The sequence below is a fragment of the Pempheris klunzingeri genome, chromosome 17 (assembly GCF_042242105.1).
Source record: "Pempheris klunzingeri isolate RE-2024b chromosome 17, fPemKlu1.hap1, whole genome shotgun sequence".
Lineage (NCBI taxonomy): Eukaryota > Metazoa > Chordata > Actinopteri > Acropomatiformes > Pempheridae > Pempheris > Pempheris klunzingeri.
The window spans coordinates 22,242,573-22,356,601 of record NC_092028.1 but is presented as its reverse complement, the minus strand read 5'-3'; the positions used below and the strand labels follow the sequence as shown (position 1 = coordinate 22,356,601).

At 46.5% G+C, this 114,029-nt stretch overlaps 8 protein-coding genes across 8 annotated transcripts; 5 read left to right on the top strand and 3 right to left on the bottom strand.

Moving 5' to 3' along the window:
- Positions 1 to 2,454: 2,454 nt before the first annotated feature.
- Positions 2,455 to 19,420, top strand: aclya (ATP citrate lyase a). The gene is made up of 27 exons (XM_070847554.1): positions 2,455 to 2,613; positions 3,927 to 4,049; positions 5,900 to 5,962; positions 6,049 to 6,239; positions 8,571 to 8,650; positions 9,139 to 9,269; positions 10,452 to 10,570; positions 11,830 to 11,966; positions 12,057 to 12,118; positions 12,209 to 12,326; positions 12,429 to 12,583; positions 13,321 to 13,414; positions 13,730 to 13,871; positions 13,962 to 14,130; positions 14,223 to 14,327; positions 14,441 to 14,637; positions 14,714 to 14,795; positions 14,877 to 14,987; positions 15,074 to 15,201; positions 15,305 to 15,398; positions 15,610 to 15,764; positions 15,844 to 15,994; positions 16,095 to 16,238; positions 16,628 to 16,741; positions 16,831 to 16,913; positions 17,871 to 17,947; positions 18,034 to 19,420. Exons 1-27 carry the CDS (start codon positions 2,455 to 2,457, stop codon positions 18,126 to 18,128), a joined length of 3,279 nt encoding a protein of 1,092 aa, XP_070703655.1. The 3' UTR covers positions 18,129 to 19,420.
- Positions 19,421 to 22,231: 2,811 nt separating this feature from the next.
- On the top strand, positions 22,232 to 24,723 carry LOC139216444 (kelch-like protein 11). Its single transcript, XM_070847558.1, has 2 exons — positions 22,232 to 22,803; positions 22,975 to 24,723. Exons 1-2 carry the CDS (start codon positions 22,232 to 22,234, stop codon positions 24,557 to 24,559), a joined length of 2,157 nt encoding a protein of 718 aa, XP_070703659.1. The 3' UTR covers positions 24,560 to 24,723.
- Positions 24,724 to 26,551: 1,828 nt separating this feature from the next.
- Positions 26,552 to 31,528, top strand: LOC139216501 (cytosolic 5'-nucleotidase 3-like). The gene is made up of 9 exons (XM_070847639.1): positions 26,552 to 26,668; positions 27,110 to 27,208; positions 27,305 to 27,374; positions 27,456 to 27,502; positions 27,992 to 28,077; positions 28,165 to 28,254; positions 28,339 to 28,501; positions 28,592 to 28,792; positions 29,833 to 31,528. The coding sequence occupies exons 1-9, from the start codon at positions 26,666 to 26,668 to the stop codon at positions 29,941 to 29,943; spliced, it is 870 nt and encodes a 289-aa protein (XP_070703740.1). The 5' UTR covers positions 26,552 to 26,665; the 3' UTR covers positions 29,944 to 31,528.
- Positions 31,529 to 31,582: 54 nt separating this feature from the next.
- fkbp10a (FKBP prolyl isomerase 10a) lies at positions 31,583 to 36,386 on the bottom strand. The gene is made up of 10 exons (XM_070847824.1): positions 36,182 to 36,386; positions 35,443 to 35,588; positions 35,165 to 35,354; positions 34,934 to 35,079; positions 34,381 to 34,570; positions 32,962 to 33,107; positions 32,696 to 32,885; positions 32,352 to 32,494; positions 32,104 to 32,267; positions 31,583 to 32,028 (listed from the first exon to the last, which is right to left on the bottom strand). Exons 1-10 carry the CDS (start codon positions 36,376 to 36,378, stop codon positions 31,843 to 31,845), a joined length of 1,698 nt encoding a protein of 565 aa, XP_070703925.1. The 5' UTR covers positions 36,379 to 36,386; the 3' UTR covers positions 31,583 to 31,842.
- Positions 36,387 to 39,773: 3,387 nt separating this feature from the next.
- On the top strand, positions 39,774 to 45,300 carry p3h4 (prolyl 3-hydroxylase family member 4 (inactive)). The gene is made up of 7 exons (XM_070848142.1): positions 39,774 to 40,278; positions 41,269 to 41,418; positions 41,500 to 41,671; positions 41,794 to 41,922; positions 42,011 to 42,156; positions 42,700 to 42,783; positions 44,833 to 45,300. Exons 1-7 carry the CDS (start codon positions 39,838 to 39,840, stop codon positions 44,980 to 44,982), a joined length of 1,272 nt encoding a protein of 423 aa, XP_070704243.1. The 5' UTR covers positions 39,774 to 39,837; the 3' UTR covers positions 44,983 to 45,300.
- Positions 45,301 to 47,625: 2,325 nt separating this feature from the next.
- LOC139216416 (disintegrin and metalloproteinase domain-containing protein 11-like) lies at positions 47,626 to 66,175 on the bottom strand. Its single transcript, XM_070847519.1, has 26 exons — positions 65,980 to 66,175; positions 65,175 to 65,359; positions 60,322 to 60,398; positions 59,899 to 59,965; positions 58,162 to 58,244; positions 57,932 to 57,995; positions 57,765 to 57,825; positions 57,107 to 57,297; positions 56,275 to 56,346; positions 55,916 to 56,082; positions 54,716 to 54,800; positions 54,502 to 54,592; positions 53,779 to 53,830; positions 53,100 to 53,199; positions 52,849 to 52,920; positions 52,659 to 52,751; positions 51,848 to 51,928; positions 51,707 to 51,757; positions 51,563 to 51,626; positions 51,159 to 51,264; positions 50,835 to 50,954; positions 50,567 to 50,735; positions 50,051 to 50,162; positions 49,195 to 49,285; positions 47,905 to 47,922; positions 47,626 to 47,666 (listed from the first exon to the last, which is right to left on the bottom strand). Exons 1-26 carry the CDS (start codon positions 66,038 to 66,040, stop codon positions 47,651 to 47,653), a joined length of 2,349 nt encoding a protein of 782 aa, XP_070703620.1. The 5' UTR covers positions 66,041 to 66,175; the 3' UTR covers positions 47,626 to 47,650.
- A 2,247-nt stretch (positions 66,176 to 68,422) lies between these two features.
- Positions 68,423 to 70,779, top strand: 42sp43 (P43 5S RNA-binding protein). The gene is made up of 9 exons (XM_070848231.1): positions 68,423 to 68,558; positions 68,638 to 68,738; positions 68,834 to 68,930; positions 69,081 to 69,169; positions 69,418 to 69,491; positions 69,632 to 69,712; positions 69,789 to 70,018; positions 70,208 to 70,261; positions 70,516 to 70,779. The coding sequence occupies exons 1-9, from the start codon at positions 68,424 to 68,426 to the stop codon at positions 70,777 to 70,779; spliced, it is 1,125 nt and encodes a 374-aa protein (XP_070704332.1). The 5' UTR covers position 68,423.
- A 17,300-nt stretch (positions 70,780 to 88,079) lies between these two features.
- LOC139217261 (SH3 and cysteine-rich domain-containing protein 2-like) lies at positions 88,080 to 111,573 on the bottom strand. The gene is made up of 11 exons (XM_070848580.1): positions 111,487 to 111,573; positions 101,447 to 101,795; positions 99,838 to 99,932; positions 97,023 to 97,107; positions 93,674 to 93,789; positions 92,882 to 92,951; positions 92,580 to 92,668; positions 92,398 to 92,486; positions 90,131 to 90,182; positions 88,972 to 89,109; positions 88,080 to 88,178 (listed from the first exon to the last, which is right to left on the bottom strand). Exons 1-11 carry the CDS (start codon positions 111,571 to 111,573, stop codon positions 88,080 to 88,082), a joined length of 1,269 nt encoding a protein of 422 aa, XP_070704681.1.
- Between the last annotated feature and the right edge of the window lie 2,456 nt (positions 111,574 to 114,029).

Below are 114,029 nucleotides of genomic sequence, written 5' to 3'. Positions count from 1 at the left end.
TGGTTCTTGTGCATGAAAACTAGTTTACAAGTGAGTTAAATGGTTGAAAGAGCAGAAGTAAAAAAATAAACACATATGCAACATACTTGAGTGGTACTTGAACTCATCTAACGGGGCTGTCACTGCTCCAAAGCATGACTGCAGCAAAAGTGAAGTTGATTTCACTTCTTGAATTTGATTATTTGCCCATCAGCAGCGTGGTTGCCAAATTTCCCAGCGTCATTGAACGCAGCAATAGAGCATGGTGCGGAGCGGACCAATCAGAAGGCAGGAAACATCGGCCCAGCCTATCAGCAGATCGGAGCGCAGCGGCACTAAAAACTCCCAGGAAGCCCCGCGGCGCAGCACCGCGAACGGCCAGAGAGCAGCAGCAGCACCGGGAGGAGCCGCGGAGGATCCAGAGCCGAGCACAGAGCACCGGGGAGCCGCAGCAGAAACCCGGTAAACTACTCATTGTGTTTGAACTCAGTGTTTTTCTGTCTAAAACGTTTAAAACCAGTTGAAGCGCTCAGTCCACCACGGCGCATTTAAGTGCCTCAGTTATTTAGGAAGTTTGAGTTTTCTCTGAAGGTTTTCTGGTTATTTGCTCACAAACATACATAAAGCTGTCTGACCGGTTTGAGTCAGTGACTGAATGAATGAATTAATAAATTAATGCATTAATTCATTCATTCATTCATTCATTCATTCATCTTCTGACTGAGCACCACAAAGATCACAGGTGTTTAATTTACTTCACTTTCATCCTTTTTATTTATTGCATGTTTTATTCTCACCTCACTGTGACTCAGACCTGTGACCCCCCCCCTAGACATCCATCAGGCTTTGGTTTTACACCTCATTGTGCTCCACCTGAGTGACAGATTACCTGCTCAGATGATGAAAACAAATGATTTCTGGATCCTGGAGGATCCTGGAGGAGCTCTGGAGGATCTCTGGAGGCACCGTGCTGTCCTGGTCTGGAGGCACCGTGCTGTCCTGGTCTGGAGGCACCGTGCTGTCCTGGTCTGGAGGCAGCGCTGTGGTGACTCAGGGACAGCCAGGATCAATAATGACAAAGATCCACGACGGTCCCATTTATCTGTTTAGGAGAAGGCAGCCTGTGTAGAGAGCTTTCAGCTTAATGAAGCAGGAACGGAGAGGTGACCTGATCCACCAACGCCTGTGATTTACAGCCTTGATGAGCTTCTTTTCTCGGTATCTTTTTAAATGTGTGTGATCTGATCTATATCTATATCTATATCTATATCATCGCACCATCTTTAGAAAATTAGAAAAGAACATAGAACAGTGGTGCTGTCAGACAGGTGGAGAGAGCGTCTGTGACCATGACTGAACAAAAAAAGGCACCAAAAAGAGCATTTAGAGTTAATGGGCAGTGAAAAAGTAACCAGATATACTGAAAAACAGGACCGAGCATCTGCCATCAGCTCTGTCGACTGAAACTAAACCTCAGAGGCGGTTTGTGTGTGAGACTCATCACGTCCTCACAGACTGGTTTCATCATCAGATGTGTTTTATTAACACGACATCAGTGTTTCACTGTTAAATATCATCGTTAATGTCGGCACTGGTACGTCGAGATGCCAATAATCTGAGGTTAGAGGGGACATATTGTGAAATGTACTTTTCTTTAATGTCTTTTCAACATGAATTTCTCTCCAGAGACCCAAAACTTGGAAAAAAAGGACGTCCTCTCTCTGTTTCTGCTCCATCTTTCAGTAGATGTGTGTGAAAACGCTCCGTTTAGCTTTGGCCCCTCTTGTGATGTCACACTCGGGGATCATGTGACCTCTTTCAGCCCCTCAGCTTCACCTTTTACGTGGTTTTTGTTTTCTTAATTCAGTGCCGCTGTCCTGTCTGTGTGTCGGTTCAAAGGTCACGCCTCCTCTGTGGCTGTAAAATTTATAGGTGCTATTACCACTGATTGAATTTCTCACTTTACTTCCTTCACATTGTGCCAGAAAGGCGTCCAGGCTCAGGAAAAAGAAAAAAAAAAATCAATTCCTTGTTATCCCTGCATGTGTCTGCACCCTGCAGCTCCACCGTGAGTCCGGTGGTTTGAGTGGTAAATAAGTGGCCGGTAGCTCATTACTGTGGCGGCCAAACAAACCGAGCTTAATCGTGTTGGATTCAGCTCCACTGGCTTCACCGTCCGGGTTCAGAGACAAACACAAACTCTGTCTGTGCTTCAGGATCGAAGCCTCAGCGTGGAATCTAATTTTCTGGTGGTCTGTCTTTATTATTCTGGTTAGATTTCACTCCTCTGCCTTCAGTCGCCTGCTCACCAGACAGCAGCCGCCGTGGTTGTTTTTGTCATGTTGCCCTTTAAACTCCTCCCTGGTGTCTGTCCATCTTTTCTGTGTTTGTCCACGTCTCACTATCTGCTCTGTATTCACCCTTCACCCTCCCTCGCTGTGCCTCTCCCCTCAGTTCAATCCAGCCCGAGCAGTCATGTCGGCCAAAGCCATCTCCGAGCAGACGGGGAAGGAGTTCCTCTACAAGCACATCTGCACGTCGGCGGCTGTGCAGAACCGCTTCCGCTACGCCAACGTGACGGCTGAGACCGACTTTGCCCGGCTGGCGCAGGAGCACCCGTGGCTGCTCACAGAGGTGAGACGGCAGAAAGCAGCACTGTGTGTGTGGGGGGGGAGCAACCAGCATGAAGATGAAGTAATGTTTCCCGAGGCTGAGAGGACAGTCGGTTTGTTATGCTGCTAATTTATAGCCCATAAAAGCCTAAAGCACCGTCTCCTCTTTATGGAGACGGCTCCTCAGGCTCTCCTGCCGCTCGTTAGCAGACAGCAGAGTCTTCCTGAAGCTGTTTTCTCTTTCATTCTGAATTTGTGGACACACAGACTCCCTCCTGCTCTGTCGGCGGGGTGGGGGGTGGGGGGGGGGGGTAGAGGTCAGAGGTCAGCAGGCGTAGTGACTCTGCCACTAACTGATCTCCAGGTACACGGTCCTCGCCCACCTCATCGCTCTGATGACAGATAGGCTGTAATAGAAGTTAATTTAATTACCCTGTGCCTCAGGATAAAATACCCCCCCCTCCCTCACGGCTTTTATCTGGAAGGAGCGAGGAGGATGTGGAGGGCAGATCCACGGAGATATGTGCTGCAGGAGGATTGATTAGGAAATTGCATTAACTTTCACCCGCTGCCCCGTTTCTGTGCTGGCTGGCGAGCATCCAGAGTCTAATGGGTCCGCCGTCACAAGTCATCCTCTCTATCAGACTCTTCGTCGGGGGGGGGGGGACGTCACTTTTCTGCTTTGACGTCAGAAGGAGAGACTCCAGTTTAAACTGTGTGTGTTAACATCAGCATAAACCATCCTTTATGAGAGGTAGCAGGTTTTCTAACCATAGAACACATTTCAAAGCTGGATCGACTTTAATAATCTATATTAATAGATTCATATTTAATCTGTGCTATAAACCTTTTCCCCTTTTTAATCTGCCTTCTATTTTCATGATTATTGCCGAATCATTTTTGTCTGGAGTCCAAAACCTGAAGATAATCTCAGTCCTCCAGCAGCATTTACTTTCTGCTCATCGTCAGCTGAGTGCAGCTCCTCCTTCTCACATCCAACGGGTCAAAGACAAAACATCAAGCTGGAAAAAATCAGATGCAACCTGCGAAACCTCGAACTCATTAATTCACTGTGATGCACATGTTTGGTGTCTTATTTTTCCTTTCTTTGCTGGTTAGTTAGTTAGTTTGTTGTGGTCCTGCACATAAACCTTCAGATGATGATGATGTCGTGTCTTAGAAAACCCCAATAAATAAGTGTTAACACCAATAATTATCACAGATAAATAAAAAAATGAATGTAGAGCCGTCACAGTTGATGTGTTTTAGACAAGTTGATGTTTTAATAGTTTTTATCTTTGGTTCTTCCTCCTCCTCCTCCTCCTCCTCCTCCAGCGGCTGGTGGTGAAGCCGGACCAGCTGATCAAGAGGCGAGGGAAGCTGGGCCTGGTCGGGGTCAACCTGGACCTGGGCGGCGTCCGAGAGTGGCTGAAGCCCCGCCTCATGAAAGAGACGACCGTACGTCACCCACCCTCTCCCTCTCCGTTCCCTCCACCTCTCCCCTCCTCCGGCAGAGAGTGGGCACTTTGCTGAGCGCTCCTTCGATCAATATTCGATCCCAGAGCTTCACTCAGTCCCTCCTCCTGCTGCTCTTTCCTTCACCCCCCCTCCCTGTTTGCATTCATGCATTTGGCTGGTGTGTTTTTCACTGCTGAGGGCTTCAGTATCCGTCCTCTGGTGGTAAATCAGTCCAGTCAGCTGCAGCGCGCTCCGCTGGTGAATAAACAGTCGTTCCATCTATCCAGTCAGCGCAGAGGATCCATCACTGTGATCACTGAGACGCTGCAGCGCCTCATAAACCGAGACACGAGTCCCGGAGGAGAGCGGAGAGTCAGATTGTGTAGATTCGTCTCCTCGCAGACGAGATGAAGCCGTCTGCAGTAAAAGAGAATAAATGAGGCCGCAGCTGCAGCGAGGAGAGTCGGGCCGTCGTCTGTGTGTCTGAAGAGACGAGTGATTCGGTTCATTATGCAGACTAATTAACAGCAGAAGTACAATGTGGCCAAATAAGTATTTTAATTAGTGCTTTAATATGTTAAAGTAGAAGAACTCAGTGACCTGATGCTGCCATCTTGTTCTTATGATGGATAAGAAAGCTGCTTTGCATCATTCATTTCTTTTTTTTTTTTATAAATCCATCAAATAGTTTTGTAATAGTTTATATAAAATGTTCTCTGTTGGCTCTTGAGCAGACAGACAAACACAGACAGGGTTACAGGAGTCGATTTTAAAAGAGAAATTGGGGAAAAAAAGAATCGTACAATAAAACGCAACCATAAAAAGGGAAGAAATGAAGGAGTGACTGAGTAAATGAGTATAAATCCACAGAGGTGGTGACAGAAAAGACAAATTTTGGATCCATTTCAAGCTTCCATAATGTGTGGAACCTCCGGCTCGGTCATTTAAGACGTATTGACAAAGGTTAAAGGTTGAATAAGGTGTTTGTATTTTGTCCTGGACGTCCAGCTTTCCTTTCCTTTTGTACCTCAGTGCTGCCTACGATACTGTGCAGCTCCTAGAAGAGGGGAGGAGTGAGAGCGCTGAGCAGAAAGACCTGTTTGGTTCTTTCACCTTCGTTCTGCATCAAATTCTTGAACGTTGCACCTTAAATACTCTGCAGACGTCCTGTGATGTTTGAGCTGCTGTATTTACTATTAGTACTTTATTTGAATGCACCTTTTTAACACTTGCTCACGTCTCTCTCTCTCTCCTCCAGCTGTCCACGTGCTTCATGTTATTAAATGGTCTTTTCACTTAGTGTAATCAAAGTGGTTTAACTGAATCATTCCCAACATGGACGGCTGCTCTCTCCTCCTAATGGAGCTGTGAGCTCATCTGCAGTTGGTCGGAGCCTCTTGAGGGTTTTTCAGTGAGATCTGCTTTCTTTTTCTTTTTTTATTTGCATTCCTCTAAATGGCACCTCCCTCCCTCCCTCCCTCCCGTCTATTGTTCCTCTGCGGCTCCCCCTCACTTTGTGCCCGCTGGCCTGTAACAGAGCCGCGCTGACAGCTCCACCAAACGAGCTGTGGCGGCGTTGGCGCTACACACACGATGACCTTTTTCTTTCTCCCTCTTCTCAACCTGTCTTCATTTTTCTTTTGAAATGTCGCTCCACTGGTGCGGAGTTTTTATTCAGTATTTGGTTTAATTTTGATTGAATACACCTTTTTATCCACCTGTTCAGCCAGTTTGTGTCTGATATGTCTGCAGACCAGTGAGAGGCTGTTGAGAGTTGATGCTAACACGTTGTATTGATGTCTCTTCACTCTGTTAAGTATTAAAAGAGTTATTTTGCTGCTCATCCACAGGTGGGTAAAGCAAAGGGCGTTCTCAAGAACTTCCTCATCGAGCCGTTTGTCCCCCATAAGCAGGTAAAAGCACCTTTTACACCTTTACATTTCATTTAGTGGTGAGGTTACCGGCGACGTCTGTGTGACTTTAACGGCTCGTTGTTCAGGAAGAGGAGTTCTACGTGTGCATCTACGCCACCCGGGAGGGCGACTACGTGCTGTTCCACCACGAGGGAGGAGTGGACGTGGGAGATGTCGACGCCAAGGCCAAGAAGCTGCTGATCGGGGTGGACGAAAAGATCAGCGAGGACTCTGTGAAGAAGGAGCTGCTGACTCACGTCCCCAACGACAAGAAGGCGTGAGTTGGATGGGAAAAGTGTTTGTGTGTCAGTGGTGCAGAGCAAACGAGTGCTGGGTGTGGATGATAAGATACCTGTGTGATGGAACGCAGAGTCCCAGGTGTGTTTGGTCGACACTGGTGCTGCAGTAGGTGGAGGTACGGAGATAAACCTGTGGTGGTGATGTTATTCAATAGACTTTACTTTATTGAATGTTCTGTTGTGTTTTGTTTCTCTTATTGTGTTTGTGCATGTTTGGCTCTTAAAGAACACTGATGCTCGTGCAGAGATCATGTTTGAAAGCATTTAAACATTTAAACATATATTTAGTCTCACACCCCCAAATCATGTCGTAGTTCAGCTGGTCTGAGAGAAAACTTTTAGGTTTTAGTAAATCTCAGAGGGAGAGAGAGAGAGCGTTCCTATTGGCTGCTCTACAGACCTTCAGGTGAGGCTGAAAGTCTGATTCAATGGAGGAAAAGTTTGTGTTCCAGTGTTTTGGAACAAGTGTGTTCAGTGCAGAGCAACCTGAAGAGAGGAGGAGGACTCATCAGACAGTCTGACAGAGAGGAGACAGTGAAACAGAGTCAGAGTCCACCAGGAGGCTCAGAGAGGAGGAGGGAGGAGGGAGGAGGGAGGAGGAAGGAGGAGGAAGGAGGGAGGAGGGAGGAGGAAGGAGGGAGGAGGAGGAGGAGCCTTTTGAAAGTAAAGAAAAGTTTAAAGTCATTTTGAAGCAGTGACTCTGCAGCTACTGTGGAAACTCTCCATTCTAGCTGTGGATGTGTTGATGAAGAGGATGATTTGTGTTCCATCATGATTTGGGACATTTCTTATTGATAATAATCTATTTTTATCTCTGCTGACGTAACAAAGCGGCTTCACACCAAAACTAAGAAACATTTTCTATTGTATAAGAAGAAGAAGAACTCCTGAGCGGGAGAGGGAAAGAGACCATCACACAAATGAAGTTAGAGGAAGCACTTTGATATTGGCAGTAAGTGTTGGGGGGGGTTCCATTAGACAAATGACAACCCCCCCCCCTTCTGCTTCGCCTCTCTCCAACCAGCCTCTGTTACACCACCTCCACATTCAGAGCACGTCCGTTTAGTTTGATGGGCCCGACGCAGTGGCTCGCCCCCTCCAACGTCTCCCATCTATCTCCCCCCCCCCCCCCCCTCCTCCCCATGGCAGCCTCTGACTCACTGTCTTGGCTGACATTGAAGAAGCTGCCCCAGAAATCACTCTGCTCACCCCAAACACTCCTCTCCTCACCCTCCTCACCCTCCTCACCCTCCTCGGTGAAAACACTCGGCCAGTTTTCCACCCGTCCATCAGAGGCTGAGTCACTCGGGGGGTTTGGTCACTGTTTTCCCCTGCGGGCCAGTTGGAGTCTTGACAACAGGCTGACGTGGTTACAAAGGCTCTGAGGTGCCTGGAAATCTGACAGGAGAGCAAAACCCTTCCTCCTCCTCCTCCTCCTCCTCCTGCTCCCCCCCGCTCCTCGCTGCCCAGTTTTGACATGTGCCGGAGGAAGTAAATTAGATTTCCCCTCCTCCGCTGTAAGGCTCTGTGCAGCTAATTTACAGGTGGACTGTTTACTGTCCAGCTCGGCCTCAGCAGAGCTTCAATTATATCGGCTGTGATTTTTCATGGTTTGATTTATGTGGACATTTGAGCCGCCGCTGTTCTGTGGTTTTAAATCAGCAGACAGAAGTGGATAAGTTTCACAGCCCACAATTAAAAAGTGAGGAATTCCTTTTGACTTTAACTTTGCTTTGTTGTTGTTTTGAGGGAAATCTAGTTTATAGACATAAACAAGGAGGATTTATATATTCAGGTATGTTTGCTACTGAAAACAAGACGTGGTTTTAGAGGATAATTAAATGGGTTTTTGTGTATTCAGTTGACAGTTTAATCCTGTCTTCTTGAAGGTCCTATGCATTTAGAGAACTAATTCACATTTTCAGTGATTTCTTGTCTCAATTAATTGATTGTTTTGTCTACAAAATATCAGGGAAATGCTCAGAGATGCTTCCAAGTTGATTGTTTTGTTTGACCAACAGTCCAAAACCCAAAGATTTTCATTTATAATGATATAAAACAGGTTCAGGCAGAATATATTCACATTTAAGAAGCTGCTGCCTGCAAATGTTCAACATTTTTGCTTGAAAAAGTGACTGAAATGAAATTAATTGATTATGAAAATAGATACCGATTCACTGTCTGTTGCTCTGCTGATTATTTCAGCTGTGGTTTACATCTCCTTTTATTTCCTATGATCACATCCTCCGTCCGCTCTGGTGCTGCAGTAACGGACTCAGAGATGAGTTTGATGTGTTTTCTCTCTGCAGGGTCCTCGCCAGCTTCGTTGTCGGGCTCTTCAACCTGTACGAGGACCTGTTCTTCACCTACCTGGAGATCAATCCGCTCGGTAGGCTCGTCTTGGTTTTTGTTTTTCAGTATCTCGATGTTCTTCGTCTGAACGAGCAGCTTTATTCCAACACAGATTCATGAATATGTTAGCAGGAAAGGGGACATCAAACGGAAATTAGGCAGGAAAACATTGATGCATAATAAAAGATCATCTTGAAACCAGGAGGCAGAAGTTTATTCCGCCACATTTTTAACACAGAGGGAGGAAATCATTAAATAATTCATCCACTTGGCTGTTTGATGAAGGCAGCCTGTGTTTATAATGGAATAATTGGGCACCAGTACATGCCCTCTGGCAGCTGTTCCTGTGGATGTGGCAGCGCTGCTGAGACCAGCTCTCCCTGCTTTGATGTCCTCCTCCTCCTCATCTTCACTTCCCCTCCACCTCCTGTGGTCACCTGTGGCCGAGTGTGACGCGTTTAAAACACTGAATCTCAGCAGGTGGGCGTCTGTAGACATCCTAACACTCCCTTCTTTCTCTCTCAGTGGTCACAAAAGATGGAGTTTACGTGCTGGACATGGCAGCCAAGATCGACGCCACAGCCGACTACATCTGCAAGGCCAAGTGGGGCAATGTGGAGTTCCCTCCACCCTTCGGCAGGGAGGCCTACCCCGAGGTGAGGCTGGACAGACAGAGAGGGAGAGGGAGCGATTTCCTTTCCTTTATTTACACATAATAAGAAATGGAAAAAGTGCAACATATGATTTGCAAGTAAATGTGAAGAAGAGGAAAAAACCCTCCAGGCAGCAGATTACAGGAAATAATTACAGCAATGCAGGATTAAAGATTGTGTCTGTTAATAAGTAATAAAAACAAGGTGTTAAAACCCTTGAACATAATACATGCAGGAATACACAGACAGTGTGATGAGCAGACTAAGAGAATACATTATTATGCACACAAATAATGACAAGAGTGTTAACTCACTGTTTCCTGTCATTCCAAATTAAATTATCACTAAATGTGGAGTAGGAGACCTCAGAGGCTGATTTGATTATCTACAATTTGTTCTTAGATTAAATTAACAGGCTAAACTGTAACCTAGTGGTGTGGTGGCCTCCAGTAAAACTGATTTATGATTAGTCAGCCCGAAGTTAAACTCTCAGTGGGTTTACACACACGACTTACACACCACACACTGATCCCACAGCCTGTGTGACTCATCCACTTATTAAACCTCCGCCCATGTTTTTCTTCATGGTTTTATTCCCTCATCGTTTAGAGTTCTGTTCTGTCTTATCCTGATGTATGTGAACTGTCTTTAAGAACTCTGAAAAGCACAATATACGTCTGATGATCATTACTAATACTATAATCATCAATATCATTGATGTTGCTGTTATTATGGAGAGGCGTGGATATTGTCAAGTAAAGGTTGTTTTAAAGGTGAAGCATGAAAAATAAAGAAACTAGTCTGTGAAGGGGACTATTTTCTCCAGTTTTTGGCTGATGCTTGCAGGAGCTTGTTGGAGACAGACTGTGGCCGGTCTAATTGGACTGCTGTGAGTGGGGATGAGGGACAGCGGGTGCCTTTGATTGGGAGCTTTTTTTACGCTCAGCCACCAGCTGTGGCTCCGACTGTCACAAACAACCACTGATGCACATCACGTCCTCCGTCACTCTCTGGATTTATACAGTATTTCCAATTACTGGCTCTTTAAAATCACAGGCAATGAGTTATGGCCATGTGAAGAGGTGCTTGTGCAGGTCCTGCTCTGATTAAGGCCCCCCCCCCACCGCCACCACCACCTCTAGAAACCTCTCCCCTCTTCATTGACCTTTTCTTTGACTTTTGCAGGAGGCCTACATTGCCGACCTTGATGCCAAGAGTGGTGCCAGCCTCAAACTGACTCTGCTCAACCCCCAGGGCCGGATCTGGACCATGGTAGCAGGAGGAGGAGCCTCCGTGGTGTACAGGTACCCAGAGCCAGAGCAGGACCAAACTACATTAGAATTAAAAAAAAAAAAAGCTGAATAAATAAGACCCCAGCAGCCGTGTGTCTGACATGATCCAGTCGTTGCTTAAGTTGCCCCTGGACTTTGTCCTCATTGCCCTGATAACACTGCACATAATTGGGTTCAGCATTAGAGGAGTATGTCGGTGCTGCACAGCAGTGAGACTGATGGTGCAGCAGCTCAGTCTGCCCGCTCAGCTGCCTGCTAAATGGATTCTTAGATGTTGGCGTTTTTAGTGAGAGTCTGGAGGAATGAGCAGCATCTCCGTCTCTCCGCCGTCTGTCGGGGGTGTAGCGCGTGACGTGCAGACACATCAGCCGTGACTAATTATTCCCTCTGCGCACTCTCAAGTTGTTGTCTGGTTGCAGTGGAGAATTAATCCAGAACAGACGGGAAAAGTGCCGTTAGAGTCCAGCTGTAAACTGAAGTGAAGTGCAGGAGTTGCTGATCATCTGTTATTACAAACAGCAGTGTCCGTCTGTATGCAGATGATACAGTTCTGTATTTCTCTTTCTGACACCGATCACTCAGCTTCTGAACACACCTTTAACAAGCTGCAGGTGCACTTTTTAATATGAAATTAAATCCAAACACATGCTGTTCTCTAGAGATATTATGGACGGTAGTCAACGTCAAATTTGAAACTGACTCACTTATCAGTAAGATGACGTTTATGGTGATTTTTATCTACGGACACACCCGCCTCCATGTTTAAACCACTGCTCATCATCACATGTTGTATAAAAAGGTTGGATGTGGTGTCTCTAACTGTAAGACAGGACAGGCTTTGGTTTCTGTTTATTCAAACCAGTTTAATTAGGAGGTGATATATGATGGCAAATTACCATCAAGCCCTTAAACCGGTCCTTCAGTTTCACTCGTTTAAGTGATTGATGCTTTAAGTCTCGCCGGAAAAACTGCTTTTAGTTTTTGTGCTGCACAACATTTTACAACACCGTCAGTTTTCAAACCAGGATTACAAACTGCTGCCCGTTTTTAGCTGTGTTCTCTTGTTGGCTGCTTTTCTTCTTCTTTACTTTTTGTGCATATTCATCCTGTTTTAAGTGTACTCTCTACATCCTTCAAAATAAAGGCATGTCCTCAATCATTCTGGAGCTGGAAAGCTCGTCCAGACATGACTCAGCAACAAGAGCAGCTGTGTGTCTCACATGTGATCACTTTTTCCTCTGTGTGGGTGACTAATGTAAAACTCTCCTCAGTGACACGATCTGTGACCTGGGTGGCGTCAACGAGCTGGCCAACTATGGCGAGTATTCGGGAGCGCCAAGCGAACAGCAGACCTACGACTACGCCAAGACCATCCTGTCTCTGATGACCAGAGAGAAACACCCTGACGGTTAGAAAACTGCTGCCAAAAGCGCCTGTGTGTCCTCAGAGTCGTCTCTCTATGTTTCTCACATGATGTTTCCATCATAATGTTTTCCAGGAAAGGTGCTGATCATTGGGGGAAGCATCGCAAACTTCACAAATGTCGCAGCAACATTTAAGGTGCGGTACCACGTGCTGTTAGTCTATAAAGAAGCTTTAACATCACCTCCCCATCAGGTTGTTCACTGAGCATGTCCCTGTCTGTGCTAGGGGATTGTTCGAGCCATCAGAGACTATCAGGTGCCACTGAAGGAGCATGAAGTCACCATTTTTGTCCGCCGTGGAGGCCCCAACTACCAGGAAGGTCTCCGGGTGATGGGAGAAGTTGGTATGTTGTACATTCTCACTTTACACACATCTGTATGGCACCGTGACATGAGTGCTTATTTATCTGCTATGTTACTCATTTGGTTCTGCCTGCGCTCCTCAGGAAAGACCACTGGGATCCCCATCCACGTCTTCGGCACAGAAACTCACATGACCGCCATTGTCGGCATGGCGCTGGGCCACCGGCCAATCCCCAACCAGCCTCCTGTTGCTGCCCACACTGCCAACTTCCTCCTCAACTCCAGCGGCAGCACATCGGTATGACACATGGTGTCTCCACGGAGACAAATAGGCTGTCAGGATGCTGCATCGGCTCGCTGTGCGGCAAATTTACACCATCAACTCCACCAGTAGCGTGGTGCAGAAGACTCGCATGCCACAGCCTCTGTTTCAGTTATGACTGTCTGCCCTGTTTAGTGAACCACATCATTAGTGGCTCTTTTGTGTAAGAGCATTGCAGGGCACAGCGGATCGCTCTCCCTCCAATAGTCTTGAAACCACAGTCAGTAACTCGCTGCGTTTGCCCCGAGGCGTCCATTAAGACTGTGCAGTGCGTAGGCTTTCAGCCAAGTGTGTGTGTGTGTGTGTGTGTGCCGGCACACGTGTGCACACACATGCATGGGTTTGCCTGTTTGCTTCAGATGTAGTGATATATATAAGACAGAGAGATGACGAGGACAAATGGAACATTACAGGATTAATACTATGTGTAGTAGTGTACTACAACATGGTGCAAAGAGTTTTACAGAATAATAGTCTCACGTTTTTGTACAAGCTTTTGTTTTTAGAATCGAAGGAATCCTGCACAAAACTCAACAACATTAAGACTCGCTGTGTCTTTATAAAATAACCTGCTCTTTTCTCAAGCCTCTAAAATTAAAGGACTGCTGTTTTGCCAGTTTTTACAGTTAAAGCAGGATGATTTTCCAGAGCTATCCTCATTAGCACACACACGTTTTTAAATATCAATATTTTAACAGGTTTTTTTCTTCCAGACTCCGGCATCCAGCAGAACTGCTTCTTTCTCTGAAAACAAAGCCAGAGTTCAGAGCTCACCAGCCAAGAAGGCCAAAACTGGAGCTCCTGTCGGTGAGCACACACACACACACACACACACACCACTGCACAGGCACATCAGGCTTTGATCTTCTATGTTTTCATACATGGGTCTGCTGGTGGCCAGCGTTACAGATGACCACCATGTGCTCATGCATGGGTGAGTTCAGGTGTTATAGCTCCCCCTTCAGGCAGCGGGAGTCCAAACTCACCAAAATGGAAGTTCAGTGTACTGATGTGTTGCTGTTAAGTCACAAAGTATGTTTTTTTTTTTTTTTGCACATTCATGCATAGGAACTAAAGAGAGTGATTTTAGTGACCTGGTGTCCCCCTCTCTGCTCCCTGCAGCCAAGGCAACCACCCTCTTCAGCAAACACACCAAGTCTATCGTGTGGGGGATGCAGACCCGGGCAGTACAGGGGATGCTGGACTTTGACTACGTCTGCTCCAGAGATGAGCCGTCAGTGGCAGCCATGGTGTACCCGTTCACGTACGTGTGATGTGCCCTTCGTCCTCAGTCGTACAGTTAATGTGATAAAAACTTCTTAACTAAACGGTTAAGTTTCCCGCTGCCTTTCAGTGGAGACCACAAGCAGAAGTTCTACTGGGGCCACAAAGAGATCCTCATCCCCGTGTATAAGAACATGAGCGACGCCATGAAGAAGCACCCCGACGTGGACGTGCTCATCAGCTTTGCCTCTTTGCGTTCGGCCTTTGACAGCACCATGGAGACCATGCAGTACCCACAGGTAGCTGCACCATCATCCAGTGACCTCTGCAGGGCACTTAAAGTAGAGAAGAACAGCTCTAAAGTTAAAACTTCTTATTCGATTGATCTCAGATTCACACCATCGCGATCATCGCTGAGGGAATCCCAGAAGCCCATACCAGGAAGATCATCAAGGCGGCGGATGAGAAGGGCGTTACGATCATTGGACCAGCAACCGTTAGTCCTCTCATTAGATTTATCACACTTTATCGCTTTTTGTGCTTTTATCTGAGCAAACCAGCTAATCTGTGTGTGTGTGTGTGTGTGTGTGTGTGTGTGTGTGTGTTCAGGTCGGAGGGATCAAGCCCGGCTGTTTTAAGATCGGGAACACAGGAGGCATGCTGGACAACATCCTCGCCTCCAAGCTCTACCGGCCAGGCAGCGTGGCCTATGTGTCCCGCTCAGGGGGCATGTCCAACGAACTCAACAACATAATCTCCCGCACCACCGACGGTGTTTTTGAAGGCGTGGCCATCGGCGGGGACAGGTGTGTAGCGGCCTCTCATCTGCAGCATGTTGGCACGTTGGTTTGAATTGGTGTGTAAGTGTGGACTCCTGTGCAGGTACCCAGGATCGGTGTTCACCGACCACGTGCTGCGCTACCAAGACACTCCTGGAGTGAAGATGATTGTTGTGCTGGGAGAGGTGAGGGATAAATCTACGCACGCTGGTCCTGCAGCTCCACACAGTTATTGATTTTCTGCTGACTGCATCTGTCTTCTACAGATTGGAGGCTCGGAGGAGTACAAGATCTGCCAGGCTATTAAACAGGGCAGGATCACAAAGCCGGTGGTGTGCTGGTGTATCGGCACCTGTGCCACCATGTTCTCCTCAGAGGTGAGAGGGCTCATGTCGAGGAACGAGATTCAAAGATGCTTTTTGTGGCATTTCTGACCCATGTTGCACCTTTTTTGGCTTCTCAGGTTCAGTTTGGCCACGCAGGAGCCTGCGCCAACCAGGCCTCTGAGACCGCTGTGGCCAAGAACGCGGCTCTGAAGGAGGCCGGTGCTTTCGTCCCCAAGAGCTTTGATGAGCTGGGAGACCTCATCATGTCAGTGCACCCTGTCATGTTCACTACTTGCTTAACTTTTCAGACGAGTTTATGATTCCTGAGCTCCGCTTACAGCCGTTTTGTGTCATTTTCATCCCTGCAGATCCGTTTATGACGACCTTGTTGCCAAAGGAGTCATTCAGCCAGCTGCGGAGATGCCTCCCCCCACTGTGCCGATGGATTACTCTTGGGCACGAGTGAGTGCGGTTCTGAACACAGCTGAACAAGATCGGCATGAATCGAGCTTTGAGTGCTTGTTTGCTCGCTTACACTTGTTTATTTCAGTGAACTTTGTAAAGCACTATGAGACACTCTGTTGTGATATTGGGCTATACAAAATAAATTGAATTGAATTGAATTGCTTTAAGGGAGAACGGGGACTGAAGTGTTTCCTGTGTTTGCCTGCAGGAGCTGGGTCTGATCCGTAAGCCTGCTTCCTTCATGACCAGCATCTGTGACGAGAGGGGTCAGGAGCTCATCTACGCCGGCATGCCCATCACAGAGGTCTTCAAGTCGGAAATAGGCCTGGGAGGAACTCTGGGGCTTCTGTGGTTCCAGAGGAGGTCAGCCTCTAACCGAGCGGTTGTGATGAACCAGCTGTTGAGCCGTTTTAACCACTGTTGCCTCCTTCTTTGCGCGCAGGTTGCCGAGGTACGCCTGCCAGTTCATCGAGATGTGCCTGATGGTGACTGCTGATCACGGCCCTGCTGTTTCCGGTGCCCACAACACCATCGTCTGCGCCCGAGCCGGCAAAGACCTGATCTCCAGCCTCACCTCCGGCCTTCTCACCATCGTAAGACCCTCACACCTAAGGTTCATGTACACAGGTTACCGCCCTGCAGAGCATGTCCTCTCTCACCGTGTCTTTTTTTTCCTTTTTCGTCACTTTTCAGGGAGACCGTTTTGGAGGCGCTCTGGATGCTGCGGCAAAGCAGTTCAGCAAGGCATTTGACAGCGGCATGCTGCCCATGGAGTTCGTCAACAAGATGAAGAAGGAAGGCAAGCTGATCATGGGCATCGGACACAGAGTCAAGTCGGTGAGTAGCACGGCTCCTCCGCTGGTGTGTCTAGTGTGGACGGCAGGAAAACCATCTTCAAATCAGAGATCAGCTGTTTTGTAAAACAGGAAATAATAGAATTATAATAATCTTTATTTATACAGCTATTTTCAGATGTTACAAAGTGCTTTGCATGTTTTTAAAAGAGAATTAAAAACATTGTAGGACATGAGGTGAAGCTAATACGAGACAAAAGAATAATATGTGCAATAATAAAGATAAAACCAATAATAATAAAACAGAGCGGTGATTCTGCAGCCTCAGACGGTCCCTTCAGTCTTCAGCAGGCTTCATCCCAGAGGTTTCATGTGCTGCACAGAGCTGGAGGAAAACAGGACTGATGTTTGAATGAATCTGTGCTTCCTCAGATCAACAATCCAGACATGAGGGTCCAGATCCTGAAAGACTTTGTGAAGCAGAACTTCCCCTCCACCCAGCTGCTGGACTACGCTCTGGATGTAGAGAAGATCACCACGTCCAAAGTCAGATTCACCCCCTCTGGTTTTCAGCCTTTTCCACGCAGTGACTCCACCTGTTTTTAAATAACTCGATCCTCTTGTTTTTGTATTAGAAACCCAACTTGATCCTGAATGTTGACGGCTTCATCGGTGTGGCCTTCGTGGACCTGCTCAGGACCTGTGATGGTTTCACACGGTGAGCCAATAAATACAGACTGTCTTTGTGATGTGATGTTCACGCCTCCTTTCTCTTAACGGACACTTTTACTATATTCAAAACAAAACGGGGAAACGGGCAGACAGGATGCTTCTCTATATTGAGGCCATGTAACAAGAGAACGGAGACTCGAGGCTCTTTGAATTAGTAGCAGCATAAAAAACAAGACCTCCTAGTTGTCAGAGGCTCATTTATACAATAATATAATGAATATGTGTGAAGAAATACTGGGACTACAAGGAATCATTATACAGAAACTGTTTGTTCACACTAAAAATGACTATTTATTGCCAAAATTGGAGGATCACTCCTTTACCCTTTCACGCTTTTTACATATATTGGGTTTGAAAAGTTTTCCAGTTGGTCCAGTAGATCGCCAAGAAACTATAATGGCTGTAACTGCACCTGATCACAGTAGGTCCACTAAAAGAGCTTGTTTGATCCACTGACAGGCTCAGAGTGTTATTCTAAGTGTGTGACTGCATCATGGAAAGGATCCCTACAGAGAGAGACCTGGAAGATCCTTTTGGTTTAACCACAAACAGCACACACACCAGACTACATTCACTAAAACAGGGATTTTAGCTCACAGAACACAGGAGTAGCTGGTCTATTGCTGCCTCCATCAGTTAGTTTGTTTATGTACTATAAATAGATTGCGACCTGAACTAATCCTTTTAAAATGCCAAAGTCGCACAATAACAAACGACCTTAGTGATCGAGACGGAGATGGACCAGCGTCTTCCATGTAAAAATACTGTTTTTGTGAATGTAGTCTGGTGTGTGTGAAGAGAGCGATATAATGTCTTAAAGATACTAGAGTTGGCCTTTATGTGCAGCACAAGTCGTGTTGTGCCCATATTGTGTGCAGCCATCCCCTGAAGTCCCTGAACTCTGACCCTCGTTGTCCGTCATGTCCCCCCTTCCCCTCCGCAGGGACGAAGCTGATGAGTTTGTAGAAATTGGAGCTCTGAATGGGATCTTTGTCCTGGGCCGCAGCATGGGATTCATCGGTGAGTCTGACACACACACACACACACACACACACACAGGGAACACCTGACGTGACAGTGAATCCTCCTTTTCCGTGTCTCCTCAGGACACTACCTGGACCAGAAGAGGCTGAAGCAGGGCCTGTACCGCCACCCCTGGGACGACATCTCCTACGTGCTCCCAGAACACATGTCCATGTAATCAGAGGGAGGCGCGGGTGGGGGGGGGGTCGGCCGGCCGCGTATCCCCACATCCCCACGTCCCTTCATCTCAGCTCCCCGCCGTACTGTGACCTTTCACCCCAAAGCAGCAGCAGGGTAACGGAGGAAAGGTGTTCCTGCTAATACAGCTGTAAAATGCAAATATTGAAGAAGAGTTTTAGTTTTGGAAACCTGCTCGTGCTGCAGTTCTGTGAATATTAAAACCTGCTAAACTGTGAGGCTCCAGTCAGACAGTCGATGAAGATGAATTAATGTCGAGGGAATTAATGTTATTTACCCCCAAACATCACATCGTTGTCGTATTAACCCAGCATGTGTGTGTGCGTGTGTGTGTCGTCATTGTGCCACTTGAGAATCGTGAGCTTACTACAAGGGAACACGTGGTGCAAATAATGTCTAAGATATGAGAATATACTGTAGATCAGAGCTATATTTATGTAAAAGTGATCCAGTTTTAATTTTCTCGTATGTTTTTGCCACCTTCGGCGCGCTAAATGTGGCTAACAGGACCGTTTCGTGAGTCATTCCTGGAGCTCTTCACCCCCCCAGGACACATAACCTGTCAGCTGGTGGACGATGTGGGAGGATAAGACAGTCGAGTGTTCGTCACCAGAACAAAAAAGATAAATTAACTAATAAAAAGTGTATTTTTAACAACTTATTTAAGTGGATTTACAGGATCCAGTTCAGGCTCCAACTTCTGTGATAAATTAGCTATAAAAAGATGAAATATTATCATATATGATGTACCACTTTCTTTTGTTAACATAAATGCACTAATAACATTACATTAAACTGATCATTGAAATATTTCTGCACAGCACTGTGATAATTTTAGCAGTTAAATGTCGTCGTTTATATTTTTTACATAATATGTTGGGGTCTTCCTGTGTTTTGAGACTTTTCGTCTTATTTCTGTTTAAAATAGGATTTTAAAAGTCATGTCGTAGTAAATGTTAAATATTTTGCTCCTTGACTTTTCTTATTTGGACTAAACCAGTTAAAAGTCTCACTCACACAATCTGCTGAAAATCATCAAACTAAACTCTCTAAAATAAAGGAACATTACACGTTTTCTCCAGAAGTTGTGAGGTCTGACAGGAGATTTATGGCGGCCATCGTCTGTGTCATTATTTCTTTTGCAAAGGTAGAAAAACAGAAACGTCACCCGTGTTTGTCTTTAATTATCTCGATGTGAACTAAACGTGCCTCTGTACGGGTTTATGTGTTGACAACTGAGTAAAATAAATGTCATTAATGTAATAATACAGTGTGTGTGTGCAATGTTTTACATATAAAGTCATTAAATAAACTGTGTGTGTGTGTGTTTTGGCTGTTACAGGACATTGTGACATTGTTTTTAACCCTTTGAGGTCTCCTGCTGTCCTTCACCTCTGCAGACTGTAAACATGCTTCAGACCACTGGCGGAAATCCCGGGGGGGACACAGGGGACGTGACCCCCCCTGCCATAAAGTTGTCTCCCCCCAAAAAATCATTGGAAACACAAATAAATAATTTTGAATAATATAGTTATGTTCAATAAAAGCACAACACACGCGGTGCTAATTATAAACGTGAAACAATGTGTTTCTTAATTGTTGAAAAATTATGACCCCCCTATTCCTCAAAGTGGTTTGGTCCACATGCTGTTTTCCGATGCGCGTGGCCACCGGCAGCTCTGTTTCAGTGACAGTCACCGATAGTGAGGACTCTAACCCTGACCCTAACCACACCAGTGTGTCAGAGACAGTAAGTCAGTTATTACCACACTTGTTCAACAAGCACAAGTTTGTAACAAGAAAAGTGACTTTTCTCCTGTTTTGTCCAAAATCAGCCTCTTTTTTTTTTTTTATCAGCACGCTGATTAAGCTAATAGCTGGTTAAGCTAATGGCTGGTTAAGCTAATATCTGGTTAAGCTAATGGCTGGTTAAGCTAATATCTGGTTAAGCTAATAGCCTATTAAGCTAATATCTGGTAAAGCTAATAGCCGGTTAAGCTAATGGCTGGTAAAGCTAATAGCTGGTTAAGCTAATAGCTGATTAAGCTAATATCTGGTAAAGCTAATGGCTGGTTAAGCTAATAGCTGATTAAGCTAATATCTGGTAAAGCTAATGGCTGGTTAAGCTAATATCTGGTAAAGCTAATGGCTGGTTAAGCTAATAGCTGATTAAGCTAATATCTGGTAAAGCTAATGGCTGGTTAAGCTAATATCTGGTAAAGCTAATGGCTGGTTAGGCTATTAGACGGTTAAGCTAATAGCCTATAGCTAATGATTGCTAACAAGCTCATTTTACTGACATTTTAAGTACGTACATAAGTATTTATTTCCAGATTTTTTATTATTATTTGTAGTTATCACCTTGACTTGATGTTCAGTTTGACAGATATCTAATTTCTAAAGTCAAAGATTGTTCGGTTTTGATTGTTAAAAAACTCCAATTAAAATCATCCCAACTTTTGGAATTTTCAACCAATTTTCACACAGTTTTGTTTGTCACGAGTGTCAGATGTGTTTTTACACAGCATGCTTCCTTACTTGTACGCTTGTGTGTGTTTTTTTTTTTTCATTTTCAATATCTCCCTCCAGGAGTTACTCTCTGAAATTGTTCACACTAATAACCTGTTAATGAGGACAATAAGCAGAAACACCAGTGGAGGCTCTGGGGAAATCTTTCTGTTCTATCAAATCTCCGTCGCTCAGAAAGTAAAACCTGAAACAGTTCAGATCTGGATCAACATGTTCTCTGTCTTTCTTTAGTCTCATCTGATGAGGAGTCCTGTATTTTCTCCATGTTTCTCCCAGTCTGAAGTCTTTTCTCACTCATTCTGCTTCACTGACTTCTGGAACCTTCTAGCTGAGGTTGGACACATTTTAGGGACATGAAGAAGAAGAAGGTCCTCCAAGGAATGAGCAGAGGGTTAAAGGCTCAAGCACACACCTTTAATGTCTGTAGAAAGGTTCACAGGAGGAAACCTGTCTGTCTGTCTGTCTGTCTGTCTGCCTCTGTCTGTCTGCCCCTGTCTGTCTGTCTGTCTGTCTGTCTGTCTGCCTGCCTGCCTGCCCCTCAGTCTGCACAGTGAACACACTGATCTGCAAACATGTCAGCAGCAGTTTGTCTCCTTCATGGATGCACACAGGTCACCATGTGTAGGGCTCAGCTCAGACCTGCCACCTGACGTCACCACGCGGTCACGCCTTCCCCCCACTGCGCATGTCCGTGAATATGTCCGTGTTTACCAGACTGAAGCTAGTTTCTCATTCGTCGTTTCCCCCAAACGCTGCAGGCCGAGAAACGTTTTCCTGCCGGTGTGTTGTTACTCAGACACATGCAGCTGTTTGATAGTCACTGGTTATGATAAGTTATAGATAGTTGTATGTTTTTATCTGACATGTTTTCACGTGTTTCAGGGCCTGCTGTCCTCCACTCTGCTCTGCACACCTGTGCAGGTGAAGCAAAGCAAAGACTGAAAGGTAGCTTTTAATGATGCATTCAGGATCCTGCTCAAGATGTGCAAATCACATGTTGGTGAGCATTTATGTTCCCACTTTTCATGCTGTGTTGAGGGATTTTATGTCTAAGTTTGTGTGCAGATGCAGCCATGATAGTTTCAGCTTGTGTTTTAAGTGACCACATCTCTTCATTGTTTTCCTTCTGTTTTATTTCATCCATATATTGATGCAGACTAATGTGTCTCATTAGAAACAGAACCAAGTGTGACACCAGGCTGTGTGAGAAGAGTCAGACCTGCACAGAACTGATCACCACACACAGCACAGATCCCTGTCAGACTGCCCTGACCCTATTATATATATTATATTTGGGTCCAAGATCATTTATTGCTTTGTAGGGTTTTAAAATCTATCCTTTGGCACACTGGAGGCCGGTGGAGGGCTTTAAGAACCGGTGTGAATAATAATAATAATAAGAAGAGTAATAATAATGATGATAATAATAATTAGAATTAAAATAATAATAATAATCTTTGAGGGGGGGCAGCTCTTCTCCCTTTTAAGTGGAGGCTCTGGCGGGCGTCCAATGTGAAACGCACTTCCCCGCCTCCCTCTGTTTTGGCTCCGTGGATGTGTGGCTGCGTATGTCGCCTCCTTTCCTTCACTAGTTCACTTCACTTCCCCCCACTGCTCACCTCCAGCGCCGGCGGCACGATGGCAGCGGCGGCCCCCAACCCGGAGGACTCGGCCAGAGGCGGCGGCGGCGGCGGTAGCGGAGGCGGAGGCGGCAGCGGCGGCGGCACACCCAGCGCCCTCGCCGGGGACGGGGACGCGGAGGAGACGGAGGACTTCACGTCCTCGTCGCACTGCTCGGAGCTCTCCAGGCGGCAGAACGAGCAGCGGAAGCAGGGCTTGTTCTGCGACGTGACGCTGGCCTTCAGCAGCGGGGCGGCCGCCGGGAGCGTCCAGAGCTGCGAGTTCTCGGCCCACAGGTCCGTCCTGGCCGCGGCCACCGATTATTTCACCCCCCTGCTGGGAGGACAGTTCTCCGAGTCCCTCACCGGACGGGTGGAGATGAAGGAGTGGAGCTCGGAGCTGGGGCCGGACCCGGACACGGTGGAGAGCGTCATCCAGTACATGTACACCGGAGAAATACGCGTCAGCACCTGCAACGTGCATGAAGTGCTGGAGCTGGCGGACAGGTATGGTGCGTTCACGGTCTCTGTTCTGTGTTCGTGTCACAAGGGGGGCTGTGATTTTTGAGGCCTTCAGTGGCTGCTGTGTTGTGTCGGGGCTCTGCTGTAGAAACAGACCAGCAGGATCTGGTTAACAGGAGCCGCTCGCTGTGTCTGACATCCTATCCTGTTTCTCAGGTTTCTCCTGCTGCAGCTCAAGGATTTCTGCGGCGAGTTCCTGAAGAAGAAGCTGAGCCTGACCAACTGCGTGGCGGTCCACAGTCTGGCCCACATGTACACCCTGGACCAGCTGGCTCTGCGGGCCGCCGACATGATCCGCCGCAACTTCCACAAGGTGATCCAGGACGAGGAGTTCTACACGCTGCCCTTCCACCTGGTCCGAGACTGGCTGTCCGACGCCGAGATCACGGTGGATTCGGAGGAGGTGCTGTTCGAGGCCGTGGTGAAGTGGGTGCAGAAGAACCCAGAGGAGCGAGGACGCTACTTTGAGGAGCTGTTCCGCCTCCTGAGGCTGCCTCAGATCAAGCCCACCTACCTGACCAGGGTGGTGAAGAACGAGCGGCTGGTGTCCGCCAACGAGGCCTGTCTGCGGCTGGTGTCCGAGGCCGTGGAGGGCCACGCCATCCGCTTCGAGAACCTCAAGTCAGCCGACATGGAGTTCTGGTCCTCGCACATGGCCTCCTTCCAGCCTCGCTTCGGCCAGAACATGGACGTCATCATGGTGGTGGGCGGCGTGTCGGAGGGCGGGGACTACCTGAGCGAGTGCGTGGGCTACTTCATTTACGAGGATCGTTGGGTCAACCTGCCGCACATCCACAACCACCTGGACGGCCACGCCATCGCCGCCACGGAGTCCCACGTCTACGTCGCCGGGTCCATGGAGCCAGGCTTTGCCAAGACGGTGGAGCGTTACAATCCAAACCGCAACACCTGGGAGCAGGTGAGCAACCTGACCACACGCAAGCACTCCTTTGGCCTCACCTGCATCAAGGATATACTGTACAGCATCGGCGGCCACGGGAACTTCAGCCCGGGCTTCAAAGATGTCAGCGTGTACGAGCCGGAGCAGGACAAGTGGCACAACCTGGAGTCTGCCCCCAAAATCCTGCGGGATGTGAAGGCGGTGAGCGTGGAGGACCGCTACGTGTACGTCACGGCACGCACGCCCGTCGACACGGATAACGACGATGGTCTGAAGACGGTGACGACTCGCTACGACACGGAGAGCCGCCAGTGGCAAGACGTGGACTCCCTGCCCCTGATCGACAACTACTGCATCTTCCAGATGGCCGTGGCCGCCACCAACTTCTACCACACGGCGTCCTGCTGCCCCAAGAGCTACACGGTGAGGGACGAGGTCGCCAAGCAGAAGATCAGCTTGCGCATCTCCGATGAGATCCTGGAGAGCCTTCCGCCAGAGGTCACCAGCATCGAGGGCGCCGCCATCTGCCACTTCGACGAGGACGTCTTCATCATCGGGGGCTGGAAGAACAGCGATGATGTGGACAAGCAGTACCGCAAGGAGGCCTACCGCTACTGCGCCGAGAGGAAGCGCTGGATGCTGCTGCCGCCCATGCCGCAGCCTCGCTGCAGAGCCACCGCCTGCCACGTCCGCATCCCGTACCGCTTCCTGTACGGCTGCCAGCGGTACCCCATGCCCCAGAACCTGGCCCGCCAGCGAGATCGCATGCAGCAGATGCAGCAGCTCCACCGGCGCACGCTCACCCTGCGCCGGCAGCTCCAGTCGCAGATCGAGTGCTGAGCATGAACTCGAGAAACTGTCCACCATCCACAACACGCCGCCGCTCCATAGCAACCATGTTCACCGACGCCTTCGCTCATACTCAACTCGCTCAGCAGGTCTCGTGTTGCTCCCATCAAACTGAACTCCGCGCCGTCACTTCGGCTCTCATGCTGTGCTGTGTTAATGGCTGATTCGTCGAAAGCCATGAAAGGTGTGATGAGCGGGTGCGTGCTGCCCGGCGGCGGTCCGAGGGGTGGGGGGGGGGGGGGGGGGTTATGGCGACTGTACACATGTGAATAAGAGTGTTATATAGCAGCCAACATCTGAATTTCCTTTTGTCAAGTATGTTGGTATATCTGTTTGTACATAAATAGTAAAAAGCTGTATATGTAAACATTTCTATGGATATTTTACATTCCTTTATCGTCTCGGAGAGGCTTTCTGACATTACTAATAACTGCATTCGCTTTTCCCGAAGCCTCGTTCCATTGTAACACTGTGACAATCTCCTCACCATCAGTACAAACGTACAAACTCGTGTCATATCCGCTCTATTAATGGCTCTGCTTGTTACTGTGCAGCCTCGACAAGTAAATATAGATTAACTCAGACAGGCTGTTGATCTTAAAATCCTGTAGACTAGTTTGCTTTTAGACTGCAGCTTCCCTTCAACGGTTGTACTGAGTATATTTCTGTATATCTCTCTCTCTTTTTTTCTTTTTTGTTTTGTTGCTCATGTGATACTTGAACGTTATGAATCTGACTCCGGGTTTCCGAAGAGGTGAAATGATGAGAGAGAGAAAACGAAATCATTCCTTTCCACTTTTCTCGACACTGAAACGTTTCTATTTGGCCAATCGGAGGCAAACGCTCAATCATTCCTCTTTTTTCGCTCAGAGTTTCTCCATTCAGTCAACACAAATCCAGAGAAAATGTGTGTACGTGTGAGTGCGGGAGTGTGTATGATCTGTGTTTGCAGAGTTTAGCTAGAACTGCACTTTCTCAAGTCTTACAGAAACATAGAGATTTAATTTACCATTGCACTTTGACTTATTTAGCTTATTTAATTTATATCATATCAGACAAGGTGATTGTATTTTGGAAATGCTGTGTTTAGCCAGGTTCCAGCCGGTATGAAAAAAAAAAAAACATGTTGTCGTTATTATTGTTTCCAACATTAAATGTCTCATAAACCTCATGTTATTGTTCTTGATTCCAGCCGGGTTTGTTGTAGAGACCTCTGCGTACTGTCGTCTCCTTTCACCCCTTAAAAAGACTTGGAAACGAGATGAAAAGGAATCGGACACATGGGCAAAACAAAAGGGATTGTTCTGTGAGTGTGATTCCCCCTCGCCTGTTACAGCTTGAAGGTTACAGGGTGCAGAAATGGTGTTTTATGACCAACAGAAGTAGCACTGCAACTATGGAGCAGCATCATCTGTGATTTGTTTAGCATGTGACAGTCTGACATTGTGTCCTTCTACTGGGTGTAAGAAATGCTAATGTCATCACATGCAATTAAAGTTGTTTTGTAAGACGGACGCTGGATCATTGCTTCCTTATTACTGACAAGTCTTAAACCAGTCAAACCTGCACTGTAATCACAGTTTTTGACTTTCACGATTTAAAACAGAACTTTTTCATGTTAAATTTATTCCCTTTGTAAACTCTAGTGGAGAGTTTACAAAGGGAATGGGAACCTTTAATCGGTGCCTTTGCCTGGGGGGGAAGAGACCTGACCGTCCCACCCCGCTTATGTAAGTGGTAGTGCTGCCTTCAGGTGCTTCTCACAGGCTCGCATTCAAAGCAACATCACACGAAAATAACTTCACTCACCTCAAGATAAGTTATCTCCACTTATATTAGAACTTTATCTCAGACTTCACTTTTAAGTCACTAAAATCAGTCACTAAAATGATGCGCAGTATACCAAATTGTCCTGGCGTTAATATCCGGTCTCTGAAAATCCCCACCCTTCCGGAAGCAGTGAAGGCAGCAGGGCCGCTGTAGCTAACGCTTCCGACACGTAGCGCCGTTAACGTTCCTCTGCAACGGAGGCGGACAACCGATGACACGGCTGTTTATCAAAGTAGGCTCAGCGGATCGATAACCCATCAGAGGAAAATGGTAATGTTATTCAGCCTGGACCAAAATAAAGCAGCAAACACCAGCGAAGTTACAATCAATCAAGCTAGCTTAGCGCAGCTAGCTTAGCTCTGTGTTGTGCTACTGTTGCTAACGCTAGCTAACGTCAGCGGTACGCGAATGTGGCCTTTGTTAGCCGGACTGTGTCTGAAAAATACAGCAAACCAACTGGTTTTTATTATTATTAGTTATTATGGCTGCACTGGGCGTGTTTGGGTGCCGGGAAATGTGCAGCTAGCGTGTAGTTTGGCTAAATGAAGTTGATGCTAGCACCTGACTGGTTAGCTAACCGTCTGCCCACCTGGACAGAGATGAGGAAGAGGAAGAGGATGAAGATGCGTTTTGCAAAACTGAAACGTGGGAATGTTGTGTACTTGATCACTGTGTCTTTTAGTGGGATTAACACATGTTTCCAACGCTCAGATTCCAGAGTTGTCCAACCCGTCGGTGTGCATGAGGGACCCTCAGAGGGTGCAGGAGATCCTGCAGTCCATGGTGAAGGCTGGCTCCAACACCGTGCAGGTAAACCACACCTGCGACAGGTTTGAATGCCTCCGTGTCTATCTTCTGCCCTTCATGCACAGTGTGAATAATCTGCATCTTCTATTTCTCCTCCAGGTGATCTCAGACTTTGACATGACTCTCACCAGGTTTGCACACAATGGCAAGAGGTGCCCCACCTGCCACAGTGAGTCCTGCTTCCCTTCAGTTTGTCACTCACTTCACCTGAAGGCTGTTTCATGGCCCTGACATGTTGTTCTGTCTGCAGATATCCTTGACAACAGTAAACTCATCTCCAAGGACTGCAAAGAAAAGGTAAGAATGGATTCTTTTGTCTGCAGAGACTTCTTAGAGATATTTCTGTGTTTCATTCTTGCTTGATCATTTAAAAAAAATAACTTTTCAGAGTGTTTATGCTCAAATCTTAAGCAGGAGACCACAAACACACTTTATTTAACCTTTCTTGTGAGTAATTCATTCACTTTGCCTGTCTTCTATAGTCTGTCTGCCCTCTGGTGGGCAAAAGGAAGAATGAACACAAACAGATGATCTGTTACAGCTCAGTGTTTGTTCTTTATGTTGTTAAATCTTCTTTCCCCACTCACACCACACGTTGTTTTGCTCGTTCATTCTTAAAAACAAAGACACACGTGGATCATCTATGAAATGCACCCTTGTGGTTTCCCTCTGAGTCAATTTGGGTAAAAAGCAGCAGTTTTCCAGATGTTTTATGAGCTCGGTGCAGTTTTCCAGATGTTTTATGAGCTCGGTACAGTTTTCTGATCGTTGTCGTGCCTCCGTCAGCTGAAGGAGCTGCTCAACACGTACTACCCCATAGAGATCGACTCTTCGCGGCCAGTAGAGGAGAAGCTGCCCCTGATGGTGGAGTGGTCAGTGTCTCATACAGCTTTTACTACAAGTATGACTTTCTGTACTTGAGTGTGATTATACGTCTGTGCTGCTCCTACACGCCACAGGTGGACTAAAGCCCACGAAATCCTGGTCCAGCAGGAGATCAGGAAAGACCTGCTGTCCGTGGTGGTGCGGGAGTCTGACGCCATGCTGAGGTGAGAAAACCTGGAACCAGGAAGTCTGTCAGATAGTCCAGATGTTAAACGGTTCGATGATGTAATCTACTCGTGTGTTTGCAGGGAGGGCTACCAGCTCTTCTTCGACCACCTGCATGAGCACAGCATCCCTCTGCTCATCTTCTCTGCTGGGATCGGAGACATCCTAGAGGAGGTCATCCGCCAGGCCGGCGTCTTCCACCCCAACGTCAAGGTCTTCTCCAACTACATGGACTTCGATGAGACTGTGAGTAGAGTTGCTGCGTCACAAACCACGACTCGATCCCCACACCGGGGGCCTGAAGTAACGTGTCTGACTGCTGCTCTGCTGCTGCAGGGAGTGTTGAGGGCCTTCAAGGGAGAGCTGATCCACATCTACAACAAAAGGGAAGGCGCGCTGCTCAACACCGGCCACTTCCAGGAGCTGCGGACACGACCCAACGTGCTGCTGATGGGAGACTCTCTGGGAGACCTGACCATGGCTGACGGGGTGCAGGACATGGAAAACATCCTCAAAATCGGCTTCCTCAACGACAAGGTAAATAAAAAGCACACACACTCCTTCCTGTGAGCCACCAGGGGACCTTATGTCAGAAACAATCTGAGTTTGATTTGTTCCATGAATCACACACATGATGTTTGATAGTTCGAAGATGATCTTAACCCTTGATGGTGTTCGGGTTTGTGGACCCGATTTCATCCGTTTTTATGTTCTTCATCAAAAGAAAAACTATACGATTAATCATTTTTTCAGACTCATTGGCCTTGACTCATATTGATGAGTCTGAGTTTGAAAAAATAATTAATCGTATCATTTTGCTCTTGATAAAGAAATGAAAACGGGTCCCACAGACCAGAACACCATACAGGGGTTAAAGTCAGTTTGTGGTTAAGATGGTAAAGTACCATTTAGTTTGGTGTGAAGCCGCTTGGTGAGCTACACCCTCTCCTCACCTGCTAGCTAGCGAGCTAACGTGGCGTTATCTGACCTGATGTGTTTCTTCAGTGACTTTTATCAGCCAAAGAAGGAGCAGACTGCACACACCACAGCTGCAGCACTGCTAGATAACTGGACGCCACTTCTAAGATGTCAACATGTGTCGTCGTTCTAATTATGTCTTGTTAAAGTACTTCAGACAAACATCATGTGTGAGATTCATGGAACAATTCCAATCAGAAAACTCGTCTCTTGCTGTTGAACACTGAGACGAATGTCAGAACACAAACAGTCACATCTGCCGTTTCAGGAGATTTTATTTGGATCATCAAACACATTTACAGAATTTCCTCCAAAGTCTTTTCATTATTAGACGTTTGTGCAGTTCAGGTTTGAGCCACATGAGGGAGCCTGCTGGTATTTTTAATAACTAAAGGTTCCTGCAGATCAGAGCCTGTTAACTCTGCAGAAAAATGCACTTATTTAGTCTCATTTCCAGAGCAAACTGGGGCTTAAATGACCTTTTTACTGCAACAGTAAAAAGGTCATTTAAGCCCCAGTTTGTTCTCCATGTGGTTTATAGATGAGGTCTGTGTAGAACTGGTCATCATGGGAAAGTTGTCTGGTCTCTTCTCTCTCAGGTGGAGGAGAGGAAGCAGTCGTACCTGGACTCTTATGACATAGTGTTGGTGAAGGATGAGACCTTGGACGTCCCGAACGCCGTACTGCTCTACCTCACCGGCAACAAGTGAAGCGACACCTGAGAAAAACCTCGGGCCACTTGGTGTCAAACATTCATCCGCCGCCATCAGCTGAGGAGGCCGCTGGTCACAACGGACCCGACGAGGGCTTACTGACAACCAGCTAAGAACGAAACGATTATTTTCTAAAACTATTGACGAGTTCAGTCGACAGCAGCAGCTCACCCTTTCCCGTCTCTGTCTCTCGGCCTTCCTCTCACGTCTCTGGTGAGCTGCCTGTGGACTGTACTGCATGTGATGGGAGCCAGATTTGCACCGTCTACCTACTGTGCAGCATGTAAAGTGTGTGTGTGGTTATGGGTTGGTTTGTTTTTCATTTGTTTGGGGGAAGACTGGCTTTGTCAGACAGTGTTGGTCTTCATATAGGATGTAATGATAAAGGGAAAGAAGAACGCACAACAGAAATGGCAGCACTTGACTCAAACCCACCTCCAACTTTACCCTGAAACCTTAAGTTTTTAAAACATTTTATCACAGTGTCAGGGCCTCCGTATTGTCAAACACACAGTACAGGTTGTATTTTTTATAGAAACTGTTTTTCTTACGTAATACCACAGTGACATTAACTGAAACTAAACTATTTTCAAGCCTGAGCCCCAATTTTACATATTTTAGGTTCTGCTGTCAAACCTGCTGCAACGTGATCCTTTGGGACAACTGCACCTGATCACAGTAGGTCCACTAAAAGAGCTTGTTTGATCCACTGACAGGTTCAGAGTGATGACAGCATCATGGAAAGGATCCCTACAGAGAGAGACCTGGAAGATCCTTTTGGTTTAACCACAAACAGCCGTTATATCGCTCTCTGCGATATAAGAGACCAAGGAGCTAAAATCCCTGTTTTAGTGAATGTAGTCTGGTGTGTGTGCTGTTTGTGGTTAAACCAAAAGGATCTTCCAGGTCTCTCTCTGTAGGGATCCTTTCCATGATGCTGTCACACACTTAGAATAACACTCTGAGCCTGTCAGTGGATCAAACAAGCTCTTTTAGTGGACCTACTGTGAGCAGGTGCAGTTGTCCCAAAGGATCACGTTACAAATCTTTCTCGGCTGAGGCGATCTGGATCACTCCCTAACGTTTTTGTACCTGCATATGTAAAAAAAAAAAAATGGGGCCCAGGTTTATTATTATTAGTTCCTTTAGCTGTAAAATAAATAGTTGATCAGAAATAAAAATGACAACTATTTAGTAAGGCAGAGGTCATCTTTTGTAAGAGCTACCTCAGTGTTTCAGTATTACAAAGAAAAACGAAACAAGATTTCCAGACTTTTGTTAGTATGTTTCATGATTTCATGTCATTTTAACTGTACGGTTATGATTCAAATGTCTGTTTCTGAAAAACAAGTCATCAAAAACAGAGTTTACACTGTTTGCAAAACTAACATTAATTATTTTTTTCTCCAAGTGTCATTTGTGGAAAACAAGCCACGTACAGATTTTTTTGTCCACGCTCATTACCTCTTCATATGTTCCAACGTGTCTGAAATAAAATGTGGTTTCACCTGATTCTGACTGTTTCCTTTAAAAATGTTAAAACCTTTTTTTGTTACAATAAATTTAGGGACTGAATTAAAAATCTACCAAACTAATTTACAAAAACATCTCTGTACATGAACAGTGTGGAAGAAACATCTGTATTTTATTATAAAACTGTTTTACACTCATATACAGCTCCACCAGTGGTTTTTCCATCAGGCCCTGCTTTCACCACTAATATACTGAACAGAATATTCTGGAGGAAGAGCCCAAACGCTTCGGTTTGACGTCTGACTACAGAATAGTTTCACATTTTTAACGTGTCCTGCACTCGACTGACTCCTAAATCACAGCTGCTGTCTTTCGCCGTTATTCGGACAGGTTCCACCTCAGCGAGGTGCCCCCCCCACCCCCCTACAACTCATCCCGTCTCACTTGTTCAGAGTCCGAATCCTCAACACTCAGTTCATCTTCCACAATCTTCCCGTCCTTATTGCTGTCCTGGTTGTTGAACATGTCCTTGATGATGCTGTCGGCGTCGACCCCCGGCCGAAGGCGACCTTTGCCCTCTTTAGTCTGGAGCATGATGAAGGCTGAAAACTGGGGACGACAGGAGACGCTGTTAGAGTTCGTAGCTTCTGATGGGTGAAGCCGATGATGGAGAGCGTCTCTTACCTCCTCCAGAGGGACCTCTTTGTCTCCGTTGAGGTCCATGGCAGGGAAGAGGGGGTCGGGGCTGTCTCCTAACCACACGAACATGTAGCCCTCAGGCACGCCCCGCTGCAGCCGCACCAACTCCAGCTCAAAGAAGAGCACGGCGCTGCTGGGGACGGATCCAGCTGCAGACGGGAGGGAGAGCATGATTCAGGTTTAACAGCGTGAGCAGAGGGAGACCTGACCTCCTGGACCACCTGGTCACTGACCTCCATCCTCGCCGTGTCCCCAGTGAGGCGGTACGAGCACCTCCCTCTTCTCGCCCTCACACATGCCGCTCAGGCCGCGCTCCAGACCCGGGATCACCTTGTTCGCTCCGAGAGTCGTGATGGAAGGCGAGTCGTAGTCGTCCCTGGAACAGACACACACAGCAGCAGATCTAAATAAAATCTAATAAATATAACTTTGCCATGCGGGCACGTGTGCTGTTGTCACGGATACGGTAAGATGTCTGAGGAGCCAGCAATGATTACATGCAGGAACCAGCGGCAGCAGCAGGAGGAGGAGGAGGAGGAGGAGCAGTGAGGCAGAGTGAAGAGCAGAGGGCGCTCACGAGGAGTACAGCAGGGTGCCGTCCATCAGGGAGCAGTTGTAACGGTACTGGATCAGATCGTCAGCGCCGCTGGTCACGCCGCACTCCTGAGGCTTGTGGGTGACTTTGATCTGGACCGAGTCTTTGGGGTTGTGGAAATCAATGACGTGGATGTCGAAGACGAGCACAGCAGAGCCGGGAATCAGGTCTCCTGCAGCAGATTAACGTGGATTAAACAGGGCAGCGCTGCAAACGGGAAAAAACACACACAGTCTGAATCCTCTCACCAACTCCTTCCTCTCCATACGCCATGTGAGGAGGGACGGTGACCCTCCTCTTCTCCCCCATGCACAGCCCCAGCAGAGCTTTGTCCATCCCTCGGATCACGTAGCCCATCCCGATGTAGGTGTTGTAGGTGCTGTTTCGCTGGTAGCTGTCAAGGGAGGCGTTAGTGACACGAGACGTTAAGAGACGTTCGTCGTCTCTCCTCACATTAAAGCTTCTCACTGTTCTAACACTTTGAATAATGAATATAATCGACTGATCTTTGAGAACTTTGCCTGTTTCATGCACGATTAACCTGATTAAACAGAAGGCTGACAGCAGCAGTGACACGTCTGACCCATCTTAAACAACAAATCCCTCTAAACTCTTGACAGACAGATGAACATCCAGTGTTTTTCTACTAAAGTTCATTAACATGCATCAAAATCTACCAATAAAATCAAATCACAGAAGCATGGTGTTTAAACCATAAATACAAACTACTGACCGTCAATAAGACCTTTCATTTATATCTTCATGTGTTCTGCAACCTAAATCTAACATTTTTCACAAGCCATGACTTGAGTAACGCCTGAGGGTCTGACTAATACCTGGAACAGTCTTTTCCATCCCATTAGGTTCTTACGCAACTGAAACGTTCACAGATAGGACGTGGCAACAGGAGATACTCTAGTCCTTTGGCTCAGCTGTTAGCCACAAAGCTAATGCTATGTTAGCCACAAAGCTAATGCTATGTTAGCCACAAAGCTAATGCTATGTTAGCCACAAAGCTAATGCTATGTTAGCCACAAAGCTAATGCTATGATAGCAAGATTCAACATAAATAACTCCACGGCTGACAAACAGTAAATCTAATTTGACAGCAGCAGCAGCAGCAGCTAACCAGCTGTGTCACTGCCCCCACATCAACATGAAGACTTCCACAAACAAACGACCGGCTGTGTAACGTTACTGATGCTGCGGCCTTCAGGATTGTTGTCCTGATGTTTCCTACGCAGACAGTTTTTAAAGATGGCCGACAAAAGCTCCAGATCACAGGCCGGATCATTCGTGTGTGAACCGTTCAAAGGTGTGATCGGAGAGATCAGTCTACTTCCTGCAGCTTGTGTGTTACAGTGTTTACATGAGGACCTGAAGGAGGACACTCACTGCTGGAAAGAAGTTGTTCACATGTTCTATAAGTTGTAAACAGCAGCTCTGACTGTGTGCCTGTTGCTAAGAAAAGTTATTTAATAAAGCCAGAGCATTAATTTAGAGCAGTGAGGAGACTCAGACACCCAGCAGCCAATCAGATTGGAGTATTCACCAACAACTAACTGAGTTCTGTTGTTGCTTATTTGTTTTCTCATGAATTACTCTTGAATGCATTAATTCTGTGGTGGAAATGACGGCATGCCCTTAAATAAAGTTTGGATCAGCACCTGGAGTCGAAGGCCGTGCCGTCCTGGAAGGTGCCGTTGTAGTGGTAGCGGATGTAATCTCCAGACACCGTCCGCCGGTCGCAGCCTTCAGGGACCTCCTTCACCTCCACGATCAGGTCGTCCTTCAGGTTAAAGACGTCGACCATGAGCACCTCGAACACCAGCGTGGCCTGGGGAGGGATCCGCGTCCCTGTGGGGGCAAAAAGGACATTAATTATATTATATTATATTATATTATAATATTATATTATATTATATTATATTCATTTCACGGTTTAAGATTTGGGTTTTACATCTGACCAACTCTAGCTGGATTTGTTTTGTCTTGTTTTCAATAAAAGATGATTTTTAGAGAAAAATAGATTTTTTTTTTGGTATTTTCACGTGTTTCCAATATTACGTAATTAAAATACATGACATACTTTGATCATGTTTAAATAATAAGTCATTCAACAGAGGGATATTGACTGATTGGTTGATTGGTATTGGAGTGATTCCAGGTTTTGTGGTCCAGCTAAGATCCCTAAGATCAGATGGCATCATTAGTTAGTACCAGAGCCGCTCTCTCCGTACGCCAGGAAGGGCGGGACGATGATGACCCTCCTCTCCCCCACACACATGCCCTTCAGGCCCTCCTCCATGCCTTTGATCAGGTGGCCTTTCCCCAGGTAGGTGTCATAGGTTTGGTTCCTCGAGTAACTGGAAGAAGCAGATTCAGAGTTGAACCATGAAAACAGAGAAGAGACCCCCCCCCACCCCCCCACATCCCATCCTGCAGCCTCACCTGGAGTCGAAGGGGGCTCCACACAGCAGGGTGCCGTTATACTGGTAACGGACAAAATCTGACGGTGCGGCGGCGCGGCTGCAGTGTGCAGGTTTGCTGAGAACGCGGATCTGGACTTTGTCCTCGGTGCTCCAGATGTCCAGCAGGAGGACGTCATACACCAACACCGCGTCGGGGGGGATCACTCCACCTGCCACACACACACCACAGATTGGCATAAACCGGCACAGGGAGGGCGACCACCAGAGCGCCGACGCCACCTGAGCGTTTATGTGCACCTGTCCCGATGCTGCCGTAGGCCAGGTGTGGGGGGATGGTGATCCTCCGGCGCTCGTTGACACACATGCCCTGAAGACCGCGGTCCATCCCCGTGATGAGTCTGCCCAGGCCCACCTGGCTGATGAAGGCTTTGCCTCGGTCATGACTGCAGACGGGTCATCGATGGAGTCCGGAGGAGGAGGAGGAGGAGGAGGAGGAGGAGGAGGCAGGAATGTCCAAACAGACGGAGAGAAGCAGAGGTTCATGCCAGGGTGCTATAATGTTTTTATGGAGCCATAAAATCAGCATCCAATGTTCCACCACATCAGCAGGAACATTTAAAGGGTCATTTAAAGGTTTTTTTTAAATCTTAAAAACCTAGAAAGTTATTTGACACATGATAACAGATATGCATCATCATAAGAGCTGGAAAACTCAACCCTGCAGTTATCAGCTGGTCACCGGATCACTGGATCACTGGATCACTGCAGATGTGACCGACACGTCTGCAGCTGGTTTGTCAGCTGCACTAATCGTCTGTGAATCCATCAGAGAAACTTCTGCAGGACCTCTGACACCATATTGTCTCCATGATACTGAACAGTAGCACCAGTTTACTCTCTTTCTTTCTGCAGGACATCATTCTGCTGAGTGCTTAGTGTCATAGTCTTCGCACGTGAAAATAACAAACACAGTCACGTGGTTTGAGCTCTGAGTGACATAAGTAGCATTAAACTTAGTATTTCGCTGTAACTTCACCTGGAGTCAAACTTTTTCCCGTCTGCGTGGAAGGAGCCGTTGAAGTGATACCGGATGAAGTCTTCCGTCTGCACCTCCCGCGGACAGACCCTCGGTACCTCGTACCGGTCCACTATCACGTCCACCAGCGGCCCGGGGCTGCAGCTCACAGCGGCGGCGTGGAGGACGAACACAACCCAAGATATCGTCAGATCCATCGGGGGAGAGCTGTGCTAATATCCGCGGAGAGAGCCCGTCTGCTCCGGTGAGCCAGCGGGGAGGAAAGTCTGCTGCACCGAGACAGGCCACTTCCTGTTAAGGCTACAAAATAAAAGCCTTTAAAAAAAAACAAACACGGAACGTGAAGAAACGGACATTTTAAATGTTAAAAACTTATCACTTATTACTTATCGCTTATCACTCAGACAGTGGTGGAATAAGCACTCTACTTTCTAAAAATGCTTTAAGTGGAAGCTCTGATTCAAAATGTCACATAAATAAAGGTACAACATTATCAGCTAAACACCGCGGTGATGCTAGTTAGTTAAATTAACTAGCTAAACTAGTTAAATTAACTTCTGACCTACAGGTAAAAACGTCCACCATAACAAAAGTTACATCCAGAGAAAAGTAGGCACGGTGAACAAATATAGATAAGTAGAAATCACCTATTAGTTTGTGAACCGCAGTTTCGTTGCGAGGCCTCAATCAAACATTTCAAAAGTCGCCATCTTGGTTTTGGAACCAGAAGTAACGTTCCTTCCGCAAAGAGCCCGCGTCTGATTGGTTAGATTCAGACAAGAGCGTCTCTGATTGGTCAGTGAGCAGGTAGTCCCGCCCTAAAGCCTCCCTTACTTCCTGGTGTATCTTTCACTAAATGGGACCATAATTTACTACATGAACATCCTGCTGTGCTGAAGAAGACCGTAAACTAGAGACTGAGAGCAGAAACTCAGCAGGAAAATGTTCACTGAGCTGATAAATCAGGAGAGAAGTCGTTTTCTCATGGATTTAGAGTTTGGAGCCGGTGGAGTCGCCCCCTGCTGGATAGTTGACATTGATCAGGTTGCACAAATCCATTAACCAGTCAGCCTACAATCAATCAAACACGTCATTTATTAAATAAAAGATATAAAAAAAGAGAGGAAGTTTGTCTCATCTTATCCGAATCAAAGTGTTTTCTTCACTTGGTAGAACAAAGGAACTATTGTAGGTTAAAGTTAAAGTTGACTTCTTTTATAAAAAAAAAAAAAAAAACACAGTACTTGAGAATAAGAATAAGATCAACTTTATTGATCCTGAAGGAAAATGCTTTGCCAGAGTACAGAACAAAGTGGACGCAACAATACAAACGTTAAATACAAAGTGTAAAGTGTCTAAAGTGAAAAACAGAGAAATAGTGCCTAACAATTAAATAAAATAAGTACAGAATGTAAACAAGAGTGGATAAATAACAAAGTGAAACAGTTTGACAACTAGTGCATATGATGATATTACACACTTATAAGTACCTAAGCAATGAAACACATTTCTCTTTTGGTGAGTTTACTTGGTGCTTTTATTCTAGAAGGGAAATAAACTAACTTCCGGCCGTGTCCCGTCTCTGTCTGCGCAGCTTCACGCATCTTTGGGGTCATGCTCTGCAGGGAGCAGCAGGAGGAGTGGCCCCCGGGCCCCCACCCACTTTTTAATGGAAATCTGCAAACGTGTAACGCCTGGCTGAGAGGCCTGGCCCCTCTGGAGTCAAACTGTGGCAGGCACTCACTGCTGGGGCTCTGTATTTAGAGTTTAATATGCCAAACACATGATTGTACAGAAGGTAGACTGGTCCAGATGTGATGTGACAACCATGCAGATGTTATAAGATCAAATAAGAGACTTTATTTATTATAAATTCACTTGTTGCAGCAACAGAAGAGACAGAAAAGGAGCAGAAATAAAGTGTCAGTAACAAAGGATAAAACAAAATATAGAAATATATAAAATATTATATAAAATATTATAAAATATATAAATGTGTTTAATGAACAGGAGTTCTTTATTTCATGTCTCAGCTTGTCAGTTTGTATTTATTTGATGAGCTCATCATCAGTCAGAGCTGGAGGCTGAACTGATCAGACTATTAAAAGATAAAACAGGAAGATGGGAGCTGTCAGACATTTCTCTGTCTTCAGGTCCAAACACACTGGGTGTTAAGTGTTTATACCGGAAGTAAAGACCTCCGCCTTCAAAGTAAATGTCAGGAGTTCATTTATCAGCCTCAGCAGTGACCCCCAACCAGGATTGTTATATCTGCTATGATGTAGATCCACTGATGTGTAAAAACCCTAAAATGATACTTTGATAATAGAATATGATTATAGCCAGATATTAAATCAGCTGTGAGAGAAAAGTAAAACAGCTAAAACTAATATTCAACTACTAGTTAGTAATGTTAACGTAATAAAATATATATAAAATTTAAAATATCAAACAAATCAAACCCACCTAAACACTGACAGTCTAGTTTTCCACCTGTCATTTAAAGGGATTCTGGCAATTAATCATAGAAATCAATCATATCAATCATTAATTACAGAAAAATGGGACGGCATATTAAAATATCATGAACACCTTTGAAGTCTGTCTTTTTTATTAAATATTGGATGATTCACTTTGCAGAATTTTGCAAAAACACTTCAGCTGCACAGAAAACAAAAAAGAGGCCAGTTTATAGAAGAAGATTGATCCTGATCATTTGTTCTGTGTCAAACAGTTGATATTTGTCTGATAATTTGTGAGAAAAAACATAGATACATATAGAAGCTATGATATAAATCACTGTAATAGTCTGAGAACCACTGAGCTGCAGTTAACTTACTCAGGTGATTCATCTTCTTTTGAATTTTGGGGAAGTGAAACGTGCTCACAGTTGGTTCCATCATCATAATAAAGTAGAAAATCAGCTTTCAGACTAAGCAAAGATGTGGAGCTGGAAATATATACAAGTGTTTGTCTAAAGTTTGGTCCAGTTAATAAACTACACTCACACACACACACACACACACACACTCACACACACTCACACACACTCACACACACTCACACACACTCACACACACACACACACACACACACACACACACACACACACACACACACACACACACACACACACACACACACACTTAAACTTAAACGTTATGGAAAGCTGAAAGGGTCACAGTTCAAAATGTGATCAGTCATTATCTAAATAAAACTACATTTCATATCAGTGCCACTGCAAATATTCTTTCAATTTGGATCATCAAAAAGCAGAACGAACATTTAGACTTTTGAGAATTTTGTTGTTCAAAAGATCCCAAACTTCTGATTTAACGATGGAGGGAGAACTTGTGTGCTTTAGTGTTGGTGTTAGGGACTATTAGTGTGACATACTGGGCTGAAACATGTTTATTTATTTATAGTTCAACTGCAGGAGAAAATGGGACCCTTTAGTCTGAATTTTATTTTGAAAGGTCTGGCCAGATGTTCGTGTTGTCAGCATCTGGGCTGACCTGATTTGGGGAGGGGGGGGGGGGTGACGAGTCTTTCCCAGCGTACGTGCGGGCGGTCATGAGCGCTCCCTGCTGAACGCAGAGGAAGTTTCCTGGTCCATTTAAAAACGGGAGCAGACCCCGGAGCTCTCAGGCCCCACGATGCTGCTGAGAAGCCTGAGCGTGGCCCTGCTGGTCGCGGCCCTGGCGGAGGCTCAGTACGAGCAGTACAGCCTCCGGAGCTTCCCCCAGAAGGACATCATGCCGCTGGACTCCGCGTACGGATACGCGCTGGACGAGTACGCGGCGCAGAACTGGGCGGAGAGCATCAAGTTCCTGGAGCTCAGCCTGCGGCTCCACCGGCTGCTGCGGGACAGCGAGGCGCTCTGCGGCCGCAACTGCAGCTCCGTGAGCCGGGACAACGACACCCTGCTCTCCGACAGCAGCCTCCGAGTGGTGCGCCACATCCTGCTGAGGGCTGCGTGCCTGAAGAAGTGCAGAGCGGACTTCCCGGTGTTTAAGCTCTCGTACCCGCGGAGGGACGTGCTGGAAACTTTCGAGAAGCGGGTTCCGTATCGGTACATCCAGTACGCGTATTTCCAGGTGAGACCGAGGGCTCAGTGTTTGCGGCCTGGAGCTCTGAAGTTTCACCAAAACAAACCGTTTAGACCCCAAACTGGAGGCGCACTCACAGCCTCCAAGCTGGGATTTAAACTTTCTGCACTGGAAGCTGTGCAGAAGCCTCCCGGTGCGTAAAAGGCGCAGACCGCCAGCTGAAGCAGCTGCAGTCGGTTCCTCGACGCAGATTCGCTCCGTTTGACCCACAGAGAGGACTTTTCCTCCGGTGAGGCGTTCAGGGTCATCCCCCTGCAGCTTGGCTGCGCCCTCCCGAGTCTGAGCATGTGCCACGTCTCTTCCAGTGTTCCTGAAACAATCCCCCCATTCTTCCCCTGCTCACCAGGCACCAACACTGATCCCGTTTCCAAAAAGCAAAGACTATCTGATGAGCACCGGCCTTCAGATCTCACTCTGACCCAACTCCAGTACCCATTGTGGTGCCTATGGGGGTGGGGGGTGTGCAGGCAGGTCTGACAGGACAAGAGTGACACCAGATCATTAATTAAAAAGATCAATTCCAGTTATCCACAGTATCAGCAGCAGACTAAAAACTCCCCACAGCAGTTTGACTTCACAGCAGATTTCATACAAGTTTGAGTCTGTTTGTAATAATTAAAACACAGACACAGAAAATAAACTCCTTTATGTCTGTTCTCAGCTGTGCTGCTGAATTAAAAGGTGAAACTGAGCTGTTTAAAGGGGATGTAATGTATTTTCCAACATAAAAGACTGTCCTCTCTCTCTCTTTCACTAAATATGTGTAAAAATGCTCTGTTTAGTTTTGGCCCCGCTTGTGACGTCACACACGGGGGTCTTGTTCAGCGTTAGCATGCTGCTACGCTAACGTGTGACGGCGTGAGAATAATAATTTTATATAAACCCTCTAAATACATGAACATATAGAACCACCGGCATCACCAGGTGGATCAGTCCAAGAGGTCAGAGGTCATGACGCCCTCTTCTGCTCCTCCTCAGCTCAACAACGTGGAGAAGGCCGTGGCGGCGGCGCACACCTTCCTGAAGAAGAACCCCACCGACCCCCACTTGACCAAGAACATGAAGTACTACAAGACGCTGTTCGACGTGGAGGAGTATCTCATCGACCACGAGGAGCAGCCGTACGAAGTCAGTCAGAATCACTCAGCGTGTAGGTGAAAGGCGGCTCAGGCTCAGGCTCTCCCTAACCCGCCTCTCTGTCGCCTCCAGAGTGTTTTCCTGAAGAGCGTGACGCTGTACAACAACGGAGACTTCAGCAACAGCGCCAGAAACATGGAGCAGGCCGTCACGCAGTACTTCCACGTCTACAGCGACTGCTTGGCCGGCTGCGAGGGCTCCTACGAGATCCTGGAGTTCAAAGACTTCTATCCGAGCCTGGCAGGTAGGAAGGAAGGGGAGCGCCTCTCAGGCAGCTTCAGCCCCACGGCCCTGAGATACAGCTCTAACGTGTGTGTGTGTGTGTGTGTGTGTGTGTGTGTGTGTGTGTGTGTGTGTGTGGCTCAGATCTCTACACAGAAGCGCTGAAGTGTAAGGTGAAATGTGAGGAGCACCTGACCCCCAGCGTTGGAGGCTTCTTCGTGGAGAAGTTTGTAGCCACCATGTACCACTACCTGCAGTTCTCCTATTATAAATGTAAGAGAGACCCCCCGTCTGTCTGTCTGCCTGTCTGTCTGTCTGTCTGTCTGCCTGCCTGTCTGATGGTGTCTGTGATCCTTCGCAGTGAACGACGTGAAGAACGCCGCCCCCTGTGCAGCCAGTTACATGCTGTTCGACAGCACGGACCAGGTCATGCAGCAAAACGTGGCGTATTATCGCTTCTACCGGGAGCAGTGGGGCCTCGAGGAGAGCGACTTCCAGCCTCGACCTGTGAGTCAAACAGACGCTTCATCGCTCTTCTCTTTGGGTGCTTTGGTGGGTTGAAGCGGTGGTTCCAGGTCCTGGTTCTGGGGGGCCTCCTCTCCTGCACGTTTTTAGCGTTATCACACTCGATTCAGACGCCTGAAAGCTGCAGGATCTCGTCTGGGAAGCTCTGGTTTGGATTGTTTAGAGGCAGCAGAAGGTTTCACACCAAACTAAAGCAGGACTATAGCATGAAGCGGTCTTGGCGTGAACATGAACACAGTCTCAGGGCGGTAATTAGGAACCCATAGACTCTCATAAAGACGTGCTTCCCGTCTTTCTCTCTTGCTGCAGAGTCAACAGCAGCCCTGCACCGGCCCGTAAACATAAACAGCTCCGGTTTCAGATAAATCTGGTCGCTGCAGTGAGAAACTGAGCTGCAAAGAAAAGCAGTAATCAAAAGGCCAACAGGCCAAAAGTGGCTGCTTCATGCAGAGCTGTAAAACCATAAAGAGGCTGGTTTGTTCTCGCCTGACGCTCCGGTCAGCTCATGTCCCTTTTGTCTTTCAGGAGGCGCTGAGGTATTTTAACGAGACGACCAAGCAGAAAGAGATGCTGGAGTTCGCGCTGAACTACCTCCAAACAGACGACGAGGTACGTGGCTGCAGAGATGGTGGCGGGGAGCGTTTCTGGGCAGCAGAGTGACATTCTGTTTGTTTTAAAGATAACTCTGGTATTTTAAAACATATTTTGGGTTTGAAATGACTGGTAGCTACTAAAAAGTGTGGAAGTGGTCCAGTAGATCACCTCAGCTGAGAACTGACAGCAAACTGGCTGTAAATGCTGCAATGTAATCCTCTCCAGTGATCAAAGTGGGTCACTAAAAGAGCTTGTTTGATCCACTGACAGGCTCAGAGTGTTATTCTCAGTGTGTGACAGCATTATAGACAGGATCCCTACAGAGAGAGACCTGGAAGATCCTTTTGGTTTAACCACAAACAGCCGTTATATCACTCTCTGCACACACACCAGACTCCATTCACAAAAATGGTAATTTTACGCTGCACATCATAGTAGTGGCAGGTCTTCTGCAACCTCGATCGGTTAGTTATTTTGTGTTGTTGTGTGTCACACAAATATTTTGTTGAGTCCAGAGTAACCCTTTAAAACACCAAAGTCACACAATGACACAAACAAACTAATTCATCGGTGCAGCAGTAGATCAGCAACTCTTGTGTAAAATTACTATTTTTGTCAATGGAGTCTGGTGGCTTTGAATCAAGCGATATAACGGCTGTTTGTGGTTAAACCAAAAGGATCTTCCAGGTCTCTCTCTGTAGGGATCCTTTCCATGATGCTGTCACACACTGAGAATAACAATCTGAGCCTGTCAGTGGATCAAACAAGCTCTTTTGGACGTGGACGTGCTTTGATTGGGCGCAATTACACTATAGCCACTGGAGCTCGTTCACCAGCCATTCAGCCACATAATGAGCTGATCTACTGGAACAATTCCAAAAGTGTTTGTACCAACAAGTAGTTTCAAACCCAGAGTATGTAAAAATCAGGCTGAAGCTGCAAAACTGAAAAACTGTAGCAGAACTGACCAAAGGTGGATTTTATCTTTTATAATTTAGGCCTCTCATCTGTTAGATGTTTGAATAAATGAGCTCCACACACGAGTCTCTGCACATCAAGAAGATTATCTGCTAGTTAGACGAATGGCACGTCGCAGACAGTTTAAAGGAGCAGTTCACCCAAATGAAAAAATGCTTTTTCATTCATTCATTCTGGTGCTGATTTTATCTGAGGAGGTTTTCAGATAAGCAGCACTGAGATTCTTTTAACTGCACGCACAAAGTTCCTCCAGCCTCCACTGAGCTGAGGTGGAGGCAGACATCTCCAAACCTTGGCAGATAAAAACCCAAACTGTCTGCATGACTAGACGGCCCCCGGGGGGGGGGGAAGGGACATATGACGATATGTTTGTGTGAACGCACACGTTAATTGTGCACTTTATTTTAAGGGGAGTAAATGCAAAGTAAAAGCTGCTGTTGAGGCTTTGGGAAATGGAGCACAAGAGACGAGCCTCAGAGGATGAAAGGCAGAGAAAGTGGGGGTGGAGGCGAGCAGGAGGGGGGCTGTGTTTTCCACCAGCAGCGTGTGGTATGTGGCTGGGAGGTGTTGGCCACTGAGGCTGTGCCACATCCATTTAACTCCAGTCTGCCCCTCCCACCTCCACACTGTGTGTCTGGACCTGAGCGGTGGGGGGAGGACAGGGAGGCTGGATTATAGGTGACAGATTTACAGATACGAGGAGGAAAAAGTCAGATTGAAGAGAAGAAGAGAAGATAAGTAAAATTCTTACCGTCTGCCAGTGTTTTGTGTTCATTTTCCAGACGTGGTGATCTTCTGTGGGGATCCTCTCCATGATGCTGTCAGAGACAAACGCAAACACTCACACGTTAGAATCATTGTTTTTATACCAACCACAAACCCAAAATATGTAAATTTGTAATTTGGGTTTAAAAATACTGGAGTTCTCCTTTAAAAGTGTTAAGTTTCTACCTTAAGTCTGAAAACTGAAGCAGCACTGAGGGATTTAGAGCCACGAGGAGGAAACAGTCAGTTCAGCAGACTAAATGAAAAGAGATGAGTAAGATGGTGAAATTCTTGCTGTCTGTGTTTTGTGTGGTCTTTAAGGACGTGGTGAGTCCGGAGGAAGCGGCCACGTCCCATTTGGAGCATCCTGACGGTGAGTTTGAGGGGATGGGGGACTACGAGGAGTCCTTCCTGGCTGACTGGTGGCAAGAACCCAAAACCAAGTGGGACACGGGAGAGGTGGCAGACTGACATCAGTCCTCTCGCCTCGGGAGCAGAGCGCCTCCTCGTCCGGCCCCGTGATCACATACCAAAGAGTGCCGACACCCCCGACAGCATCTAGCAGGAAAAGCACAACTCTCACACAGCCGAGGAACGAACGGACAGACTCATCCGTCGTGTTGATGGAGACCGGAGATCGACGTGTTCTGTCTCGGCTGCCGTCGGCCTTTTAAAACTGTTTTCACAACATGAGCCCGTTGACTTATTCACAGTTTTTATTTAATGAAGGCTGAATGCCTCCGCGCCACAAGGAAGGTGACGTGTAGCTTTTCTTATGTCAGCCACCAGCTGGGTTGTTGTAATGATAATTTTCTCTTAATTAAAGTAATATTTTAATATATTCTTTTGTTTCTGTCTCTACTAATAAGACCAGTGAGATCAACAGAAATGCAGGAGGTGCAACAACCAGTAATTAATTATTCACTTTATCATCATTTTCATGATTGATAACTAAGAAAATACCAATAAGTTGCAGACTCCAGCTACATGAGGTCATTTGAAGACGTCAGTTTGGATTCTGTGATGGTGACTAAATAGCCAATCCATTAATTAATAAGAATAATGTAATAACTTGTACATCAATATTTATGTGTAGTTTTCATCAGTCTCATTCTCACTGATGATGAAAGAGTTTAAAAAGCCTCTCAGAAGCAGAAAACCTCCCTTTAATCATCTGTTAAAACCACAATGAGTAAAAACCCAAAACAGGGAGTTTCATGTTTTAGCATTTTATTTTCCTTCCATTTCAATTAAAACTACAAGCCTTAGTTAATTTATTTCTTTTTGTCTCAATTCAAAAAGATAGTGTCTAAAAATATGGGATACGATGCATCTCACTCTCTCTTTTTTTCCCCCTAAACCTCAAACAGATTGTATTTGATACCGACTCTGTACATATTGTAATTCTAACAATAGTGCATCTGCCTTAGTGCAAAGCTCAAACCAACCAAACCGACCTCTCACACACACACACACACACACACACACACACGTACGGTTCGAGACAAGCTGCCTCCTGGATCCCAAACCAGATCTCTTTAATCTCATTTACAGCGGAGGGGGTCGTTCACGCGGGGCTCAGGGCCATCAGCTAATGTACAAAACATTCATGACATTAAAGTGATAGCTGGAATGGTAGAAGAGGGCCAACAGCGCCCCGTTTAAAGATGCACGGACTACAGGAGAGATTTCTAGATGCAGGCTGAGTGACAGCCGTGTACGTCTGCTGCAACAGACACAACTCTTAAATAAATCTTCATACAGTGCATTTAACATTCAGTATATCTTGCACATATTTACAAATAGGTGTGCATACAGTTGGCTAGTGTTCATTTTCTGTAGATACATGACATAAAAACTGTTCTGACTCTTTATTAATGTGCTGCCTTTAATGGTGCCATGGCTGCAGCGCACAACAGCTTGTAGAAAGAGACGATATTCTAGAGGTAAAAACCCGCCTGTGATAGGAGGAGTGACACTAACTGCCCCTAACACTAATGGAAACACGCATACATTCTTCCTCTCGTTAAAAATCTCTCACACTCGACCATTCGCTCGTGGTACAGATGAAACCTCCAAAAAAAAGAAAAAAAAAGCGTACAAACTTTGGGCCTGAAAGCCGTGAGCACGCGCACAGACGGACGGACGGATTTAGTGGAATGTACGTTGGTCAGTCTGTGATTGAAAACACTAAGTTACGGTCTTTGCTGCTTCAAAGTTGAGTGGTTTAAAATGATCCCAAAACCATTACGCCTAGCTTCCCTTTTTGTACCTGAAGACTTGTGGGTAGGGGAGGGGGGAGGTGGAGAGTGGTGGTAGGAGGGAGGGAGGGAGGGAGGGAGGGGCAGGTAGGACGCCTCAAGTTAAAAGAACAAATAACAAAGAACATAAATGATCAGTCTGGTGTTTGAGCCGCCGTGTTGTAAGATGATCATCAGTTCTTCCTCAGTCCCTCTTTGGAAAACACGACAGTCCGCTTCTCGTCACTTACATCCACGTGGAGGATAAAACAGACAGCTGTCCACTGTGAGATGCACCCAGTGGAGGAACGGTGCCTTCAGGAAAAAAAAAAAAAGAAACTCTTCAGCTGCTTTTACATTATTTCGGTCTGTCAGACAGCCAGTCTGTGTGCTCGTCAAACACTGAACTGTGGACTCAGTTGGTGGACAGTTTAGTTTGTGCAGGCAGGCAGGCATTGGAAAGACATCTCTCATGTTAAACTGGTCCACCGTTGATATGTTCTGTCCACGATGTGAGAACAGGAGGTACACAGACACCGAAGCACATTCGTAGAGCCGGCGCGCTGGAGGAAGAGCCACCTGCTCGCTCCAGGAGTGGCCCGGACACCGTCCTCAGCGGCCTGCTGGCGGCGGCGGCCACGCGAGTATGATTTGGCTGGTATGGTGAGAGGAGCTCCACAGGCCCAGAGGAGGACAGAGCCAGGCGGGCGGGCGGGGGGGGACAGACGGCGGGGGCGTGGGGGAAGTGATAATCGGAAGAGGTTTTGGAGAGATTTTGGGACGGGAGTGGAAGACTTTTTTTTTTTTTTTTGTTCCCCTCTTCTCCGATGTGGAAACGACACAGTGTGAGGAGGAAGACAGGAGCAGACAGGACACAGACAGAAAGACAGACGGGCATCTTATCCTCCACCGGATCTGAAAGAGACGAGAAAATGGAGATTAAAAGACAGAAGAACAAACACAAACTCGCTGCTCAGGCGACAGAAGATGGAGAAATGATGGGAGCCTAAAGGGAACTCTGTGGGACTGCAGACAAACATGAGGGCTTTTAAAGGTGGGATGAGGGAGCGAGAAGCCGTGCTGATAAGATGGGAGAAGATGTTTTTGTGACAGCACATCACATCATCATCATCATCATCCTGCAGGGTCATACCTTCCTCTTCGAATGTTCCTGCATCCCATGAGCACACATGGGGAGAAAAGACAACATGTCAGGACACATCAGCGACAAACTAACGAGCAATAAGACAAACTACTTTTCAGAAGCGTCTCATGACTCTTGCATGAAGATCAGTCAGTAAGAGTTAGAATTAGTACGAATAACATCAAATCTTTCTCTCCTACGTCAGACTGACTGAACTCTAACCGCAGTACATCAGTCCTCTAACATCACATCATAGTGATGACACCACATGCAGCAGGTCTACAGCAGTCATGGCACCGACCCTCCGAGAGTCTGACGAGACGCTACAGCAGAAACTCTACCCCCCCCCCCCCCACCCCAGCTCATGCACACATGCACAGACACTTACGTCCAGCCCTAAAAGGACTGATGCCTTTTTCACAGGGGGGCAGTCCTTTTAGGTCAGAGTATAAGGAGTGAACGACAGCGAGCATGCACAGGTAGAGCAGTGCAGAGGAAGCACTTCAGCATTAGGGGCATTAGGCGTCACTGGTTTCTAATTAAAAGGAGAGAAGAGCTGCAGAGGCTCCTGGCAGATGAACATCTCCTGACTTTACAGTAAAAAGCTGGGCCCGTGTTAGAGGGGGGTGACGGGGTGGGGGGAGCTGCAGGACGGAGCTCAGGCTTGTTTAATGATTCGACCAAAGAAAACAGAACTATGGAAGCTCATTTCCACCAGCGGGATAAAGAAAAAGAGTTATGAGTTACGCTGCGTTCAAAGACAGACGGCAGAGTGGGGATTATTATTCAGGACGGTAAAATCAGAAGACAATACTGCCGTCCTTTTTGTTGTCTGTGATTTTATAAAAGATGTTACGTAGCTCCCTCACACACGGGGAGGACATGTGATGTTATATTCTATCATAATAATGCAGTTTATTTTATATATTTTACTCCATTTCAACATATCGCCATGCGTGTCTGTTTCCCCTGCACCGTCCAGAAGGTGGACAGAAGATATCAAGTCATAAATTTGAGAGAGTTTCTCGTGAAAATGTTCTTAAAATGATCTTTTTTTTCATCCCAGTGGTCAAAACGAGCTCCGACACACAGAAAGAACCGATGGGATGTTTCTCACAGACTTTAACGCCAAGAGATTTCAAGCTCTCAGCACGGTTAAGCTCAGATTCCCCCATTTCCTCCCCCGGCTGGACGACGAGTTGCAAACGGGCATCTGTTTGAGGGGGGTGAGAGTGGGAGGGGCGGGGGTTCCTTTAGGTAGAAGCAGACAGGTACACAAAGGCATGCCAGAACTCTTACTTAAATCCCCATCCTGTTCCCCCTAGGACTATAGCTGCCAGGAGAATAGCACCTGCGATGGACCCTATTATGATATTGGTGCCACTGGGACCTGCGCAGAGGAAGGAGGGGGGAGGAAGGGGGGGGAGGAGGAGGAGGAGGAGGAGGAGGGGCAGAAACAAAACAACACCACTAAAAAACACACGTCAGAGGACAGCATCAACACTGTACATCAACAACATCAACCAGAGAGAGAGAGACAGAGAGAGAGAGAGAGATACCTGCAGACAGAGAGATGAAGAGGAAGAGGAGGACACCAGCACGTGGGGTGGAGGTGGGAGGACGGGCGGGTGAGCGAGGGAGGTCAGGGAGACAACGGTTACAAAACAAAGGAGAGAGAGTTTCATTACTTTGTTCTCATTCCCCCTCTGCTGCTCTCTCAGCTCAGGGGAGCAGCTGATCAGCTGATCAATAGCTGTGTGTCATTGGCAGACTGCAAGAAAGTAAGGAAGACACTTGAGGACGGCAGCACACACACACACACACACACATCTACACACACACACACACACACACACATCTATACACACACACACAGACACACACATAGACACACACAGCAGGAAGGAAAACACTGTGTGCTCTAAATATCCACAGGTGGACTTCTCTTCTCGTCTGAGGACGACACACTGCACAGAGCCTACAGAGGCTACAGACAGACAGAGGCCACAGACAGAAAATACAGACAGAGGCTACGTACAGAGGCCACAGACAGAGGCTGTAGACAGAGACTACAGACAGTGATGATGGTGGAGGCTATGGGGGGGTATGAGGGGCAGACAGAGAGAGAGACGGCAGGCTGAGAGCTGCTATGGACCTTTCTTCTCTGGGCCTGTCGGGACCGTCGGCTCAGGAATGGGATCAAACACACTGCAGTCTTTCCCCGTGTAGTCCCTGTCACAGATACACTTCACCTCATTACTGCAGGTCTACGAGAGGGAGACAGGGAGGAAGACAGGGAGAGGGAGACAGGGAGGGAGAGAGGGAGAGGGAGACAGGGAGAGAGAGACAGAGATGAACATCAAGTGCAATAGCTGCTAATAAACAAAAGGTTCCACATTCTGCTGTATTTGAAGTTCTCTCTTGTGTTCAAAGGTTCTGCCAGAACACATTTAATGTTTAAGAAACACATTTATTTATTTTTTTATTTGTCCTCAATGATATTTATCATAATTGTCTTACAGTCACAAACATCAATGAAGCTGAGAAGCTGATTTGTTATTAAATAAGTGAGTTTGAGGACATTTTACAGCATTCAGCACATTTTTAAAACCAAATTTAAGATCATTTAATCCAATTTAAGGCCTTTTATTAGTTAATGTGAGTTTTTTACCCCGTGGTCGGAGCAGATGCGTCCAAAGTTGGATCCCGAACAGGTGCTGAGGTTGAACGCCGCCACTGGGAGGCAGCGTCGCTCCAAACACATCATGTTGGGACCGCAGGGAGTGCCGTCCTCCACGTAGCCCAGGTCGGAGCCGTCCTCCAGCAGGGCGTGGCCCCCCCTGAGTGATGTGTCAGGTGGGAGAGGAGGGGCAGAACTACACGTTTAGGGACACAACGCTCTGTTAGTTGTACCGGAGCAGAGAATGTGACCCACTTACCTGCAGTCCAGGTACTTGTTCTGGTGGTACAGGGTGAAGCTGGTCACTTCACCCTGCAGGTCTCCGAACTTTGGCTTCATTGTCACGTTGGCACAGAAGAGGAAGCCACATAACACATCCCTAAACGGGAAGAAGTGAAGAAAGCACATCAAACTCAGGCTGGAGGCACAAGATCTCCCTTCTTTTTGTTCATGAGAGCTGAAAAAAGTTTAACTTTGAAGCCAAGAAGATGAGATTTGGACCATGGATGGTGATTTTCTTTTTGATCCAGTTATGACAAAGGACTTAGAGTTTCTATGAGGATATCAGGACGCTGTGACTCACGGCTTGTTGCACTGCAGCCAGCCTTGGCCTTCAGGACCCGGGCCACAGTTTCCTTTCTCTGTGCCCTCAGCGTTCAGCTTCTCGTAGCAAAACCTGTCCGCCGAATCTGGGAGGGCGACCAGAGACACGAATTAGACCTTCGCCAGGAGAGTGAGAGTACATGAACACAATAATCTGACTTTATGACACGGCTTTGTTGATCACTGAACCCTGGTTGGTCAATTATGGCACCCTACGACTAACTGTTATTTCTGCACGCCATGAGGTAATATTTTCAATTCTTAAGTCAGTATTTTGTGTCAAATCGTTGATATCTTTAGTACAAAGCCGTGGAATGCGTCATTATTACAAAACGAACCCCTTCAGGACCTGACCTTGAGACCTGCGCTGTGCTGAATACTTACTATAACCCCACAGTCCCCTACACTGGCCATCACGAGTCCTGCACCGCCCACCGTAACAGCGCCCCTGAAGAAACGAGAAAACAACCATCATGTATACGTCAGAGAGAGCTGCGGACCAGAACGGGTGCCTCGGACGGGCCTCACCTGACTGCTGTCACACATGTAGCCGTCCAGCTTGTGGACGTTGTGAGGGCACTGCAACAGAAGGAAAGAGCAGGAAGTTATTGATACTCTGGGTTGATCTCGCCGTGCGTTTTTTCCAGAGTTACACACGGTGAACTGCACCTGGCTGGAGTCTCCGGTGCAGGCCTCTGGGATGTCACAGTCGTTCACAGCGTCTCGACATACCACGCCTCTCCGCTCGTACTACGTCACAGCATAAAACAGCACCAGGTGAGTTATATCGGCGATCAGACAGGTGCTTTCCTGTGTCAATGTCTTAAGCTTAACAAGTTTTCTTGCAGTTTAACTTCTCTTAAACTTAGAAGTAGTGTACACTCATATACTGGGACACAGTTGGGGCAGCAGCTGAGGCTGAGGGTCGTTATTTAAACCATCACACTTGTTTTAATGGCCACAGAGGACGCTATGCTCATAACAGCAACACTGTTAATAATTAATAATAATAATCCACCAGAGTAAAACTAGAGCGAATATTAAAGGCATAGTCATATCAGAGAATGGGCTGGAATATGAGGCAGGCGGTTAGAAATTGAGTTTTGAACGTCCCACACATTTAAACACAAGCTTTAATTATTTCAGCATTTCATTTCGGCTTATAGAAATCAGCAGGGCGCCGGAGGATCAGCTCAGCTGCTGGAACCAGCCGGACGTCCTGCTGGTCTCACACCAGTCTGGAGGTCTGACTCTCTAAGAGAACAAGAACGGATTTCTTATTCCTGCTGGTTGGAGCAAAATGAAGAAGGTGGATGTTTTATTCTGTCCACAGCCTATTCCATCGCACGCCGACAGAAAAATAAAACTATAAATATACTAACTCCAGTTATTTCTTTCCTAATTCCTCATTTTCAGCCCCTACTTGTTTTTGAGAAATCACAGCTGTTTTAACAATTAGAAACATATCAGGTGGACTCACCTTGCAGCCGCTGCAGCAGAGTCCGTTACTGCACATGGCATCGTGAGTAAGTGTGCACTTTTTGCAGCAGGCTCCTCCACTACGGGCACACTCCTGCAGCCACAGACATGAAAACAAACCCTCAGCTCAGCTCCAGCCAGCAGTAAGGACACAGTGTTGCACCGAGCACGGCGTCCAACTGGGCACTCACCACCTGGGATCCACAGTCACATTCCTCCCCGGGCTCCACAAACCCATTCCCACACTCTGGAGGGTCCAACAGCTGAAAGAGACACACATGGACACACGTGAGCACGTCCCTCAGAGGAAGACAGACGGACGAGAGGCTGGTCCTGTCAGTAAATATGAGTTCATGTCATAAGAATAATTAATTAGTCTAGAAGTAATGATGCTCATGTGCGGCTCCTCTCACCACGTCCTACGTCCCCACGCGGCCCTCACCTTGTTGGGCTTGTTGAAGAGGCAGCTCCCGCCCCCCTGGAGCAGGAACTGGATGTACTCATCAACGCTGCAGCGAGAAAACTTTCTGGGGAGATAGTATCTGCACACACACACACACACACACACAGATCGAGACCAGGACATGACAAAGAATAACATAAAAAACAGCACAATGCTTTTGTGCCAGTGAGGAAAGCCAGATCCACTGTGGGTGTCTGTGCCATCACTTTGCAATCTGACAGAAATGTTACCATCTGTAGTAAGATATTACTCAAATGAATAATTGAAATCTGTATTGTTCCATCTGGTGACGAGAACCAAATCCAAATCACTCACACCGTGTAGTAAATACTGTCAGCTCATTTTGAATTCTTACACGGTGGTCGTCACGCTGATGTCTGATGCCTCATTTGGTTAAAGCGCCAATTACAAGCTGTGGTAACCACCGGCGTGGCTCATTGAAGACAGAGTAGAAGTCAAAGCTGTCTCTGTTACAGGTGTTTAATTGTCTAATTGAGTGAAATGAACGGAACACATCGCAGCGTCGTGGGAGCGCGACAGGAAAACAGTCCTGCTGATGTCAACAAACAGAGAGGAGGGGCACTTTTCAGGTGTGTCGTGTCTTTTGGTTTTGTTTTTGTCTTTGTTCATGTCAGAGTGCTGTGATGTGGATCTTTACCCCGTGTCCTCCATGATGCAGCCCAGCCAGGCATCGGGGCACCGGCAGTCTCCTGTGAGGAAGACCAGGAGGAAGGAGAGCAAAGATCAGAGGGGGAACGGTGAATTAAGTAAGGCAGACGCTGTTCTGCTGTTAGAAAGAGGATATTTTGTGCTTATTGCAGCCTGTATTTGACTTATTATTTTAACCCTAACCATCATCTTTAGCCAAACTAAGATAATAAAAGAAACCTGACATCATTTCAAACAGCTGGTCAAAGTGCTGCCCCCCATCCCTTCAGCCCCCGCTTTGAATAACTGACAGGAGAGAAATAACGCGGTGATCAGCATTTACAACCCGAGCTGTGACGAGAAGATTTATGATCCACACACACAACAAACTGGTTTCCGTGGAGCCGCTGCACGGTGTGCGCGCTGGGCTCTTGTCCCGGCGGTGAATAATGGACCTGATGGCTCTCACCATTAATCACTGAGCCCATTGTTCAGTGGCAGCAATGCTCCAAACACCACCCCCTCCTTCTCGGACGCAGGTGACTAATCACCTAATGGAGAAGTCTAATTACAGAAGGGGTCTGCTGGACAGGGATACCAACACACACACACATGTATACATACACATACACCATCCGGTCGCTCTGCCACGCTGACCCTGCTCTCTTTGATCATTTATTCTGATCTCTCCATCCTCCCCCCGGCATCACCAGGCTTTCCTGTTGTCTTTTACCTGCAGAGTTGCGTGCGTTGTTCCACCTCATGCCGATGTTCTGGCCAAGACTCTGGCACAAAGTGATGGCCATCGCGCCGACGTTCCCGTACTGGAGCGAGAACAGAAGAGAGAGAATCCACGCAGCAGCAGAGCGTTAACGTGTAGGTGAAACCACCATTTAAGGGAAACGTGTTCATTCACGGGAAACAAAGCCTGTTTAGGTGCTGCTCACCTCGTTGATGCCCCCTCCCCTTGTCAGCGAACACACTCCTCCTGTGTAGGCCGTCCCGCTGCGGCTGCTGTGAAACGTGCGTCCTCTGAGGGGCACAGGAGACAAATCATCATTTACTTTTATTATTTATTTCAAGTGATTATTTCTAGTAAATTTCTAGTAAAAAAGAAAAATAGTATGATGTGAATACACTGTAGTGGCAGTAGAATGGATGAATGGAGGCAAAGTAAGTAATAAAATCGACCAGAGACAAAACAAAACATAAAAGAAAGAGAGAAAGGAGGGTGGGAAAAGATGTGGAAGGCTGATAATCTAGGATCAGGATCTAATTCCTTAGTATGCTAGTCAAAAGAGGTGTATTTTAAATCTTTGAGGAGCCCTGAAGAACGGACATTATCTCACAGAGAGGTGGAGGATCTCCAGCTAGAGGGGGCTAATTATGTTAAAAAATCAGATCTGGATACCCCAGTATTGCCAGGGACGACCCCAAACAGGATTCAGGTTTTTCTTTTTTACCAACATTATATCACAAACGTCCCAAACACACGGCCTAAGGTAGCAGGAGCTGCAGGACGTGTGATAACAGCTAAGGAAGTACAACAATCCGTACCTGATACAAACTGAGGACGCATGTATGCTTTTAATAGCTCTATGTTCAACCCTCCTGACCTTCCATGTGTTGGATAGTCCTATATAAGTGAGGTTAATCTTCAGACTCTCCTCAAATGGGCTGTATAATGCAAAGTATTACTGGGTCTCTCACCCCATAAGAACCCTTCTCTCCTTCCTTGTGGTCCAATCAGTCTGTTTCATGTCCCCCATAATTCTACTTAAACTTATTTTTGAGATACTACCCCGACTGTCCAACATCTGAAATGTTAAATATGTCACAGCGTTACTTTTCAAAGCTGTTTCATATTAACTTTTTCATTAAATCCGGTCAGGACGGGTTAATATAATCTAGGACAGGATTAGAGTTTGAAACTCACCCTCTAATAACTAAAACAAGCTGTTTTAATCAGACAGACACCAGGACGTCCAGTAGCTGACACTGAAGGACTTCTGGAGTTAAATTCAAGGATAAAAGCTGTAAAGGGACATTTCCAGAATATTCAAAAGGTGTGGTACACCTGCGTCACCGCAGGTTCTTATGGGTTAACGCCACACGAGTGTAATCCTCAACACGCTTGAGTTTCTTACGAGAAAAGCTGGACGACGTCACTCTGCTCCTTGATGCTGTCCTTCCTGTACTTCATGAAGTTCTGCAGCGTTATCAATGGATCTTCCACCACTGGCATCATATTTCTAGAGGTCCAGGTCTCCATGGCAACCAGCACGATCCTCGTGTTGAGCTGTTCCTTGTAGATCTGGAGACCAAAAACATCCCGTCAGTCTGCGGCTCTTCCAGCACGACACCTGTGCGGTGAACACTCAGCGAGCGGAGGAGTGTGTGCTGTCTGGGACACACACACACACACACACACACCTTGGCAGGCGGCAGTGTGTGTACTCAGAGTTTAGGAGGAGGAGGATTATAATCCAACAAACAAAGCTCTTACCGCATCGGCCATGTTGACCACTGCTTTGGCAAAATTCTTGGTTTGGCTGCTGGAACGACGCAGCTGTACAAACTGTGGACACACACACACACACACACACACAACCACACACACACACACACTTTATATACTTGTAAGGATCCTGACATGAGACATAAATTTATATGTTTCACTGAGCAGCTCAAAATGAAGCAACTTTACTTTGTTTGAATGTGACGACATGATGTACTGTACTGTATGTACTGTGTGTACTGTATGTACTGTGTACTGTGTGTACTGTGTGTACTGTATGTACTGTGTACTGTGTGTACTGTGTGTACACAGTGAAAGCAGGTGAAGTAAAAACAGAAGAAAACTGATTCAGGAGGAGACAAAGTGCCTTTTTAAAAGATCTGACAGAAGATTCAGAGTCGCTCTCCTCTGCCGGAGGATCTCAGACTTCATTCACGCTCGTAAGGCGTCAATAAATCGGAGATATAATCAGGGGCTTTGAAAGTAATCGATACATTTTAAAATAAATTCTAAAGCGTACAGGTGAGCGGTGTAGAGATGCTCTGTGGGCTCTTTGGGTGTTGTGAGTACTGTCGCTGCAGTATTATGTATTAACGTAATATTTAACTACTCTCTTGTTTTAGTGCCAGTGGGGATGTTCATTTTTAACCAGAGCCGCCTGCTCTGTATGAAAAGTGTCTGCAGAGAACGTTTATTATAAAATGTCAATAAAGACTGATTGATTGATTGGTGCTGGTAGATCTGTAGGACGGCCTCTGTGGTCTAGACTCTCCCTGGACGACGACCACATAATTAGCAGCAGACCGTACTTTAAACTCACCATCTCGTTGTCGTTGACCACCATCAACTCAATATATTTGGTCTCAGTCTGGACGGAGGGCTTGCGAACAAATCTCTTGGTTCGCCGCAGCACCCCAGACACCTGCTGCCGCCTCGCTTGATCCGGCCTGTCGTCGTCGTCGTCGTCACCATCACCTCCTCTGCTTTCCCACTCACTGTTCCCTGCACAGTCTGGACACACAGAGAAGTAGCGCTGCATGCCGTCAGAGCAACATTACTCCTTTCTTCAGCTATGAGTAGGTGACGCAAACATCATCATCATCATCTCACTGTCAGCGTTTGATTAACGAAGATGATATCTGTACCCAGAGAACAGCAGTTAACGAGGATATTTACACCCAGGTGTACGTTGGAAAAGGTAGAATTTGTGTTTAATGCACCTTACAATTTATATTTGACTTTTATTTATCTCTTTTCCTAAACCTAACCAACCTGCCACTGAAAACTGATAATAATAAAAGAAAACTCAAATCTAAAAGTCAATTTAGATTTAAAAAAAACCCTCCTCAGTGGAATTAATCGTTCTTCATACTATGTGACTGGACCGGGTGTAAATAGCCAAACAGCAAAAACATGCACCGTTATATTCTGATGTGATTAGAGTGTCAATAGTTTTTCCTTTAGATGCATTTATGTACCTGGGCAGTGGTGGGAAAGTCTGATATCAGGCATCCTGCGGATTAAGTGAGCACCTTCATCCTAGAACAGAAGACATCCAGAAGACAGATTAGATTAGGGATTAGATCAAAGTCAGCATCTAGTCTCCATTAACATGCTCCTATTAACAGAAAAACAGATCATTTACCCGACTGCTCCCGTTCTGAACGGGCTCGATCCCGTACGAGAAGAAGCCATCGGAGAACATGCCGCTAGGAACCGACAGGAAGAGAAAGACGGTGAGATGTGGAGCACGAAGGGACAGAAGACTGAAAAAAAATCAAGCAGTAAATTTGTGTGCAGAAACATTCAGCATGGCGTCAACACCATGAGCACCTGTGTGAGGTTTTATACAAAAAGGTTTGCGGTCAGGCTCACCACAGGCCGTGGCAGGTGGAGAGCGCGGCCCAGGACTCTGGTAACCCTCGCAGCCGTCCCTGGTAGTAGCAGTGCTCCCCTCCCTGTGGACGCACGCTTCATTCAACAACCTTTACTGACACACTTCAGGCTTTCCAGACACATTTCACAGCCTCTGCACAGGCGGCTCCCCTCTCCCTGTTTCCCCACTACAGCCTCTGTGGCGCAGTTTGTGACCTACTTGTGTCCTGTGCTCTGCTCCATCCTGCTCTGCTCCACTGACAGCAGAGGTGGAGGTAAGAATCTCTTCAATAAATCAACACTCCTATTGTTGCATAGTTAGATGTGAGAGCATGGAGCGACACTGAAACACACCAGGTCAGAGTGAGGAAGGCCTCATAAGAAGCCTGACCCTGTCTGTCGTCCTCAGCTAACGCTTCATGAGGTCACAGAGCCACCAGGAAAGGTGAGAAAAGTGAGAAACACTGGTACACCTGGGTTCAGACTGAGCTTGGCGGGGTGTCCCGGCCTTGCAGCGCACACACAAAGGTGCTCTGAATGGAAATAGGAGGGTCGTGAGGACAGAGACTGGTCTGACGTGCATCACACCTGCCACGTCCAGGAGTAGCATCAGGAGCGTCACGTGACGCCTCCGTCCAGCTGAGCGACAGTCTGGCCTGACTACACGTCTCCATGCTCCGTCCTCGGACTCCTGCCAGTCTGGGAACAAACCGATTGTGCGTGAGGACACACAAACGCCCAAAATAACCCCACCCCGACGCCACAGCTCGCCCTGTCTTTGTATTAACTGGCATTTTACTCCTCATGCTCCCTCCTCCTCCCTCCTCCTCCTCCTCCTCTCTCTGCTGCTCTTCCCTCCCTCTCGGTCTTCTTTCATTCTCCTCGCTGCCAAGAACTTAATGACACCGCTGAGCTAACTGGTTGCTATGGAAACAGGCTCACGATTGGTCAGGAGGACCGAGGGAGAGTTTGGAGGGATTGTGGGTGGGGACATGGAGTGCTGGCTTGGTGGGTGGGTGGCTGCTGGGGGGGGGGGATAGTGAGTGGCACATTTGTACAGAAAAAAAAAATATATATATATATATTAGCCGTCGCTGGTGGCGAGCAGGATGCAGCGACATTCCTCCTGTTGGTCCTGACAAGCTCACATCACGTCAGATGTCATGGCTATCATCCATTTTCCTGTTATCTCCTCACTGGTGCTCTGAGCTTGTGCTTTTCTCGCCACAGGCCGCCCGCTGCCTTTCTTCTCCAGCGGCTGAGAGAGGCACGAACACACACCGCTGACAGGAAAGCCCACGTATGTGGAGCACAGCAACGTACATAATCTTAATAGTTACATGGCAGCCTACTTTTGAAGCAGAGAGCACACAAAGCACTTTCCATAAATAGATAAAACGGGAGGATGAGATCAAACTGCGGAACAGTCACTTAAAAAAAGCTGCCATCAAAGATAAAAACATGTATTTGGTTTCTAAAGTGAGACTTTAATCAAACAGATTACCTTAAAATGAAACATATGACACAAAGGAATAATGTAAGTGAATCTAATGAGCTAATAAACTTTACATTTATTCCAGGATTCAGTGTCAAATATGACAAAGTCTCAGTTTCTGCCACCAAAGAAGCGAATGCTGCACTGCAGCTCTGGTCATCTCATTAATTCGCTGCCAAAAGACAAGTTCACTCACTAAAATCCCGTCAGCACACACGCCCACCCCACGCCAACGCTCTTACCACCGACTGTGAGGGTCTGCCGTCCTGGTTAAAGTGCCGTTCCACATATTCTGAAGACAGGAGGTGGCTGCAAAGACAGGAGGGATGGCATGAATATCTGCAGCAGCATCAGCTCCATCACCATGTAATTAAAACTGGTTTCACTGGGGGTGTTTTCCGCCTCTTTCTCTCCCCTTAAATGTGTTTCACAAAGAATAAGCGAACATATTAACATGTGGCGTTAATAAAATCAGTGGAACCTCATAAACATGCAGCCGTGTGTGTGTGTGTGTCACACTGGTATTCCCCGTCTTGTCGTGTAACATAATAGAGGCGCTAAGTGCATTTGCTAAAGTGCGGGGAAATGCTAATGAGGACAGCTGCAGTAAATGAAGAGCAGCCGCTGATAGGTATGATCTGATGGTTGTGGACGGTGATACTGACTGGTTGAGCTCCAGGTCCAGAGTGAAGGTGTGTCCAAAGGCTTCCACCTGGAAACAGCTCTGGGCCAAGTGGACAGGCTGGGAAGAGAAGAGCCAACAGCACAGTGACAGAGACAGTGACAGAGACAGATCTGGTGTCTGAAAAACTAACACGCAACCAAACTGTGGTGGTGAAGTGTGTCGCTCTGTAAAAGCCACAGAGTGATTTTGAAAAGTGCCATGAATAATTCAACAGAATCAATAGTGTGTGTGTGTGTGTGTGTGTACGCTCTAAAAGCATCTCAGCAGCTGAAATATTATGATTGATAAAGTCTCCATTGATCAGCTCTGGCTGCCAGCATGATGGAGATGGATGGAGAGAGGCTCGTCAGGAGGAGGGGAAACTTCACCGGGACGCTCTACGTTTCGGCCAAGCTGTGCCAGCGTCCCTCGTGGACGGCTGCCGACGCTGACGAGGTGAGGAGACATTCAGCAGAGATTCACTGCAGACTAAACAGTGCGTGTCCTCAGCAGCTCGGGCTGTGCCAGCGAGGCTTTGATCTCAGTCTGGAGGAACCAGGCTGCAGTGAATCACCGGGCTTTTACAATAAAATGCATCACGTTTGTTCCCTCCAACAGATTTCTTACTACTGGCTGGAGAGGCTGAAGCGTGGCGTCTGTCAGAGACGCTGATCCACGGCCTTTAAACTCCTGATCATCACGGGACTGTTCTTATGGCGCTTAACAAACCAAACTCACCACAGGAGTTTCCTCGGTTGTCATATATTCTAGCTCAGGGGTCACCAACCTTTTAGAAACTGAGAGCTACTTCATGGTACTGAGTCAGACGAAGGGCTACCAGTTTGTCACACTGCTCTGAAATAACAAATGAGCTCAGTTTGCCTTTAGTTATATATTATTATTAATGATTAATGATACTCATCTATGTGAAGACACTGATCACGTTAGTGATTTCTCACAATAATTATCAACAATGACTTAACAAGGTGGGAAACAGATAAAATCAATATTACACATTTAATTTCTATTAATCTCAGCAATTGTTTACATTTTCAGATGATCACTTCTACAAATTTCATAGAACAAATGTTCCATTTTCACTTCCCACTGACAAAGAGCCTTTAAACACATCATCAACTATGTTTGTAAAAGTTATCAATTATTTTAATGTTTAAGAAAAATCAACTTTCATAAGTTTAAATAAATCTTACCACATTTTAAACTAATGAACAAATCTGCGGCATTTTTAACAAAATTATATCTGTTTACATTTCATGAACACACTTTTGAATTGAACACAATTAAAAATCAATATTTTTATTTACCGTTGCCATGACACCGCCATGTTGCCCCTGACAACATCTGGTATCTGTTTGAAAATGTGGAGCTCTAAACGAGGCTTCGGCTGCTTGTTGGGATTTTTCCTCCGGCCTGGTGAAAACAGACTGCTGCTTACCCAAAGCTGCCTTCAGCTCACGGGCTGTTTCTGCCCGTAGCTTCCCGGTGGGCAGTTAGCATGCTAGTTAGCATGGCAGTTAGCATGCTAGTTAGCATGGCAGTTAGCATGCTAGCTCTGTGACCCGTAGTGAAGCGTCTCTCCACATAGTGCCGCTTTGTCGTCGCCCCGCAAATGAGACACACGCAGTTTTCTTTCACAGTAGTAACAAAGAACTCTTCCTCCCACTCACTGTGAAAATGATGAGCCTTCTTTCTTTTTTCTACCATGTTTTTTGGGTTAGAAACCGCACTCAGCTCCTTCATCTCCGCTGCGCCCGCTAGCTTACTCTGCACGAGCGCCAAAGTTCTGTCATGCGCACAACACTGACCTTTGAACTTTGAACTCGAAGAGGTCATAGTTCACCTAAAACTATCTAAACTAATTATTTTATTTTTAAGATATTGTCATTTTCAAATCTATATGAATGCAAGTGTGATCACTGGTGAGTTGTGTTATTTTTAGAACAGGCCTGTGGGGGGCGACTCATGTGGTCCTTTGGGGGTGACCTGTGTTGGTGACCCCTGTTCTAGCTATTCCCCATAGGAATGAATGGAGAGTAGCTTCTAAATCTGAAATTTCTTCACCCGACTTCTAGCCCTCACAGCTCCTTCGTGCTTTTAGCTAGAAACTCCATTGAAGCTTTATAACGTTCATCATCTCTCCCTCTTTCGGCACATACCTCTACCTCCTTTGTGCCGTTCACCATTTCACCACAGTCGTCTTTTAAAAAAATAAAGTTTCTCCTTCCTTTTTCTCATTTTACATGAGTGTGTATGTGGCGACATCATTGCTAGAGCGGTGACATCATCGCCAGAGCGGTGACGAGCGGGAAAATCACCTGAAGCTTTTGTCTTTAACTCGCTGGTTTGTCCGAACAGTTTCACCCACAGTCACAGTTTATCGCCCAAAATGTAGCTTAAGTCTTTGGACACGCCGTCATGTGACTCACAACACACAGAAACGTACGCAGTGCGTCCCACGAGCCTCGGAGCGACGGGAGCACCGACCGAATGCCTCATTGACTGCCATGTTAAAATGACAGAGGAGGGAGGGAGAGAGAAACACTTCTCTGACCTGCTAGCAAGCGCTCATTTCACCAGATAGAGGCCTCAGATTACATCTACGTGTTCAGGAGACTCTCTTCTCTCCACTGGTCTGCACTCCATGGCTGTGACATGGACTGGTTTGAGTAAAACCTGCATTTTCAGAGGTGAAGAATCTCTGTAAGACAGAGCTCCAGCAGAGCTCCGATGAGGGGCATTCAGGGACAGTCGGAAAGTTCTCACGGTAAAAGTGTCTCCTCACCGTGTGTTCAGTTTTTAAACAGATAAACACAAACTGTGTGTGTTAATTAAGTAATTACTGATGTGATAACTGATATGGAGATCACCCATTCAGAAAATAGAGCTCTGTAGTTACTTTATCACTCTGATAAAAGTAAAACCCGGGGTGGTGTGTCATCCCAATGACAACAGTACCATCACTAAGGGAGCACGAGAGGAGCAGCAGCACATTACTGATGTTTGAGCAGCATCTCAGCGTGACGGCGGCGGAGCGGCATGGCGGCGGCAATTTCAATTTCACGCTGCAATTTCTCCAGGAATTGCACTTTCTAGTTTGTTCTTAAAGTTTTCACCCAGTGCTTTCACTTTCAGGCCACAGTCATTTGATCCGGCGCCTAGTTCTGGTTACTAACTGCATGTCTGCAAAATGAGATTTTTCTGAGCTCTACAAGAAGAACGAACAAAGACACAACTTTTTTTCAGATATTGCAGCTGTGATATGAGTCACGGTTTTAGTGAGAGTAGTCATTTTCAGTGAAATAATGTAAGAATGAAGATGATGAAGATGACTTTTGTCCCCCTCACGCCTGCAGAATCTGATTTGTGGGCCGAAGCGTCTCTGAAGCTTCAAATGTTAAAATGTTTTTCAAATTTTCTGTCATTTGGATATTTCACTTGGTTATTTTTGCTGTTTCGTAGTATTTCAACCAGTTGTTCAGCCCTGATGCTGCTTTAAAAAGCTGTAATTTAAATTTCCTTTCAGACAAAACATCACCAAAAGGTCCTTTTAGTAGCTGATCTGGAGCTTTCGATCACATCATCCATTCGAATTACTGAAAATTTAGCATAACATCAATATAAATTCTTACATATTGGTAGTAATATTAAACAATGTGGCTGACAAACTAATAGATTCACTGTTTATGGGAACTGGTCGCACAGGTGGGTGAAGTTCATCTCTGACAAGTCATGAGAAACTGATCAATCAACAAATGTGTTCTTTAAACTAAATGATCACAGTCAGATAAAACCACTGCCTCATCATCCCCTGCTGCTTCCAAATGTGTGACTTCCCTCATTCGTAGCATCTTAAATATTTCAGAAAGCAAAACACAGCAGGTCCGGACCAGGATGGTGGCTCAGTCTGGTACAGATGTGGTTCTGAATGTTCATCACACACTAACGCACACTAACACACACGTGACTCTGTGTGTGTGTGTGTGTCCTCTGTGATCACAGTTATATGAACTTCATCATATCAGCATGATGGGAGGAGGAGGAGGAGGAGGAGGGGGGAGGCAGCTGAAGCCTCTTGGACCATGCAGCACTTCTCACACAGGCCTGTTTCATAATTAATAGAGACACACTTCAACACACCACTGAATAATGAAGAAGTCGGGGGCTCAGCACGGCAGCCGGATGATCGGACATGATGGCTGAATATTTCAGGAGGGGGGCGAAGCTTTGGCGATGAGGGCCACTACAAACACGCACACGGACGTTTAAGCAGCTCTCTGATTAACTGCACTCTTACTACAGTGTTTGCACGGCATACAAAGCAGGTGGGGAGGGAGGAGGGGAGGGGTGGTTGCCAGATGTGGCTTTAAACAGCTGTAAAACAACAACGCGTCCGTGCTGCGTTTCATCCAGCTGACATTTCTTCACCGTGGAGCTCTTCAGACACTAACTGGGTCACAATCAGGAGGAGCAGGCACTTGTGCAGAGATGCCGCCCTGTGCAGCAGCAGCAGCAGCAGAACAGCCTGGCTTGGTGCCGTCACACCCATATCTGCCCACACAGACCTGCTACAGAGCCACAGCACTGAATCTTCTGTAGTCAGGAAGCCTCTCAGAGCTCCTCTGAACTTACTGATTTCACTCCAGTCCTCCCTGTGACATGTGAAGTAATAATGAATCTTATTTCTAAGCAAAGCGCAGAGACATTACCCCTGAAACCTTGTGAAGGGCCAAATAAGATCACCAGGGTGGGAAACACGAAGAACTGAGGGCTCCAAAGTGGAAATAACCAGAATAAGTGAGCAGAATTGGGGGGGATCAGTGTGACTTCACTCACCGAGGAGTCCCCGGTGCCGTTCTTCACTCTGGTATCCAGGTGGTCACGAACCAGCTCCTCCTCTGACTCGATCTGCTGCACCAGCCGCTTCGGATAAGTGAGCACGGCGTCCCCGCTGTCCGGCCGCCCCGCCGGGGTAAACCAGTCCCACGTGCCTCCATCCTGCACTGGGCTCCTGTCCACACCTGCACGCGGCACAACAGGGACACTCATGGTGGGCTTTGGCAGGTGGAGGGGGGACACACACCTGAGACTACCCACTGCACCTGGCAGCGGCACAGCAAAGGACACAAGTTGATTTGAAAGTGATGTACATGTGATTAGGTGACCTGATTGATCAGTGAGCAGCACATGATCAGGGTTGTTTCCATAAGAACAACATGTGTTAATAGTTCCTCTGGTGGACTAACGCCCTGACTGACACACACTCAGGGCCTGTGGAGCTTAAAATCATCGATCAGGCTGTGAAGCACAGTTCAGTGGTGACTGATCATTTCCATCACAGTGTTTTCTAGAGGTTTATTGGGTGAAATGGTCGCGGGGACGTTGGCTCGAGGCAGAGAGGCTGCGATGGAAATGTGTTGATGCAGCAAATCTACCGCATCGCTGAGCGCATCCAGGCCAGCGGGCAGAGAGGCAGCAGAGCCCGGCCAGCAGCGGGCCAGCAGCGGGCCACAGGAGCGCTGCTGCAGGAGGACAAAATGTGGATGCAGAGGAAAACAAAAAGGCTGCTCCCGCTCTCTGTCCGAACCCCCCCTTCCCTCCTCTTCCTCCCTCTCTCCCTCTCTCTCTCTCTCTCTCTTACCTGAGACCGCAAGCCTCTCGCCCACTGCAGCAAAGACCATGAAGCACCACAGCGCCCGCATGATCTTCACATATTCCCCCGGATTACAGCATCGAGAGCCGCAAGACGTGACGAAGCCTGCCGACGGAAGAGGAGCAGAAGGCGCAGAGGAGAAACGATGGCGAAGTGGATCTGCTAAACATCTGACGACGCGCGTCCTCTCATCTCTCCCCCTCTCCTCTCCCCCTCTCAGCTCCGGCCAACTCCGCTACTGACAACCTGGATTTGCATATCAGAGTGGAGAAAAATGAATCATAACGCAGGCCGATGGCGGAGGTGATCGATCCGGGCCCGGAGACGGTCAGTGAGGGACCGGAGAGTGCGCACCGCGGGTGCACAGCTCCGCAAGGCTGCGCGGGCGCGTACGGGTGTACGGATGAGGCTGTGTGTGTGTGTGTGTGTGTGTGTGGTGTGTGAATCTGCGGTATGCGGAAACGAAGGGATGGGGATGCGAAGAGAAATGCGTTGGATCTGCGGCGAGGAGGACACGTGGGACCGTGGTACCCTCCCTCATCCCGAGCAGCCTCCTCCTCCCGTTGCCATGCAGCTCTGCGCAGGGAGAGGATGCGACAGCCCGGCCGGTGAGGGAGGCCGTGGGGAGGACCGGGGGCTCACAGCTCGGTCTTTTAGTCGGTGTGTGAGTGAAGGTGTGTGTCGGGCTGTCGTGACATGAAGCCTGCAGGTGATGAAGGTGTGTCCCAGCAGAGGCCTCATCACACCTTCCCACAGCTTCCAGACCTCCTCAAACACTCCTGTTGGTCACATTTCAACAATCAGACTAAAAGTTTGGTGTCAGATTGGCAGATAAGTCCCAGTGAGCCTCTGCTGCTCAATACAGTGAGGACAAAATGCCATAAAGATGAACTAAAACTACTAAATAAAAGACTAATGTTGATCATTTGACAGGCCTGTCTGTTTTATGAATGTTTTATGTATTTGCACTTAAAAACATTAGTTAACTTTCAAGGATCCACTGGAAAAACAACAAACACTGTTGTGTTGAGCAACTATTAAAATAAAACTTGAGTTTAAAGCCGGATGGTTTTTCAAGCATCTTCATGTGAAAACATCACAAAGCTTCAGTGTATCAGATAAACAGTCAGTGGAAACTAGACGAGTGTCTGTGCTCCAATAAAATGAAACATTTAACCTATAAAAATGTTTCAAAATGGAGAAAACAGTCCTGAACATGATCCATGAGGCCACGTTAGTGTGTAAATCACTACTGACAGGTGTGTGTGTGTGTGTGTGTGTGTGTGTGTGAAGTTCATTGGCTTCGTCTTCCTTAAAAACACACCGGCAAACAATCGATCGGCTTCTTATTGGAACTATAAATCCAGATCAGAGGCCCGCAGAGCTCCGTGTGCTGCCGTCTCGGCCCTGTGACCTGAGAGGAAAGCTCCCATAATGCACTTCAGTCTCCCAGCAGCCATCCTGCAGCACATCCCGCTAATGGAGGCACATTGTGCACCGACAGCCCCCTCTGAATATTTCATCTACCCCCCTTTGAGACTAACAGGGAGCAGGAGATAGTGAGGAGGAGATGGAGGGCAGAGCAGAGCAGCAGGGCGAGGAGGAGGAGGAGGAGGGGGAGGAAGAGGAGGAGGAGGAGTGCAGCATCAAGGGCCAAATGTGTGCCCTCCCTCCTCCCAGAAAACAGGAGCACCATCACAGCCGTCAGCTCTGTGGCCTTTCTGCCGTCAGTCTGAGCTCAAACGTCGACGTGTCGCCTGTCGCTGTGACTGCAGGTCACAGGGAGGAGGTGCAGTCGATGAAGAATCCAGCAGTGGTGCAGCTGAGGAACCAAGAGAGCAAATAAAAGAAGGGAGAGGAGCACACAGGAGCTGTTAGGATCAGTGGATCCTGTGGGGACCCCGAGGAGGAGTAACTCTCCATCCATCTACAGCAGCGACTCATATCATCTCCACCCTCCAGTTTTCCTGCTACATCCTGTATTTAAAACTAAAGACAGGCTGGAGCTGCAGCAGAGACTCAGTCCTGTCCTCACACAGCTCTGCCACCCTCTGCTGAGCAGACAGCTGCATCACACTCAGAGACCTTCAGGCCTGGACCAGCCCCAGAAAACACACCTGTTCAACACTTCAGCTTAGTCACCGGGTATGTTCGGTGTTTCAGGGAGTTTTCTGGCTGAATCAGACTCCAGCTGTCTGGCTCTGAGTGGTTGGGACGTGTGTTGTGTTGACTTGCACACAGCTGAGCTCAGCAGAGCAATTAGGCTGATTAATTTCAGCTTGAGGTTTCTGAGGAGGCGAATCTGAGAGGACGCTGCCTATTAACCAATTAAACCGCCTGGAGAGGCTATAAGACGGACTGACTGAGGCGGCGGCGGCCTCTCGGTCACTTCTCACCGCCGGAGAAGAGCTCACACGCCGAGGAGGAGGAAGATGGACGGGCTGCGAGGACAGAAACCTGCTTCCGGTCCGCCGCTGCAGCGCCTCAGCTGCACGCACGGGAACTGTGGAGCGACTTTCACCAAACAGAGGAAGCTGCAGGAGCACGAGACGGTGCACACCGGAAAGGTAATGACACCTGTACACCTGCAGGAGGAACACCTGGTGCAGGTGAGCTGAACGCTGAAGCTGCCAAACTTTCCCACAGCGCCCGTGTCAGTGCGCAGTCACCGGCTGTGGTCGTCGTTTCTCCAGAAAGTCTCACCTGAGCCGCCACGAGCTGCAGCACAAAGGCCTCAAGCACTTCACGTGAGTCGCAGGTCACACACACACACACACACACACACACCGCTGCTCGTTCCCCCTCACGCGCCACCAGCTCACGCACACTTTACTTCCTGTAGATGTAAAGTCTCGAGCTGCGCGCGGAGCTTCCTGAGCGCCGGCAGGCTGCGCAGACACGTGCGCTACGCCCACGGAGACAAAGACAAGTACTTCAAGGTTTGTCCACGAGGTGGCGCCACCAGGCCACGGTGACACGAGCCAGCAGCACCTGACAGACCCCTCTGATGTTTGAATAACCAGTTCAGGACTTTTACCTGTGTGTGTGTGTGTGTGTGTGTGTGTGTGTGTGTGTGTGTGTGTCCACAGTGTGACCAGCCCCAGTGCGCACTGACCTTCAGGAAACGCAGACAGTTCAAGCTGCACTTAAAGGAGCATGAAGTCCCTGTTGTGTTCAGGTGCGTCTGTAATTCAGCATTAATGATGTCAGATTCTGCTGTGGTGTAAAATCAGACTGCAGCTCAGTCCTGTGACTTAATGAATCGTCTGAGATCAGATCCAGATGACTGTCGGATGAATTAATCAGCTGCTGGAGGCCTGGAGCAGCAGCAGCAGATGAATGAGTGGTTACAGGCTCGGTGGGTGTGGCCTCAGTGACTTAGTTAAATTTATTTTTACCTCCTCCTCTCCCTGGTGGGGTACTTAGGTGTTCGAAGGATGGATGCGCTGCCATGTTTGATTCCCATATTGCCCGTAAAGCCCACGAGAAGAAGCACACAGGTTGGTCTATTTCGGTCTTGGTGGGGGTCCTTTGATCTTCATCCCCGTGGAAAAATTAAGAGGCCGTGTTTGCATGCATAGGAACACAAATGCTGTGTGAGTGTGGTGTATGTAAGGATCTCACTGTGTTCCTTCCTCAGGTTACCACTGCCCTCATGCCAACTGCCAGGTGCTTGAACACACCTGGGGGAAGCTGCAGAAGCACATGGCCAAACATCCAGGTAAATATGGTGAGAAACTCCTTGAATCTTTCCCAGATGTGTTTGTTTTTCCACATTTTTTTAAACTGTGCTGCAGCCACATTCACGTGCCAAGTGTGCAAGAAGGTGTTCAAGAAGGCGGACGCTCTGCGGAGGCACAAACGGATCCACGCGTCCCACAAGCCCGTGCTGGTGTGTCCGAGGGACGACTGCCAGGCCTACTTCTCCACCACCTTTAACCTGCAGCACCACATCCGCAAGGTTCACCTCGAGCTCCTCAAGTACAAATGCTCCTTCCCAGACTGCCCGCGCACGTTCGCCATGCGGGTAAGAATCAGGTTCTGTAAATGGTGCTGGTGAGATGTGTCGGAGTCAGGTGACTTTAAGTGAGCTGCATCACACAGAACATCTTAATGAGCAGCTGATCTCTCACCACGGTTGTCGTCATGCTCATCATCGTTTACCACCAAAGTGTGAACTTGTGTTTTACATCCTGGCTTTGCTCTAATCCCACAGGAGAGCGTGACCAGACACCTTCTTCGCCACGACACAACCGCCACCTCACTGAAGGTAGGTCTGTCAGTATGCAGGTGTAACCTAAGGCCTCCACACCACAGTGGAATAAAGCTATCTGGTCTGATTGATTAAGGATTCCTCCTGAATCCTGTTGAAAGCGAGCAGTCGACTTCAGAGTTGTTTTACATGATGTCATGTCTGTGTTCTCTGATCGGTGTCTCCACAGCCTGCATAACGACATCAAACTGCTAAAACTTGCAAAACTTTTCTCCTAAACTGTCTTTTTTTTTTTTTTTTCCTGCCAACAGAAACGTCAGCGGCCTAAGAAGTCCTGGCAGAAGCGTCTGGGAGGACACCATCTGCCCGTTGTGGAGGAAAACCTGCAGCGCCTCTTCGCCCTGCGCATGAGGATCTCCCGACGCGCCAAAGTGGAGACGAACCTCTCGGGCCTCTTCAACGAACGCAAGATCCCTCATTACGTGGACCCCGAGGTGAACCTGCGCGGCCTGTTTGGGATCAAACAGCTCCGTCCTCTAGAGGAGAGGCCGGAGGTCACGGCTGTCACGAGCTAAATTAAAATCTGCAGCTGGATTCTGACTTAAGTTTGAGCTCCCTTCTGTTTAATTTTTGAGAAATTAGAAATTGGGTCTCTTTGGTTGACAGTTTAATGTAGCTGACATACATTAAGATGTTTGAAGTGCTTATCTTTCTGCCACTTGACACAATTATTAGGACGTCAAGCTCTTGTGCTCTAATTCTTGAAGATGACGGGTCTTAATTGAAATGCTTATTTTGTAACATGAAACTTGTTGACCCAATAAAATCAGTTGCATTTTGATCAGTGTTTTTTCTTTTAAGGCTGCTTCAACTTTTTTTTCACTTTGAGTGTTTTTTAGATGAGCTCAGCTGGAGGTCTGCTCATCATCAGCAGCTGTCAGAGAAGCTGCATCTCCACAACTCAGATTTGTTTGTTCGGTTTTGTTTAATTGCGACAGAAAAGCGTCTCATTGTTGGCTCCCTCAAACAGCTGCTCGATCCTCTGCTCTGGATCGGTTGACATTTGCTCACCATGTTGGAGCTCATTAGATATGAACAAAGGACGGCGCATGAGTAAGAGCTGAGTCACAGAAAACGTGTCGCTCCGGTGGGCGGCTGAGACACAAAGATGAGTATCGGCTGTCAAATCTGTTCAACGGAGGCTGAGCTGCACTAAAAGCAGTGACGATACTGCTGTGTAATTTGAGTGCACGGGCTGTAAAGGCTAAAAACACACCTGACGCATGATGATGCAGAATCTCTGTAAATAAATCCGGCTGCTGCAGCTTCTGCACAAGAGTTTGACACTAGATTAAAATGACTGGCAGGTGGAAAAAGTGGAATTTGTCTGCTGGCCCTGAACACACCACAATGTAATCCTTCAGAGCAGCTAAAGGGTCACTGCCTTTTGAAGAAAATCACATTTCTGAGTTTGAACATTGATAGGAACATTTAGGCAGGATGTCTACATCTATCAGTAGATTAAGGCTTTTTCACTTTAATACCACAATTTGATTAAATTTAAGGCCAATTTGCAATCAAATGTGAAAATAGTCACACAAACACATGCTGTCAATATAAAAGGACAATAACTGAGTTGAGAAATGTAAGAAAATATCTTTGTCCTTAATGATATTAATGATTACAACTGTCTTAGAGCCAGAGTTGCATATGTGTTCTACAATACTGTTTTGGCGTATGTTACTGACTCTGACTCGGCCAAAGATGAAATGTTCAGGTGGTTTTTACACTTAAAGCATTCAATGAATATTCAAGACCTTCCCAAACAGAAGTTAAGACCAATACTCTAATCAGTAATCAGCCTTTAATCAGTAAATGTGAGTGTGAGACCCCCAGCCGCCCTGTTGGAGTAACGTAAGAACACAATTTAACAAAAACATGACAGTTCTGGTTGTTTTTGGACATTTTAACATCAGCACTAGATCTATGCTGCGGTGCACACTGATTAAAAAACATTAAAACAACAATGTCCAGGCAGGTGGAAATAACTAGTGGATCTAAATGTGCTGAAACCTTTTTTATTAATTCATATATTTTAAATCTTATATCTTTAAACTGCTGTTTTTGTCCCCCCCCCCCAGTCTGTGCAGTCAGGGTGGATTTCAAAGCATCAGCTGAGCTCTGTATCGGCTGTCAGTTTGAGTTCAGACAGAGTCTTCACTCTCTTTGCTCTGCCGAAGGTCAGCCTCTTTGCTTTGCAGCCTCGGGCTTCCTTCACTAGCTGCTGCTCGGCCTCTTTAGGTCCCATACGATAACCTACGAAACACCAGCTGACCGGCTCTGCCCAACTGCAGACACACGCCTCAGCAGCCAGATCATCTGGCCCCGTAGTTACTGGGTATCTCACTCCTTTTGTAAAATGTCAACACGCAGATAAAAGCATCAATCAGATGCCGAGTGCCTCTTAAGATCATGATATTGCTTTGCATGTGTAGAAAGGCGCTCAAGGTCTGCACGTCTCAGCTGAGCAGGAATTTGAAAGGATGCTCTTGTTTCTATGGTGATCAAACACATTAAGCAGCACTTTCTTAAATCTTCTGCCTGCTTGTGTCTTGTCTCGTCTTGTCGGTGGGGTTTTTAGAACAAATGAGACGGCGTTTGCAGGTGCTCAGCAGGTGTGGAAAGTACTTGAGTGATTAGACGCTCCTTGCGGGCTGCAGAGTTGATCATTGTCTTCCACTGGAAAACCACAAAGTCCCACAGAGGAGCCACGACGCTGCCCGTCGTCACCGGAGCCGAGCTCCAGCAGCACGATCAACCTGCATCACATACGGTTAACCACAGCCTCACCGTCGCCCTCTCGCTCCCTGGAAAGGCCACACCAATTACCCACATCGTGAGCGTGACCTTTGGTGTAACATGCTGAGCTTGATTTTTGCAACATCCCAGAGCAACACAAAGGAAAAGTCACAACAATACCATCACAGGCAGGGAGGCAGGGACACTCACCCCACATTCATCACTGTCTGATCAGCTCCCGAGAAACAGCTAATGGGTGAAACATGGATTTTTAGAGCATTTTAAAGGTCCCACATTTTCAACTTGTATATGTAGGTCTGACTAGAGCAGGTTTAGGTGGTTTAATGTTCAGCAGCCTCTGTCTGTCTGAACGCTCTGCTTCGTTCTCACCTTCGACGTCTTTGTGTTAGCGGGAGCTGGCGTTCAGAGCGATGGTAGATTAGGTAGGGACGGTCGGCCTGGTGACAATAAAGAAGAGCTGGGACAAATAAACTGCATTAAGGCACAGATGTGATAAAAAAATACAAAGAAAATCCACAAAAATGTGTTATTCCTCCATAAAGAACCGTTCAGCTTGATCAGTTTAGTGTTTATAGTTAGAGAGTCTTGATATATTGTTTGAATTCACTGTGAAATTGTAGTTTTTGTTATTTTGCTTTTATAGATGTGAAAGTTTACAATTAATTTGATGTTCACGTCATGTTTAGTTTTATACGATACAATGGAAGCCCTAAAGGTGGAGCTGGAGGAGGTCACATGATCAGCAGATCTTTTTATGACATCATAAAGGGAGCCAAATCCAAACGGTGCATTTTCACCCACGTTTACGGAGCGATGGAGCAAAGAACCAGAGTTTTTTCTCATAGTTTGATGGTCTCAACACACACAGGAGACACAGATTTATGCTGAAAGGACATTAAAAAGTGCATTTTGTATAATTTCACCTGTGCTCTGTGTGACACGGCCAGAAGACCTGTGGAAATATAGATATATAAAATAACTACTTTTATTCAGTGTCAAACTAAATGTTTTTGTGATACTACAACACACTTCAGCCCCAACTTAAAACAGCCTCATGTTAGTTTAACACATTTTACTGCTGCTGGTGTTTTATCTGTAGGAATGAATAGTTCCTTTTACAAAATAAGCTGCTTCACCCACACATCTTCCAAAAGATATTTTGAATTAGATAAATCTCTGCTCTGCCAGTTGTACACACTCACTCCTCTGGTTGTTTTGTCCACTCAAGGCCAAAAAAAGCCCCAATAAAACATCTGAATCACCGCGACCCTGCTGTGAATCACTGTAATCCGAATGACGACAGCTTCTCGATGAAATTGCCTCGACCTACACCAACTAGCGCGGCATGATTCAACTAATGTCTCAGCCACAGTAAATAACAGCAACAACAAGCAGTAAAACAGGAGCTGAACACTTTCGAAGGAAATACTCAGGAAATACTCTGCAGTGTCTCCAGGAAGCATCATAGATGGTTGGTGCCTCGTAGTGGTCCAACCGTACAGTTAAAACATTTAACAACTGGAGTTATTTCTGGGATCATTTATAAGGTAGTTTGTGGTTTGGGTGTTCCTGTTCTTTCACCCTTTAAACAATAAAAAATGGATCCTTTGTTCCACACAGGAGACGCTTTTCTAATTTGAGTAGTAACACACATTTCTCTTTTCCAGTCTCATTCACAGAACATTCAGGGAAGAAAAAAAAAATACAGGCTGTCACAGAAGGAGGAAGATGTTGCATCAGAAAATCCTGAAACAAGGAGATAAATCGAAGTAGGTTAACCATGCAGCCGTCATGCCCCGATTTAGCCTGCTTCCTCCAGAATAGATGACCCAAAACCTCACGTCCCTTCCCTCCTCTGCCTTTTCCCAGAGCCCTGTTTAAAGAGAGCTTTTCATCGCTGTAATAAAACTACAAGCCCACCGAACTGACGGGATTAACGAAACAAGCAGAAGACGAGGAGCCTTCTGCACAGGTGGAAGCCTGTTGGGCAAATCACGGCACACAAGGAGGCTCGAACGACTGTTGTGCCAAAAATAAACCAAGTGTCAGCGACCAGTGGGCAGGAAATTCATTACATGGTCACACCTGAAGATTGGCTGTATGGTGAAGATACGATTATTCAAATGATCTATGTTTTAAGGCATCACCCTGGAAATAAGTTGGACGAGTTTGGATGAAAGTAACATAGATGTAAGATAAAGATAAGATAAGAGATTCCTTTATTAGTCCCACGGCGGGGAAATTCAGTGTTACAGCAGCAAAAGTAAAATAACTTGAGGAACATAATTAAATCCTGTGTGATTGTGTCACTCAAAGGAGTTATTGGCCTAATCTAACCAGCTAGCATCTGTTAGCATGAACAGTTAGCTTAGTTTTAAACGAGAAAAACTACAAATCCAATGATTCCTCTGGTTCTTGGGGAACTTAAACAGAGACTTGAAGCTCAGCTGTTTAAATCCGATAAAATTGCTTTATTGAAATTTAGTTTTTTGACGCTTTATTCAAATAACAGAAGCTGAAGTAAAGCTGAGGCCATTATTTTTGAACGTATTTGGTCATTAAGTATTTGACAAAATTCAAATTTTGACCTGATAAAAGTCAGGGGATCACCAATTATTACAAATCTCCCTGAAAGGGGCACAAATGTCTTCACAAAACTCTGATCCAATAGTTGATAAACCATCCGACACACTGACTTTATCATCAACAGAGCCAAAAAAAAAATAGATCTGGACTTTAGGGCTGAAAGTTCAGCTTTTAACCTCTGCAGCAGAGGTCCAGCTTCATTTGAACAGTGAAATGAATCCGGTGAATATCAGCACCGGACACACACTACTACATTATTCTATCAGCGCGTCCTCCAACCTGCCGAGAGACCGACACGACCTTACGGCCCTCCAATTTACCCCCCGACTTCCCACAATCCTCAGCACCGAATGCGCTCAAGTGCTCATGTAATTGGCTCTCAGCTCTCTTAACGTTCACTCTTAGATGATTTAATATTCCTTCATGAATGTTTGAACAGTGTGAAAGCACCAGTTTTGCCTCCTGCCTTGTTGCTTGTCTTCCTTCAGCCAAAGTTAATGATGCTGCAAATCGATAGCAGACACATTTATAAATTATCCACTGAGCAAAAAGCAGCAGAGACACTTTCAGGAAAACAGAATATAGAGGGAGAGCGTGTTTTTATCTATACTGCCAACATGTGCCTACACAAAGTCATTTGGTTCACAAAACTGGCTATCGAAGCAGGAGGTCCCAGTTCCTAGGAAACTGGAGCAGACACAGCAGTCGCCAGGACGCTGAAAGTCATCCAAAAAGAGGCGTAGATGGATAGTGTTTGTTTAAAGGCTTCTTTGACGTCGTGTGGGGTGCTGTGGAGTCAGAGAACAAGAGTTTCCCTCGGCTGGACCACAGCTCAGAGTCAGGTACATCTGGTCTGTCTGTTTGGCCTTCTTCTTCTTCTTCTTCTTCTTCTTCCTGCGAGCGCCTGTCTGAGACCTGCCGTCAGCAGCAGGCTGTTTATCATCTTTTCTCAGTCATTAAATCATGTCACCTCATACGTCAAAGCCATCCATTTCTTCTCTGCTGCTCGTCTTCGCCGCCTCTCTCTGTCTTCTGTTCTCACGGCAGTATATTCTCTCCCTTCCTGTCCTCGTGAAAAATTGGGCAAACGTGAGTCCAATGACGAGGGCACAATGAGGTGAGTGTATTTCTGTGTCTCAGACAGACGCAGTGACGGCGGTTATTTATCTCTTGTGCCTAACAAATTGCCCCGTGTCTCGGTTTTATTGCAGATTATATTGCTCGCTGCAGGTTGCTCCGCCGCACCGGATTAAAGTGAGACTAAGTCAGATTTCCTCAGGCTGACAATGATGGTGCAGGTTAAGAAAAGCCACGATGTTCCTTCGCTGGGACGAGGATTTGCATAATATAGTCATGAATGCGGACAGAGTCTCTCAAAATGAGACACTGACATGATTTATCTTGGCAGACTATCAGAGTCATTTCGATCAGATTAGATGTGATCTGTGCTGCCCGAGATGAGACTTGATAACCGTAGAGGACGATTCGGGGGGAGATTGCATTTCCGTTTGTTGGCATCCACTGCAAAACATCCAACGTCGTCCTTATTTCCTCACATTCACCTGTTTCACACACGTCTGAGGCTTCATCAGTCAAAACCCGGCCTCCGATAAGCGCCTTGTGCTCCAGTCAAGCTCGACCGGTAATTAAAAGCGCTGCGAGCCAGCAATCAGGAAGCGTGACAGCTACCTTGTTTTAAAAATGACCGGCCCAAATATCTGGTCAGTATAATCATTCATCAAAGCTGCCAAATAGTCATTAACTGATCTTGACGCACCAAATCTCTATTCTGGTTTTATCCATTTTTCAACAGCTGAAGTTTGTGTGTCTGCGATTGATTTTAAACCTGCTGTCTTTTTTCTTTTTCTTTTTTTTATTATTATCGACGCCCGGACGGATCAGCAGGTGGGCCGGTGTTCAATTAACAGCCATGTAATCCTGAGTGATTACTTCATGAGCTCAACAGCATGAGAGGAGGAGAAGGTTACAATGACATGAACCAGCAGTCTGAGAGAAGTCTGCTTTATATGCAGTTTTGCATGAAAGAAACTTTATTGATCCCTTTGGGGAAATTGAGTCATCGTAGCAGTAAAACTAATTCACCAGGGATCAGATGAAGAGGAGGCTGTTCGCCGAACATGAATACAAAGCACACAGGAGACGAAGCTAACTGTTAGAAAGTAGAATAACACTGAGACCGGTGTGAGTTTGGCCTTTTTTATTATTATTTTGAGAAATATGGGAGCTTGGATGGGAATATTGTGACATATTTCAAACCAAATAAAGAGCTGAGAAACACCAAAAAGAGCAAATGAACTGTCGAGCTGAACAATTTAAAGGAACAGTTTGACATTTTGTGAAGTGCACTCATTTGCTTTCTTACCCAGAGTCCCACTCTCATGTCTGTGCACCAAATATGAAGCTGCAGGCAGGAGATGGTTAGCTTAGCTTAGCATAAAGACTGGAAAGAGGGGGAAACCGCTAGCCTAGAGTAGAGGAGAGCGAATTCTTCCTGCAGATGAATTACATACAAAGTCAATGCAAAGACACTGATCGGTTCTCCTGAAGATAGACTGTTCACTTGAAAATGTGTTTGTTATTTGATTCTAGCTTTACGGTTGTACTTTTCTATGTAGCAAGTTAGCACAAACATTAGCCCCAGTTAGCACAAGCAGCGCTAGCATTAGCCCCAGTTAGCACACGCTGCACTAGCATTAGCCCCAGTTAGCACACACTGCACTAGCATTAGCCCCAGTTAGCACACGCTGCACTAGCATTAGCCCTAGTTAGCACAAGCAGCACTAGCATTAGCCCTAGTTAGCACAAGCAGCGCTAGCATTAGCCCCAGTTAGCACACACTGCACTAGCATTAGCCCCAGTTAGCACACACTGCACTAGCATTAGCCCCAGTTAGCACACACTGCACTAGCATTAGCCCCAGTTAGCACACGCTGCACTAGCATTAGCCCCAGTTAGCACAAGCAGCACTAGCATTAGCCCTAGTTAGCACAAGCAGCACTAGCATTAGCATTTTAATAACTTTTTTGTAAAATTTCCTCTATTTTTGCTGATTTCTTTTGGCTGGACGATTATGAAACACTTGCTTTAGTTTATTGCAGATGTTCTCAGCCATGCGGAGGGAAGGTACATATTTTATTTAAGACTTAGCTGTAAAGTAAAAACAGTCATTTTGTAATTGAACGAAAGGTAATTAAATGTTTTAACACCATAAGTGTAATTCTGGTGTCTTGTAAACTGAAGATGGTTGGGCACATTATGTGCATGACAAAATAAATAAACAATCCTTTTCCACCTCCTTCACTCACATTTTGAGTGCAGTTCATTCACCAAAGAGTTTAAGTTGAATTTGACTGATAGTATTATTATTATTTTATTTTAAATAGATATATAATGAATTCTTTTGGCCGCTGTGATGGCACTAATGTGAGTGAGTCATTTTACCTGTACGAGTATGTGAGAGAGAAAACAGTCTTAAGGCTGATAAACGGACGAGTGCTTCTTCTTCCTCCTCCTCTTCCTCATCACCAGGCCCTCATGGTTTCATTTCATCTATCTGTTGACCAAAGTAAAGGTCAGCTGTGTTGGGAGGAGGATGACGTGAGCTGTTCACTATAACAGCTCATCTGTGTGTGTGTGTGTGTGTGTGTGTGTGTGTAGCTCATGGACCAGCGCCTCACCACGAGCGATGCCTCTGGCTGCAAACTCAGAGAGAGAGAGAGAGATGAGCATCAAGAAGGAGAGAGAGAGAGGAAGAGGAGAGAAGAGAGGGCTCAGTGAGGCTCATGTTTCATTAATGGAGCATATCATACTGTGTGTGTGTGTGTGTGTGTGTGTGTGTGATGCAGGGTCACAGTTGACTTTAATTAGATGGGGAATGTTTTAAACAAATGTAGGGCAATCACTGATTCACAGGAGCGTGGCGGCCATGTTAGTCTACCTCCAATCAGTGCTGATCAGGGACAGGGAGCGCCGGGCGGGCCGAGCCCCGCTAAAGGCACGAGGCGGCGGGGAAGACTGATGAGTCAGTGGCCTGTTGGAAGCATCAGTCATCATCAGCGACTGAGTGCTGAGTCGCAGTTAGACCGGCGTCTCCTGGTGTTGTTTTCCGCAGAGGGACGGAGGGTGAGGCCATCAGACGTCCTGCCCGTCTCCCTCCTCGCCGGTCAGTCACTTCCGATCATCATATCTGACTCCTGTCTGGTCAGGGAGCGACTGACCTGCCTGCCCGTCCCTCCTGTCTCCCTACTTAGTGCTCACAACTGCAGCCTTTGCTCTGCTGCTAGAAACACATTCACAGCCAGGAAACAGCAAGAGTCTTATCACAAGATTAAGTTTTCAGGGAGGTGGTGCATCTGCTCCGTACTTACCCGTTAACCAAAACCATGCTGTCAGGTTTGGTTCGAAGGAGGACGCAGACCAGGAGGACGATGAGGTTTAGCAGACCTATTGTGAGGTGCTTCAGGTGAGATGGGGTGGCCGGTGACGGCAGAGGGAAGAGGAGGAACAGAGGACGAGGAGGCAGGCAGAGAGCCTGAAGATCAGGAGACAAACAAGCATTAAATCGAGCGGTGAGAACACCGCAGTGATTTCACAACACCGACGGAGGCAGAAACAACAGCGTGGAGACGAGTGGGAGGGAAGCCGCCGCTGATAAGCTGATGAGCTGATTGTACACAGGTGTGTCGATAGGCAGCCACACACACACACACACACACAGATAAACAAACAGAGGACACGGAGAGATATCTGAACAACAACTGGACTGATTTTGCGATATTCTGCACAGACATTCGTGGTTCCCAGAGGATGAATCCCACAGACTTTTCCTCTAACATCACCAAGACGTTAGCGTTTTTATTTTTTTAGTTGAAATAGCTCTTTAATATTCAGATGTAGTCAGGTTGGTGCACACATCCTGGATGGACTGGAATCACTTTGGAGATCTTTTAGCTTTTCCACGTAGCGCCGCCATCAGGGCGAAACCTTCCCATCAGCCTCAGCTGCTCCTGCTGCTACACATTAAACCTGTTAGTGTTGGTGTTAGCAAGCTGATGTTAGCATTTATCTGAGAGCAGCACTGTGCCTAAAGCCCTGTTCACACCTCCTATTAACATGTGTCTCTGGTAATCTGATCACAAGTGGACACCTCTCAGGACGTCACTGCACAGCTGCCATTACAATAGAATGGAAAAGAATATGGATGTGAATAAACACATACAGTATTTCCACAAACATTTATAAAAGAGGGTGAATATTTTTATTTAAAGTCTAATTAACAGCAGTGTCTTCAGCATCATGTTCCCTTTGACATTATCATCTTATTTTTTAATATCACACTCCAACTCGGATCCATAACGGTAACCACCAGTCTGAAGCACAGAGAGCACCACTGCATCCTGGGTAAATCCACACGTTGACCATGTTAAAGAGCCCATTTTCTGTTTGGAGGCTCTACTAGAGCAGATCTACATGGTTTAATGTTCAAAAAACACATTATTTTTCTTGCCTACGACGTCTTTGTGTTACAGGAGCTGGTGTTGAGGTCACATGATCATCAGATCCCCTAGTGACATCATAAAGGGACCCAAATCTAAACGGAGCGTTTTCACACACATTCCCTGAAACATGGAGCAGCAGAACAGGGGAGAGGACGGTCTTTACTCCTCTAGGCTCTCTGGGGGACATTTATTTATGTTGAGGAGACACCGAAATGTGTATTTTGCATAAATGTGAGACCCTTAATGCAGCAGGTGTGAACAGGACCTCAGCACAGCCTCAGAGAGCCTCGTTATGAAAACACACATTCTCCATATCCACTTAAAAGCTGATTATACATCAGAGTTGTGTTCACAACTTGTTTCATTGACCCAAACTCACATCAGTCTGGGTGAGACGATCCGACTCAGCGTGGAGGCAGAAATGTCAGTGAGAGAACAGAATAACAGACCTGGAATATATGGTGTTATCCTGAAAATCTCATTTCATGATGCACATTCGCCTGTCAGCACCGAGCGCAGCAGACCAAACAAAGACCTGCACACGTGTGAATGATGATGTTTATACTCTCCTCTCTTAAAAGCAAATCTGACCAGTGGTCCAATCTCCCCCAAAACTTAGTTTATCCTTCTGGAGGCTCTCTGCTGCTCTGTCACACGGCACTCCTTAATCCCTGGTATCAAGACGGTCAGACGTCCGAGTTTAGGCGGCCTGGAGTTTGTTTAATGACACCAGACCATTGTGCACAGCGGGGAGAGGACATAGGGGTCCAACTGGAAAACAAGAATGAGAGGATGAGTCTGAAAACTACATGCATGGGACAGCATTATAAATAGTCTCTCTCAGTTAATTTACTTGTGCTTATGTGTGCCTGCCTGGTGTCAAAGGCAGATTATTGTGCTGCGTTTGTTCCTGTGTGGGTGAAGTAGGAAGGATAATGGTATGTTGTACCCGCAGCTGAAGAAATAAGTCTTTATGCTTCTGTCAGCTAGTATCAGGTCTGTGTGTGTGAGTGTGTGTGTGAGTGAGTGTGTGGTAGCAGCCTGTGATTACCTGCTATTCTTGGAGTGACTATTCATTTAATCAGCTCTATTTTTGCTATTGGATTCCCCTGACGGCTGCTGTTGTCATTATTTGCTTTCCTTCGATAAACACTCGCTTCCTCCCTCTAGAAGCAGAAAGTGCGAAAATTGCATATTTAGAAAAAGAAAAACATTAAAGAGGAGAGTGTGTGTGTGTGTGTGTGTGTGTGTGTGTGTGTGTGTGTGTGTGTGAGAGAGTGTGTGTGTGTGTGTGTGTGTGTGTGTGTGTGTGTGTGTGTGTGTGTGTGTGTGGCTGAGAGGGTGTGTGTGTGTGTGTGTGTGGCTGAGAGTGTGTGTGTGTGTGTGTGTGTGTGTGCGTGTGTGTCTGAGAGGCTGAGAGGGTGTGTGTGTGTGTGTGTGTGTGTGTGGCTGAGAGGGTGTGTGTGTGTGTGTGTGGCTGAGAGTGTGTGTGTGTGTGTGTGTGTGTGTGTGTGCGTGTGTGTCTGAGAGGCTGAGAGGGTGTGTGTGTGTGTGTGTGTGTGTGTGTGTGTGTGTGTGTGTGGCTGAGAGGGTGAGTGTGTGTGAGTGTGTGTGTGTGTGTGTGTGTGTGTGTGTGTGTGTGTGTGTGTGTGTGTGGCTGAGGGTGGACTGAAACCTGTTCTTGCTCAGGACTTGAAGGAGGAGATGGTGAACCTGTGTGACGCTGATTGTTACACTTTGCTGTCATTTGTACAAATGAGGGATTTGAATGATTAAAGGTTTGGTCGGTTCTGTACCTGTTTATCTTATTGATCTCTGGCTGCAGGTGCAGTTATTACTGGAATCATATATAGTTTTTCTTGTAAAGCTTTTTATTTATCTCCTTTCTTTTTCTATTTATCTATTTTTTTTAATCCTGTTGTGACACTTAAGAGCTCTTTATGACTTGTAAGTATGCTAACGGTTAGCAGTCAGTATGCTAACGGTTAGTTTTCAGGATACTAACGGTTAGTTGTCAGTATGCTAACAGTTAGCTGTATGATTGTAAAGTACCCAGAGACAGAAATGCTGTATGTGTGTGGTCTATGAAAGGTCAGTGAGAGTTCTGAGTGCTGAAATCATTGTCTCTGTTCTATTGAAGAGGCTCACGGTGCTTCATTGACCAATTATGGCCGTTGCCATCTTGGTTTATGGGAACCAGAGGTGACGCTTGTTCCTCAACTGCAGCCTCTGATCTTCCTGGTGTATCTTCCTCTAAATGGATCATAATTTACTAAATGAACGTCCTGCTGTGCTGAAGAAGACAGTAAACTAGAGACTGAGAGCAGAAACTGTTCACTGAGCTGATAAATCAGGAGAGAAGTCTCCTCATTTCCTCATTGACTTCCATCCAGTCAGACTTCTGTTTGGAGCCAGTGGAGTCGCCCCCTGCTGGACACTAAAGAGGAAGCAGCTTTAAAGCTTCACTGTTCAGACCCAGAAACTCTACATTGGAACAACCAGCCTGCTAGTCAACCCAATAAACACATTTTCATAGTTGTACCCAAACAAGCTAGCTTTAGCTAACTACAGCCATGTTGCAGCGCTGCAGGGTCCCACTCCTGTAAAAACATCCTAAATATGTGAATCTCTGCCAGCTGCCTATGAAGCACCATGCTGTAATAAAGAGGAAAACTGCTAGAAACAATTAGATCTCCATCTTAAATCAGTTAAAGACCAACTCGTTAACAGCGAGGAGAAAAAAAAAAACAGGTTTCGTTTATTCCTGTTCTTCATATTGTGATTCTGCTCCTCATCAAAACTACACAGGAACCTGCAGCGTGATGCTGGGAGATAAAAGAGGAGGAACACAGTGCTGATAGCTGCTCTACATCTGTGTGTGTGTGTGTGTGTGTGTGTGTGTGTGTGTGTGTGTGTGTGTGTGTGTGCTCTGTTCACCTGGACCAGCACAGACGGTGCAGAGGCTGTTAGTCCTGACACTTGCTTGGAGGCACTCTGAAAGGTCATGAGACGTAATAATAACAGCAGGGGACATGCTGAATAATGACAGTGGACATTTATTATACAGGAGCGAAAGCAAACCCCCGCAGGCTGGGACAGATATGACGCTGGGCCAGATTTCACAAATAACCACATTTACACCAGGCCTTAATTGCCCCCCTCCTGTCGCTTTACTACCTCAGAAAGTGAACATCATGGCCAAGCTGAGCCGGAGCAGCCAGCAGAAATGAGGCATTATTAATAGGCAATGTTACTTTAAACAGCTCCCCTTCCTCCTCAGATATTCCCCCGTAATCAAATCAGGTGAGGCGGGCACACGTAGAGCCTTCTAACAATAACTTTAATGATAAGTAATGTCACAATAGGAGCTGGAAAGAGAGAGGAAGGGGAACAGGCCGTCCCTTCGCTTCTCTCGTGTCTGACGGCTGATGCCAGAAAGAGAGACGTCGGCAGGGAGTGATGGAGAGAGGTGGATGGAGCCAGAAATGAGATGAGACGAGGGAGGTAAGGACGGGACTGCTACACTGGCAGAGTTTCATCAGCCCGAGAGGACTCGCCGTGCTCTGAGTCACAGCAGACGGGCAGCGCTGTCAAGTGTTAATGGAGGTGCAGCAGCCACGAATTGGAGGCCGAACTCAGCAGCTTCATCAAAAAAACAGAGAGAGAGGGAGAAAAGAGGGAGACGAGCGGCTACTTCACCCAAACATCTCACACACGCCAGTAGAGCTGGCCTTAAAATGAAGAAGCTCAGCCAGAAGTGAAAATGTCTGTTTATCCACCGTAATGTCAAAACATCAGCAAATTTTTTGGGCCTTACCAAAAAAGGCCCCCAAAAAAACGATCCCTGACTTCTGAAGCCATACGAAGCCGTGCAGAGCTTTTCTGCTTTAACGTGGAGACAAAGTGTTCTGTGTTTACACGATGCAGAACAGCAGCACTAAAGTCACTTTCAAATTAAAAAGGGGAATCTCGACGTTGGTCCACGTGAGGACTCGGAGGAGGCGGTGACCTGCAGGCGCTCTGCTGGAACCGTTAAATGCAGCCTAGCAAAGTTTCAGTGTCACATGACGGTACAACAGCAGTGTGGAGTTTAAAGAACATCAGATCGTTCTCGATTCTTAAGACTCTGTTAGTTTGTTCTGCTGTTCAGTGAACGCCGACGCTGCTTTAGCTTGTTTACTGGATGTTTGATCAGATCTGGATATGACGACGCCTCCAGTGTTTCCCAGTGGCCTCTATTTCCATAAACCTGGAATGATGGAGGGAAGGAGTCTGCTGAAGATAAACACAAGTTTTTCTGTCTTGTTTTTGCAAAAATCCTTTAATTTTAACTATATTTTTAAGGTGGTAGGAGGCTGATTTGGTGATTGATTAGTCACGTAAGCCTGAAACCCAAGACGAAAGACAAACGCTTCCTCAAAGTATTCAGGTCTTATAATACGTCCACGGTGCTCACAAACAAATCTCAGTGGGCGGGTGAGTGAATAAGGACTAAAACCAAACCAGTTAAAACCATCGGTGTCCCTGATATGGTTGTTTGTTGGCGTTGGAAAGACGTCAGTACTGTTCCTCAGCTTTATGTCGCCGTGTGTGATTAAATAAAAAGGCCTGAATTACTCTCCCTCCGGCGGTGCCATTATGTGATATTTATATCGTGGCTGTTTGTTGAGCGTCCTTTCGGCATTCCTCTGTGCACAGCAGAGCGTGTGTGGAGATGGTGGCTGGTGTATGAGCCATTGAAGTGGCCGTTTAGGAGCTTTCTGCTATCTTTGGGCCAAATAGGCTGCGATTATGATCACAGATAGAGAACAACACCCAAAGCCGTGGGCCCTCTGTGGTGATCGGCAGCTTTCACGCATGCAGGGGGGAAGTCTTCGGGGTGCAGATCATGTGACAGGCAGGACAGGGGCGGCTTTGTAAAGGTCTTTTATTGAGGTATGCGGCCGACCAATGACTGTGGACTCAGGAAACATCCAAACACACTTTACATTATGGACAGTATGAAGGTGTGAAGGTGTGATGCTACAGAAAACTAGACGCAATGCAAGAGAAGGTGTTCACATGGGTAAGATCATTAATCCAGTTCTCGTCTGACGCCATTTATCTCCAGGAAGTTCGTACCGTTTCACTTTTTCTTCCATCCGAAGCTCCGCGGTGAAGTCAAGCAGCAAGTAAAGTGTTTTTCCAAGCGACAGCAATCACTATGAAGGAGATACCTCAACGGAAAGGACAACTTATTCAGAATACAGACAAAATAAAGTGCTATTCTCATTATTACAGAAAGAGAAGCTGATATCTGACAGTCTAAAGGCTTCCACATACACTGAAATGTAGACGACAGAAGGATCAGAGCAGCTGGATCTCCGTGCTCTGAAAGAAGACATGAGTTAAATTATTTCAGGAGCTGCAGTGCCGTCACTGTGGATCCTCTCTTTGGAGCAACGTGTCCTTTTAAAGAAATGCATCACATTTGTTTAATAAGTAACAGATGAAAGAATCGAAGGCTGAACCATCAGATGTTTACCAAGCCTTCCCTTCATACCATTACTGACTCGTCACATCAATACAGAGGACAGGGAGGCCGAACGGGGAGCGGAAGATGCAGATGACAGGCTGACATTTGATCAATGATGACTCGTGCACCCATGGGTGCAGCAATACCTGCACGAACACACTGACTCATAACATTTCAACACTGATGTCATCCCTCTGACTGCGCCTCCTCCCTGTTTCCTCCAACCTGTCAGTGAAACTTAGACTCCTTGTCACGGTCACAAAGAGCCCCAGCGTGTTGTTGTTGTTGTGTTTGCTGTTGTTCTGGCACGCCGAGGATCCGACCCGCCAAGCTCGTTATCCGCGTGATATCAGGAGAGCAGCTCCTGTCCAGCTGTTTCTGAGTTATCAACAAGGTTCATTACAGCAACAGTTATTCCCGTGTGGATATTAACCACCAAGAAAAGGTGAGGGAACATTTTTAAGAAACTGCAGGAGGTTTGAATTCCTGTCTTTGTTGTCGTTGTTTTGTAAAATGTGCAGTTTATCTCGTCTTACCAGACAGAAAAGATGCTCACCATATTTTCGTAGTTATCTCACACTGAAAAAGTCAGGAGGAAAAAAAAGAGTTTTTCAGTTTCCTGTGAAGAGATCCTCAGAGCCTCCAATTTTCCTTTGAAAGTCGTCTCATTTCTGCGCTCTCTGGCTGTCGAGTGCAGCGATGACTCCGCCTAAAAACTGCTGAGGATTTTCAGATCGTGTGGGCTCCTTTCATCTGATGCTGCCGTCTGTCTGAATGGCAGCAGCCCTCTCTGGCTGGCAGTGGCTGCTGTCCTTGGCGAGCGCCTCACGCTGAGTCCCAGTCTCCATGAAGCTGAAATGAGTCCCCGGGCCAGAGACCCTGACATGAGCAGATAGGGATGAGACACACACACACACACACACACACACACACACACACACACACACACACACACAGCGGGTAGGAAAAAAGAAAAGGACACTGACAGAAGCGTCATGTTCCCATTACAGGACTCAGCCTCCTCCCACGCTGCTAGAAGTCTTTTTGATGAAGAAAAACAAAATGTGAACTGGCACCCGGCAAGCATATTTTAAGTATTTTTCACTTGTGCACCCTTTGTCTAACTAAACACTGATGTTTGTGGTGGCAGGAGAAACCTACAGCAACACCGGACTGCTGAGGAACAGGTCCTTTCTAGGAGCAGAGCTACTGCAGAACTGTACAGTGAACCGAACCAACTGGAGACTGAGAGTCCGTCTGGGGCTCCAGCGTGTGCTTTTGGTCCAACCAGGACTGGCTGGAGAGGCCGCGGCTGTCTTTGTGCCTGAGGGGGGGGAGGAGGAGGATCGGGGAGGGCTGATGGTGATGGTTTTTGAAGATGGGTGCGTTCCAGGGGGAAGTAGAGGTGGGAGGACGGTGGGGTGTGCGCAGAGGCTCAGATCTCCTCTATGGAGTCCGCTGGGACCAGCCCTCTCTTCTTCCCACTGCTCAGCTTCAGAAACACCTCGCCGTCTTCCAGCTTCCCCACGCAGATCTGAAAGGACGAGACGGAAACTCAGTCGCTCTATTTTCTGTTAAGTGACACGCGCTGGAATAAAGGACCAGATTCACCTGTCAGAAACGATTTCTGCTCTTCAGGAATTTGAGGCATTAATGAATGTTTGAGCAGAGACGTGAGGATTTGGGGGGAAGTGCAGAGAGAAACATCCATTCTGGCAGAAAATTAAATGACAAAGTATCCTAATCTTTCTCTTAATCTGTGTGTGTGAATTAATGGTGCCAACAGAGTGAATCAACACGCTGGCAGCTAATGCCTACTGCCTACAGTTAATCAATGTAATTTATGCTTCGCACAGCTTCATTTGTCAGGATTCATTTAGAATATTTAAAAAATGGAGTTTAAAAACACTATTTCACGAGACAACCCTTCTTTTAATGTGGATTTTGGAGCATAATAAGCAGCTCTTTTGTGTTTGTTATGTCATTATTCATATACATATTGATGTAAACTATGGTGCAGCTTCTTCTTGCAGCAGGAAACATAAGTTTTTGGGTGTGTGGGAACATAAACTGTGTGTCAATATCGGTTTAAAGTGAATAAAATGTACTAATTTCACTTCAGAAAGTCTGTCAAAACTGATATTGATGAGTCTGAGTGATAGTTTAGAGCCTGGGACAGCTCCAGTACCACCTCTGCACGGGTAGATAGATGGAACCTTAACTAAATGATTCAGGGGGCTGAAATGTCAGAGCAACTCTTGAAGGGGTATAAACAGAAATGAGAGGAAATATGATGATATTGATGATGATGATGGTTACTGGTGTACCTGGGATTCCCTCACGGCCATGTGTCCTCTCTCCCGGTTGCCAGGGAGGCCCTGGACGACCCGCCACACTCGCTCTCCTGGCCGCACCCTCTGCACAAAGTTGGCGGGGAAGAAGCCGACTCGGTCGCCACTTTTGCCCTGAAAAGCAACATTTACCACTTTTTAGTGTCTTTTCAAGGCCGTCGTACAGAACTGAACACGAGGAGGGTGAACGTCTGTTTTGGCGGCACAGACTGAACTTTTCTAAGCTTTTTGAAATGTTTCGGCGTTGTCACCCTCTGCTTAGTCATTAGAAACAAAGAAGTGCTCGTGTTGCTGTCAGTTCTTCTGAACAGTGACAGCAACACACTTCCTCACATCTCGGTCCACACAGAGACGAATCACCGTGGCCACAGAGACAACTTGAGTTACACAAATTAAGGTTATATTTAATCTTAAATGCAAACCAAAAGTCGCTTTGCCTCGATGTCAGACGTGTTTTCTGTGTATTTAAAGAAAACAGCAGATTACGGCCTGGTGTTTGCTGCTAACACAGATGATGTTTGAATCCCGTTATGCAGCCATATTTCGCCGTTTATCACCCTCTCCCTTAGGTGTTGATGCCTTTATTGAAGTGATTCACAAACTATACATTAGTAATGAACAGATGAGTCAAAAAATATACATAATTTAAAGGCTCCTCGCAGGTGCAGGGCTGATTTAAAGTATTTAATGACTGCTGCGCACTTTAGGCGACATAAATACTTGTAAATACACAGACTCTGATGTCTGGGTGCATCCTCCTTCTTCTTCTCTGACTGAACACACACACAGATGCACATTTATTTCCACTGGGAGCCAGTGAAGCTCATTACAGACTCAATAAAGACTTATTTAAGGTTGCAACAGAAGTCAAGTTCATTCTGTTAAACTCTGTAATTTTCAGAGAAAATGATGTTCTATTTCTGTTGAGCGTGTTTATGGCAGGCAAAGTGGAGCAGGTGTTGTGCATTAAAGGCCTGATTTAAAGACTTAATTTAACACATGCGCTCAATAAATGCACACACACAGTTCTCTGTACACTCAAATACACATTATGCACAGGTACACACACACACACATCAACAAACACACACACACACACACACACACAGATGTTTGGAAATGATTTATTACCCACCTTCCACCACTCTTCATTAGAGTCATCAGTGACCTGCACCCGATCACCCGGACTAGAGGAGATAACACAGGAGAGTAGATGAAAAATAAAGGAGGCTTTGGAGGGAGGAGGGGTTGATTGAGGTGAAGAGGAAAGAGGCAAGACAAGATAGGATGATGAAGGGGGCGAGAGAGGGAGGGCTGCAAGCAAGAAACAAGAAAAAAGAAAAAGGGCTGAGTGCGATCACAGATGATAACATCATCAAACAAACGGCTGTTGTACCCATGGCAACAAAGCTGTGGAGGTCAAGATGTGGCGTCCGTGTCGCTCTGCGGAGGTGACGGAGCAGCCGACACCAAAGTCACGAGGTCGGCGTGAAATACGAGTGTGGAGCGCCGGCTGCAGCAGGGAAGGCTGGGCCTGATCTGAGGCCAGCCTGGCCTGCATGCTAATGATGCTGCCAGTTTTGGATGAGAGTTTTATACACACACACACACACACACACACACACACTCTGTCCTAGATATACAGGGAGAAGCTGCTGTCCCAATTGCACTTCTGTACGTTACGTCTCCAGGGTGTCTGCTCTCACTACTGCCCTATATGATCATAGCTCACACACACACACAAGTTTGCACACAGTTACATAAACTTACCAACTAGGCTGAGACCCACATACCTCAACTGTTGCTGCCCATTTATTTAACATAAAGCGATTATTCTGCTCACCGACGCTGCTAAACCAAAGCGAATACTTTGATTTTTGGATAAAAGTTCCCCCTCATAGCTAACTTAGAGTCAGACGAAGCGTGCCGGTGCCTTTTTTAGGTCTCTGCATGTGGTGTGAAGGTATATGTTGAACAGTGGGATTAGCCTAGTTTAACTGATGCCTGTGGGGGCGGCAGCTTTGCTCGCTGTCACAAAACTACACCTTTATAATCCTCACGTCGCTGCTGCTGGGTCTGACTAAACGACGTGTCCTAATTGGTATGTTTTTAACGTCACATTTTGGCATCCATCACATGCTGCATGAGTATTTCCTACCAGGAAGGCAGGAACAGATGAGTGTGAGGGTCTTTAAAGTGAAAGCGAAACTAGTTGAAAGAGCAGAAAGTATGAAACCTTCAGCTTCGCTACTTTTCAGCTAAAGCTAAACCAGGCTAATGTTTCTACACCTTCAAACGGCAAACTTAGACATAAGTCTTCAGTGGGGGAAGATGCTAAGTTCCCCCAGAGTCTGGTCCTCCTGACCGCCGGTCGCTGCTCGGTTGACTCCTACCACCTTCATCACCCTTGGTGCAGGAGTCTGGATCCCTCCCTCCTCCCCTCTGTCACTACTCCATGAATAATAGACACTCTGTAGTTTACTCTGCAGTGAGACATAAACTGAGATGAATCACCATCGCTCTGCCTCAGTCATCGCTGACTGGTGTGACTGCAAAATCTTTAAAATGTGAAGCACTGCACCGTGGGGTTATTAGCAGAAAGCAGTAAACATGCCACACACGTTACTTCATGTTGTCTGTAAATCTGTTCCTTCTGCATTTACAGACTTAATGTCTCCCTACTGTCCACGTGTGTGATTATATATTTCTCCTTTCCAAGTGGAAATCATTAAATTAGATTAATTTATCTCTTGACTTGTGTCCAAAACGCTGTGCAGTCTTTGTCCTCTGCAGTCCCGAGCCGTCAAGACACACGATGCTTTCATCAGCTCACATATTATATTGTAACACAGAGCCGCGGCACAGATGGCTGTTAACAGTCCCATGGAGCTTCTACCTTTGTCAACGCTGTCCCTTAACCACACACACACACACACACACACACACACACACACACACACACACACACACATCCTGCCCTCATTTCACTGCTCTGTCCTTCCTTTCTTCTTTTTCCTCGTCCTCCTTCATCTTATGGAGCTTTTACATCTATATTTGCATTCTCTCTCTCTCTCTCTGCCTGTGGTAATCTTCAGCTCTGTGCCGTCTCCCCTTCCGTTTGTCTGCCCTTTCATCCCTCAGTTGTTCACCGTCTCCATCCTCTCTCCTGCTGGGACGGCAGCACAGTCGCTCGCTCTACGAGGGGACAGTGATGGGCTCCAAGTTTATAATTAGTCGTCCTTAAGGGCGCCCCGGCACCGTCCTCTGCAGACGGTGGGGACATTTTCATCCTGCAGGAGCAACAGCCGGGGCGAAAACACAGAGCAAGCAAACATGCTCACGACAGCTAAAACACAATACAGCACGCTTGCATGTCCGCATGTCTGTTTTGGTTTTACTCACTGTAGTTCCAGGTCATTCTGTTCCTGAGGCAGAAACTTGTAGAGTGCTACATAGGTGTGGATGGAGTGAACCTCAATGCGCTTGGGCACCTGGAAACAGGGAGACCGGGACAGAAAAACACGCTGGAGGAAGGAAACAACACAGAGTGGCAGTCTGCACGGAGGGATTAAATAGAGCGGTACCTTCACGCTGCTCTCCTCTGCTGGAGTCTGAGCCGGGCCGCTGACCTCCTCTTCCTCCTTCTCGACCTCGATGTCGGGGACGGGCACGTCTGGAGGTGGGGAGAGCGTTTGTTAGAAGGAGCCAGGCACACGTATGCAGTCAGGCATGACGTTTCTTTTACAACCAAGACACAGAAAATCTCTCTCTCACACACTCATACACAGACATGCACAGGTAAACACCACGTCTACACAGATCCACAGAGGCAGGGACGCACAGCACATGTGCATATCCACATACAGACACACACAGCGGTGTTTACCCCCCGACTCCTGAGTTATCTCCTCCTCCATGCTGCACTGTCTCTGCTGACTCTCCTCACCTCCCTCATCCTTATCAAAGAAGGAGATAGAGAGGGAAAATGAAACGTTAGCACCAGGATGTGAAGGGGATGCATCAGACCGACTTCTCATTGCACACAGGACCTAGATACTGTTGGGTCATGTCAGAGGGGGGGGGGGTGAGCTGCCATCCATTATGCTCCTCATACATGATGCCCCAGTGCTTAATGGTAACACTTCACTATCACTATATGCCAAGTTGGATTTAAGTAGCATGACCTCAAAAGATTTGGGGTATTTTGGGAAATACGCTTTCTGTTGGAGAATCAGATGAAAAGTTTGATCCCACCACATCTATGGATACGTCTCCGACATATTAGGCCACCAGCTGGTTAGCTTAGCTTAGCACAAAGACTGGACGAGCACAAAACTCCCCATAAGCTGACAAATTGTCTGTTTTAGTCTTCGGTTTTACTACGAATTAAACAAACTAAAGGTATAAACATGCTAATGATTTTCCAGTTTTTGTGCTAAGCTAAGCTAAACTAACCATCTCATGTCCTCATCTTCACTGTGCAGACATAATAGTGTTATTGATCTTCACATGTGAGACAAAACATCCCCAATTTTTTTATAAAGAAATGGCCCAAGTGAGCTGCAGACCACGTCGGTCCCTCACCAGTCAGCTGACCAGTATCATAAAACTTTGTGCGTCTTAGTCTGACATGATCGAGCCGCCCTCGACCCCTGACCTCAGGGTTATGATGTCATACCAGGCTGCGTGTCGGTGACTCTGACAAACTGCCAAAACTGGAGCGGCTCATCTGTGCCAAGGACGTCCCGTAGCGCAAGGCGGCATACACAGGGTCTACACGAATACGAGCAGCCTCTGAAACCACACACACACACTCATGAAACTCGTGCATGCACACGCTGATGTTTACAAGTAAATTATTCACACACACACACACACACACACACACACACAGTTTGGACTACATGCTGAGATTAGACTGTACATCATTATTGTGCCAGTGTGGAAGAACCAGAGGGTCTAAATATAACCGTAGTAACACAGTCAGTCCCGGACCAAAGTGACCCACTTTAGATCTGAGAGAGGACAGCCGCCAAAAGTTAAGGAGACATCAAGACACCCCGATAAACCTACACGCTCCGAGCTATTTATACATTTACTTATTGGCAAGAGATGTGTCTTGGTTTTAATAGCCGTTATATATCTGGAGCTGTGGTTGAGCAGAAAGGGAATCCGAAATGAGATTTAAAATATGGAAATCCTCAGAAAGCCTTCATTGCTGCATTTGGTGTAGACGGCTCTGCTTGGTGCCGTCAGAGAGCTTCTGAAGTTAGGAATTAGATTTTCTGCTCCTTTTTCCATCCAGCTCAACACAAGTAGGGTGGAGGGCACAGTGTGTGTGTGTGTGTGTGTGTGTGTGTGTGTGTGTGTGCGTGTGCGTGTGTGAGGTCGCAGTGATTTGTAGTTTCAGATTGAAGTCGGGGCCTCCATGTTCTCGTCTCATAGATGAGAAATTGAACATGGAGACTTGAAAAATGACTTTTTTCTTCAGTACACGTGTGCAGAGCTGCTGAAGCTCATTTGTGCTTTAAATTAACCTGCAGCGTTTTCACTGAAGGATTTATTTCTACAAAGAGCAATTGCTTGCAGGGTAGGAGGACAAACAGCCGAGCTCAGACACTTTATCCTCTATATAAATTATTATTTTTACCTTCAGCTTTCTTTTCTCTGCAGACAGGTGAACTCTACATGTGTCATTCATATACACCTTAATCAACCGTACACAAAAACAATCACAGTTTGATCACTGAATCATATTTTAGCCTTAACAGAGTTCAGAGAGGCTTTTTTCCCTAAACTAATCTGCCTGCCTGAGTCAAAAACTTCTTTAATAATAGTAATAATAATAAACTATTTATATAGCACTTTAAAAATACAATAAATACTTACACAGGTTGTCTACCTGTATCAACAACTTCAATTTAAGCCTTTGAAAGACTGTTTAACGCAGCTGCTTAGTGTGATTTAAGGCCAGTTTTGCAGTAAAAAACATCAAATGTGAAAATGCAGTCGTATTCTTCTGAGTAAATACACATATTGTCAGCTCAAAATTAATTATTAGTTAATGAGGTAAAGTTAATATCAGAGCCCTGAGTTATTATTGTGGTTTTATAGTTTAAATGTGGATTTTAAATAAAGAGGAAAATGCTTCCCGTCTCCTTTAAACTACAGACAGACAGTCAGGATGGATCCAGTCAGCTTCCTCAGACTCCTGCACATTATTTAGTGTTCCTCAGATTTATATTGATGAGCTGATCACAGACCTGCTTTGAAAAACTGGACATTTAACGGCTGAACTTGGCGCTGGAGAGAAAAGGGTTGAAGTTAAGGAGGAAGTAAACCAAGAGAAAAGTAGAAAGTCTGCAGACAAAATCTGCAAATATGAATAGAAAAATCTTACTGCAGACGTTACAATAGAAACAAACCAGAAGAGGATAACAGACACATTTGTATTCTAGTCTGAACTGTTTTGATCAAAGATTAAATGTTCAGGTGTTTTGTACTTTGTACCAGGAGCAGAGCATTCAATAAATAAAAATTTAAGACCTTCCAAAACAGAATTTAAGACTAATTAGTACTTGCCAAGGACCCACGGCCGCCCAGAGTTACAGAGTCGTAATAAAATATACAAACAAGATAACAGCAATTAAAATATAATGTATAAAGCATCTCGAGACAAATAAAACCAACAGGAGTTGAGGAACAAGCGATAAAAACGGCACCAAGTGGGTTTTTGAAAGTTTCTTTAAATGTGGAACCGACACGGAGGTGAGTCCAGAGAGGTGGAGCTGAAATGGAGAAACATTTTGTTCCCCCTTTGTTTTGAGGCTGAACTGATGAGAAGATCTGAGAGGTGTTTGTGTCATCAAGTTCAGAAATGTTAGAGGGAGCCATGACATGAGGAGCTCTGAATGTTATCAGCTTTAATCTTAACTTTAACCCAATATATAAAGAGAGAAATGCTTGTATACAGGATTACAATTAGGAGGTAATCAGATTTTAATTGCCACTGGAGGAGCAGTAACTGTGATGCACTTCACTCCTGCAGCTATTAGACTCTCATTCTCATAATTAAGGTTTAATATGAGACAATAAACTGCTTCGCCAAAAGGCAGCTGATGATGGGAAATTACAAGGACTGCAAATAAATCCATCAGAAAAGCTGCCGTCTGATATTAACGCACGTAAACATGAGCTCAGTGTTTAACCAGGACTTCTGTTAGCAGTGACTGTGAGAGACGATGGTGAGTTTGGTGGGTTGTGGTCAGAGCTGCACCCTGATAGTACAAAGAGGTGGCAGCATGAGGCGCTAACCGCTAACCGCGAGGCATTTGGTGTGTGAGCTAAAGGGCTGTTTCACCTGTACAGAGGTTTTTATTCAAAGGTGTGCTGAAGAAAATGATGATGATTAAAGGAAGAACAAATTCAGGCGCTTTGAGGCCGGTGGGTCTAAAACAGCCTGTGTGTGTTTTAGCCTTCAGCAGGTTTACTAACAAAGGGAACAAGGAGATACCACATTTCTTTTGCTTCCATACTTGTACAGCAAAGTAAGAATATGACTTTCTGTGAAGTATTAGTTGATGGTGTCTTTCAGGCTTCAGAAATCAGCGAGAAAAGAGGCAGCATATAAATGTTTACCAGGCTTTAAACATGAAGCTGATACCCTCCAACAGCCCAGGGGTGTGCAGCCCAAACCATAAACGGGGACATAAACACATTAACATTAGAACTTTTAAATATTTATTCACATACTTTCAGGGTGCAGACCGTCCATCAGCCTCCAAGAGAAGCTGAATTTGTTCTTCCTCTTTCTATTTTTCCACTTCACGCTCCTCGGTAGTCGTGTGAGATGGAGACAGTTCTACTTTTATTACAGAGCACGCACAAGCACACAGAAACCTCAAAATAAACCAGAGAGGCCGGACAGGAGCAACATCACGAAACAAAAGCACACAGGAGACACACAAAACACTGCACTCACACTCACACTCACACACACACACACACAGACGCTCAGGTGTGCTCACCTTGGCTCGGCAGAGCTTCCTTGACGACAGATAGTTGGTCGTTGACGAGCATCGGTGAGCTGAAGTTTCGCTTGAACGCCCCGGACTAATGGAGGAGAGCAGAAAGCACAATGATTTTTCTGGGTTTCGGTTACTTCCTGTTTCTAGGCCGAGCTGATGGGAAAACTGTTCCGTGTAGTGACTTCAGGACATCAGTGGAGTCAGAAACACATCAAAACACGCTGACGGACCAACAGGCCCACGCATGCTGCAGAAACACAGCTCATTCCTGCACAAACAAAAGTCACAAACCGAAGCAAAGTTTTATCTCTGTTTGAAAATGAAGGCACACAGACATGGACATGTGATCCTGTGTGTGTGTGTGTGTGTGTGTGTGTGTGTGTGTGTGTGTGTATCCACACGACTGCAATTTCACACTGAATTAAGCACAGTAAGTGTTTCAGCTGAGATATTGGTGTTTTGTCTTTGCCTTGACTTGCAAATGAGCCACTCACTTTGTCATATTATGTTGCAGAGAGCAGCACTCCGAGGACCAAAGCTAATAAGTGACACCTCCGTTCCTGTAAAGACGCCGAGGCTCCGGTCTGATGGTATTTTACCTTTCGCCCTCCTCATCGCCCCCCCCCACACCTCTCCTTCTGTCTGTCTTTGTGCCTCTCTTTCAAACTGCTCTGAGCCATCTTGAACACAGCTGCTCTTAAAAATTTTCCAAGTGGCTCTCAGAAGGTCTCGCCTCTTGCTGCATGCTAATCATCTCTGCCCTACACTAGAGGATAAACACAAAATCTCTGAGTGAAATCTCTCCCAGTATTCTGCTCACTGCACTTCACCCCCTTTCTAAAACTGTCCTGCACCCAGCGTCCAAACTCAAAACGCACAGATTCCCACAGTGGAGTGGCAGACTGTATGAACAGTGAATCCTGTCTCCAATCCACACACTGCGTAAATGACATGGACGTGACTACGGCATTTTGAAGCCTCGAGTTTGGCTTTATAGGCGTCGCCATCTTGTTTTTTTGGAGCCAGAAGTGACGTCATTCCACAAAGACCTCCTCTGATTGGTCAGTGAGCAGGTAGCCCTTCCCCCCTCTTCCTCTTCCTCTAAATGGACCATAATTGACTAAATGAACTCTGTGTCTCATTTTCTCATTGACTTCCATCCAATCAGAGGAGTCACCCCCTCTTCAGCATCGGCTCCACTGTTCAGACCAGGAAGTTACAAACTCTTCTTTATACAGACTTTGCTCCATGAATGGAAGTTACTGTTAATGAAGTTACTTCTCTCCTGATTTATCAGCTCAGTGAACAGTTTCTGCTCTCAGTCTCTAGTTTACTGTCTTCTTCAGCACAGCAGGATGTTCATTTAGTCAGTGATGGTCCATTTAGAGGAAGATACACCAGGAAGAGGAGGGGTGGGGGGCTTTAGGGCGGGGCTACCTGCTCACTGACCAATCAGAAGAGGGGGAAAAGACCACGTGTCACTTCTGGCTCCAAAATCAATGGCGTCACGCTGGCCACGCCCACTTCTTATATACAATCCGTGAGTCAAATGATCAATGCCCATTGTCTTTATGTTACTTTCCACTGAAAATACCACAAATTCTTTGCTTTGGTCCCCAGTTAGTGAATATATCACCTTATTTTAGAGGCAGCTAAAGATCAAGTAGGCTCATAAATGTGGATAACATCACCTTCTCTTTGGGACGTGATGTGATTAAGATCTTTGTTTAAGCCACATGAGCGCTTCAAATTTCCTAACACACACCGACTGAAAACAGTAACCTGCCCTTCATCGTTTGTCCCGTCAGCTCTTAAACTCACGGCTGGTCTGCTGAGGATGAATCTGCCCTTCATCATCAAACTGAAAACCTGCACTCAGCCTCCACTTTCTTCTTGTCAAAGTGTTTTGTTTAACACAGTTTACAAGACGTCTCAAATTAATTTCATGGTGCAGGTGAGTCCGGCAGTCCAACAGATGTAAAGGCAGGGTTACTATGGTAACAGTGTTTTTTTTCAGGTTATTCAGATCATGATCTTCTTTCTTTGAGATAAGTTGTAATTATCTCATTTACTTTCCCTTATTCTGACAGCTAAGGGTTAAATTTAAGCTTTAGTCTTTTTAGCCTTAAATGTATTATGTAATGTCTTTGTTGAATGTGAAGCTACAGCTAGCAGCATGTTAGCGTAGCTTAGCACAAAGACCTTGGTGAGGGAGCAGTTGCCCGGCAACCAGAGACAACTCCAGGAAGTAACCGCTCCCATCCGAGAAAGAGTCTGGCAACATGCGACACATTCAAACGTGTTTAGAGTCCACGTTAACGCACCCCTTTTGTCATAGTCACGACTTCAGAAGTAGAAACTTTCTGAAAGCTCAGAGTTCACGAGTTGTGTGTTTTCAGGCCGTGGAAGTTTATTAGTTCATAAGTTAACACACAGCGAGGAGTCTTTTGGCGTCCATGTTGCCTAGATGGACTAGAAGTGCACTTTTTGTCCAGATTAGACAAACAAGAAACAACACGGTCATCAGTGAGCGTTAGATTTTGCCACCTTTGGACATTTTGCCACCTTTGGACGGAGGCACGGCTCCACACTTTGTGCTCAGCTCAGCTAACACTCTGCTGACTGTGTTTTAAGGATGTCTGAAATCCAGGGAAACAGCAGAATATTTTAAGATGCTTTATGCAACAGAGAAGAACTGGTTGTTTTGAGCCGCTACAAACAGGATCACCGCGTGCACATGCTTCACAAACAGCAGCTCTGTTGAGGAAAACTGCTGATGTTAACCATCAACATCAAACTCTGAGTGTGTTCGCACCTTTCCGTGGCACGGCTGCTGCGACAGCTCTGAGGTGCACCACAGGTGAGCGGCCAGCTTGCACGTCTTACACCGCAGAGCCTGCTTGGAGTTTCCTGCGGAGAAGGAAAGAGATGAGAGAATGAGAGCAGAGGACGCCGACGTGGAGGCGGCCACAAAGAGAAAACAGCAGGCAGTGGATCTGCAACAGGCAGACGGAGCCTAGAAAGTGGCCTCCAGATCACATGAGCAGGTGTCTCTCTGCTCAGGTAGAGTTTGTGATCAGTGGGCGTCCCAGCTTCGTCTGGCTGGTGCTGCCTGTAGAACAGCTCCTCTTCCAAAACAACCCGGAGAAACTGGAAACCAGCTGGAGATATTTCAGTCATGATCGATTCGGCGTTGAGTCATCTTGCTTTTTCAACCTTTATTTCCACGGTGATAAAAGACTTTGAGATGTTTTCCCATCATTCGTGAGGTAATGAGAAGTCTCCTCCTATCCCACAAACTAAAGATGAATAGATCTTTGGATTTATTGTAGTTAGGGATCACATCATTATGCAGCAGAAACAACAGTCAAACAAATTGTCTGCCTTGATGAAAACGGCTTTGGTTTTTACTTTGAAGAGAAAGAGACGAGTTACACTGTGTTTGGGGACTGCAGAGGAGAACAGCTAGAGCGAGGTGATGCGTTACATAAATAAACCCACCATGCATGCAAAAAAAAACCAAAACCAGCACAGATGCAAAAGCAGAGGAGCAGGTTGGAGTCTGTAATCAATCACGGTGACAGGAAGTAGATTTAGCAGAAATACTAGCAGTGGCTGCTGGTTCACGCAAGCAGCAGATTAGGGACGAAAGCACTCCCACATCTGCACCACAGACATCTCTGTTAGTGATCCAACGGTTTCTTCACAGCTACAAACACAGATTTTAATCTAATTTTCCTTAAATGGACCAGAAAGAGGTGAGCTGAGATCATTCAAACTTTAGCTGACGTAGCGTTAAGCTGCTAACTTCCCTTCAGATGAGCCGACTGCCCTCTCAGCCACCGTAGCTTTATTTTTAAATTAAATCAAACACATTGCCTCCACAGTTATTTCCATCAAACTATAATCCAGTTAGAGGCTTATGATGATGCTGAATCATGCAAAAACAATAAACGGCAAGAAAATAACAAATATACCATCTGTGGAGACGCTCGGATTATATTAATGGACACTAATGGATCCTCATCAGCTGTAGCTGTAAAAATGTCATGTGGCGAAGTCACCCGTGAGGCAAAACCATCATTCTAAAAATAAATAAGACATTTTGATAGATGTAATATAGATCAACATTGAAATCTGAATAAATTAGGTCCCTTACTGAGCGTAGAAACGTCTGAAATCAATGACAAATGATGCTGGAAAGCAGGAAAAAAAACTATTACTGAGTGTTATTGAGTCGAATTCTGTGACTTCTTCTTCTTCTAGGTGCGTTAAAGCAGCCAGAGGGAGTAAATATATATATATATATATATACAGGTCTAATCATTTTTGGACATTCAATGTGGTTACTTGAGCACACTGGGTGATATTCTCTCCATGAAAACATAAACCTGGGAGTCCAGGGAGCAGATTCAGTGCCTTACCCACTATCATGTGCTTGCAGTGCTGACAGTTGGTGGGCTTGCGAAAGACGTGGTCCTGGAAGCTGTGGGTGATCTGAGGTCGGGGGGGCTTGGTGGGCAGCGATGGGGAGAGGCTGAGAGACGGGGAGTGGGAGGCGATGGAGGGGTTGGGGCTGAGGGAGGGGGAAATGGACGGCGAGTGCTGGCCGATGAGAGGAGAGCCAGGCAGCAGAGGAGGGGAAGGAGGCGGCGGGTCGGTGATGAAATCCGGGGGCAGGCGAGCGTCGCTGTAGGACCTCTGGAAGAAGTTCTCCACGCTTTTGCTACGCATGATGGTCTTGAAGGACAGCGAGCGTTTCAGCCTCTGGAGCTGCACACACACACACACAGAAAGAAGGAACACTAAGAATAAACACAAGACCAGCAAACACAAGGCTGCACCACATTTGGGAGCAATAACAAACGTCCAGTAGGCCCTCAGGACAGCAGAGGCAATATCACGGCATCCATAAACACAACACTCGGCTCTGATGTGTTCACCACAGGGAGAGAGGGTGACTCATGAAATGCAATAATATTGTTTCCTCATAAGGAAACAACACATTAAAGCCATCAGTACGTCAGTGACACCGAGCATATCCCTCACACAGCCACATTTAACAGTTTAGCCCTCGGTTAAACAACACGAGCCGCTCTTCTTCTTCGAGAGAGCACCCACAGCCACGCTTCGAGAACTGCCATGTGTAATCAGCTCGTCTTTGCTAGTGGCGGCGGGGGGGCTGTTGCCATGAATCGAAACAAGACAGTTTACACAGCGCCGTCGTTTATCAGGAGCCTGTCTTCAGCCGCTCATTGGATCCATTGATCCTGCCTCAGAGCGCGCAGGGCCGATGGATCCCTTTCTCACGGGGCCACTCACACGCTAACAACATGAAACAACATCAGATGGCATACACCCTCTCTCACATTCGAGCTGTGTTTGTATCTCATAAACTGTATTGATCAAACGGTTATGATGTATGAACAATCAGAGGACAAAGCGCCTCCATCAGCGGCGGTCGGGTCTGTCGCTGTGCTCCCTGCAGCCAGCGGACATCGATTGGTTAGATAAATGCATGTTTCCTGACATTTCCCTTTGGCTCTGTGGGGGATAGGCAGCCATTTTGTTACCCTGACATGTGGCGGCGGCGGCGGGAGAGCAGCGCGAGGGCGTGGTCGTGTCACAGGGGAAGAATGGATCAGCGCAGACAGACAAGCAGACAGATAATCAGTAGGCCACAGACACTGTGTGTGTGTGTGTGTGTGTGTCTGCACTCGCTCTGCTCAGCGCCAAACATAATCACTTTACAGGGACATGCTGTTTACAGCTCAGCGCGTCTGGGAATAAGATATGAACACAGTTTGTCTATTTGACTTCGTGTGTGTGTGTCAGGGACACATGGAGGTAGAGCAGGAGAAACAAAAGGTCTGTGTGTGTGTGTGACTGAATACAAATGCTGCCTGTAAGTCTCTATTAGAAATTCCCCCTCATCAGATTACACTGATGACGACAAGCTCAGGCAGACTAATTATATTGTATTATGGCTGCAGTGTTATTCTCTGTGTATTTTACCTTATGAAAAGGCTTCATGAGATGTAATTGGCTTTATTAACAGTACAAACAGGTTGAGGACATAACGTCAGTCTGACATGTGTCCTTGACAGTGATTTCCAGTCTTTACTCTCTGTTAGAGGATTCAGACTTCCTCAGTGAATGTAAGCTACTACCAGCATTCATCTATACCTTGTTACAGCTGCAGGGGATGTGTGATGTCTTTATTGCTCCTCGTGCATGTAGATGTTCTGGATAAGTGGACTGGATGAGGTTGTTTAGTGTGTTGGGTGGATGTGTGTGTGGCTTCAGCACATATTTATGGTTGTTGAATTTATGTCGTGTCCTTTATTTGATTTTTTCTTTATCATAATCGATAAAGCAGAACCAGAAATATCGTGTTTTTTATTCCATGTTTCTTTTTGTCTTTCTTGTCTAAACCTGGAGCCTACAGTACCCACAATGCAACACGACCACCGTCAGCAAGGCTGCAAATCTTGGATGCACAAAGAGACCCAATGAAAGCTGCTCAGGTGCACATGAAGCCAAAAAAGTTCAACTTCTGGGGTGTAAAAGTTGACCGAGGATTAAGTTATTTAATCGTGCAGCTTTTTTAGACTTTCCAAATGTTATCGGACTGAATCGATCAAGTTCTGATGCAGAAACGAGTCATTTTGTGGCGGATGTGAGGCACAAAAACCCCCAAAAATCTACCTGCTGATTTTCAAAAGTCTTTTTGGACCAAACAGCGTCACATGATGGGCGTCATTACTGCAATCAGACAGTCTGGCCACAATGTCAAACCGGCCTCAAAGCCTGGGGCACTTCTTCAGGGTTTGCTGCAAATACTTTAGAGTGTGTGAAAATACAGTAACCACAACAGCCTATGAGCTCTTTCTGATGAGTGCTTGTTGTATTTGTGCTTTTGTTGACGGTCCAGCGCTCAGACACACGTGTCAGTGTTTGCCGTGCAGCTTCACAGACTTGAGCCGAGCTCTCTCAATCAGGGCAGATGAGCGCTGGCATAACAGCTCGGGCTGGAGCACATGTCTCAATTACAGCTAATCTAATCATCTGTCAGTGTGCGAGCCTAAAAAGCATTCCCGTTAGCTTCCATTTGGGCATTAGCTGAGAGCATCACGAGTCAAAGCTGGTGTGATACTCCGTTCGGGTCACCGCACGCAGTCTCCATCATCTGCCATCGGGCGCATCGTCTTACATGAAGTCCTGTGACAGGTGAGAGGCTGATATCGATGAGTCAGAGTGAACAGAGTTTCTCCACAGATGCATTGTGTCCCATATGTATTATCGATCCCCTGCTATTTCAGGACAATGTCTGTCAAGTGCCAAGGGCCTCATTTCTCTACCAACTGTATCTCTGACGAGTAAAGACGGTGAAATGCAGAAAATGCTTCTCTCCCAAAAGAAATATCTGGGTTTGCTTTGGCTTGATGCTTCTCTCTCCGAGACAAATTATTCATGCAATTCACAAATGACTCACAATGCCATGAAAAATGCATCACGCCACTAAGATTTACACACACCTGCACAGTCAATATTCTTCAAGCAGCAGCCGTCACACTGCTGCACCAGAATGTGATGAGCTGACTCTGCGGACCCGTAAAAGCCCATAATTCTCACCTCTTCGATCCACCCTCAGTCTCTCTCTCACATGTAGCCAACATAAATGTCCAAAATCAATGCTTCACCGGGGGACGGCGGGCTTTAAGCAGCCGTAATTCAATGATGAAGCTTTTATTTCATCAGAACATGCCTCTCTTCCTCCCTCCATCTGAATTTAATGGGGCCAGATATGCTCAGATATATGCGGGATGCTCCGGCCTGCCCAGAGGTCAAGACCGAACAACAAAGGTTTGGACCGCTGGGAATGTGACTTTGAACACAGCCGGTGGCCATAATATGCTTTAGTGTGGCCTGTTTTAAATAGCACACCCAGCAGAGAAGCTTTCAAATGGGAAAGCTTATCAGTGACTCCACCTGTGTCTTCTTTTGGAGTCTGCAAAGCTCAAAATATACACTTCCATAAGCCCCGACAGGCTGGAATGCAGTGAAAAGGTTTTGGTGGCATCTCCATCCTGCAATTTTTGTAAGCGTCTAAACTCATCAATCAGTCACATCACTTTCTGCAGAGAATGGTCACGTGTGTCGACGTCACAGCAGACAGACTCGTGCTAATTCGTCTCTCTGAATTCCTTCGACTCCCACTTCCACTCCTGAACTGTGCCAATCCGTCTGTTGTCAGCAGCAGAGGAGGAGGAGGAGGAGGAGGAGGAGAAGAAGAGCAACAGAGAATTAGGAGAAAACAACAACAACCACTGCAACAGACATCCACCTCTACATATACGTGACCTCTACAGGTGATGCTTTACCGTCTGTAGCCTGTAATCACCACTTTAAGGCTGGTCGCTCTGGAAAAAGCACAATTAGGTTGTTTTGGCTGTGCACAGTGATCATGCAGGGAATGCTTTATATTTCACCCTCAAAACTGGTGTAAGTGAAAGATGCAGCTTCCCGGCTCATAATCAGGACGTGTAGTTTCAGAGGAAATGATCACCCCCGGGTTCCTGGTACATGATGTTTTTACGGATATAATTGTTCAAACCAATGATGTGAAACTGTTGATTTACAGCCAGTTTCCTGTCTCCAGATTTCAGAGGTAAAAGGACAACCTGGTGGTTTTATTACAGAAGAACTCAATCAATGGGGGGGATAAGAAAAAAAAAAAAAAAGAGGCATATATCATAAAATCTCTGAGCAAAGTGTGCGAACAGCTTTGGTCTTTATCATTAGAGGGAGGGTCTGTGAACCAGTTTCATGCCCCAACATTTCCTCTCATAAAGTCATTATGCTGAGCAGCCTGGCAGATTCCAGCTTTGAATACGAGATAAGAGATGCATAATCACAGGCTGCTTCCAGCGCTCTGTCCCTGTCATACATGCATGTACACACACACACACACACACACACACACACACACACACACACACACACACACACACACACACACACACACACACACACACACACACACACACACACACACACACACACACACACACACACACACACACACACACACACACACACACCTCCCTGTCATAGCCCAACGGGAGAAACAGGCTCCATGTTCCTGCACGGCTTCTCTTTATTCCTGACGTTGGAGAGAAGAATTTTTAGTGGTGTTTATTTTGCAGCCATCTTGATTTGATGTCCACACGAGTACTCCTGAACCAGACGACACACACAAGACAAACGAACCCACTTTCTCATATAGTTTTGACACCAAGAATCGAAGGAAAAGGTCTTGTTCTTTTGGTTTGGGCCTCCAGAGCACCAGCTCGCCTGTGACGGGCCGCTCTGTGGTTCACCCTCTGGACGTGGGGCAGGAAGGAGTCTCAGCAGGGGGGGCAGCCGAGCTAAATTGACTCTCGTCTTGCTGCTGAGGATCTCGTCTTCTCCCACAATCCCCCTGAGCAGGTTGACTGAGGTCTCGCATGCTTGACCGGTATTCTTTTTTATTTGTGGGGCTGCCGATGAGGTTTCAGTTCGTTTGGTCTAAAAAAATATCAGAAAAATGGCACAATTTCCCAACCTGATGGATTCAGAAGTCTTTTTTGTCTGACGAACAGTCAAGAAGCCAAATGTGTTTGATCTAGTATCAAAGATCTCTGACAAAAACAGCAGTAGTGAGAGAAACCTGAAGGTAGTGAATGTTTAAACTCTCCACCACACATCACATGAGGGTACAACTCCACCGCAGCTCCACCTTCAAACATCTTTAACGAGATAAAACAAAAGTTAAAAAGAGTGAGAACGTGAAGTGATTCTCCAATTATCATCCAGGAGGCTTAACGTCCTCACAGAGGCGACAACACAGAACACACCTGTGTGTCTGAACATGAAGTGCATATAGAGCAAAACGTCTTCGAGGCCAAACAGTATTCTTACTGCAACACTTCAGATCCTGAGGCAGTGCATCAACCACTTCACCTTCACGTGACATTAAGTGCAACCTGTTTTTATGGAGCTGACATTTTCTGTGTTGTGTTTGGAAATATGACAAACTGTCTGAACCCTTTGTCTTGGTGTGATCCTGAGGAAGAAAAACTGTACACGTTTTTAACTACGAGACGTCTTCATTCAAACAAAACAGCTAGAAACAGTTCAGCTTGAGTTGGATTAGGAGGCAGGCGGCTGGAGGGAGGTCCCCAGAGAGCTCATATCCATGAAATCAACCTGCTGGATTGTGTCTTTTCCATTAAGGAAACGTCTAAATATCCATGTGGACAGAACTCGCTGTTAAAGGGGCCGACGTCCTGTTTAAGAGAATAAACTACTTTCATTTGGATACTGCAGGAAAGTATTGCAAAGCTGAATAGCAGCATTTATCCTACGAGCCTGAAACATGTTATTTGCCTGTTTGGGTGGTTATATGACGACGCCGATTCAAGATGGCTGCCAGACGAATCTCACTGGCCGCCAGTTGACCTCTGCAACATGAGAAATTCAGCTAAAACAGTAGTTTGGATGACAAACACCCACATTCAGCTCACCCCACCACTCAGTCATCCACCCATCCAGTCACTGTGCGCACACACACACACACACACACACACACACACACACACACACACACACACACACACACACCCGAAGCAGAAAACAGTGGCTGTCAGTCTCAGGCGGGGGTGGTGGTGGTGGTGGTGGTGGGGGGTCTGTCTCTGAGCGAGCATCAGGACAAACAAATCACTAACAGATCCTCCTCTCGTCTTGTCAGCGATGCACAAATAGAAGCAGCCAGTCGTCTTTTTAGCTCCTCACACCTCCGTAGTGTCACATGGATGAACATCAGGGCAGCGGGGGTGTCACATTAATCAATGAAGACCTTGGCCCACTGCAGCCGCCCTGTTCCACTTACTTCCTCGCTCATCTGAAGAGAAATGAAGCGATGTGCTGCAGAGAACTTGATGGAGATCAACTTTAGAGTTTAGGGACGACTCCAGGGATCCTCCACGTGCAGCCGGTCGATCACCTGCAGGCGTGCGGCGACTAAACCGACCCGCCGCCAGAATAAACCACCAGCCTGCCCGACACACCCGGAGTCAGAGCTGTGCTTCTGAGGCTCCCCTCAGCTTCTGCTGCCTCTCGCTTGGTTAAAGAGAGACTTTAACCAGGTGTCAGATTGTGTTATTGCTGAAGGGATGGTGGTGTCCATCTGTCCATCTGTCCGTCCGTCTGTCCACCACCTTGGTCCAGGCTGACAGATCTTCCTCCAGCACCATCAACAGGTCAAACATTTCATTTGGATTTAATTCCCATCTGCCTCATTTGCACGTTGTGTTTAGTACAAATGTTAGCGTGCTAACACGGTTAACACGGTTAACTATGCCAGTTAACACGGTTAATACTGTTAGCATCATACCGGCTGAACATCAGCATGTCAGCGTGCTTACAGAAATAAATAAAAGAGCAATAAATGAGTCCCTGAAAGACAAGAAATGGTGATAATGAATTATTGTTTCTGGTTCATTCCCTCTCTGCCCCCCATGTCGGCTCTTTAAGGATGTTTTACTCTGGACTGAACCTCCATCAGTCGACATGTTGTGTCCAAGCGTCAGAGTGGAGCTCCACACTGAAAAGCCTCCTCCACTAAACAGCTGGACGTGACCACCGACTGCACGGGTCACGACTTCTTGTCTGTTAGCTTTGGAGCTGCGACGAGTTCTCGTTTTCACACCGCGGGCGACGGCAGTCACCTACAATCACTGAGCCGGCTGTGTGAGTGCTAAAGTGCTCTCAATGAGTGAGGAATCCAAAGGGGACACGTGGACGGAGTGTGATGTTCTCGTCAGTGTGGGCAGGCTGACAAACAGGGCGCAGAAACAGGGCGCAGGGCTTCGTGTGAAGCGTTTCTCCCTCTGTGGTCAGAGTCCTCTTCCTGGAGAACATTTAAAAAAGAGCTTCACCTGCACTTCCATCACAGGAAGGACTCAAAGAGATGAAGCAGCTCTCAGGAGGGACGCTATTGGCTGATGATTGCTGCACTCCTCATATTCCTGCCAGCCTTGGCAGCAGACCTCAGCGCATTGTTGGGCGGCAGAGAGAAAGTCCACGCTTCCCGTCCTCCTAATCCTCTGGCACCGTTCTCCTGTGCTCCTGATTTCTGATATCAGTCATCGCTGAGGGAAATCTGCTGTTGGTGGATTTCAGGGAGCATCTGTTATCGCAGCGACTCACTCCTCTCTCGCGGCCGTTCTATTATCTAATTAAAAACATCATGGACACACGGCTGCGTGTCTGATTAGATTCATTCAAAATTAAACCCTGTGGCAGATTTGTTTCTCTTTTAGGATCCTGATGAGGTGTTTAAAATAGATGTGGGTGGAGCGCTGATGTGCAGGACTTTCAGTCTCGTGGGGCCTCACCTGTGCGTCTCACAGCCGAGCTGACGCGGCGCTTTTATTTGATTTTAAAGTGCTCCTGGTGGCTTTGGGCAACTTTTAGATGGAAACATACAGTGTTGTGTTTAAAACGTATCAGCACCAGTCACATTTTGTGCAGATGTGCTTTAAAGGGTCTCCTTGTGATGCACATTAAGAAATCTACTCCTGCATTTACACTTTTCTGATCAGGTGCAGATCTGTTAAGACTGTCAGTAATAAAACACGTGTTTCATTGAGGTTTTGGCTGATTCTCAGCATGTTGGTCGAATATTTAAACTGAACTGACCTTTGACCTCCCCAACACACTAACTTTATGTTCATGTTTAAAATCTCACTACAGAGTTGATTAATGATGCAAAGGAACAATGTAAAACATTGATAAATGTCAGTTTCAGACAAAATGTCAGATTTTATGAGCCGATTTATCCACCAGACGGATTAATAGAACAATATGAGTCATTTTTATATAATTAATGTCATAAACTATTCAGAGACGATATTATATTTTCACTTCACTTCATGTTACTTTAATGTGCTGGATCAGACGTGACATGAGCAGTGTGTGTGTGTGTCCTTGTACGTTCAAACGTCTCATATGTATGTTGCATATTTTACTGTTAGATTTTAAATGTGTAAATAGTCACATAGTATGAAATACCAACAGAACAGAAGTGTGTCTAAGGAGTAACATGCAGGGACTCAAACTGCAGGAACACACTTGGGATCGAGCGGTTTTAACTTCAGTATCCTCTCATAAGACTCCTTCATGGTTACAGCTCCACAGAGGCAGGAAGCTGCTGAATCCTGAGCATTTCAATCAACCTTTCACCCAAATGTCAGACATCTATGAGCCGTGCCAGGAGCCGAAGCCCTGAAGGTTAAAGTGAAATCAGTTGGAAGTGACGGCCGAGCAGAGGGAGGTGAGCCGATTGTCAGAGTATCGCTCGGTTGTCTTTGGCAGCAGGCTGGTGAGGAGTGGACGGCACCAGAGAGAGGGAGGGAGGGAGGGAGGGAGACGACTCTCACTTCTAACGGACAACATCAAATATTTAGATGAAGCACAGAGGCAGTCAGCTGGTGAAGTATCTGACTGCACAGGAGTGTCACTTTGCTTCCAACATGCCCACAGTGTGTGTGTGTGTGTGTGAGAGAGAGAGAGTGTGTGTGTGGGCGACGAGAGGACTCACGAGGTGGAGACTCAGCCTGGAGAAAGTTGTATCAAGTGTTTGGGCCTAATGAATCAAGACTCCTAAAAGCCTTCCATTAAGAAGCAGGCGCTGAAAGCTTTCACAGCTCCTGCTCTTGGAGGCCGGCCCCAGAAATCTTTGTTTATACAGTCAAGTCAACAAATTACATGGAATCACGAGGACACTTTGTGAGGACACTTTGTGAGGACACTTGAAGCTCCTGCCGCCCGGCGCTGTACAGTAGGAAGGATCTAGTTCTGCACACCAGGCGCTAAATGCACATATAGATAAACGTGGCCATTTATTTATACCCAATGCAATATAACATTTCTAACATTTAGAGGGAGGAAGGATGTGACAGATACCAACAGAAAGACAGTCACTGTAAGTATTCATCTGTGGGCTCTATACTCACGTTATGAATTAATGCTGAGCATAAATCTCCTCTGTGTGTGTGTGTGTGTGTGTGTGTGTGTGCAGGAAGTAGGTTTGGAGAGGTGTGTGTGTGTGTGTGTGTGTGTAGGGAGGGGGGGGGGGATGACATCACACCCTACGTGTAAGGTTACACCTAGTGACGCAGCCTTGATGGATACAACCGCAGTTGTGAAGTGTTGTCTTACATAAAGAATAATGATAATGATAGAGGTCACCTGACAGGTGAGGCTCACTCTGCCTGCTGTCATTTGGATTTCAGAATCTGCTCCGTGAAGTTCATCGCTTCAGTCTCGTTTCCTCACAGAGACTGGAGCGGGAACTGCAGGCGGGCTCATTAGAGGAGAGTAATCAGCCCCCAGAACCAATCAGACTGCGGGTACTTGCCTTGGATGACACCGGCTGGATGGACATGGTGCTTGGGGAGCGCTGGAGCTGCGACTCGCTCTCCACCTCGTTGTTCTCAGTCATCATTGGTCCCGCGCTGCAAAGAGCCGTCCGAGACCCAAACAGTGATTTAACTCCTCAAACTGAGTGCAGTCGGTAGGAAATGTGCCGCTTCACCGTGTGGCAGCTCCTCATCACAGGGGCTGGAGCGCGCGGAGAGGAGGTGGACGCTTTATGGCCATTTGGTCCCCAAAGCTGATGGGTTGGTTAAACAGTTTCTAAACACACACACACACATACACACACACGCACATACATACACACACATGCACACACACACACACACACCAGTTGCTATATTTCGCTCATGCCATGAACAGACAGGCTCTCAGGAGAAGGCTGGACCGCGCCTGTGGGTCACTGAACGTCCCTTGACGCGCATCGGAGAGCTCCACTGTGGCAAATGTTCCAATGAGCAGAACAGCGGCGTGAAAATATCAGCTCGTGTGTGTGATTAGATCCAAACGGAGCTCGTGCTCTGGGAGGCACCGGCTGGGTGTAAAATCCAAAGCGAACTGAGCCCTTCGCCGCCAGCAGACTTAAATTTAAGCGCAGTCTGAGGCCCGCCTCCCCGTGCGTCCGAGGCGCATGATTGGGGCAAATTTTACAACTGTGCCAGGACTCACTTAGACCCACGCAGGATCCACGGCGGGGGGCGGGACTCGGTTTAAGCCCAAATACAGAACAGAACTCCTCAGATTCTTCTCTTTGAGGTGATGGCTGATTGGAGCAGTTTATTTTTAGTCAGAGCTGCAGAGTGCATGTGGTGAACTCTGCTGTGTGAAGCTCTATTGGTGCTAAACACTGGTGAAAAGTGACTAAGTGATGTGACTGTGTGTCGTTTTCCAACAGATCTGTTAATGATACAATCAGGCATGTGTTAATAATAATAATAATAATAAAAAAAAACATGAACACACTGTAAAACACACCACAACAAAGACAATATACATCAGGTGTGCTGCTAATATGAGTCAGGTGGATGTGGAAGTGCTGACAGAAGCAGGTGGAGGATGAATCTCCTTTAGCAGGAAAATGACCCACATGGGCCGAGCTGGACGACATCACTTTGTTATTTAAGGTGTGGAGAAAATAGATTTTACCCACCTTTTGTTCCTCCGTTATCCCTCACGCTCGTTGTCCTCTGCCCCCTGCCCCCTGAGGCTGTGGCTGCCATGTGGGCGATGCCCTGCAGAGGTGGAGCTCCATCAGAGCTGCTGCAGGTGTATTTAAAGTCCACACGATTGGTTTCTCTGATTCCAAATGCAATTTCATCTCCTACATTGTTTTTCCAGCCTTCTGGGATGGGTTTCTATTGATCTTTCAAAGACATATACTACACTTGAGTGATAAAAGAGAATGAAGCAACAGGACTGTGGTCACAGCTGCTGATTTCCATATTAACCTGATGAAGGGAAGATGGGGAGGTTTAAGGTAGTACGTGGTATTTCTCTGCTAATGCGGCACAGTTCTCAGTGTGATTCAGGGACAAAAGACTTCTAAATGTGATTAAAGTATTTATTCCATCTGCACTGCATTATTTCACCTAAGCCTGACATCAAAGTTTGCTCTAAGCTGTCGGAAAGTCTTCCAGCGTGGGTGTGCGAGAGAAAAGAGGGCAGACAAAGGGAGCGAGCGTGTGTGCTATCACATTAATTATTGCTTCACTCAGAGTCAGAGAACAGCAGATAGCAGAGTGACTGTTTTTTCTTTTTGCAGAGAGCTCCTTTCAGCAAACAAAAGCCGAGTGAGAAGTTTCCCAGTGTATGTCTGAGGCTTTGCTGTCAGAAATGAAGAGAAACACGGTGTCTTGGTGGAGCTCTGATCTGATCCGCCTGTACTCACTGCTGAAAACAGAGCAGTTAAAAGAAGAAGGAAAACACACACATGCATCTGAATTTCTCCCTCTGAGCCGCCCACCTTTCACCCCCCCCTCCTGTGTGATACCCCCGCTGCTAAAAATGAACATTAAAACACGGTGGTTTGGAGGCAGGGGAGACAATGGGAGGAACAGGAGGAGTGAACGCTGCTGGGGACAGATCAGCGGTCGTCATGGTGCCTCCACCTCAGACCTCTGCTCGGCCTGCACCGTCCCTCAGCAGGTCGACCATGTTTCCCAAAGAGTTAAAGTGCAGACGCCCATCTGATGGAGGCTCTTATGGTCTGTACTGTTTAGAGGAGGAAGATGCATGTTTCATTATCTGTTTTGGTCTTTTTAGTGCAAACATTCACAGGTGGAAAAGTGGATTTTGTCCCCAATCACTTGCTTTGGAAGTCTGATAGGAGAGGATCTTTAAATTCAGTATTAGTCCCCCCCCCCCCTTACACACACACATCAGTTTTAATCCTACAAGACACCCAGAAACACTGAGGCAAATAAATCTACATTTCCATGAGGAAGCTGCAGGTCTGGTGAAGGTGAAGTGTGTCCACAGGTGAGGTTTGGTGCTGCTTCTGAAACAGGTCGCTCATGGGGGGAAAAC

Coding starts and splice junctions, on each gene's coding strand:
- aclya (XM_070847554.1), top strand. CDS start 2,455: ATGTCGGCCAAAGCCATCTCCGAGCAGACGGGGAAGGAGTTCCTCTAC. Junction 13,415..13,729: donor CAAAACTGGAGCTCCTGTCG/GTGAGCACACAC, acceptor TGCTCCCTGCAG/CCAAGGCAACCACCCTCTTC. Junction 16,914..17,870: donor ACCTGTGATGGTTTCACACG/GTGAGCCAATAA, acceptor TCCCCTCCGCAG/GGACGAAGCTGATGAGTTTG.
- LOC139216444 (XM_070847558.1), top strand. CDS start 22,232: ATGTGTGGCTGCGTATGTCGCCTCCTTTCCTTCACTAGTTCACTTCAC. Junction 22,804..22,974: donor GTGCTGGAGCTGGCGGACAG/GTATGGTGCGTT, acceptor CCTGTTTCTCAG/GTTTCTCCTGCTGCAGCTCA.
- LOC139216501 (XM_070847639.1), top strand. Junction 28,078..28,164: donor CTGCCCCTGATGGTGGAGTG/GTCAGTGTCTCA, acceptor TACACGCCACAG/GTGGACTAAAGCCCACGAAA. Junction 28,255..28,338: donor GAGTCTGACGCCATGCTGAG/GTGAGAAAACCT, acceptor GTGTGTTTGCAG/GGAGGGCTACCAGCTCTTCT.
- fkbp10a (XM_070847824.1), bottom strand. CDS start 36,378: ATGGATCTGACGATATCTTGGGTTGTGTTCGTCCTCCACGCCGCCGCT. Junction 35,080..35,164: donor GGAGCCCCCTTCGACTCCAG/GTGAGGCTGCAG, acceptor TGCTTCTTCCAG/TTACTCGAGGAACCAAACCT. Junction 32,886..32,961: donor GTATGGAGAGGAAGGAGTTG/GTGAGAGGATTC, acceptor AATCTGCTGCAG/GAGACCTGATTCCCGGCTCT.
- p3h4 (XM_070848142.1), top strand. CDS start 39,838: ATGCTGCTGAGAAGCCTGAGCGTGGCCCTGCTGGTCGCGGCCCTGGCG. Junction 41,419..41,499: donor ACGAGGAGCAGCCGTACGAA/GTCAGTCAGAAT, acceptor TGTCGCCTCCAG/AGTGTTTTCCTGAAGAGCGT. Junction 41,923..42,010: donor GCAGTTCTCCTATTATAAAT/GTAAGAGAGACC, acceptor GATCCTTCGCAG/TGAACGACGTGAAGAACGCC.
- LOC139216416 (XM_070847519.1), bottom strand. CDS start 66,040: ATGCGGGCGCTGTGGTGCTTCATGGTCTTTGCTGCAGTGGGCGAGAGG. Junction 51,627..51,706: donor ACATGTGTGACAGCAGTCAG/GTGAGGCCCGTC, acceptor TCGTTTCTTCAG/GGGCGCTGTTACGGTGGGCG. Junction 50,955..51,158: donor TGGCTGCAGTGCAACAAGCC/GTGAGTCACAGC, acceptor CTTCCCGTTTAG/GGATGTGTTATGTGGCTTCC.
- 42sp43 (XM_070848231.1), top strand. CDS start 68,424: ATGGACGGGCTGCGAGGACAGAAACCTGCTTCCGGTCCGCCGCTGCAG. Junction 70,019..70,207: donor CGCGCACGTTCGCCATGCGG/GTAAGAATCAGG, acceptor CTAATCCCACAG/GAGAGCGTGACCAGACACCT. Junction 70,262..70,515: donor CAACCGCCACCTCACTGAAG/GTAGGTCTGTCA, acceptor TCCTGCCAACAG/AAACGTCAGCGGCCTAAGAA.
- LOC139217261 (XM_070848580.1), bottom strand. CDS start 111,573: ATGATGACTGAGAACAACGAGGTGGAGAGCGAGTCGCAGCTCCAGCGC. Junction 99,933..101,446: donor CTGCAAGCACATGATAGTGG/GTAAGGCACTGA, acceptor CCTTCTCCGCAG/GAAACTCCAAGCAGGCTCTG. Junction 88,179..88,971: donor TGGCCGTGAGGGAATCCCAG/GTACACCAGTAA, acceptor TCGTCCTTTCAG/ATCTGCGTGGGGAAGCTGGA.